This window comes from Ammodytes marinus (assembly GCF_949987685.1).
Source record: "Ammodytes marinus genome assembly, chromosome: 23".
NCBI classification, from domain to species: Eukaryota; Metazoa; Chordata; class Actinopteri; order Uranoscopiformes; family Ammodytidae; genus Ammodytes; species Ammodytes marinus.
In genome coordinates, this window is record NC_137227.1 from 12,358,784 (window position 1) to 12,480,679 (window position 121,896).

Consider the following 121,896-nt stretch of genomic DNA (forward strand, 5'->3'; position numbering starts at 1 on the left):
TGAGCACCTGATGGCTGTGTTTACTGACTGGCTCGTGTGTTCATTGGTCATTTGACAGTCAGTGCTTTGGAATTGCAATAAGGTGACATCATGATATACTTTTGTGTTTAATGTATTCAAGTGTGTTTAGTGTTTTGCAAATCACTGTGTGTATTGTTTTGCAAAAAGTGTGAGGCTGACTTTGTGCTTAGTGGTGCACATATGGGCCAATGGTTGCATCTTGAGTTTAAGGTTTTGATGATTGTGTAATACTTTTGATTTTAGTGTTCGTGCGATCGTAAAAAACTATAACATGGCAAGCTTAGGGTGAAGGCACAATGAAAGAATGTACAGTAAATCCAAAATGTCCCCTGCACATATAAGGCAGTGTAGTGAACGTCGGCTCCCCAATCTGCAATTATTTGACCCTGTTAAAAGCTGTAAACCTAAACTGTAGTAAACAGAGAAGAGCAAGGGCGGGGATGATGGGAGATGGAAGACAATTTATCTCCAGAAAACACATAAAGCACGGAGAAGTGTGTGTTAGTAAAAGGAAGGGGGGCAAGACGCTTGCATGTTGTCATCATGGCACGCTAAAATTTGAGAAAAGTGGTACAAGGGTGTGTGTGTGTGTGTGTGTGTGTGTGTGTGTGTGTGTGTGTGTGTGTGTGTGTGTGTGTGTGTGTGTGTGTGTGTGTGTGTGTGTGTGTGTATATGTTATGCGAAAACACTGTCCCAACCCAAAGAAGTAGGCTATGTGGCCCTAGTGGGCTGTTAGGCAAGATACAGCTCACAACAAAGGCAGGTTAGATAAGGGGACATCATCTTGTAGTTGGTGGAAAACAATACTTGAAAGTAATGCAAGCGGTGGCTCGCATTTGGTGGTGGCGAAGTGGATCAAAAGGAACAGAATGTGTTTCGTCAAGGCACAGCACGTACGTATATGTAAAATTGGATCGTGACTCTCGGGTTTCCTGTATTCTCAATGAGTTCTACTTTTTGACTGTGCTATCAAAACAGTTGGCGATGGGTAAACAACATTCATTCACATGTAAGGTTAAACCCCCATACGCTAATACAATGATTCTATTGAATTAACTAGATTTCTGTAAGGAATGTGGGCTGATATATGATGTGGCTGCTCGGAGGAGCCCTTGGACTGTGTGACTTCATGTCTCTATTAAAAACGTAAAGAAATGAAAATGCGTAAGATAAATATTGCAAATCATGAATTCAGTGCATGTTACGCTGTGGGTGATGGGCGGTAATCTGGGTCAAACACTATGCGATTTCTGACTCTATTACTGTCTGAATATTTAGTTAGGAGAAGCAAAACGGTGATTGAAAACTGACTGACCCCCAAATGTACTAGTGGCATAATATTTGCAAGAGTAACCCTAAAACAGCTGCTATTTGAGCTCCGTCAGTTTGTATGCATAACTTGTTTATATGGCAAAATAAATAGCTTTACAGATTCTGCATATTGGCCCAGAGACATATGTCACTTTTTGCCATGACAAGCTAAGTAAGTTTGCTATTTTACATAACGATCATCAGTTTTGGTCGAATCACGCAACTAATGTATTACTTTTCTCAACGTGTGCAAAGGAATATCTAACTACAGGCTTCATCTGTGTCCGTCTCTTCCCCCTCTTTGTTCCCTGCTGAATGTGTAGGACAAACGCTTCACGGTGCTCATAAAGCCTTTTTAATCAGTGTGAGAGATTGCCCACATATCTGTTAACTCTGCCACTAATGGCTATTCTTCCTCATTAGGGACTGCTATCGCTCCTCAACCCCTCCGCCACGTGCAAGGCGCGATCAATTCCTCTATCATTTAGGGCCAGATCAATCTTTCGGACCCTTTTTTTTCCCCTTTTAAAAACTTCAATATCTTCCCCACCCATCATGATGCATTACACCATCTAATTAGTCACATTGCCATGGGGAGTGGAGGCGGAGCAGTGGAACAGGTCTCCGTACATTCAAGGTGGGCTCCTGTAGCCGAGATAAGTCTTCATTATAAAAGCGCGTCAAGGGCAGATATTGAGGGGAAATTATCTTGGTGAAAAGTTGAATATACCCTCAGATATTGACAGTTTGTGAGATCCTGTAGTATTGCAGCAATTGTTTTGTACCAAAGCGTTTTATGTTGCAATGTCTTTCGTGCCTCTTCTTTTCCCTCAAAAGGCCTCATGTTGGCACTTCAGGCGGTTTATTTCTGATTTGCCAGATTGCCTCTGACAAAACCATCCATCCATTTTGTGCTCGCAATCACATTTTGATACATTGGCATGGCAACTTGCTTCAAACAAAATGTGTATTTGTATCTGCAGTGCTTTTTAGGTCTGTCGGGGTAACTGTTGGTGCAGATAAACATACCTTCTGCTTCTACACTGTGCCACGCTAATAACATTCATGCATCGAGTTATCCATGGTAATTCACAATTTGTAACAAATGTAGAAATCTGCAAATATGGGGAGAATATTTCAACCTGTTTCCCATACAAATTAACCTCAAGCTTACAATCTCACTTTTCTGTATTGACACTCATTTGTGCCTGAAGCAAATAGTCAGCGTTTCATTCCGGCGTGTAGCAAATAAATACCGCCGAAAACAAAATGTGTCAAGATATGAAGAGCTGTTATGTTGACATAATTGCCGTTTTAAGGTGGACGTTTCCTTTATTGGTGAGATAAAGCGGTATCCATTGGTTTAGAAGTGAATGAAAGTATGTTGGCTCATAGCAAGGACAATTGGGAACCGTAGTTTCTTCAGCATCTCACTCTGTTTATAAGGTCAATACAGCTATGAAAGCTTTGCAGTTACATAAACACACTGATACAACCTCAATGTTAAGTCTAGCCGGGCTTTGTAACAACAACAAAGCAAAAAACTCAAAGCTCTGTAGTGTTGGAAAGCCACTGTAAGCGTGAACAAAGTGAGTCAAGAATAGTACGATTTACTGAAGGCTTTTTCTTTTTCTCATGGAGGTGATGTCTCCATATTTCAATCGGAATGATAATTAGACATACTTCTTTGATGACAGTTTAATCAGGCTGACGTGACTGTTCCTTTTCTTGCCGGCGATGCGGGATATGTTAACTGGCAGCGCAAGGTTAAGAAACAATACTCCACTTTGTGATATGCAAAGAAGGAACAGTGCAAAGTCCCTTGTCATATTATGCCTGATAAAGAGTGAATTTAATGATGTGTATTTCATGGCTGGTGCACAACTTTTGCTGAATTGGCGATAGGGACTGGCAGCTGGTAATAGATGAACACCGAGCAATCTGCAGTCTTTTCGCATTTTTTTATTTGTTGGAATTGAAGTGTTTGATGATGTAACGTGTCTTGCTTTGGCCCCCTAACCTTCAGCAGGAGAGTATTGTAGGCTACCAAGAGCTGCTGTTAACTCCCTGCCATGACTCCTGTCCATCCCGCTGTACTGTAGAGAGAAGGGGGGTATTATTTATTAATAGTCAGTCTCCCCCAAAGCTCTGTAAAACATCCTGTTGAGCTCCCCGAGGTGAGCACTCGGCTTCAAAGCAATTAAAACCAAAGCTACAATGGTGGGAAGAAAGAAAAATGGATAGAGGAGAAAAAGAGAGAGAGAGAGAGAGAGAGAGAGGTGCCCTGGCCAGCCACGGGGGCCACTGGGCTTGGCTGGCTGCACAGACAAAATACTGTACATTCAGCTTTTCTGCCTGGGCGGACATGCAGTGGGCTCTGAGCAGAATCACCTCCCCATGTCAGGGATCCCGTGTCTGGGTTTAAAGCGCCCCGGGGGAGCCTAGGGGCAGGGCCAAATCCTCTCAGGGGGATTACATAACCATAATAAATGAATGTAGTGATCTTCTCCCTTTCTGACCCTCAGAGTGGTGTTAAGAAGTTTGGAGAGGCAAGCCAAAGAAGGAAGCAGAAGTCTTCTTAAAGCTACAGTGCGTAACTTTTTCTAAGAAATGAATGTCAGTTACAATCAAGCCTTTGCCATACGAGGTGACGCAAAGTCGATTAAGCCATTAATAACAGCCCCACAAAACCTTCTCTATCATTTTTAGTATGGCTTTAGTACGCGCCCCCCAGACTTCAAGTAGCAATGATAGGTAACCAAAATAGATATGAATCCAACAACATGTTAGCCAAAAAAAGTGCCTGAAAGCTTCCAATAGCTAGGAACTACACTCATTATCTCCACCTTGCAAAGCATCACTGTTACGCAAACCCACACTCCACACCACAAAGCCATTTTGGTCGTAAAGCAAGTAATGTTAGGCATCATAAAGGAAGCTTAAGTGGTCTTTAATAAAGCCAGGCTTTACATGGCTCTCAGGCATTATCTCATAAAAACCTCAGAGGTTTTGGCCATTCACTCTCTCTTATGGGTCCTTAAAAATCTTAGCATCATCCTCTGACTACAATGACAATAGCAATTAGGTGAGTCAATCTAGGAAAAAAAAGGGCTTAACCCCAAAAAAATTGATACAAAAGGTTTTTCAATGGATTCCAGTAGTATTTGGTGTGCTGAATAACATACTAAAAGTCTACCAAAATCTACCCCCCAGAAAGCCCTCATTTCCAAGATGGCGGCCGAAATGGCGGCAGGGAGCTTGAAATGGCTATATCTCAAATTGAAAAAATGTTGCAAAGGAATTTTCAACTGATTTTGGTACCTCTGGACATGCTTACAAACATACTAAAAATCTAGGAAAATACACCTTCCGGAAAGGCTTAATTTTCAAGATGGCGTCCAAAATGGTGGCCGGCCAAGCTTAAAATGGCTATATATCTCAATAGAAAAAGATTATTCGAATGATTTTTAACTTGATTCTGGTACCTGCAAATATGCTTATGAACATACTAACAATCTAGGAAAATATACCTCCCAGAAAGGCTTCATTTTCATAATGGCGTCCAAAATGGCGGCCGGGAGCGTAGAATGGCTATATCTCAAATGGAAAATGTTACAAAAGAATGTCAACTGATTCTGGTACCTCTATACATTAATAAAGTGCGACAAATCTAGGTAAATATAACTGCTTGAAAGGCATCATTTTCAAAATGACTGCCTGTAAGCTTACATTGGTTAAATGGTTCAAATTGGTTACTATTCAAACTAGAAAGGTGGTGTTGTTGTTGAATAACATAAATGCCACACTTATTGTGGTCTTTATTCATCATCATCTTCGGGCTCCTCTGGAAGAAACTTGTTAAGTGGATTGTCACATTCCTTAAGTTGACATGGTCCACAGACAGTAGTACAAGGTAGTCCATATTTTCTGCAAGAACAGCGGAGTGTCTTGCAGGCAGTGGTACAGTTACAATGAATGACCTTCAAGAGACTGTCTGGAGCAACATTCGTTGTTGACATGAGTGGGACAAATCTATTGTCCTGCAGGCTCCACCCCCAGTTCAGGGCATCCATACCATCTTCTGTTCCCATCCAGACCATGACCTGGTAGTACGCTCTACTATTCAGTTGGTGGCAGACGTTCAGGCGTTACAGTTGATGAAGCTGAGACAACCTTCTTGCTGAAAATGTTATATCGCATTGCTGCAAGGGAATCTGTGCACTTTCCACCAAAGAGGACAGTCATTACTTGGCACCCAAGGTCATCAATCACCTCTGTGGTCTGGTTTGGGACAATGAATGCATTGGCACAAGATCGAAGGACGGGATCCCCTTTTACAAGCTTCTGGAAAGCAGTCTTTTTGCAAACCCCGAAGATCCGAGAAGTTGTGTCACAGCCAGTGAGAGCATGGATGAACATCAACTGAGAACACACATCATGTCCAAGTACTTCTTTTAAATGGTTTACGGCATACACTTTAAAACTGCCATCAGCTTTTGACTTGTCTGATCTGAAATATACGCCCTTACTATCTCTCTGTGCATAGTGAAGTAGTAAGACAAGGAGATCTGTATCTTCTCCAATCAGCGTAGTGGTGTGAAGAAGAGATGATTCCACTGCGGCCCTTACGATGTCTACATCAGCATCTCCAATTGAATTGACCTCAGTGCAACCCCTTTCTTTCAGTTCATCGCTTATCATTTGGATCAGCCTTTGTTTATTCAGATCTCTTGACATGAACTCCTCCTTCTTACCTGAGAACTCTGTCTCAGCAGTGAAGTTGACAATGGGATGAATATTGTTTCCTCTTCTTTGATGTGTGTTGTCTTTAATGGATGGCCCATCCCCATAGCCATCGAACACAATGGTTGTAGCTGAGCCATAATGTTGGATGGTGAAGTCTGCATATGACTGCACAATTTTACTATAGCTTTGTCCGTGCTTCCATGGTATTCGGTGAAGGAGTGAACCTCCATCAAGAACATAATGATCTGTTTCTGGTACAGTTTCTAGGATTGCATCACTTGCATGATCACAGATTGCGTGCGCAAGTTGTGGTTTATCAGCCTTGCGGAAGATGTTTCCAGCTTCAAAGAGGGCAGGAGGGAAAGGACTGAGTTCGTAACGCATAACCTCCTCCAATGATAGCTCTCCAGTTTGGGAGACAATCAGGAAACGTTGAAAAAGAAGTGCAAAATCAATTGTTCGATCAGGAGCAACCTTGATAGACGATTTTTGTCCAAGGGTTATGGCTTTATCCTTTCTACTAAATGAGAACGTGAATGCAGGCTGTCCAATCATTTTGTGCATGATATTGCGTCCAACAGAGTCATAATCATGCACGTTCACTCCGTCCTCAGCAACAACACCTGTAAAAACATTCCTTAAAGAAGAGTCTGGAGAGAAAGGTGACCATATAGCAAGTTTTGAAGTGATCTTCTCCAGGTCAGCAGCATCCCTTTTCATCCTTGCCTCTGTTGAGTCCTTGTGCTGTTCTGATGTTGTGTATGTCTGGTTTGTGAACTCCTGCATTGCGGTGTTGTACTGTGATGTTATGCACTTTGACATGGTCCAAAGGGCTCTCTGATTGTCAGTCATTCCACTTCCATGCGTCTTCAATGACCTCATCAATGTCGTCTCGATGACAAGATCTGAGCTGAAGCCTTCCACATCAACAACGTTAACGGGCAGGATATCCCCGGTTCATTTTAGCCGTAAAGCCACAGGGCTTTTCTGTGCGGCGGCTCACACTGGCGAGGTGTCACTGTGAATGACACCGTTACCCACCGTCACGGAGTTTCAACTGGCAACTCGCTATTTCGCTCACGCAAGGCTTTTGTGTTTCGATTTAACATCAGTCTTGGGCGAGTACTTTAACTTTATGCTGAATAAACCATTGCATTGCAATCGCTGAAAGCGAAAGTGTTTGGGTGGGGGCACAGAAGGGTTCGCTGCATTTACCACACAAGACACGGCGTGCGACACAATAATCAATTTATTACGATTATCTTGTTTTCATGATCGAGGGACGCCAAAATCGTAATCGAAATTGAATTTCAATTAATCGCCCAGCCCTCCCCTATACCATCAGGCAGTCATTTTGAAAATGACGCCTTTCTAGCAGTTATATTTACCTAGATTTGTCGCACTTTCTTAATGTATAGAGGTACCAGAATCAGTTGAAACATTCTTTTGTAACATTTTCCATTTGAGATATAGCTATTCTACGCTCCCGGCCGCCATTTTGGACACCATTATGAAAATGAAGCCTTTCTGGGAGGTATATTTTCCTAGATTGTTAGTATGGTCATAAGCATATTTGCAGGTACCAGAATCAAGTGAAAAATCATTTGAATAATATTTTTCTATTGAGATATATAGCCATTTTAAGCTTGGCCAGCCACCATTTTGGACGCCATCTTGAAAATGAAGCCTTTCCGGAAGGTGTATTTTCCTAGATTTTTAGTATGTTTGTAAGCATGTCCAGAGGTACCAAAATCAGTTGAAAATTCCTTTGCAACATTTTTTCAATTTGAGATATAGCCATTTCAAGCTCCCCGCCGCCATTTCGGCCGCCATCTTGGAAATGAGGGCTTTCTGGGGGGTAGATTTTGGTAGACTTTTAGTATGTTATTCAGCACACCAAATACTACTGGAATCCATTGAAAAACCTTTTGTATCAATTTTTTTGGGGTTAAGCCCTTTTTTTCCCTAGATTGACTCACCTAAATGTATTTCGCAGAGGTTGTTGTGCTTCCAAGAGCCTAATATCCTCTGTGTAAATGCTCTTAGATGATGCTAGTGTGTGTTGTCATCTATGATAATATTCTTATATACTCTATTAGATACTATATTAGACACTTACCTTGAGCTTGATTTGATCAGAGAGGGAAAGACAGGACAAAGAGAGGATAGAGGTTATGTAAATAACTTCCCCCTCCCCCCTCCCCCTTGAAATTGAGGCATTATAATACGTATATTAGTTCCACTGCTTTGCTATTCTGCGCCCGTCGTGAAGGTGGGTTATGCAACCGCACAGGCTGAGACAAAGCAACTATTTTGGGCAGAAAGGCTGTGTCTTCCTCAGAGGCATGAAGGAGCAGATGTCTGGTTTCCAGGACAAAAAATAAAATAAAATAAAAAGACAATAAAAATACAAAAAGTGCAGTAGAATAGGCAATCACCTTTGCACAGGAGGTACTGAAAAAGACAATTATTTACTAGAACAAGTAGTAACTGGGGGGGGGGACCCAGGAGAAACACGTTTATCCACTTTCCGCTTATTTGGATCCAGGTCTCAGTGGCAGCCATGTTTAGTAAGGCCAGAATTCCTTCTCTTCCCGGGGTGATCCCAAGGGGTTCCTAAGGCAGGCAGGGTGTGTAATCCCTGCAGTGTGTGCTCTGTGTCTGCCCCAAGGTCTCCTCCCGATTGGACATGCCTGACTATACTTCCACACTAAGGCGTTCAGGAGGCAGCCCATCATTTGCCTGAACCATCTCAACTTGCAGCAGTTTTATTCAGAGCCCCTTCCAGTATATACTCTGAAGGATAAGCCCAGGTGTCGAAGGCTCATTTTGACCTTTTCATTCCAAAGTCTCGTTGTCTCTTTCACTCATGTAGGCACCGTTGGAGAAGGCAACCTCCCAAAAGGCATTTAAACCTATAATTTATTATATTAGGAGGTCCAGATTGACAAAAGCTGTCTGTACGGCGCTTAGAGAATTTGATCTACATTCAAGTTTCTGCTTCAATGACCACACATATATTGCTAGTCTCATGGAGCTTCCCTAAGCTATCCAAACACAAAAGCACACCATTTCAGGTTTGTATGGCTTTCTTTGCCAGCATGTTTTGGGTGTTTGGCAACTAGTTACAAAGAGGACTTTTTGGCTATGGTTTTACATAGCTGTGGCCAGAAGGTATCATAATATTCAGATATAATTAGTGGTTAAGATATATTCATATTGCACTTTTATTATTAGCAATTTACTTGAATAGCAGAATGAGGCTTGAGTGTTAATATTCACACTGTATGTTTGTGGTCCACTGGAAGAGGTATACCATGCGTCATTAAACTGCTAATTATAACATTTTATAATCCAGTATTCCTCTTAGTTTCCACTGGGTTTCATTTAATTAACATGATCTGACCGCAGGAGTGGGCAGGTGTGAAGCAGCTGATGTGAGATGTTTAAAAAATGTTGGATTTCACATGTTGGAACTTGACCAGTAAAGGCCCACCATGAATCATTTAAGTGTGGCATTAAATAATCCACCACATCTTTGCCTAATTATTACTAAAGGCATAGTCGAGGCATGGCCTAAACAGCTTCAGAATTATTAACTCTCCATTAGTTTTTCAACTAAAACTAAGAATTTGCATATCTTCAAAAGCCGTTAAAGCAGGGCTGTACGCTTATTTTTTAAAGTCGTAGCACTGGTGCTAGCAAGCAAAAAAATTCAGTAGCACAAAAATAAATTTGGTAGCACACAAAGTATGATCGAAAATTTGCATGACCCTAACCCTTGCATTTCGCTCTACTTACCTTTGAGCATGTCATCTTGGTTTTATTTGAGATTCTCAATGAATATCCTAGTGTGTGCAGTAATAATTATAGAAGAATGAATAGGGGTGCACTGATTGGAATTTAGACAAAAGAGTCTAACCTGCCAATGGCAATTTGTTTGCTGATTCAGAATTATTTCCCCCAATAGAACTATAAAAATAATGTCTATATCTATATATTTTTTAAATAAAAATATAATTATTATAGTAGGCTAATAATAACAAACATTTTTAGAACATTTCATTCTTTTAATGAAAACCAAACTTTAAAACATTGAACATAATAGCCTATTAAATAAATTAGTAAACATATTTATACAATTTAGGCCAAGTTAAATAGGTTGTGTCAAACTTTGTTTAAATAGACTACTGTTGACTGCTCTCTGCAGCTGAAGCAGTTGATTTTCTTGCTAGCGCACTGCAGGGCTGTGAAGCGCTAACTTCCTGTTCTTACCTGCTTCAAAATAAAAGTCAACTCGCATTTGGCTAGTAACAGGCTTTTATTGTGAAGGGGCACAGGAAATGTTCCGTTTCCACACGCGCTAACTTAACTGCGTTAAGAGCCGTGTCCTTCCGTTTTTTACCGTTGGTGAAGTTAGACGCTATAATCGCCGAGCACAGATCCCGAGCACACATCTTTCACCAGCCAAAGTGGAGGGTAGACTTAATAACTTACTCGCCTAAGACTACATTCACCCGCATTTGGCGAGTGTTAATGTAGAGCCCTCTAAGCAGTGTTGTGCATCACTCCTCTGTGTTTCAAAGACAGCCTCTCCTCATTAGCACTCGTGCGAGAGGAATTGTATTCATCATCGCACGTGATCAATTTCAGTGGCAAATGCGATCAAAACTGTCGCACTGTACAGCCCTGCGTTAAAGGCCTACTTCACCGGTTTGAATATGAAGGTGTATTGAATTCTGAGATCCTATGTAGTATAAATGTGCGAAAAAAATTGAAATCGGTTCATCCTAGCCTGAGAAAAGGCAGAAAGAGTGTTTTTTTAACCCTATATTTCTCTTTCTCGTTACATCACAGAAAGAGAAATATAGGGTTAAAAAAAACTTACTTTGTAAATATTACTGTGATGTCTTTTACTGTGACATCACAGTAATATTTACAAAGTACGTTTTTTTTAACCCTATATTTCTCTTTCTGTGATGTCACGGGAAAGAGAAATATAAGGTTAAAAAAAACACTCTTTCTGCCTTTTCTCAGGCTAGGATGAACCGATTTTAATTTTTTTTGCACATTTATACTACATAGGATCTCAGAATTCAATACACCTTCATATTCAAACCGGTGAAGTAGGCCTTTAAGTGTCTTTCTGTATCTAGTGTATGTGTGGATCCTTAATTGTATTACCTAAAATGGTAGCAATCCCTTCAGATCCTCATGTTATTGATGTTGGTGTTTCTTTTTAATTTCCATTTATATTCAAACGTTTAACGTGCACTCGAAAGGTACCAAGGACAGTAAATACTAAAAATAAATAAATTGTCCTCCAGTGATTAATCCAGTTTGCAACCTCCACTAATCGCATAAGCTAAATCAATCAATGAAGGCTTTAAACTACAATAGGCCCACACTCATGATATTATGGAGCCTTCTGACCGGACCACAAACATTCTATTTGCTGCATTCGCTGCTGAAATGTAACTCACCTTTTGATAGAAGATAGCCTGAATTTAGAGAAAGCTCTGTATTGCAGCGCTTTATGCGTGCATATTTATTTTGCCTAGAATATCTGGGCTCTCATGAATACCTCAAAGAAGCAATGTTAAATATACCCAAGCGCAGGCTTGAATATTTTGTCTAAAAGGAAATAAAATGAGAAAAAAAAACAAGGTAGTGAAAGTGACAATGGGGAGAGGAGCTTGATGCTTGTATTTATTTTCTTTTAAGGGAACTCATGAGATCAGTGGTGACCTGGCCATGCAGGTTGTCCATAGATAAGTATTGAGGGTCACCAGATACAATCTCCGGCTCCATCTGACAAACACACACTTGCCCGCTGCTGAGGTCTATTACTTCCCTCCTCTCCTCTTCTCTCCTCTCCTTCCCCCTCTCCAGCTTCCTCCCACACTGTTGCAGCTTCAGGAATATTAAATATGCGAGCCGTCCCTACTGCAGATGAGATGCCATTGATTTTGTGTCGGTGCCCCCTGGCCGCAGTAACTTGATTTGCTATCAGTGATGGCTAAATGAGACCTCACCGTGCAGCGAGGAGAGAATAGACGAATAGAGATGAAAGGTTGGCAGGTTTTATCTTCGTCTAAGCTTCGCAAAGGCTTCTCTACTTCCTTCCTTTCAAGACATCAGAGCCTGATTTTACAAGGCATTTACTGAAGCCTAACACTTGACGTTGGTTATTGTTTCCTAAAAAGGCCTTTGAGTATTGAAAACCGCAGTAGGCTAGTCCTTGGGAAAGCAGGGCTACTTCTTTATTTATTTATTTTAGCATTACACTGTAGAACTAACACGTCTGGGGCCACATCCCAGTGGTTTTCTTTGGCATGAGTTAGTTACATCTTCTTAAAGCAATATTCATCCTAACTGATTCTTCTCTAATGAGGATTGCAGCCCCCTACACTGCTGAGGGGCCTCGCCATAGTCGGCAATGCAATGGGCTTAATGCAATTGAGGACGCAGCTGCAGCAGCCGTCGCACAGAGCTCCAAAATTTCGACTTTGTCAGAGACTGTTTGCCAAGCCGCGTCTTAAATGTGGACAAAGCCAGATAAGCAGAGTTTGTGTGTGCTCGAGGGCACTTCCACAATGTTCTGGATTGTTTTACTTGCCATCAATTTCATTTATACTGTTTGAATTTGAAATATGACTCGGGATATCATATGAGTTGTCTACGGATGTAGATTTAGTCGAATTATGAGCAGTTTTTAAAAAATGCATGCACCCTCTTTTTCTCCCATCAAAGTCAAAGGAAGAGAGAGGACACACAATCGTAGCGCAATTGGCAATCTGCATGCAGAGTGTTTGTAGCAGCAGCAGCAGTGATATTGAAAGGTCTTCCTCAGATTTGTCTGTGTGGGCGCATGAAGGAGAGACTGTGTCGGAGAGAACTGCCGGCTTATGAAAAACAAGCGTGAGGCAACATTCCCTTTGATTTACACTGTGTATCTGCTTTGCGCGCTTCTGATTTTATGGGAAAGTAACGTATAAACAACAGAGAAATGTAGCACTGTTATCTGCATTGTGATGCTGCATTGTGATTCACCATAGAGCCCCTGACAGAGGCTCTGTTTTGTGCCACATCACTGGCAGCAGTCCCATCTTTCGGGATATAGGGAATCTTGCCGTGGCGCCATTGAACAGCTCAACATTGCCACCAGGTGGTAAATAGCAGCCATGACAGCCTCACTGTGGCATGAGGTTAACTGCTCCAGATGCTTGCAGTCAGTGCACCGCAAGGGGAACAGCATTGCAGATGCAGGTGTCATGGTGGGGTTCAAAAAGATGAGCAGAGCGTCAAACGCCCTGGCAGAGCTTTGGCGCTGGTCCCAGTTTTTGATGAGCGGACATCAAATCCATAATATGTTCATTAGTCTTACAAGAGGAAATCTGAGAGTGATGTGCTGCTCAAACAAATCAATAGTGCACGTAGTTACTCATTGTGCCAATTCCTCTCCTCCATCCATGATAAGGTTATTTTCATAGCTGCTAAAACGCCCACCTGCCAATATCTGTGGCACAAATGACCCTCTTTTAATGCCTATATCAGGGTGATGTGCATCCTAATCTCTGCCCTAATTGCAGAGGGCTATTGACTTGTGGCATATGTTATGGGGCCTAATGACATATTTGTGAGAATGTGTCTCAACTATCAGGCCTGGAATCTTTCCTTTCCTTTCAAACGAGGTTGCAGTGTTGAGCGTGCCAACAGAGAGTGAGGTTATTTCCCCCTCCCTTGCCTTCATTACTATGTAATTAGCTGTGGTGCTATTCAATTTCCCTCATTTGAGTCTTTTTTTTCTCGATCAATATCTCACAGGCACCCCGCTAAATGGCTGTGCTGCTGCTAGGAAGGGATTTTCTATAGCTGAATGGGAGGTATCAATCACTGGGCTAAAAGAGACGCTCAATGCTGCATGTGGTGGGCGACGGCCACACACAAACACAAACACACACACTTTAAGGTAAAATTGTCAGGCCTTTGGAGGGAAAAGTGGCCGTGGAGAGATGTGAGGAGCCTGATATTTCAAAGAGGATATTATGTTAGAGTGTCAGGTTTACGACATGGCCCCTGCTCTTTTTGTCCACCCTGTATCGACCGCTATTGAGGTAAAGACACAAATCTGGACATTTTCCAAATGGATTTCATTGCTTGTAGGGACATTGGCTATAGCCTGACACCTATATAGTATGCATGCTTTTTCTTTGCGTCTCCTTCCCCCCATGCTTGTTCTCCTGCTGCTGCCCCGGCGATTTGCTTTGCCTACTTACCAATAATGGACGTAATATGTCCTTGCTGGAATGGGCAGCTCAAAGAAATAAATTAGTTGGTGGTTAACGCCTGATGTGTGTGTGTGTGTGTTTGAGACCGAGGTCGATAGTTCGAGTTATGAGCACATCACCTCTGCAGTTCATCAGCTCATTGTTAGCAGACACAGTCCCCCCCACATGAGAGCATTTAGCGGTTTCATAGTGCTGGAGCCGTACAGCCGGATCAATGTCCTCCCATTGAACCGAACATACAGAGTGGGAGCCAGGCAATCAGAGGCCAAGACTGACTTCATCTCCGAGAGAAAGCAGATGTGGCATCGACAACTGTATGGGCTCATTCAGGGCTGGTAATTAAAGGTGGAGTCAGCGGTTCTGGAGAATGCTTGTTGTCAAAATCAGTTAATACCTCTCAGGATCAGATACCTGTCCGTGTGCAATGAAGAAAAAGCAGTTGTTAATACACAGCCTAGGCTCTGTAAACAGGAATGTTGCTAGCTACGGTGGCCCCCCCTAAGTTAACATACCCTTTGTTTACGTATGGTTTACAGAGCCTAGGCTGCATGTGTATTACCACTGATTTTTTTTCTTCAGCTGAACACAATTCAGACAGGTAGGGGATCGTGAAGAAAGATTCACTGATGTTGACAAAACGTGATTTTGACAACAAGTCATGTACAGAATCACTCACAGCACTTTGAAGGCACACGATGAACAGTCAGAGGACACTGCATCACGGTCACATGAAGGATGGCAGAAGTGTACGGTGGCAGTTGATTTCAAACATCTGTTTCTGGGAGAGGATGTGGTTGGACAGTATTGTGTTGTGTTGCAAATGCTGTTAAACGGTCTTCTAATGGGTGGGGTGGAGTTTGGAAATGGTGACACATTTGTTGCATCAATGAGTAATCTGAGTACCCTCTGGCATTTACTCCACTGATCAATGAGTGGCACTACCCGTCAAGCTGTTTTAAGGCTTTTTTTCGCATTTGCATGTGTTGTGTTGTTTTATTTTGGCAATTTTTGTCTTGTTTTATTCCACTTCCTGTCAAGTTTCCCCCGCCCCTTTGTGTTTCACCTGTGTCTTGTTGTCTCCCTTGTTCTACTATTTACGTCCCGGTCTTCCTTTTGTTTAGGATGGTGGATGGTTTGTCTTGCTACCCTGTTGTGTTGCCTGTTTAAGTCATAGTGTCCTAGTGTTCCAAGTGTTATCTCAGCCTGTCTGACCTCTTTCACAAACCACCTCATTCTACTCTCTGCATTCGAGGCCTCTCTTCTATCCAGCTCAATGATCCAACAAAAGGAAGACAGGGACTTAAATGGACTAGGACAGGGGGAGACAACGAGACATTGAGTAAAACACATTAGGCCTGGCCAGTAATCACACAGGACGGAAACACTTGACAGTATGTGGGGATCAAACAAGACAAGAATTACCAAAATAAAACAGGAAACAGAAATGAAAAAGACAACGATCTACAAAACAAGAGCTTTACAGGTTGGTACAATGAGTCACAATGTGCTGAAGGCTATTACCAGTTGTATTCCAATGTGCCGTTTTGTATCAAAAACAAAATCAACTCACTCTCGGCCTCGGTCGTTGGACCTCTTTGTCAAATCTTATATTCAACTGAAATAATTTGAATCGTAAAAGTAAGATTTGCACAAGGTCCTCAAGAGAGCAACACTTATAAATGAATGCCTGAAGTGAAAACATAATTAACAACATATAAAATATATGAAGTAAAAGAGACTGTATTTTTAGGCTGGAGGAGCTGCTAGAAGCTAAATAAACTCTCTGCTCAAGTTAAAGTGGAGACACATAGTATGTACGCCTTTGATTCATAAGGACACATATGATAGCATGCCCACAGATTGAATTTCCTTTCCCAAAGAAAATACTGTTTCTATGTCACTATTATTTGTCACAGAAATGATGAACCAGAAGACACAGTAGAGTGATGCCTGCTGCTTTTAATACTGAGGAAAACGTCTGAGGAACACAAGGATTAGCATGACATCAGTCTGAAAGATTCATTCACAGAATGACAACAAACATCCTTCATCGGGCATGGGAGTGACGTTGAAGAACTTGCAGCTGTTAAGCTATTTTATACAGAAAAAAAAAATACCAGCAATGTGACAGGGCGTCATTCAGTGACAAACCAGCAGTTAGCAATATGGCACTCTATGGGCACAGCGCAACAGAGATATTTCCTCTGTCTGGAATTTCCAAGACTTCATGTTTGGCTAAATAAATGATGAGTTGGCGTGCTACATTAAAGAGTGAAGAACCCTCAGCGACATATACGTCTGGCCGGAGAATACAGACATGAAGGGAGAAGCATGCAGGATTTAAAAAAAAACAGCAAAATACTTAATAAACTTGCATCAAAACGGATTCTCAGGGAAGTAATATAATATGTATACACTGCTGTCAAATAAGAAGCCAAATTACTCCAGTTGTAGTATTTCCTTTTGGTGTATACCTGACTATTGTATATTAACTGACAGCCTCAGAACTCCAAAGCCCATTGGAAAGCTTAAAGAGAGGAATTAGACGCAAGTTAAGCATTTTCTTCGCTCTCCGCTTTGAACATATATGAATGGGAAAAGAAGAGCTCTTCACCTGACAGCAGCGTGTCACTGTTTCTGCTACATTTACAGTACTGCAACAGGATAGGTCACCTATCAGTGCACTGGTACAAGACAGTACTGTATACTGAAACAACACGACAGCAATAACTATAGGACCCTTAGTGATATTATTCAGGTGAACATGACAAAAATATAACATTGTTCAAAGCCCATCCTAATTATAACTGTCCAACGCAGTCATTTCAGCTGCGTATTTTGCTGGCAAAATGGTTGCTTTTTTTCCATCACGCTTCAGACAAGCACCACATATCAACAATATTTTCTCATGACATCAAAATTGGTCCTATTATTGGTCCACTGAAAATGTATTTTTTAAACAGGAAGGATGATAAACAATAAAAAGCACAGCCCCCCCGATAAAGAAGACAGTAGCTTAGTCTGGGTGGCAGGTTATACATTCTTGGCAATAACAGCACCTCATTAATGTTTCAGAAGACAAAAAAAAGTAGATAGGCATTCCAAGTTGCTGCAAAGTGCACTCAAAATGATAAACTTTTAGCATTCCACCAAGAAAATAACATTTTGTGTTTTTTTTTTAAATATATACTAAGTTTTACCATATAACACTGTTGGCAGACAGAGAATCAAAAGGCAGAGTTTTTTTTTTTTACATACAAAGACATTCCATTCACATTGGTCGTCACATTCATGTGAGTTAGCTGGAGTGAGTCGGTGGTTGCTGTTGCAGTGTGTGTCCACTGCATGGCAGCATGTGTGTGTGTATTCCGGGTTGTGAGCAGTGCAATTTCTCCCCGGCGTCGAGGGGCTGTAGAACTGACATACTGTGGCACATTGTGTGTCTGATTCCCCACAGTCGCTGATCTGGCTCCTTGCACACCAACCGTGGGAGGGATTCTAAAATAGAGAGCTGCAGACTGTCACATGCCTGTTCATCAAGATCACACTTCACTTCAAAGCTTCTGCTAAAGCTTGTGGGAGAGGGATTAAAAAAGGCTGAAAAGAAATATCTATGATAAATATACATATAAACACATTGGCACTGTGATTAAAGTGTATAAAGTGTTCCTTGCAAAACTGGCTCACAAATTGGGCATAGCAGCAAACAACCTCAAAACCACTATTGGGGTCCCCGAAAGCCCCGCATTCACTGTGTGTCCATTGGTTTGTCGTAATCAGACAGAGGATAAATTGGTTAGGGAAAATGCATAATCAACCGTAAAATAATAGAGGGTCTCTAGTTGAAGACTGTTACCTTCTGTGTCAAAATATAGTTTTAGGAACATTTTCAATTTGGATGATACTTTCTGGATCCAAGAAATAGAGCTGTGTAGAATTCTCACAAAAGGTTAATCAGGTTGCAAGGACTGGAGAAAAGTGCCCCATTATGATTCATTTCTCCTTATACCTTCAATCACTGCTTCTTTCAAGAAAGATACTCATTAGTCATACCTCTGCACTCCTGTAGAAGATATTCAAATCAAACTATCTGAGAGGGATGGATTAAACTGCTCACACACATTTTGGTGGAAACATGCTTTGTTTGAGAATTGATACAGTGGTATCAAACTCACGTGCCAAGATTGATAGCACTCTCTTGTCTATTGGCAAATATTAAGCTTTACAGACAGACGTTGCTTAGCTTAGCATAAAGGCAGGAAACAGCTATCCTAGCTATGTAAAAGTAATACTGTACCATATGTTTGCCAACATCTCCAAAGCCATGTCATGGTTATTTACCAACTGTTTCTTGGCGTTAAGTAGTAACTTTCCTTGAGTTGCTACACTGGTTACAAAATGACTTTTCATGGCCAAGAAATAGTCTGTCCCAACAAATAAGATGCAGTGTAGTAGTTAGTGATCTTAACCAGATTGTGTAACCAGTCAGGCTGGCTGTTACCCCGTAATCACAGTTGCTTAGCTACATATTTAGCGTTTCAGATATTAAATTGGTATCAATCTTTTTATTCAGTTCTCAACAGGAGACCGAACTAGCTTATTTCTAGAAATTTTAATGTATTCTTCTTATTGCTGAATCAAAAAACGTATAGGCTATTTATCAGGTGTGACTGACCTACTTGCTGCTCCTCTACAAGCTATGATTTGTGTCTTAACCTGACTCCATGGTTTAGGGCCACCAAATAGTAACTTAATACAATACACACATATATACTCTGCAGACATCGTGCGACTGGACACCCAAGGTGTTGTTTAATCCTTTTCTAACAAAAGTGTGAAAATTGGTGGAAGATGAGAAGACATACAATAACAATAATCATGACAATCAAATTCCATCAGCAATGTTAGTGACCATCACTCTTACCTGGTTATAGGTGGACATCAAACACTCCTTCCTCCACTGTCTCTATGTCCTCCTCAGCAATAACTGAACAAAACACACAGAAGGATAAAGGAGGATGAAGAACTGAGGAATAGACTGATTAATCAGATGAAAATGCCTCCCCAAAATAATCTAATAATGTGAGGCCTTTTTGTCTGTTTGCCGTGCCGAGTCATTCATTGGCGGCCTTGTCTGGTCCATTGATCAAGCAGATTAACAGGCAGGGCAGCACTTTTGATCAAGTCTAAATAAAACACTGCTTCTATGAGTCACTGGCCTCGCTGCGGTGGCCCAAACACATTTCAATTGCAAATTCCGCTCGATTGTGGCGAGAATATCTTCCAAATGTCAGTGCCCCATATGCTCGGGGGGAGGACAAAGCACCCTTCATAAAGTGGAGGTGTTGCAGTGGTGACACGTTAATACAAATTCTCTCCGAGCCAGCAGGCTTTTCTGAGAGGATGACGCATTGAATTGTTGGAATGGAATAGAACATTACCTTTTACTGCCAGTGTTTTTTCTTATGAGTGCGAGGGTGTTTTTCAAGATGATTCACATTGGTGTACTATATTGTTTATTTCCTAAAATAAACAAAGCTAACGGAGCTATTTCACGCTGCATGTGTGCCACATGGGAAAGACAAAAGCGCCCCTAAATATAACAACGATTAGTCTCTCAGTGTAGGTGTGAAATGTCCTACATTTACCAGCAGAGTAAAATTGCATGTGACAACACATTTTTCATATTTTTCAATCACTTTGTGATCAGAACCTTCAAAGGACAATATAGGACTTGCATATCACTGTAGCTGTGTTGTTGTTGTTGAAACTGCAGCTTGTGGTTTGGTGTAAAACATGACCTTAAATGCACTTTTCTAAGGGTACACCACAAGAGGGTTCAAACGCTCCGTAATTAAAGAATGAGCATAATATGTTACCTTTCAATCATATCAAGGTGGATGATCATGTCAATGTCATTTCCACAAGACATCTATACATTCTCTGCTTTGAATAATAATTTGTCTCATATGGGTTTGGTTGCTTTCTCTTATTCTTAAAATACCATCTACCCCTTTTCTTCAATGAAAAATCTAGAATCTGAAATCTACAAATATGTCCATAAGGTGTACCTACTGTAGATAATAGTTATAGCTTCAGAGAGGAGGCAATTGGAAAATAATTAACCACCATTGTGGCTCATTGCTTGGTTTATTATTTAGTAATCAAAGGCACCTGTGTTCTGCAGGCTGGATGGTGTGTTGGCGGGTGGTGGGAAGCTGTAGGACCGGGCCTGCAGGGCTGGCGGCGTCTCGTGGCTGATACTCTTGGTCCTCTTGCGGCACTCCACGGCCAGGCGGCCCCGGCAGGACTTGTGGCAGTTCACCCCGCACGCTGCAGCCGTCATGCCCAGGGAGAGTGGACCAAGGCAGGGAGAGGTGAGGGAGGGAGTGGGGGTGGTGGTGGAGGTGGAGGAGGGAGAGACACCGTCGAGGGTGGAGGTTTGGTTGGAGAGAGAGAGAGAGAGAGAGAGAGAGAGGGTCAGACACAGGGATAGGCAGCTCAAACATGGTGGTAAACGGAAGAGCTTTAGAGGTGACAGGGAGCAGCTTTTACATGCCATGCTGACACACGAACACTTCTATACAGGCACTGTGAGGCCCAGTGTGCCTGAAAACAACTCTGTCAGCCAGTAGGAGAGGGGCGATGCGTGGGTCATCGAGCAAGGCATCACGTAAAAAACATGTGAGACTCAAAAGAACCTGACCACACATTCACACCTTGAAGCTATAGTGTGTAACTTTAATCTCAGTTACATTCAAGCCATTAGGTTAGGTTAGGTTCAACTTTATTGTCCCCGTGGGGAAATTTGTCTTGGGCACAGTGCATCATTGCTTTCTTACACAGAGTACAACAGAACAAAACACAACCACAGACACAAACACGACCAGACAAACTAACATTTAAACATTGAGAACATGGAGCTTACTTCATGTAGATGTGGCAATAGTGTTGTTGTAATTACTCATAATTCCTCATGGGGGCAGCAGCGGTTACGCACTACAAGAGAGTTTCCTCAACATTTAGATTTTAGAAATGGTTGACACGTTATTATTCCATTCCCTCTGGACAGTATAATATAATATAATATAATATAATATAATATAATATAATATAATATAATATAATATAATATAATATAATATAATATAATATAATATAATATAATATAATATAATATAATATAATATAATTAGGGCTGTCAAATTAACGCGTTAATTTCGATTAATTAAACACAGAAACGTTTACGCGATTAAAAAAATGAATGCTGATTAATCGCACTTCTATATTGCCCTTTGACCCGGTGCAACAGGGGTGAGACAATAGCGGAGCTGCACCTGTAGTTTGCGGACACGGCCCGCACAGGATTTAAGAGTAAAGAAAGAAGCATAGAGAGGGCTCTTTGGACGTTTCATGGGAAGCTTCGGGCAAATAAGCGTGGAGGTAGGAAGTTATCTTATGTTATTCTACGCAGTATGCGATTAATTTAGATGAATTAATCACAGAGCCTGTAATTAATTAGATTTGTTTTTTTAATCGCTTGACAGCCCTAAATATAAATATAATATAATATAATGTAAGCCAGTAAAAAATATTCTCTATGTAGCTTGGTGTAAAGACAGGAAACAGGGGAAACACCTAGCCTGGCTTCACATGGCAGTTTCATATAACAGATAAACTATTAAAGTGGTATTGATCCTTTATCCAGCATTGGTAAGGCAATGAATAAGTGTATTCCCTAAACTATTGAGCTTTACTTTTAACAGAAAGTGTTAAATACAGAGGTAAGTGGAGACTTGGTACCGTGATATTGTAGATGTATGGATATGAAAAGTTAGAATGCTGGCAATGTGACGCCATAACTATTAAAAGAAACTGATGTCTGTCATGTCTAGTGTAAGTCTCAAAATCTAAAAGTCCACTGCCACAAAACACACTTCCGACTTCAGTCACATATGCACAAGCTCTCAACACACTCTGAGCTCCTGCACTGTGGATGGTGATTCATTTCAATTAGGTCCCTGCCGCTCTCGCTGGCGGTGAATACTGGGGAACAATGGTAATGGGGATGAATGGCTGTGTGAGTCCCTCTCATTGACTTCCTGTGGTGTCATTAATGCACTGGAACAAGCCAGGAACACTCACACTCTCCCGGGCCTGACTCGGAGACATCTACTCCTTCTCCTGGGAGTGCAGACGGGACAGTGTAGTGGTGTGCAGACGGAAGTTTGAGGGCCGTGTGTGTGTGTGTGTGTGTGTGTGTGTGTGTGTGTGTGTGTGTGTGTGTGTGTGTGTGTGTGTGTGTGTGTGTGTGTGTGTGTGTGTGTGTGTGTGTGTGTGTGTGTGTGTGTGTGTGTGTGTGTGTGTGTGTGTGTGTGTGTGTGTGTGTGTGTGTGTGTGTGTGTGTGTGTGTGTGTGTGTGTGTGTGAGTGAGTGTGTATAAGTCAAAATAGCTTGTGTTTGCTTTCTTTTCACTCAGTCTATTGTCTCAACAACAGCAATCATTCAGGCATGTGTGTATTTTCAAACACTGGCTATCTTCCATGCACCAGAAAGAACATGTCCTGCTAATTAAAAAATGAAGCAGTGAAGAAATAAGAATGTTTCCTTCTCCTGCTGAACGCAAGGTGCTGGGTGGAGGGTGCTGTGAACACCACATGTAACAGACACATCAAAGGTCCAAAGGATCATTAATTACTCTAGTTGCTATGCAACTCAAATGTTTGATGATAAATTGCACACTATTAAACGAGCATTAGGTAGCCGACCTGAATGACTGTGCAGGCTGGTAATGTGGAGCATGGGAATGGACAAGAGAGAGTCAGTAATTAAAATGCTTCCTAGTCTGGAAAAATAATGAAGAACAAGTAGTCACACATTCAGGTTGATCCCGTTAATCAGGCTATTGTTACACTAAAAACATATTAATTAAAAAAAAATCAATGATTGTGCAAGCAAATAACTGGACAGAAGGCACAGTGGCACACTCACCTTGTAAACAGCAATGGGCAATAACTGTTTTAACAATCAGGAAATCTATATAATCCTGCCTGTATGAAAAAGTAAGAAAATATGCTCACTTTAACTCCTAACTCTCATAAGGCTGAGCAGCAATAAATCACCTCTCCAAAGACAGACAGCAGATGGAAACTTGCGCGATTAGCATTTCAGATCTGGCACAATCAGGCAAAAAAATGTGCCTGGCATCTGGACTGAACCATATGTAGCTGTAGAGTTATTTAGTGCACTGAACGTCTGACGATCATCACAACTTCATTTTGAGCGTCAGCAGCACTCACCATCGGCGGCATATTCATAGAGGGAGAGGAAGCAAACTGAGTGTGTATGTTTTTTCTTATGACTTATGACCATGAGTGTGAGAGGGGGATTGGAGGTGTTCATGGTTTCCTTGCGTATATGTGTACATTTGCTAAATGAACCTCTTCAAACACTGGTCCCCTGGGAGACTTGAAAAGGCAAATAATTGCACATTGTGTGGAGTGCGGCCGCGGCTGATGGAGCTCATCCAGCTGTTGGTTTGTGTGAGGCCGTCCATTAAGAGAGTGTGATGTGTTTGCCATGGCTTCTGTGCTGATGACATTTACTCAGCACTTCAACTCTGTGAATATCTATCTACAAGATAGAGAGAGAGAGTGTGTGTGTGTGTGTGTGTGTGTGTGTGTGTGTGTGTGTGTGTGTGTGTGTGTGTGTGTGTGTGTGTGTGTGTGTGTGTGTGTGTGTGTGTGTATGTGTGTGTGTGTGTGTGTGTGTGTGTGTGTGTCTGTGTGTGTGTGTGTTTGCGTGAGTGCGTGATGGATGGATGGATGAAAATGTCGTCAGAAAGCCTGTCTAACCCTTCTGTGAACACACACATCTGTGCAGCAGACATAGAGTAAAATCTAAAGGAATTTCTCTCTTACCTTTACACTTGTAGCCTTGCTTGTAGAAGCCCCATATCTACAAAAAGACAGAAATAATTAAAATGCCAGCAGGGTCAGGGTGTGAAGTAGGTTGTGTTTTCATTTCCATTCAAGAAAGGAAGAGGAATGTTAAAAATCACCAAGGTGATGCTGCAATTACAGAGACTTTAGAGCAGAGATATTGTGAATGTTGAAGGTCAATTTTTTGTATATGCACACTTTGTAAATGAAGGATATTTAACTTTCAACATGATCTTAAGGTGTGGAAACTTGACGTGTTTATTATTCTGTTAAAAAAACTAACAAACATCTATTGGGAAGCCAGCAGAAATATGGATTACATTCAAAAACAAAGCTTCAAGGTCATATACTGATCTATTCTTCTGAAAGCTGTTGGCCAAATTTACCACCTATATGCCACACCGCCTCACCAGCAATACACATACAGTACAAAAGCTAGGCCTGCAACCACAGTATCATTCTTTATCAGCCCAATCGAGCTGATAAGATGATTCTCCTGTCGCAGTGTGATATACAGTATAGGCGATCAGCTCAAATCCAAACTCTACCTCTAGCATGGAGAGAATGGTCCACAGTCTATTGCAGCTGAAAGGAAATTAATAATTCTATTAAACTAATGCAGAGCAGTCCGGCCCCCGGTCCAGATGGCTATCCAGTCAGTCCCTCCTTATTTAACCTTCGGGAGACTTCTTAATGGTATCAACTTCCCCCGCCTTTGTTTTTATCTCTGGATGCATTTGATAGGGTCGACGGGGAGATATTTACTATACCAAAACACTTTGACGCTATTTCATGTATTCTTAGCTGTGTTGAACAGTGAACTGAAAATAAATGGGGACCACTAACTGCCTGGAAGGTATTGGAAATGAATCTAGAAACGTATGCTTTGGGAAATGGTTGGATGTAAGGATAAAACATACACACTTAGCAGTTAAGGGGCTAAAACATGTTAAAAGAAAACATACAGTTCCCATCTTTACATCCACCATTGATGCTGAGGCACAGAGCGAAGGCTGAAAGGAAAAAAAGTGGGCTAATAACAGAGAAAGAGAGATGTAGGGTGAGATAGAGACAGAGGGACAGAAACGGGTAAGAGATATGGTGCTTTTCAATGACATGGTATCGGCTCTACTCTACCTAACTGGCCTTTTTTGGGTTTTCCACAATGAAAAAGTACCTGGTACTTTTCTGGTACCTACTCTTGTCAATGTTCCAAAAAAAGTAGTTATCAGGTACAAAACGTTGATTGGTCAGGAAAGAGACAGAATATTGCTTCATTCCCCTCCCAAAAAATAAGCAAATAATCGCACAATCGTTGAGAAGACTGAGCAAGAAATGCATAACAGCTAATGTTAACCGCTAGCATTGGTATGATGACCAGCTACACAGAGGCGGTACTATTAAGGGTACTATCTTGTAATGGAAAATGAAAGCATCCGATACCATATGCTAGGGGAGTAGATAAGAGTGGAGTACAGTAGAGTAGAGGTGGTACTATGTTATGGAAAAGGGGCAATAGAAAGCGGAGGTTGGCGTTACAGAGGGGGGTGGAGAGGGGGAGGGAGATCAAGCGGGATGCGGGGAGCGCACAGACAGTGGGGGGAACAATGACATGAAAGAGCCAAGCTGGACATCACACACTGCACTGGCACATCTGAGGAGGCACAAAATATCCTGACCTCTTCACACACACACACACACACACACACACACACACACACACACACACACACACACACATACACACACACACACACACACACACACACACACACACTCTATACTAACCCTAACCCACACAAACCTACATTGCATGCATGAAAACACATACACTTGTTATTGCACACACACACACACACACACACACACACACACACACACAGTGGGAAACCTCTAGAGGCTCCACAACAAAGAGAAGTCGGTTACCAGCAGAACATCTAAACACAACTATCATCTCAGCTCTGCCTACAACACCAACTGACCTTAACTGCTTCTGTAGAATGGAACAACACAATGCTCTACGAAGCAGTGCTGCAAACAAAACAGACCGTCTATGGTTTTCCTGTAATCTTTTAGAATGCTGTATCTTCATTGTGGAGGAAATGTGCTACTTTTACTGCCGGCACATTTAAAGAATTACTCAGTGGGATCTTTTTTTTTTGTTCCTTTTTTCTTTTTTTGAAATCCTTCATTGGTGTCTCCTAATATGCTTACACGCTTTTGAATCAGTGTGGTGTGCGTGACACAGCATGAAACCCTGAGCTGATGCATTTCAAATGAAAATGTTATGTAATATTGGAAGGGAAGTTGTTATATTGTTTTTTGATCATCTATGGTTTTCTCTCCACTACATCATTTATGTGTTGCTGTTATAGGGGAAAAAATGCTCCCAAACCAAATGCCTTTAGTTTTTTCCTACCAGACAACATCAGATGTCATCCTGTTCCTATCATCCTGAATTGTTCCATTCTACGCTTTCATTACTGTCATGAGAGTTTCCAGTTGTCATTTGCAAAGTTCACATCAACCTTTCTTTGGCATTCCGCTTCAACCCTTTTGTAAATTGATTTAAAATGTGTGAACAGGTACAATATATGTTTGGGCGTTGAAATGTTAAGCTTATTGTCTCCTGTCTGTAGCATCGTATCTAATGGATGGTATTCTCATTTGTTTTAACTTGTGTAAGGGATAGAGACAGAGGAAAAAGAGTTCAAAACATTTTCTTCAAATCCCCTCTCCAAACAAGCCTGGACATATCTAGTTATGAGGACTTACAGTATTGTGGATCCATTGTCAATATATTAAGGAAATGGTCAACCTGATTTTAACAATGTTTCTTACAGAGTGTGTCTTCAGCTGGTTTGAACATGAAAGGAAAATTAAGTGTTGCAAAGAAAACAGAACGTTCCATCATGTTTAACTGAAGGAGAGTGACACATCCCTCTCCTGTGCATACGATATGCAACCCTGCAGGGGGAAAGGCTTAAACATGTCAATTGGAGGTTTTTATGTGCAAGTGCTGGTTTCGCAGTTTGGACATGAATGCACTAAATCCATCAAATAAATCATTACACAGTTGTGACTGTAATAAGACATTTTCCCCGGTAAAGAAAAACTCTACTTTGTCACACGGTGTGAACACGAGAATGGTTCTTGCTTGTCCTATTCTGGCTCTATGCAGCTGAACTCTAAAAACAAATAGACTTATGCGTCAGTCTCTGCCATCTCTCATTTAAATGTGTTGTAGGCCTCCAGCTAAACAACTTGCTGTACTCTCATGAAATGCAAGAGCCTGCACTCTGTGATGTTTCTTTTGGCTTTGTGCATTTGGTAAAAAAAACATCTGTGTGCCATTAATTAGGACGTACGGCTGTAAGGTGGCTATACGGGCAAAAAACCTCACACGATTATGGAGATCCATGTGAGATCTTCATAAAGGCTGAGTGAACCCGGCCCGTGTTTACGTATACATGGCGGCACCAGCTTGGCCTCTACTACTCACTGTTTGAGACCGAGTGCTGAAAAAAATGGGCTGCGGGAAAAACATTGTCTTTGCACAGGAGCCAAGGGGGAAAAAGTAGGCAAGAGAGGAAATGGCTTATGTATCTGCCTTTGCCACACACACACACACACACATTCAAAGGAAGGAGCACGCTGCCAGAATCCTTATCTCTCCCTGCTCTCTATGCTGAGTTTCCCCTCATGATGACTCGAAAATGCCAGCGCTTCCCCCCCTTGAGAACGTGCGTGTTCTGTTTGTGTTTGTCTAAACTCCTCTTGAGTGTTAATAAAAGATTATGCGAATACACTTAATCTACAGCATACTTCTCTTGTGGGCATTAGGGCCTCTCTGTAGACTCTCTTTTATAGGCCGGATACAGAAAATAAATGGGATGTCATCTATGTGTTTGCCGTTCGATACGAGAGGGCCCCTGTTCCTGTTCTCATTACAGCTGACTCACTGTCTGAGTCTAAATAACAGAGGGCTCCTTGGGGGGACTTCGGGAGGAATGTTAAGGGGCCAGAGGACACACACACACACACACACACACACACACACACACACACACACACACACACACACACACACACACACACACACACACACACACACACACACACACACACACACACACACACACACACACACACACAGATGTAACACTGCCAAAGAGTAGGGTCATCATTTTGCCCAATTACCTTCCTTCCATATTTCCCAGAGTGCAACTTCAGCAGTGTCTGCCTATAGCTCATAGTAATTGGCATAGTCCTTACGTGACAGGAGGGACCTCCGAGAGAGCGGCCTATCACGAGCCACCACCGGTGATGGCCCAGAGACAAATAATGAAGTGCAGATAGATAGTCTATGAGGCTACACAGCTTCTGAATTGCTTGGTGAGCCTAACTGACCCTTGACCTTTTTTTTTTTTTTTTACAGCCAATTGGCTTTTAAACAAAGTAGTTCACGTGCCATCAATTATAGCAAAATCAATACATTTGAAAACCCAAAAGCAAACTAACCCAAAGATCCATAGGTTTTATTTAAGGCCTTTTACGGCAGCCTGGAGGGTGTTTCAAATCACACAGATCACTTTGGGATTTACATGTAGTGGTGAAGCGTTTACTCACAAAGCCGGCGCAGTGCTCGCAGAACGTGGGCTTGACGTAGGTGCTCTCGGTGAAAGTATGGATGAAGCCCATCTTGCAGTTAAGCAGGGAGCTGGCTTTCATAAAGTAGTCTATCATCTCCTCTCTGCTGATCTTGCCGTCTCTGTGGGAGGGGAGGAAAGAGAGATAGAGAGAGAGAGAGGAGCTCAATACAAGACAGATTGGGTCTGGGGTTCTTAAGCCGGTTGAGTCTGTGAAAAACTGCAGGGACTTTTAACGACATTGCATAAATCTGCAAACACACTCACTGGTTCTTGTCCAGCTCTCCAAACTTGCTGAGGTAAGGGAAGTTGTTCCTGATTGCTTCAAATTCATCCCTGGAGATGTGGCCGTCACCGTCCGCGTCAAAGTTTTTAAAGACCGACTATAAACATGAGGAGTTGTGGAGGTTAATGAAAGTGTGAATCATGGGTTGACTTTCATTTGACTGGATTATTTGAGCGCTCAGATATTTATTTTTTTCCACTTTAAAACATTATGAAGAAAAAAAAGATTTCTAACATCTTCTATAAGAATTTGCAGTTTGATGCCAATTACAGAGCCCCCCTTCATGTTTCTGCCTAGTTACTAGCAAAGCTTATACCTGATAAGGTGGGATGTAGGTTTTTTTTTCTTCTAATTCAAACTACTGACAATTTGCCAATGTTCATCACATAATGTTCAGTCACAAATCTTTCCTTTGAGGGTATGCTCTAATATAGGAATTATTGGAATTATAAAGGGAGCCCCAGTAGCCAAATCTTTAGAAATCATACCATAGACGAGAGCATTGACATATAACAACCTACTATTGAAATCAATTAGATAACATTCTTGTTGTATTTAAAGGTGGAGTCCGCAATTCTGGAGAAAGGTTGTTGTAAAAATATGGCTGTATTTTAAGACCAGATTTCTTTGTTCAGCACACACACACACACACACACACACACACTGTACAAACAGGTAGCGGATGGTGAGGAGAAATTCACTGATTTTGCCGAAAATGATTTTACCAAGCTTTCTCCAGAATCGCTCACTCCACCTTTAAGTCTAAAGCCACAGGGAGCCCATGTCATTTTTCAGTTCCAAGGGAAATGACCCAAAAAAGGATTTACAATGTTTCCGCATGACCTTCCCAGCCTCGGCAATTATGGAGGGAAAGGATTACTGCATGCCTATTTGGCCGAGAGCCGAGACCACTTCACACTTATCATGTCAAGACGGCGCTGGTGGTGTGGATAACAAACGATAATTCACCCCCTCAGCCTTCCTAGTGCCATCTCATTGGAATCCCCCAACAGGTTGTAATGAACCATGTGTTAAAAATGGCCTGAGAAAGAAAAACTCACCTCCACCATTTTCTCTATGTGTTTCTTGATGATGGTTGGGTCAGCGTTGGGCTTGACAGACACAGCCCACTCATCGATCATGGTGGGCTTAGGGTCGGGCGCAGGGGCGGGGCTGGAGCTCTGCTGCAAAGAAAAGAAAAAGAAAACGAAAGACCATGAGATCAATATCAACCAAGGGAAAGCACACATGCTGTCATCTCACACAGGGGGGGGGGGGGGGGGGGAAGACAAGAAAAGACAGCTGCAGTCCAGAGTCAAGGGTTAATACAGACAAATCAAAATGTCATGAGAGAGGGAAGACGTTTCCTATATGCATCTGTGACATTTTCTACATAGCAGTCAATATGGATTTAATTTTTCTGAATAGCTGGATTTGAAATCTGATATTCAGAATCACTCTGAACTTCAAAGAATGCAGAGGAATCATTTGCCCAGATGTGAACATGTTCACAGGAGGTGAAAGCGTATCGTGTGTACTTGTACATCATCATGGAACACTGAAGCTGTCTGTAATGCAGACAGCTCGGCAGGGCAAGCAGCTTCATAAAGTAGGCCAAGTGACACCTCTCAAAAGGAAGAGTGCAGTAAAAAATCAGGAACATCCATCACTTTCCAACAGGTGTATCATATAGCCACATAGATATTGGAGAACAGGGCAGCTACAGGAGCCTAAGTGTGCCTCAGTGTATCTGCTCACCGCTGGCTTGCGAGGTTCTCTCTGTAGAGACATCTGGTAGATCTCCTCCTCTGTATGATACTGGTCCAGAGACACCTGTGCAGAAGAAGACATAGGGAGCATGCAAGGGTGTGAGCATTCTGTCTTTAAAGGACCCAGTCCCCTTATTTTATGTGTCAAGAGCTGAGTTAAAGTGAGTTTAGACTCCCCTCTGTATATGAACATGGCATCTTACCAACGTTTGTTAGTTCCTACAAAATGAAGTGCATATGATGTGGCCGAATGCCCTAAAGGCTAGTTATTGCACCAGAGAGCTAGATTATTTTGCTATGCATGCTGTTCTCCAACATCAAGAGTTATCATCCTTTTTCTTAAGAATAATTGAGTTATTTTACAAAGCTTCAACAGGATTTAGACAGCTTCTCTGCATTCCCAGCATTCATTTCCACCAGAATATAAACACACTCCTGCTCAGTTTTCAGGCAAAGGCAGCGTTTTGAAGGGGCTGCTGTAAATATTAGTGAAATAGACACAAAGTGGCCATGCACAGCTGTTGTGTATCGTCACTGAAACAGCTGGGACCAAGCTGGAACTAACACTCCCCCATACTTCATATCTTTCAGCTTAAATTACGATGGAAATGGGAAAATGAAAATAGTTCCATATTTTGCTTCCCTAAAACACAGTATCTAACCCTACCATGCACAGATGATAACACGCTTACAAATCAATAATCAACCCAGAATATGCAGATGAGCTTTATTTGAATAAAAGCTATTTGTGGTATCTGCATCTGCTTTTTAGTAATACATTGAAGACTCAAAAGGAGATTTACATTTTCTTATTTAAATCAAATGCCTTCTCTCGCACACAGACCTTTTTGTGAGAAACATTGTTAATTAGAGCCATCTGTTACATTAACACAGATGCTATGGCAACTGTCTTGAAGTGTAACAAGAATTACCGAAGCAGTCATTGGTAATAGAATGGAATCGTTCTCAGCCTCTCTCCAACAATGCTTTAAGAAATGTTTAACCTGTAAATTGAATAGAATAGTGTGGCAGACTGGAGATAAGGTAATGATAAGATGTGCTAGTGGAGACAGGATTTAAATAGATATGTATACTATGTATGTGTGCAGGTATTAACAGGTACCAAATGCTGCAGCAGGTTAATAATACTCAGAACACTGTGAGGCAGAATCATGGGATGGTGATTCTTCTTATATTTAGAGCTGCTAAACTGGGAATATCTGCGTGAGACGGATCTGTATGGCTGCCTCCACTTCAGCCTGAAAGCTGAGGTGCTGTTTTACACCCCGGGGTGTATGTGTCACTAATTTTCTGGCAGGCGCAGAGTTTCCTGGATTTGAGAAGGGAGGCGGGGGGGGGCTTTTGAATTTAAACAGTCCTAAAAGATTGGTCACGAAATGTGGCTATGCCATGCGGGATTCTTGCTGGCTCTCTGCTTTTGTGTGTGTGTGTGTGTGTGTGTGTGTGTGTGTGTGTGTGTGTGTGTGTGTGTGTGTGTGTGTGTGTGTGTGTGTGTGTGTGTGTGTGTGTGTGTGTGTGTGTGTGTGTGTGTGTGTGTGTGTGTGTGTGTGTGTGTGTGTGTGTGTGTGTGTGTGTGTGTGTGTGTGTGTGTGTGTGTGTGTGTGTGGACCTCACCTCAGCTCCAAAAAGCTGAGGTGAGGTGCACCGGGGAAGTTTGCTGGACAGAGTCAATATCCAATTATCTTACGCCCTTGCTTATTGGACTTGATATAACCGGAGTCTTGCTTTGGCTCAAAGCACGGAGGTAGAAAGCAAGTCAATAAATCCTTCAAAATGACAGGCATGCCAGAGAAAGGGAGCTAAAATAAGCACACAACGTTGTAAAAAAAAATACTGTTTCCTCCTTGTGAGTCATATTTGTCAGCCTTTGAAATGAAAGCCATTCTATTAAACAATAGGGAGAACAATTTACAGTTAACCTTCTCCCTTAATGCTGTAAGCCCACTACATCAGACGACCAAACAAGAACAAAATGGGTTTTATCTTCCCCATTACATTTTTTATTTAATGGCTTATTGATACAGGATTGTAATCTTAGTACAGAGAGTAATTTAAGAAGATGGGGAGGGAGAGAGAGGGAGAGAGAGAGAGATAGCAGGGTTTTGTCAGTGAAGACAGAAAAATAGTAGAACTGTTCTAAAGAATGATTGTATATTTTTAGAGTTTAATAGAAATTCAACAAAGGACGTCATAACAAGGAGAGATAAGAGAAAAACACAGAATGGTGACAGAGTGTGTCACCGTACTGTCACAACACGGCAACGAGATCTCTTTTAATTAAAAAGCCTGTGCTGCAAAAGTGTGGCGATTCCAAAAGGAGATAGCCATTGTGCCGGGATCGCATAGATAAAGCGCTCTGACAGCAAAATCCCCTTTAGTCTTTCATCAGGAAACCGGGGAACTGACAATAAGGTCTCAGCGCCGGTTAATGATAATAAGCTTAAGTGAGGGTCAGTGAACAGATAAAGAAACAGACTCTTTCCGGGGCTGAATAAAAAGCCTAATTCGAAAAATAATTTAATTTGGCTACACTTGTCAAACAGAGTTCTAGAAGTTAATGCTTAATGCTCTGTATCGCGGAATGTTGTTGTTGTTAATCAAATGTATACCTGTATGTAATGTATGTCTTTTAGTTTTTTCGGGCTTGTGGCTTAAAGCTACTACGAGTAAGTCGGCACGTTGGCGACACCTTTGAACAAAAGCGGTAGTATTTTTACGACGCCAGCTGTTTTCTAGCTCGTGCTGGGAGTCCAAGATTCAAATAATCAGGAAGCAATATGGTGCGTGTCCGTGTGTTGAAAGTGTGAGGGCACCGGACTCTTTTCGGCTTCCAGAGAGTGGTTAGTGACACAGCTTCAACTAATGCCAGTAAGTGCTAAACACACCTGATTGCGATGAGTTGATGCATTGTCACCTCTCACGTAGCTGAACGAGTCCGTGTCCGTGAGATGGCAGTTAGTTAGTAGTCTATGGATCACGATGAGGTAATGTGTTTATGTTGTTGTAAATAATGACTATTTCAGATGAATAATGGTCATCTGATGATGCTGGTGAGGCAAAGTAAACTGTGTTTTAGTAGGCTACCGCTCATTCATTTAGGAGTAAACACTGCAGTCTAGATTCGCTCCGTGAAATTGTGTATACGTTGCTAGGCAACGCCCTCCCGCCCGCCTATCACTCTCCCGTTTAGCTTTTCTTCATTGCATTTTCTTTTTTTTCTTTGATGGTTCAGCCCCGTTATCAGTCATTATGACTACAAACAACTGTCTCAAACAAGGCTCCCGCTCCCCTTCCCTCACCTAGAGCCATAGGCTTCTCAATTCACGTTCCTGCGCCACACTGAAATCTGCGACCAATACGGATATGTGACCATAGAGCATGCACGCGTGAACCGAAAATCGGACTGGGTGTACGACCAGATCAAATGCAGTAATAAAAACTATATAAAAACGTCTTTCTTTGCACTGATGGTCTCGTTTGCTGTTAAAGGTAATTTATGATTATGAGAGGAAACATGAGGCTGTTTAAAAGATATTTAAATGTTACTCGTTGCCGCTTTAATGTTTTGACAGAAAAGCCTGCATTACGACGTGGGTTTGAAAAAAGTATACATTTAAGAGGCAAGGAAGGTGAAAGCTACCAAAAAGTATTCATTAGAAATATGGAGGAAGAAAATGCTTTTACTGTGGGCTGAAAATGACTGTTTGAGCAAAGCGCCGGTCTCTTCTGACCTTTTCTATGAGTCAGGCAGTCTGGTTGATAACATTTTTGCTGGTAATTGCTCAAATATTTTAGGTTGCAAAGAGCCAGTGATTTTTTTTTCTCTCTTCTATCATATCGAGTTTCAATATAATGACTCATATATTTGACTTTATTTCTCACTGGCTGTTCTGATCCCCTCTGTATCACATCTGTTTGAAACAGATGCGAGCCGGAGGGGTCATTGCTTTGAATGCTTTGGTTACAGATAATCTCTGGCCCTGTGTCTGTACACAGATTTTTTTGTTCCCAGCTGGCTAATGTACAGTCGAGTCTGATCGTGAGCCAATCAATTCAAGGCTAGAGCTTATTCTTCGTCTCAAACTGCCAATTACGCCGGCTGGACGCAAAAGTGTTTGTCCTTCTCAAAGTTTTTTTTCCCCCTCCTCCTACTTCAATGCTGTTCTTGTGATTGCTTTGGAATTCTGTTGCACTTTATGATTAATGACAAATAAAGAGCTCATGACTGACCCTGAATTTATCCTGAATTTGACCCTTTGTGAGTTGTTTCTTTTTTTTTTTTTTTTTTCATTTATTTATTACGGCTCACGGCCATAGCACATGGCATGGAGCACACAATTCAACTGAAATCATTACAAAACAAAACAATGGTGCACGGCAGGGAAAAACAAAACAAAACAAAAACATCACTTAAACAATGGCAAAACATTTCTCAAAAAGGCACCTGTTTTAACAATAACCCCTGGCCTACTTGCCCTCAAAAGCGAAATCAATTTGGTCATGGATGGAAAATAACCATAATAATTTGGCAGGTACTTTTTTCTAAAATACATTACATCTAATACAAACCAAACATTTGTCTTGGATGCTGCACAAACATCTGTATATATCACGTAAACATATTTTTCATTTGATTTAACATTGTTCTATGTACAGTATCCTATTTCATAACAGTTATCATTATCAATTTAATTTCCATGTAGAGTATTCTTTTTCGTATACATTTCATTTTGCATGCTACCTTATATATTTATTTGGTGCACCTTATCTCTACACTTTTTCTGAACTGTGTCTTTGAACAACTGTTATTGTTTATGTAGGTCTCTGGCTGCTCTCTTCACTAGTATGTTTCTCTTAAACACTTTCTTCTTTTTTCATTACATTGTCGAAGGGAGCCTCACACTCAAGAAATGCATTGCCCATGACTGCTGCTGTAATTGCTGTGCATATGACAAATAAACCATCTCGAATCTTACATCAATTTCATTCTTACATTCTATCCAGTGTGTCACCCTTACCGTGAGAAGGTTAAGCAGGTCCGTGTTAGCATCAATGTTGGGCGGTGTGTTTTGGATCATGGCCAGCTCTTGCAGGATGGCATACAGCTGTTGGGTCTTGTTCAGGTTGACCCTGGTTTTCTCTTTGTCGGCCCAGTCTGTCAGCGCCACGTGCACCGCGATCAGGTCCTTCAGGTGCACGCCGAGGATGGGGAACCGAAAGCCCGAGCACTCTGCGAAGCGCCTGCGGTACTGGCTGTAGTTCCCGCACGATGTCACCAGTTCGATGAGGTTGTTAAAAACCTGCGGGGTGGAGATAAAAAGGTGGAGAATGCTTGTTGTCAATACGGGTTAATATCTCATCACGATCTGCTACCTGTACGTACTGTGAGTGTGCGCTGAAAACCAAAATCCAGTGTTTATGCACAGTATAGGCTCTGTCAACGGGCATGTTGCTAGCTACGGTGGGCCCACTTTGTTTGTATTCCCTTTGTTTACATACCAGTTAACAGAGCCTAAGCTGTGTATCAACACTTGAATTGTTCAGTGCACACACAGAACGGACAGGTAGGAGATCATGAGGAGATATTCACTGCTTTTGACAAAAGGTTATTTAGGCAACAAGCGTTCTCCAGAATGGCTGACTCCATCTTTAGAGGATGCGATTAATTCAAGGAGAAAGGTTTGGCAGAATGGAAGGGGATGACATGGAATGAGATAAGAGTTAGCAGGAATCAGAAAGCCTGTCTTAAGCAATATCTCTTCAGAAGAGTAAAACACATTCCGGAGAACATAACTCCAGATGGACTTACATAGTACGCCAATGACACACTGTAACTCCCCCAACTGTTGCAATGCAGTTATATGGCTCAAATTCATACTTCTGAAAAGTCACTGTGTAGGAGTAATCGGCACAGATAAAGAGATTGGCAGCTCACTCAGGGGAGACGTTAGCCTGGCATTCCCAGACCTGCCACTAGGCGCTGGCAAATTAAATTTGCTGCGCGTGTTGGTCTGGACACGCTCCGTTGAAGCTTATCAAGAAAGCCAGAAATCTGGCGGGCGCGCCAGAGCCCCTTATATGGTACTCTGGGGAGGACGTAACCGGATGACGACAGTGACGTGCATGCGACGTCGAAGCCGTGATAGTAAACATCAGAGACGGCTGCGGATATGTTGTGTGAGTTTGAGACTGCTTTGGCCTCGACCCTTAACGATTTGGAAGACGGCACTCAAATCTTTCATTAGCAAGTAAGTGGAATGTTCTATTTTGCCGACCGACAACGGCAAACGTTTAATTTAACAGTTTAACAGCTGTTCGCTAAACGAAAGGGGCTTACGTCGCCTTGTGCATCGCTCTGATTGGTTGTAGTGCTATCCAACTGCGTGCAGTGGCATTTGAAATGCACGAGTAGAAGCCGCCCCTTGAGTTGGAAATTACAATTGATCGTCGCCAGACCCTCTATCGTTCAAGATATCAGGGTCTGGATTTCCAGGCTAGGGAGACGTGGCTTACCGAATCAAGTTTCAGAATCACTTGTTGTCAAAATCATTGAATATCTCCTCACAATCTGTTACCTGTCAGTACTGTATGTGACTAAACAGAAATCTGGTGTTAATACATAACCTTGGCTCTGTAAACGGGCATGTAGAGTGGTCCCCCTTTGTTTACATACCCGTTTACAGAGCCTATAGGCTGTGCATTAACACCCGATTTTTTTCAGAGTGCACACAGTACGGACAGGAAGCAAATAGTGAGGAGATATTCACGGATTTTTGACAAAAGGTTTTGACCACAAGCGTTCTCCAGAATCGCTGACTCCGCGTTTACCTATGAGCATGGACAAGCAGCGAACACTGAATTTGACTGGTGGATCTTTGTTTGTGGATGTCAGATATATATCAGTGATGGATGTGAGTTAAACAGCACCTTGTTGGTCTCTGCGCTGATGTGGGCCTGTGTATCTTTGAGGCGAGAGATGGAGCTGTTGCTGAGGCCGCCCACCACCGCCATCAGCGTGTTGAAGTTCTGCAACTGCAGCAGCTTCTGTGGACCAGAAGGAGGAAGAAGGAGGACAAGGGTTACAGTGAGCCAGTATAGGAATGTATCAGCCACTGCCAAAAGAAAAATATTTTGGGAAGCAAAACAAAAAAAAGAGAAAAGGTTGTACAGGTTTAAAAATATTGTCAGTGTAGGGAATTGGAAGAGATAGATTCAGGACAGGAAGAGAAACGCTTTAAATGTCACTTATTATGCAAAATGCACTTTTTCATGTGTTTTTAACATTAATATGGATCCCTGGTGAGACTAGAGACTCCCAAAGTATTAGAAAAACCAACTCTCTCTTTTTATCCACCTCCACCTTTCTAAAAACCTGTGTTACATTTTTCGGTTCAGATTTGTTTTACCCCCATATGATGTCACAAGGGGTAAAGCCACTCCCCCCCCTCATAACCAACGTAATTTAGCAGTACTACCAACTGTGATACCCCTAGTAACCCCTGATTCTAACTGGCAGTTAGATTAAGGGCCAATCAGAGCAGACAGGGCTTTTTGGAAGGCAGGGTTCCAGGTTCAGAGAGAGGCTAAAAAGAGATGCAGCGATGGCACTGGGAGACATACAAAAGGTTTTTTGGACACTACACCATTAAAACAGTTTCTAGTAGTTACCAAAATTACAATTTTAAAACAGAAGATGTGAGCTATGTGACCTTTAAAATATGCAGGTTTTGGAGTAATGCTCAGCAGCCCACACGCACATCCCCCGCGTGAACCCGCTTTGACTACACACACCACGATATTACTGAATGTTGCGACCCGTCTATGTCAAACTTAAGCTAACACTTTGTGAATGGCACGCCACGGGGGCTCCAGGCTGCCCTTCAGCCTGCGTAGGATCTCCCTGAGAATCGATGAGGGTCGCAGCTGTGTGGGAGGGCTGCCAGAGGGGATCATTTGATTCAGCTAAGACACCCTTTACAATCAATTGGCAAAACTGTGCGGAGGATGGCCCAGCATCTGCAGAGTATGGTTCGCTTAAACTGCAAGTCGAGTACATGTGCCCGTCAGCGTAGCCTAGTAAAAGGTTTCATTGTCAACAGGCCAGGGCTTTACATATGGGTGTATACACAAATACTGTGTGTCTGATCAGGGTTATTATTACACAGTCGAATGGTGATGCAGTGTATTTATCAAAGCCTGAAGGCATATGCACACAGACCACATTGTGAAAAGGAATCGTAATGGAGCTTTTCAATGGGCATGCCACAGACTTCTTTGCATGTTTAATTCTAAGACAAGTCAGTGCAGTTAAGAAGAAGGCTCATTTGCATGAGTCATTTGTACTGTGCGCCCCACAGAGTTGCTGAAATGGGACCCATCCAGCACATCCCGAGGGAACCATTGGAAAATGTCAAGTGTGTCAGGGCTGCCCTCTGTGCTGCCTCTGAATACATTTGAAATCAGCTGGAACCTAATTTTTGTCCCCGCCGCGCACACGCCTGGCTACATTTCCAAATACCAAAGTTTGAGGCATTTCAAATTGGCAAAGAATTAACAAGGGAGTTTCCAGCAGAGATGCTCCGTCCCTAACGCATCTACATAAATGTTCCCTCCTCTGTATGAATGACACCTTCCGACGGGACGTCCGGACGACTGCATTTCAAAGTGGGAAACGCTGATCATCCTAATGTGAACACACTTATCTTTACAGCAAGTGAAATCATGCTTAAAATGAACTGGAAGCACATTGGTACAGACCAAGAAGGCAAAAAGCAATTGACACAAAATGTGCATAGTACTTATTGTGTCGTGCTAACCAAAACTGATCAAGGATTAAGCCTTTTACATCCCATTGTTAACTGCCAGTATATGAAAAGTTCATATGTCTATTGTGAATAGACCCAACTCAAAGAACCATTCGTTACAACCTAGGTATGCTGAAGAGCATTTCTGAAGTACACAACAAGTGGAACCTTGAATTGGGCTGCAGCGAGTGGCACTTCTGTCAGCTAAAAATAGAAAACTGATGCTGCAGTGGGCTCGGGGACCACAAACATCGGAAAATAAAAGATTGGAAAACTGCTGCCTAGACTGATGGTAGAGGGTCAGAATTTGGTGGATCCACCCTGCCTTGTATAAATGGTTTAGGGTGCTGGTATGGGATGTTTTCTTGACACACTTTGGGCCCCTTGGTACCAATTGAGCATTATTTAAACGCCACAGCCTACCTGAGTATTGTTGCTGACCATGACCACTACACCACAGTGTACTCATATTTAAATTTTATTTGTATGCCTTCTGTTTTAGTCATTTAGCTCACACGTCAACGGGTCAGAATCGGCATCTGTCATCACATCTTTATTGTCAATCACTTAACACTGTAAAAAGGTCCAAGTGTTCAGTATCAAGGAGGGTGAAACACAGATTACTGCTGGGCCCCCCTGACAAGAGCCCTGCTGATGTGTTAGGACCACTGGTGTGTCAGAGGGAGGTGGTGAAACCTGAGACCCTGCTAAATAAACTATGAGAGACCGTGGTTTTCTCTCTTTGTAAATGAAGAAAAGAATAGATGGAAAGTGTGTATGGCAATGTCAAAATCCAGGAGTACATTTGGGTAAGAAATGAGGCTGCATTCACAGGTTATCAGCAGTGTATCAGCTCCCTTGGAGATGATTGAATCGTAGCAGAGAGGAAGAGAGCCCAGCCCATCTGGCTATACCCAAAGCAAATGATAACATCAAACTGGAATTGCACCAATTAAATCGAAGTCCATTACACCATTTAAAGGGGATGTTTCTTTCGTGAAATAACGACATTCTCCACACATATGTGCAAGAACACCATAGAAGGCAGCAAGCGGGCAGTTTAGATTTTTGGCCATGGTGGGGAGAGACCAGATTAGATTAAGATTAGGATTAGAGGCATTTTGACCCGCAGATGACCGTTGATGATTTCAGTCGCTGAGCAAGAGAATTGAAAGGATAAGATAAATGGACGGATAAAAGATCGTCTTCCTTTCATTTAGGCAAGGTTTTCATTTAAACCTCCTACGAGGAATATTTAAATGTTTATGAAACAGTCAAATTTTTCCTCTGATAATTGTAAATGACCTGTAACATAAAACGGGACCATCAGCGAACATAATTCTATTTTCATATAGTTTTTATTAATGCCTTCGCTAGAGTAAGATTTACAAGGAACTCAGACAAAATGATTAAGAGCAGTGTTTCCAGAATGGTACTTACTTAAAGTTTACTTTGCTTCAACATCGTCATATTACCATTATTAATCTCACATAGTCACATACAATTACATTACCTCATCGCAATGCATCCTGCAGTCTCTGTTTCACTCACCTCCAAAACAAAATGCACGCTAATTCGGCACACGCTTGGGAAATGGTGTTGGAAAAAACACCACTTTTGTCCAAAGGTGCCGCTAGAATCAACAAAAACTGAAAGTTCCTCATAGCCACTTTAACTACTCAAGGGTGAAATCTTTGCAACAAGCAAATGTTTTTCAGGCCATGGTAAGAGACCTTAGAAAAGAGGGGAGCACTCAGTGAAATGAAGGCAGTTTGGACCTAATTAGCAAGAAAAAGATTTACTGACTTTTCCTCTGGCCCCACAGTAATGTTGTGAAATATACTGACAACTATTGAACGGATAGCCATGCAATGTGAAGATATTCAAGTTCCCAAGAGGATGAAACATATTGACTTTGGTGACCCCTTATCGGCAGGATGTCCAAATGTTCAATTATTCAGTAAATCGTGGAATCCTACTGATTGGTTTATGACCAAAGTAAATACAAGACTAACAATGTGCACATCATCTTTAACTGTATGTTCTGCTTAGTTCAACTTAGCAAATGGCAGTACACCAACACACTGAAAAAGATGGTGAACTTGGTAAACATTTCTTGTAAATGCACTTTGCATTGTTAGCATCTGAGCACACTGATTCTAGCATTTAATTAGCACTCATTCCAGTTAATTAAGAACATTCTTCAAATTCCATGTTTAGTTTGATCAAATTCTTCTTTGGTTAGAGTAACTTTAAATGGTCCATGTGTCCGAAAGTGCACCACAGTTAGTTTGTTTGTTTGTTTGTTTGTTTCACTCCCACCATTTAGTCATCTCTCTGCTTGATATTTGACATGCAGCTGTGAGTACACCACCTGCAGACACTCCCCACTGATTGCTCTATTTTAAGATGCATCCCTGAATTCTTTCTTTCTGATCAACAAAAAGTGCATATACCGTTTAACAAATCAATGACACAGAGTATGTCTCATTTTCTATTAGCATTTTGCAGTAAATAGCTATTTCTCTTTTGGCAATTATTACATTGAATTGAATAATTATAAAAATCTACTTAAAATTCATGTGATTTTCTGTCTTTGAAAAAAAAATCCATGCTGCTCCCTAGTTTGGTACAATTTTTGCAACCCCCAAAGGTTCATTAAAACCTTTTGGATAATGCCAATTAACCAGATAAAAACAAGTCTTTTACTAGAATTCCTGGAGACGCAATGTTTTGTGACAGCAGCATTATTTTCAGTAGCTCTCAGTAGGCTACTTAACATGCTTGTACTAAAGGCTTTTTAAATTAAATTCACTTTGTCTCACAGTTCAGTCCACCGTTAGAAAGCACTTTTGTACATATTGTCCATCTATTTCACCCCTTTATTTTTTAGACTTCTATGGATGTAATGCCGCCCCCTGTGATCTTCGTAGCCTGCATCTCCACAGTTAGCCTCAGCTTAGTTGTGTTCTGTTTAGTTCTAGGTTGCACTGGCCATTTTAGATTAGGCTTTAGATTCTATATATAAGTAATTTTATCTGAAGATTATCAAAACAAATATTTTCTCTTTGCTTGTTCATTTTGCCCATGAATTCTTTCTCCCTGAAAAAATTCCAGTAATTTGCTCATGTTGATTGCTTATTATTCAAATAGAAAAGAATTACAGTTATTTTGAATTCCCGTCTCTGCCTCGGTCATTAAAGAATAGGCTTGCCTTATATAAACATTGTTAATCATATTCAAACACAATCAACATCCCATATTATGGTATTTCCTGGAGTTTAATTCCTCAGGTGGCGTTGTCGGCCCTTCCCCAATTATCTTGTGTGTGCAAATCGTCTCTTCTCTGTCAGGCCATCACTAGTCCATGTATGTCAAATATGTTGGTAGGATGAGGGTTAACACTATCTAATAAAGGTGAGAAACACCCAATATAAATCAATCAATATCTAATCATCTCCTATCAGCCTACTTCTACATGCACACTGAACACCTCAGCTAACTCCAACAACATTGCTAGCTTTCTCTTAAAAACCTTTTGGAAGTAAACACTCTTTTAGTAAATGGGCCATAGCAGACAGACAGACACTCTTCCAGGAGAGACAGACAGACAGACAGACAGACAGACAGACAGACAGACAGACAGACAGACAGACAGACAGACAGACAGACAGACAGACAGACCTGAGCCACTCTGATGAAGTGTGCGATGACTGCAGCTCTCTGCGGTGCGGTGGGCTTGCTGAGCACCATGAGTTGGATCCACTGGGACACACTGTTGAACAGGGTGATGAAACGCTCCAGGATGGGGTTCTCCACCGTGCAGCCGTGCATCACAAAGCTGTGGTAGTCCTGGAACTGAGCGGGAGAAAAGGAACCCATTATAGCCTCAGAAATGTTGCCGTGCATTTACAATCAACATCACAGTCAGCGAAAAGGTAATACATTTGACAATATCTGAGAAGCATGCAGCTTGTAGAGCAATCAGCACAGCCAGACAGTCACCTATATCCAACTCTAAATTCACCACTAAATTCTCACACCATCAAGCATTCCTTTAAGGTGGAAATGTGGATAACAAAGTATAGACAAAATCTACAAAACCTTTTCTAAATGCAGATTTGGCTAGATGCTGTATACTTATTAGGTTTTCCATTATGACTGCTTCTTTGGATTTATTTTGAGCCAGTCTTTTTTTAAGAAGAATATCAAAGATGAATCATGTCGAATCAATACCACTGCCCTCATTTTGCCACAAAACACAATCACACTTGAATGAATTATCTTTAGAAAACAATGAGCTACCACTTCAATCAGCACAAACCCAATTATTGCCTCGCCTTCCAAAAGTAACACTTAAGGAGCCAAATGTTTACAGAAAACATAATTACTTGCCAGGGATAGTCAATTCTAACCGTTGCTATTGCTTAGCAACTGCTGCAGCCTGTGAAATGACTTGACGACTTGGGGGAAAATGACTGAGCAGGGGATTTCATACACAACTTTTTTTAACGACTCGAATAGAGACGACTAGCGGTGGAACTGACCAGGATCTTGCAGAAGGATTTGTACTCCAGGTAGGTCAGGTGTTCGGCTAGCTCACAGGAGTCCAGGTGGTCAAACAGCAGGGACATCTTCCTCTTTTTGGACACTGACGGCACGCGCTGGGTCACCTGCCGTTTCCATTTATAAGACGGTCTGAGAGGGACCATAGAGCACATGAAAAACTGCAGAGTATTTTATAAAAGAGACTGTTTTATTTAAAAATAAATATTTATGGTCCTGAGGTTCTTTATTTAAAAAAGGTGAGTGCTGGTTGTCTGTTTATTTATTTTTTTCGAATTCTGTCTTTTGTATGTGAAAAAAATTGTGAAAACTTTGGATAAATAAAATATAAAACAATATATATATTTATGTTTTTTTCTTGGCTCTTTGGAAAGCACAATGAGAGCCGTTATCAAAGCATCTTGATGTCATAAAGCATTACGTAGTTTCTACAATAACATCATATCAGAAGCCCTGCCAAAGATGAGACATTGAAGCAAACTGCAACTCATGAGTTCATCAGTGGAAGGACATCCCTTCATTTGAAAACATTTCAGCTACAGTATGTCCCAAAATGTGCTGAACAAAGCCGTCTCAATATGGAACAGTTGAAGTCACACAGAAATTTCTTTTGTGGGGGTATAAAAAGCGGGAGAAGTCACTGACCCAACATAGCACAGTTCATAAAAAAATCTTCTGTCTGAAAAGAGGAAATGAAAAGGGGGGGCCACGCAGCCACATTACAGAGCTGTTCATTCACACTTGACAACAGAACACACACACACACACACACACACACACACAGCTCTCAGCACACACACACACATACTCCAGTCCACTCACACACTGTCTAGGTCGATGAGCTGACTCTGGCTCTCGTTGCCCTCGGTAGTCAAGAGGTCTTTAAAGCCTTTGATCTGTTCAGCCAGCTCCGGGTTCAGATTGAACTCTGCGGGAAACTCAGAGATCCAGTACCTGGCAGGGGCAAGAACAAAGGGATGAAAAGGGAGAAAGAGAGATGGGATGGCAAAAAAAATGACTGAAAGAGGATGGTCCACTTGCTTTTTTTATATACCTTTTTTTTATATGCCTTTTTCACTATTACAATTATATGTATATATGGGTATATGTATTGATTAGTTGTATATCCCTCTGAGACCCACTGTTGTAAATTTGCAACATCTATTGAAAGCTGTTTTGTAGTCATTTTCCAGGACTAAATGTACACAAATACTACATATTCCAGCACTCCAGACTATACAATGTATCAAATCACCAATTTCAGCGGGAAAATATTAATATTGTAAGAACAGCAACATTTCAAATTCAAACAACATGGATGACTCCCACTGAGCTCCCAGCTCTCTCTGTTGGATCAATTTTAACAATTTTCCAAGTATGTACTTGACCTTTAATATTTTTTTCCTGTATGGTAAAGTTGTTCTGTAACATATTACTTCAATAACCAAACTAAAAAAGTTAAATTTACATGATTTTCAGTGATTTCTTTTAATGTTGCAAAAACGCAACACTGGGCTTCAATGGGAGTAATTTTTCCAAACAAAAGGCCCAATCACTTATCATGAGTAAATTGTGTATTATTTGTGTTTTAAGCTAAAGTTCACTAAAGTTTAAGGTTTAAAGTCATTTAGTTTTATATAAAACTATATAACCTTAAACTTTAGCCTAAAACTATAACACAAATACAAAACTTTTGTTTTGAAAAATTACTCCCATTGAATCCCAGTGTTGCTTTATAGTATAATAATTTACAGTATATACATGTGTGAGATCTGCAAAAGATAAAAAGGGTAACCCTAACCCTAACCCCTAACCCCTAAACCCTAACCCTACCCCTAACCCTCTAACCCTAACCCTAACCCCAACCCTAACCCTAACCCTACCCCTAACCCTAAACCCAACCCTACCCCTAACCCTAACCCTCTAACCCTAACCCACATTCCAACAAAGGAACCTTTTAACCCAAACCCTAACCCCAACCCTAACCCTAACCCCTCTAACCCTAACCCTAACCCCAACCCTAACCCCAACCCCAACCCCAACCCTAACCCTAACCCAACCCTAACCCAACCCTAACCCTAACCCTAACCCATAAGGACCCACGGTGACATCCAGGTCACACACACTTTGAATGTCCCAAAATTACGTATACGTCACATCGGGCCGTGAGCCTCAAAATAGTCAAAAAAATTTGGAGTGACGTATTTGTCACAATAACAAAAATGGTAATAAGCTAATCAATTAATTTTAGTGTTTCATTTATTTTGAATTAATGTATGTTCTTTTGCTAAATTCAAAGTACATTTGAACAAATCTAAACAAAAATTAATGACAACACATTGTAATATTAGGGTTAAAAAAAAAATTTTGGATAATATTTTGGATAAAAAAAAATTAAAATTTCCAAAAAAAATAAAAATAAATGAGAAAACATCAGAAATGTGTTCTATGTGGTCTACTTAGTCTGTGTTCCATCCCTCATATTTTTCCTATAAGTAGAACTGGGTGCGGGTTCTTATGGGCTAAATGTGTAACCACTAAGACCCGTTGTTGCAATTTTGCAACGTTTTCACAAAATCCTCAGGAATTATAATTTTTTTTTTTTAAATATATTTTCCTGATCAGAGGCTTGCTAAAACAATTTTAAAAAGGAGAAAAAAATCCTACATCAACAAAATCAATGCTTGGGTTTCACAGGGATATATGTACAGTATGTGTATTTGATTTGATTGTGCTTTTGTCAAAGCCCTTTGTAAACTACTGTTTTTAAAAGGTGCTATACAAATAAAATTATTATTATTACTACTTGTACTGTTGCCAACAATGAATATAAAAAATAATTTGTCCATAATTTAGTTGGTTTATATGAAGATAAAAAGGTAATACAACTTTAGTACAACGTGTAGTTCTTTTCAATACAGTGGGAAACTACAAAACCCATAGATCAAGGTACATCAGATCAAAGCTCAGAAAATGAGTAGCAGTATAGGATTAGCGAGAGACGAAATGAGTTTATTACTTGACGAGGTGGCATATTCTGTCCCGGCGCTCGGCAGTGCAGCTCTCCTCTTGAGATCTAAACCAAAAGTCAAGGTGCAACTCATGTCCAATTTTTTTTTTTATTTCAAGCCTCTTTTCGTATCATAAGTCTCTCTTGAATTCCATTACGATTGAACAGGTTAAGAACAAAAACAAAAGGTAGACAGCAGACTCAAAACTCTCAGGTCCTGGATACTGGATAGTTCAAAGCCAAAGCCCTATGAAAGGACCTGACTTTGATCCGACAGCTCCGCCAGCACCTTGTCAAAATATATTTTTAGATGAAGGCCAAATAAATACTCAATACACCTCTGAGGTATACACACTGAGAAACAAAGGTAAAGGATACTTGAGCACTAGCTTCTTGGCCATGTCGGTGGAAGGCATGTACCATGGTTGCATCATGAGAAACATGCGGACCAAGGAAGCATCCTTCAAAGTGCCCTTCTCATCTATAGGAAGAAAAACATTGTATCACTCATCATCATGGCGATATACTTTACCAAGTCACAGAGCATTTGCTATTTATTACTGTATATCTATGTTGGTAGTCAGTGTGTGTCATTCCCTCATCGCCAAAACTGTATGTACAGTGCCCTGCCTTTCTACTGAATAAACTTTTCTACAGTGAATCAACTTAAAAGACATAAAATATATGAATATACCATATGTTTTTAAGTGTTTCACTTTGGAATAAGAATAATAATCTTCATCAAATAAATAGTGTTCATAGTGACCAACCGAAGGCTTGGATGCACGCTTCCACTAGTTCGTCCACCGTGGCCGACTGCTCCGACAGGATGGACTCCATCCTTCTTTTCCTCTGTGGTTCTTCCCTCGTTTCTCTCTCTCTCTCTCTCTCTCTCTGGTTTCACTCTCTCGCCTCTGACTGTAAAACAAAAGCAGATGAAAAGAAAGGATCAAATTATGAAGCATAGAAAGGTAAACATAAAAAAGAAACGCACTGTGGCCATTGCCGCATGTCTGGAATAGTTGCGTGGTCAGATATTTTGCATCCTATTGGGATATATGCCTGTCATTGTCAACCCCTGATATGAGTGTTTCATTTGAAGAAGTGTCAATCTGCAAAACTTCGAAGGAGCACACAGCTTTAAGAGGATAGTTGAAATTGTCTGATGATTACATTTTACCTGCTGCTGCTCAACTAAGATTCTGGCTTTAACTTGTTATTTTGTATTTTTACAAAATGGTTCTGTATGTTCTACTATTACTCAAGTAAAATAATGAGAGATGTCTTCCACTACTGATGGAAAAAGTCGCATTGTAACCAATAGTGATATGGATAGCACCTTTGGTCTTCAGTTATACAACTTAAACATGGGCATGGTTAGCATATTGCACTAGTGCAAATTTAGCATACACACACAAGGTCATTTTGATGGCAGAATTTGACAGCGTGTCGACAGTTAAAGCGGCTTTGACCTCAATGTGGTTTGTTAGAAATACTGATAGAAAGCCACACACACACACACACACACACAACTACCGGAAACATACATTTTTATCCGTTCTTGACACGCTTCAATACAGCCAGACGAGCACACTTTGTATCAGTTTCAGCACATTTTTTTCCAAGCATGATGACATAAGTGACTAAAGAAATGTGTACAGTAATTTATTTATTTTTTCTTAGTGACTGAATAAGTCCTCGAAGCAAGGAACCATGGCAACCACATCTTACCGTCCAGTCACACTTTCACAACACAGACGCACACCTTCTACACACAACACACATAATCCATGAATTTCATCTAGAGAAGTGTGGTTTAGGAGTAACATTAGACTAAGACAATATATCTTCTGCGTGATGATGTCTGAAATAGATATTTAAAAAATGAAAATGTATAGAATGCCTATATTGTCATTGTATCATGTAAACCGTGGAAGGAAAGGAGTGCTACTCCTGTAAGGTGCCACAAGTTGAAATCACCTTCTCCACACATTCATTCATACATTCCACACCATAATAATAAAGAAAGGAAGAAATACATAAATGTAGCAGTTAAAAACTGTATTGAGAAAAATTGCACATTTGAAGTTATTGCACATTGGTGTAATAGTTATTCCAATTAAGGTAAAACATTCAATCTGTATGTTCAGTCCATTCAGAGATCATATTGCAAATACATGGTATCCTGGTTATGTTTTGGTACAGAGAATATAACGGACACCACTGGACATTTTAGCTTGTTGCTGATGACGGGTAACACTGAGGTTATGCCCCAGAGTAGCAAAGTTAGGCCACAAAATCCACAACAACAACACTGCTGGCTACTGCATATAGCCTGATGGCTCTTTGCAACCCAGTCTCTCTTTGCTGCATGCGGTTCTGTTGCAGAGTGTGAGGAGAAGGGTGTGTGTGTGTGTGTGATGAGTGTATGTATATGTATCTATTGTGTCTGACACAATGGAAGCCTTCCACTGCACTCTGTCTCTGCTGCAACGCGGTGGGCGGACACACTCAATTACAGGCTTCACGAGCATGTCTCTCACACACACATACACACACACACACACACACACACACACACACACACACATACACATATACACACACACACACATACACATACACATTAACAAACAAATGTTTCTGCAGAAATGGAGGGACAAAAAAAGAGAGAATGAGAGGGAAGTGTAATCCCATAGCTTCCATCTTCAGTCGTGCAATGAGAGTGAATAAAAGTCTAATGTCGTAATAAATAGAACTGAGCTTAGAATACATACATAGATATTGCATATACAAAGGAAGTGGTCAGATGTGTAAGAGAGTGTAAGACTGCTGGACCACAATAAAAAAAATGTGATGTTGCTACTATATATATATATAGACATTAGGGGTGGGAAAAATAATCGATTCTCCGATGCATCGCGATTCTCTCTCGAACGATTCCGAATCGATTCAGAAAAGTTAATAATCGATTTATGAAAAAAAATGTTTTACTAGTATTCAATACTAGTATTTCCTGCGCCACTGTGCATGCACACCACACAAGTGCGAGTTGTTAAAAGTGGTGACAAAAGGGCTGAGAGAAGCAAACCCATATGACCTGCACTGGCTTTGTGTCTGTTTACGTTTTTGTGTGAGAGCTGAATTCCAAGCCATACTTGTTGCACAATGTGATGAAATGACATAGAAAATAATAGAATAGAAATCCTATAGAAACATGATTTACAAGAGTAGAAAGAAAATTAAAGTGAATCGGTTTAGTTTTTACACACTTCGTTATTGTGTTGAAATGCAAGCTGAATTGAATATTGCACTGTTCATAGAAAGTCATATTTGTGACAAGAAAAGCTTTTTCTCTAATACAATATTAGAGAAGGCAATTCATCTGTTGATTGTATTTAATGATCATCACAAAAGTATGAAGTGATTAGCAAACTGAGTAGCAAACTCAGATGTGTATAAATATATTTTTGAAAATCACACAAGGGTATGTACGTTAAAGAAAATGCATCGAGATGCATTGATAATCGATTTTGAATCGAATCGTTGACCTCGGAATCAAAATCGGAATCGAATCGAATCATGAAGTGCCAAGAGATTCCCACCCCTAATAGACATCAAAGATACTGGGAGGGCTGCTGAGGTCACCACAGGAACAAGCCTGAGCTAGAGAGAAAATACAGTCTGAAAAACCTCAAAAAGAAAACAAACACAAAGTAAGAGCTGTTGTTGAAAGCAGCAACATTTCTACAAAAAAACAACCCTTCTTTAGTATAGATTCTCCTGGAACAAAATTCCACCTTGCCTTCTACATCGCATGAATATAACAGCAAGGAAAGTGGCCTTGGGAGTGAGTCCGTCACAGCCACACAACAAGAGTCATTATGAGTGATGAGTGTCGCCTCCATTCTGAGCTGAGATGGATTTCTGTGTGAAAAAAACAGAAAAGGAATGGGCTTCTGTTTCACTTCAGCATAATTGTACAGTTTGTGGCAATCTGTCCCGAAGTGCTCGCTAATGATATGTAGAATTCTCTCTGTTCTTTGGATGAAGACATGAGAGACTGATAAATCCTTAACAAGCTCCCCACTCCCTTCCGTGTGTTATTGCAATTCTCTAAGTATTTTCCCCACTGACTCTATAGCTGTGTATAGGTAGATTGATTGTTAAGCTATGCATGCACACACACACACACACACACACACACACACACACACACACACACACACACACACACACACTGTGAGAGCTTTGTTGCTATCATCCACGGTTGCCTGGCGACGGTGATCCAGGGCCAATCGATCATGGGGTGGTGGGTTGGGGCGCAGTGCGGTGGTGTGGTGGGGGGGGGGGGGGGGGGGGGATAAAAGGGAAGTTGATGGGTGCCTGGTCAATCCTGGCCGTGCCTGAATTGGCATTGGGCTGCTGGTTCAGTGGGCAGTAAAAATGTCACATCCTCTGGGTTGGACACAGATAGATGCCCCCTCTCTCACTGCTGTCCCTGTCCCTGTCATTCTCACTAGTATAGCCACAGAACAAGAGGAAAATGTATCACCACTTTGTATTACAAAAAGTCAAATAGGCTCAGAACCACTGTGTATATACTATGTATACACTGTAAATGCAAGAAAATATCAGAAAACAGAGAGAAAAAAGGTAACCTCCAGCCATCTTAATATTCACTGCTTTGTCCCCTAGCACAGAGCAACACATTCAAAAACAGTTATCCAGCACTTAAGTAGGGTGAGCAGCATACATACTGTCTACCCAGACAAGTAAATACTGTTGTTTACATATGCCTTTTTCCTTGTCTAAATCACAACAGAAAGTGTTAAGTAGCCTATGCCTTTTTACGAAGCCCACACATTAGCAGGGAACCTGGCTGTGCAAATCTTTTCATGTGCGAAAACTAAAGACCAGCATTGATTGATGATAAGACACCACTGACGAACACACAGACAATGATATCCATCCTGCTATTGATATTCTCATAATGGCTCATATCCATGCTGGAAGTAAATACCTTGTGCTAATGCACAGTGTCCCCGTACAGACATTGATTTAGTGTTATTCTCCCACCCCACTGGCATTGGTGTGAAACAAATTTGATTGATGTTTTAATGGATAATGGGCGTGAATATAGCTGCATTCACTCCCTCTGAATAGCTTTTAGGCACACGTGAGTTTGTTCATTCGGTCTCACACAAACAAGTCAAAAAGTTATCGTATCCACAGGATTTTGCTGCAGTGCTCTTAGTATGGCAATGTTGGTCCTAGAGGAAGATGCAGTGGATCTGTATGGATAAGGGTCAAAATGGCATGTAGCCACCATCAAGTCAAATGTAAGTGTGCCAAATATTTTGGTTTATGACCAAACACCTACTAAATGTGCCCTAAAGAGAAATGACGAACATATAACCTGCTTAACATCAGCATGTCAACATTGTCTCTGTGTGCATATTAGCATACAGATGTTAGTATTTAGCTCAAAGCACCACTGGTTGCAATACTAGCGCTAGCACACTATAGCATACACAGGAGACCACAGTAAATAAGGGGTGCTGGTAATTTCATATTGATATAATCTTTCCCTCATTATCATTCCGCAAAATGTGGAAAAAATAAAGAGAACATTTAATTGTCTTTGGTTTATATATATACGTTAGATAATGCAGTATGAATCATTTATACTGTGTTGTGAATTGGTTCACTTTTACACATCATGTTATTCTAATGTCTATCAGTAAAATAGTGCTGGGGCTGAGCATCCATTTGCTTATATGAAATGGGATTTGGAATATGTCATAGTTTATATCAATATCTGAAAAATACTCAATATAAAAATGAGATATTGATTCTTCCTCACATGGGAGGTTTTGCTGGTGCTTCTTGCTGTGGAACCAAGGCCAATAAATCTCTTTGCAGATGGGTTTTTTTTCTCTCTTATCTGTCTCCTATTCGCTGTTTACCCCCCATTTTTCCCTGGATTTCACTCTCACTTTAATGCTGAGTGCATTGCTAAGAGTGTTTTCCATCCTTTCATCATATGCCACAATGGAAACTCTGAATGCTTTAGCTTTAGACTTCCAATGACAAATTCATTGGAACACAGTGTAAAATTTAGATAAAAAGACTGGTAGATGCAGATAACTTGCTTGTGTGTAGTATCTATAAAATAAGCTAATGTTTTCCAATGTAATAGGGTCATTTATTGACTGTAACATTGAGTTTCCAAAGTGAAGACCATCTATCTGCACTTTGGAGCCTTACCTCATCTTTCTGCTCCTGCTCCATGTGGATATTACAAGACTGCAAAAACACAAATAAACACTTCTTCATGCTATGCACACACACACACACACAACACCACCCATATCTTTTGCCCCACACCCTCTAGTTTGCTTCAGGAAGTTGTAGCAAGGGTGTCGTATGATGGGACCGATATAGTTCTCCAGAGGGGCCCTATACACAGCGCAGCGCCTGGTGGCAGCCTCTATTTACGGACGTCAGGGTACTGAGAGCAGGAAGGGGAAACATTTCCTTTTCCCTGGACAACACAGAATGCCACATGGGTGTGTGTATGTGTATGTGTGTGTATGTGTGTGTGTGGGGGGGGGGCGCGCACCGGCTGCAAACAGAGATTAGCAGCTACAGTTGGTCCTTAGGGAGCGAGGGAGGCAGGGCCAGGGAGGGAGTAGGAATGGGAGATAAAGAGAAAGACTAGTGTTTCAGGAAGACAGTTAGTTCAGCCCAGTGGAGTATGGAAAGAGATTGTTGGCTGGAGAGGGGGAAAAGATCAAGTAGGGAGGGATGATAGAACACATAAAAAGAAGAAAAACAGCACTTGAATCTGTCTAAAAAGCAGATGGAGAGCAGTGTTAGTACACTATACTGACACTACTGACTATGCAAAGAATTCAAGCAGCTCCCTTTTCATTATCTTAAATTAATAGAAGAAAGCCAGGGAGAAATATGTGTAGATTTCACAATGTCTCTGCTAAAACACAGCAGCTGTCCGGGTGTCATGTTGTATAAATTCCCCCCAAAAAACAAAAGAAGTCACGCATCCTGTCCCCCATCTGGCACACTCACTCACGTCTGGCATCTCAGCTTTCTGACTTCAATTGAAAAGTGTAATGCCTTAGACCAAAAAGAAAAAAATAGATCCTATGTGCCGTTATAAATTCTGCCCTATACCGACCCCCCCCCCCCTCCCCAAAACACAAGAATGTATCATTGTGTCCGACTGTTTTTACTGCTTTGTTTTCACGCTTCCTGCTCAATGTCTGTCCTTTTTTTTTTTTTTTTTTTTTTTTGAGATGTGAAAGTTTGCTTCATAACAAATACCGGAAGGGTGTGTTGGTATGCGTGTGTGAAATGTGGCGAGCCAACTGTTTTTGCTTGTCCACGCTCACACTCACTTTTTTCTCTAAACCTTGTTACAAACTATTTAATATGCAGCGGCTTGGAGCATTCCGAGTGTGATAAAAACTCAAGACTTCTAGATGAAGTTCCTTTCTCACATTTCCTTCTCTCACTCTCTCTCTCTCTATTATTTCCCCGGCGCGCACACACACACACACACACACACACACACACACACACACACACACACAACTTCCCTCTCAATCTCTTGCCATGAAATGAAAAAAGACAAAGCCGCAGGGCATTTTGTGTGAAAGAGAACACGTGATTTATTATCTTTTGCTAAAGAACATTAGAGTTTCTTTTTGCACACCCAGGCCAATCAGTCTATTCAGTCTATTCATTTCAGAGCACAGCACAGTCAGACTGCACTTTCTGCCTAATGCATTGCTGAAGTAAGGAGTCTCACATCCTGTTGTTACAACAACACATTCCATGTTATGACATCACAGTTCAGCGTGCACACACAGTACCAACAGGTATCGTTCCTGAGTAGATATACACTGATTTTGACAAAGATTGATTTTGACAACAAGCGTTCTCCAGAATAGCTGACTCTGCCTTTTTAAAAAGGTTCACCTTAGCAGATTTTCCTTTTAACAGCGCTCGGCTAGCTGTTTCCTGCCTTAAAGTTCAATATCTTGGGAAATGCACATATTTGAACTTTGGTCAAAAGTTAGATGAGAAGATTAATCAGCTCTTATGTTTGAATTATAATAATGCAGCTAGAGCCAGACCAGGGCGCATATTACATCTAAAGGCTAGTCTATCCTTTGCATTGTTCATTGTTGCATGTCCTCCTGCCTGTCACAGTTTTACACAGTTTTAGACAGTAGTCATTGTGAACTAGTTTCATGTTATGTGTGAATGCTAGGAGTTTCACAGTCACCCATCAGCTAGTCTCTTACTTAACCCCTAGTAGGCTTTTTCTTTCTGACAGTGCCGGCCTTTGCTAGTTCCTGTTTGTGTATTCCTCCCAAGAAAAACAGCTCGCAGCCCTGAGTACACCGCAAAAACCCAAACAATTTCCGGGTCTCCATAATACACCATTCACCATGCGCATTCAGATAAAGAGCGTGAGAGATTACAGAATGCAAACAGACAGGAGGTACAAAAGGTAGACAAATACATGTTTTGATTGCAGGTGCAGGATACCACAAGCGTGATTTTTTCGATTCCCTTTTCTGAAAGAGAGAGAGAGAGAGGCACGCCCACCATCTGTTTTAGCACAGAGGGATGCCAGCCAACTGAAACTTTAATTAATCACCATCCCGCTATCCGAATCACTGCTAATTCACTGCCTTTAGTAATCACTACACAGGCCAAGAGGTTTCCCAGTGGTAAGGTTTCGATCTGCCCTCCCACCAGGCTCATCCACCGGCGTGTTTTGGACTGATTTAATTCCCGCCAGTTTGATTTATAGCTCCTTGCTTCTAACTCTCTCCCTTGCAGCTACCTTCCCCTTCTATGTCTTTCGCTCCTCGCTCTCTCTCTCTCTCTCTCTCTCCTCTGTGTTGCAGCCATGCCTTTAAAGGTGAGGAGAGCAGGGACCACTGACAGCCTGAGATTTTACAGGGTCTGAGCCCTTTCGTGGGAGGAGGGACAAGAGGAAAGTAGTAGAGATGGCTATTATTCTGGACTAGCCGTTGGGGGAAAGTTTACTTCTTGTACATTTGATACAGTAAGTTCTTTAAAGTTTGGAGCACAATCCGAAGCTGTCCCCTGATGTCACATCTATACTGTCATAATTAAAGGATCACTGGTTTCCTGTCACATTAGTAGGAGTGGGACCAAAACTGATTCAACCTCTGATCATGCAGGACTTGTTTAAAGGTGGAGTCAGCGATTCTGGAGGAAGTTTTTTTGTCAAAATCACTTTTTGTCTAAGTCATCACCTGTCCATGCTGCAGTGGGAAAAAAATATTTGGCTAATACATAGCCCAGGCTCTGTGAATGAGTATGTAAACAAAGGGGCTAGCAACATGCCCATTTACAGAGCCGTGGCTGTGCATTAACAATGGATTTGATTTCAGCGAGCACACAGATCATGAGTAGATATCTACGGTGGCCCTGAGAGCTCACAGCACTGCAACATCAGAAAACACATGCAAGAAGACAAAACGCAAGCAAATTAAGAAAACATCTTCATCAATTTGACAACACATGCGCAGCATTTAGAAAACGCGCAGCAAAGTTCACAACAAAACACATTAGAAAAACGCGCAGCAAAGTTCACAACAAAACACATTCGAAAAACGCTGCAAATAGGCCGAAACACAACGGAAGTGCTTCTGTAAGTGTTTCCAGAGGACACTTAAAAGTGATGCACATGTCCTACCGCAGATCACTTCAATAGGCTAATATCTGAATCATGCGATCACAATGTTAAAATAAATCAAAAACACTTACTTTTTATGTCATTTTCCAACACCACTGACTGAAATCCGAAATCCGGTGCTCGCAACAATCCTGTCTGGACGTGTGCATCACTTTTAAGTGTCCTCTGGAAACACTTACAGAAGCACTTCCGTTGTGTTTCGGCCTATTTGCAGCGTTTTTCTAATGTGTTTTGTTGTGAACTTTGCTGCGCGTTTTTCGAATGTGTTTTGTTGTGGTCTTTGCTGCGCGTTTTCTAAATGCTGCGCATGTGTTGTCAAATTGATGAAGATGTTTTCTTAATTTGCTTGCGTTTTGTCTTCTTGCATGTGTTTTCTGATGTTGCAGTGCTGTGAGCTCTCAGGGCCACCGTAGATATCACAGATTTGAACCAAAAGTTAATTTGACAAAAACCATTCTCCAGACTGTGCCTTTAAATCCCTTTTTCTGGTGTCTATTAAAAAAGCACTCCTAGGGGCGCCCTTAGCTCAGTTGGTAGGGCGTCCCCCCCATGGGCCTCGGCCAGCAGCGGACCCGGGTTCGATTCCAGCCCGCGGTCATTCTCTGCATGTCACTCCCCTCTCTGCCCCATTTCAACACTGTCTCTACACTATCAATAAAAGCATAAAAATGCCCAAAAAATATATAAAAAAAATATATATAAAAAAAAGCACTCCTAACAAATAGCTCAGACGCCTACCTGCATACACAGGCTCTGCAGTTATTAAAATACCATTATGCTCATTTGCACCAGTATACGTAGGAGTAAAAACGTTCCAGTTTTTAATGAATGGCTCAAAACATTACGTGACCTAGCAGGTAAAGCGAGGAAGGTTGACACAGCTGATTAGTAGTGTAAGTATTAGGGGACTGTGGTGGAACAGATGTGGGATATGAGCTAGTGAGAACAGGGGAATGCAGTGGACAGTGTGGCAGAAAGTGCAATGGACCGTAAATACAGGCCAATGATGGCCAACGCCCAGCACACTTTACTTACGCTTTTCTGTAATGATTGAGTTTTGTTTAGCCCCATTTCCTCACTGTTTTTCCCTCCCTTTAGTTGTAGCCTTTCCCTTTTCTCTCCACCTCCCTCCTCCTCCCTCTCTCCATATGTGTAGCTGTTGCTGGTCCTGTTGGCATAAAACAACAGCCCTTCACAATACAACCAATTACGCCTGGCTTTTTGTGATAAGTGCGAGCCATGCTGCAGCAGGTTGAGGTAGAGTAGAGGAGGCAGCCGCTGGTGGAAAATGATGCTTAAATATCAAGGGTGGCCGCTCCGAAAGGCCCTGAGGTAATTGCACTGCGGCAGCACGGGAGAGAAAGGTGAAATAGAGAGATGCGGAGGCGTTTTTTTTTGTTAAAAAACTCTCCTCCTTCCGATTGATTCCCCCCACGCTGTTCGTCAGGTGCTTTGAGTCCTGGAGATCCCTTTCTATTTTTTTTTTTAACTTCACGTCTTTCAAGTCAAGCACCACTTCCTCGTGGTGCAAACCATAGAGGCCATGGGGGTTAACCGATGATCAAATAAGCTGTATAACGCGGTGTGATAAAAATGGACTTTGGACAAATTGGTTTATTGATTTTTTGTGCTTGTGTCTTTCAGTGTAGTGAGCCTCACACACGTGTGACAGGTGATGTTGACTGACTGACTGCCCTTCGCCTCATTTGCATTCTCCGAATCAGATGCTGATCTCGGAACGTACAAGTGCACACACAAAGCAAGCTTGTCCCATATTCAAAACTGGCACAGTTTAATCAGCGACATGCTTCTTCGCCCGGCCCATAGCCTATAACACTGAGGTGACTTTCTCTCTGCTTGCCATGTGGACGGGGCTGCCAAAACAACAGCTGCTAAGACTTCAAAAAAAATATCTAGACTGAAAGGCAGCTTACAAGTCAAATCCCCACTGATCCAGCACCAAAACATTGGTTGGGTAAAGCATGGGGTGAATTCGCGCCACCACCGCCCACTGCAGAGCAAGTAAATCAGCCCTCCGCCCCCCAGACACTCAAAGATACCTCTTAATCCCCCTGCTATAGTGTGAGGGCGCTGGGAGAAAAAAAATCACCTTGGATCACTGCAGTCTCAGACAGGAGCTGCTGCAGCCTGTTTGAGAGAATGGGCAATGAGGTGGACTGATTGCAGGGGAAATAAAGTGGGCAAGGTAGCAACGTGTGGTGATGTGATGACCCCTCTCTCTCTCTCTCTCTCTCTCTCTCTCTCTCTCTCTCTCTCTCTCTCTCTCTCTCTCTCTCTCTCTCTCTCTCTCTCTCTCTCTCTCTCGCTTGTCAGCCAGCCGAGGCTGACTCCCCCCAATTAGCATGGCCTTGAGTGTTTTATTCACCAGGCATGGAGAATTTCACAACAGCACAGAGGTGTTCAGTGGTCATTAGGCCTTCTGGAACATTTGATGGATATAGCTCAGCAAGCCTATGAAAGCCATAATGCATCTTCCCTCCTCTCTTACCACAGATAGATGGATCAAGGCATAACTTTGCACTTCAAGAGGCGTGTTTGTTTACCACCATTTCCCGCGTACAAGGCAGGATGAAGACCCTACCGCTCCCTCAGTCTAATTTTAGAAATAGCCCCCCCCCCCTACTCTGCTTGGTGATGCTCCTCTCTTCCTGAAAATGAGCGTGCACAGGCCAGTTTGATTGCATTAGTTCAACTAGTAGATGCTTGACAGCTGTGGGACAGGGCAGTGCATGTGGTCTGCGAGTCAGAGCACCACAGCTGTGAGCACTTTGTGAGCAAAAAAGCTGTATGCATGCCTATCAAATGAGTCAACAATGGATGTCTGACATTGCTGTGGTTGATGGTGCAAGCAGGCAGACATCCAAGCATGGTCATGTGCACTGTTGCAACACAATAGTACAATAGCATTCACACACACACTGTGATCCATATCAACTCAAGGATCGAGCCACCCTTAAGACAGGCACGTCAACAAGTGGCATAGCCAGACGAGGGATATAACATGGAGCCCTCCTTGCGTAAAAATATCCCAAAAAAAGTTCTAGTAGCCTATGCATGCAAGTTATCTGGCACATTTCTTACCTTTAGAGTTTGAAGGGTCCCATACTCTGAGAGGAGAGGCAGTGAGACAGCGAGAATAGTTGTGGAGTTACTGTAGTAACTGAGATGAAAAGCGTTACATCACCAACATCAGCGAACTCAAAACTGTCTGTTTGGCTACGTATAAGCTCCGATGATCCAAACACACAAGAACTGTTGACGCCTGACGGTCCTGTGAATTGGGCTATGCGTTTTTTTTTAAAAGCGACATATGAACCAATTCAATGCGCACGGCTCCTCTCCATGGCGCGCTGCTGTGTGCACGTTACGCGACTGCGATGTGTATCGTAGTTGGTGAGGCAGGAGCAGCTGAGCTCAAACATCTGTTCGCAGCTGGACCGCGTGCCAGCCCCCTGCGCTCGTTGTTTCCAGCTGTGCGGCTCACGCGCTCGCACTGCAGAAGAGCCACAGTCCCGCCTATTGGTAGTATCACAGCAACACCACAGTCCGTCCACATGCTTGTTATGAGCTGCTTTATACGCACCATCACCCACCCACCAAAAACAATCTGTCAGTGCGTGTGTTCATCTGAAAAGTAGCCCTTGTCACCTTTACACAGCTTTTTGCACATTTCCTATTCTACTAGTTTCTGGTATAGGCTATATTTCACTAACTTGACTGCACCAGGGAGATGGATATAGTTTCAAAAATTGCACTATTTTTTTTAAATGTCTGCACACGTAAATAAATATTTTGAAATCATTTGGTGGTCTTGAAATAAATAAAACTTCTAAATCAACAACATTTGTGTAAATAAAAAATAAAAGGGTGGTTCTCTAAATGAATAACCACTGCAAAAGAAAAAGTTTATTGAGAAAATGCAAAAAATACTTAAATCATACCAAAAGAAGTTCTTAAACTTTGAACTCAAATCTTTTTCTTTATTTCCCAACTTATGTGTGCCTTGTTTCTTGTTTTTTCTGTGCTTTGCATTAAGAACTTGACCTTGGTGGTTACAGCCATTTAAACCAAACAGGATGAAGCTGCTGGTCAGTTTCATTGTGGTCTGACCAGCCAGGTCTGAATAGTTTTTCTCTGCACCAGTTTAGCAGCTCTTCTCTCTGTCCTCCTTTATAAGAATGAAGAAGAATTACAAAAGGTACCCAACCTCTTTTTTTCATGGAGTCCAAATACTTTTCACAATTCATAGAACGACACCCAGACACAAGTAGTAGTCACATGTGTTGTATCTGCACAGGAACAACTCAGGTTAAAATAATCCAGTAAAAACTGTAGAACAATATATCAAAACCCAATGTTGTCACCATATAGCACACAAATGGTTTATAGGACAGATGATGTTTGAAACAGTTACACACCGCTATGCTCAATCTAAAACATTTTGAACATTTCTGCTTTTCTAATGATATATTCTGGGTTTGATGCTTCCACAGATATTGTTCGAGTAAGTAATGCATCATTTTATTAAATAACTACATGTATCTAATAGATGGATAATATGAATTCATCAAATAAATAATTTTACTATTACTCAAACATACATTAATTTTTGAGAGTTAAAATTAAATGGATGCTGGGCTCAAAGATTCTACAATTTCTGGGAGAACAAATTGATATTAACACATCCCAAGTATTGGCTACAACTAGACTTCAAGGTATTTACTGTATAAGAGGTCAAATGATAAATTATACAAGTTCCCTGGCCAACCTCCATTCCCCCAGCTCAGTCCAGTGGTACCCAGTCCACCGGCCCTGGGTTAGAGTTGGGGAATAAATGTTTCCCAAAAAAGTTGTATCATCTCAGATAAAAAAAATAGCAAAAGATTTCAAATACTCATCTTCACTATTCCCAAAGGAGCAGCAGTGATAAAAATATATATGTATTATGTTATTATATAGTATGGTCCAGAATACCAAATCAAAATGATCTTCAACAACACATGGTCTCCAGTCCAGAGTCAGTACAAGATGTACTTTATTGTACTTCATTTAGACCAGCATTCAAGTTTTTAGTTTGAGCGCCCTGCACAGGAGCTTTGTAAATCTATTTGCAATAATGAAGTGACAGACAGCATGCTGCAGTAGTAGACTTGGGATGCATTATATTTAATACAGTGTAAATACATTTTATTACTAATAAATATTACCCTTAATGACAAGGTTTGCCATGCTGCTTTTTACGTGTATGGGTAACGTTCATCAAAAAGGTGCCACATTAAGTAAACATCTTGTTTTAACTGACATACATTGTACTGTATGTCAATAGTGTAGCTACTGTCCACATGCCTGTTGCATGAAATGGTTTATTTGATCAAAAGTGAAACTGGTTTATTTTTGTTTCACTGGTTGCCTTGCTGATATGTAGAAAGTAGGCATAGCATACAGTCAGTTTGAGAATGTAAATCACTAAAAGGTTTCAATAGTGTTACTTTTTTTGAAAGATGATATGATTAACATTTTAGCTGCCATATTACAATAATACATGCCAGTGAAAATGTCTTCTTGGACTACTATTTAAAAAAAAATGGTAACCTACAATTAGTCCTGCTCTACAATGCTGGGATTCAAGCGCTCTGAAGTTAGAATTGAGATATTTCCGATTGCATTTGAAGGCAGCACCGTATAGTCCTGCCCTACCAGGAAGAAGAAGAGAAACCATAACAAACTGTAGGTGCTGATTGATGTGGAATGTAAAAACGAAAGAGACAGTTTCATAAAGTTAAAGTTTGACTTAAGCTTGTATAATTACTTTAAATGTGTCGACTGAAACACAAATGATTTCTACCCTTGCTGAGTTATATCTGTGGTGGGTAAGTTCCTCATTGTCAGAATGCATTACACTCAGTATTTGGCATTACATAAAACTGTAACATTGGCCTATTAATCTTACTCATACTCTATATTATTGTGTGATTCATTGAAAGCAAATGTCTCTTAAAGTACTTGTTAAATGTCCTAATACTAATAATAATAATAATATTAATAATATTACAAAGTTACAAAGTGCTTTACAGAGATGATCAACAATGTACACAACAAAATCTAAGCAAAAACAACAAGAAATTCATTAAAACAAAGTTCAAAAGTGAGATTTTAACTGAGATTTAAATGAAGTTAGTTCCATAATTGTTACCATTTTGGTCAATTACCATTAATGGCAATACAGGCACATCAGCAAAGACATCACACAAAGGCCTATATGGATGGAAACAATAGTTTTGTTTTGTCCTGTTATCTATTCATTTATTTCACTTTATTTTACAATTCATCAATTGACTTGAATCTTTCATGTTTTGAAATTCCCAAACAGACCAGATGGTGTGATCCTTTCTCAACAGCAGTCTGGTCATTCCATGGAATTCCCCCAGTCTTGAATCACTCTCATAAAGAGTCTGTTTACCGGAATGGACAGCCGGGAAGTGGGGGACTTACTGGAGGAGTGTGCCAGAGCTCTAACAGTGTTTCAGAAGCCAACAGAGGCAGAGAGGCTGCACTACTGTAGCTGCAAAGGTCAGACACAAGGTGGAGCTGTTTGGTCATTTTTCATTGGGGTATAAAGGGAAGCGAGAACTGGATTTGGTTGGAGATTGGGGGTCGGGGTGTTAAATTAATCACGCTCACATATGATCCACATATAAGTTTGTGTGGAACCAAGACATTCCTTACAAAATGGTCAGTGAATCCACTATGGAGTTGGCACAAAGTTCCTTTTGTGTATCTAATGGTTTTCATCCACGCAAACTGGGACATTGCTTATTATACTGTAAACCCTTCTCTAAACTCAGTAAAACTCAGTCCCTTTGCCCACATTAAAAAAACCTATTGAATGGCTTTTTTTGACATCAATTATCTCTTGCTGTGATGCTGATGTTGAAACATAAAAGCGACAACATTTTCTTAAGATGATCCGTTTAACTTTTCCTTAATGAAGATGATCATGTAAAAAGTGTTCTAGTGTAGCATTAAGAAAACTTATCATGTCCTTAAAAAAAAAAAAAAAAAAGTTAACAAGTACATCAAGTAGTTCCCGTTTTAGTTCCCAAGTTAATATTTGCAATGCCAGATGCACTTTTAATGTATCTATAAGATATTTCTCATTTCCCCTTAGACTCCCTGTGTTCAGAGCTGGCCTCTCTCCTGAAGGAGGCCGTGGATATGAAGTGGCCCTTCGTGCCGGAGAAGTGGCAGTATAAGCAGTCAGTCGGCGCAGATGACAAGACCAACCTAAGTGACCTCATCAGCAAGCACCTATCTCAGCTGCTGGTAACAATATCACACTAAGCTAAGTCATATAGTTTACTTGGGATGTTACTGAAAACAAATGAAATATATTTACCTAGTATGTTTATTGGGTTGCCAGACTCTTCTTAAGGCCTCTATATTGGCTCAGGAGGCATGCACAGCCCTGGCGGTTGTGTTCCTAGTGGACCGTTTTCTCTACTGGATCGATGAGTCTGGACGGCTGCTTAAAATTACCAAGCTACTCCACAGACACCACCCTCGTACCCCCGTGGCCCCACAGCTGGTCTTACGACAGGCCAGACTCTACCTTAACTCTGGTACAGTAAGATTATTATTACACATGAAAAGGCTTTAAAGATATAGTGTGTAACTTCTGAAATTCATTTAGATTAAAAAGTTACGCACGGTAGCTTTAACCACTTTGTCATCATTACACATTTCAATTATACAAACATTTGGTTTTGTTAAACAGAGATGGATACCTATGACCATCATGAGCATCTTCCCTACAGGCAAACTACAGAAGGCAGAATACATACTGAGCAGTCTCATTAATTACAGTGGGGCCACAGGTTGGTTCCTTTTAATACGTCATTTTAATTGCCTTTTAATGATGCATTCTGTTGTTTTTTACAAGCAAAATAAAAAGCAAGTATTTGTTTTTTTATTTTACAGGTTGTTGGGCGTACCACTCTGAATGCGACAGGGCTCTTGTGCAGGGAGTTAGCGTTCAAGTGCGTGGAATGTCTTTGCAAAAGCTAGGTAAGATCTGTCTAGCTGAACTAAGGACAATAGCTGACTCCTCTGAAACATTGATATTAATGCTGCTGTGTGCTCGGTTTCAGGCCTGTGGCTACAAGCTGCAGAGCTTATCTGGGCCTCGCTGGTTGGTTTCTACGCACTTCCTCAACCTGATAAAAAGGTAGCCCTGACACAACCACAATATTGTCATTGCATTTGCCACATTATGAGCTTGTAAACATGCCAAACCCAGTTTACACACTGCTTTGTCGTTTTATTTTATAGGGCATTGGAACCTCCCTTGGCATCCTGGCCAACATATTGGTGTCCATGAATGATGAGGACTTCCACACTTTTAGTTCAAGTCCAGATATTGATTTGGTAAGTCCAACTGGATGAAATGTATTCTGTGCATCATTTTGCTTTGTGTAATGTCTCATCTCTGTGTGGCTGACTGTGTGGAGCAGTCTTTACTCGGGGACAGGAGGCATCGTCTTCTTTCAGCAGCCCAGGCAGCTAAGATGGCGGTGGTATACAGCCAGTATACTTCACTATATGTGTTGACCAATGTGGTACGTTGTTCTTTTGACAAGTGTGTCCCCCCCCCCCCCCCCCCCCTGCATCCCCCATCGCCCCTTTTGAGTTGGTGGGTTTAAGAACAGAGTTTTAATGTTGCCCCAAGAGTCAGTTGATTAGCTATGAGCTGAGACTTGAGCCCTGCTTTTTTTAAGCCTACATTTGTTTATACTGTATTTGTCAAACAGCATAGAAATATACTATATACTGTAAGCATGTATAAGCCTGTCTTTGCTCATTGTGACAATTATCGCTGCATAAGGCCTACACTGATACAGAAGGAAAACATAAAAATGTAAAATAAACAAAACATGACGTTTCCTATGGAATCTTAAAATGTATATCATGTATGTGTTCACATTTGGCTGAGTTATGACTCAAACCTTGTTTAAATATTGAAGTAGACATAAATTAATGAATTAGTTTCACAGCAGAGTCCATGAGGTTGTAAGTGTAACATCTTCGGAAATATATTCTGAAGCGGTATACGTCTTGCTTATCTATTATTTCTCTTCAGCCTTACTCTATCCTCTCTTTTTCTCTAGGTGACTCAAGGGACCTGCCTGTTATCATACAGTTTCTCAGTGCAGTGCCCTGTCTCTCAAAGGCAGCCTTTCCTCCTGCAGGCTAGGGAGACCTTTTCAATCGGCCTGCTCACCAAAGCCCAAGGCCAGCTGGTCAGAAGCAAGCAGGAGCTCCACACCTTCCTCAAGGCTGCATACTCCCTCACTGTCACTCACAAATGGCTTGGCACTTCGCGGGAGGCCGTGGCGCAGGCAACGCAGGCTTGCCAAAAGGCTTTAGCAACTTTCTACGAGTACTGCAATGCGGATACCCATGACAAAGACGGCCTCTGTGCTGAAATCATGCATTGGGTCGCCCAAGTCAAGCTTCTGTTGCAAGTGGAGCCTTTCCCTAATTCAGACATAGGCTCTTTCATCCCTGACAGCTTCAAGGTCCTCAAAGACACCTCTGTAAATTTCACTCTGGAAGGTTTTGCTAAGGTGATGCAGAGATTCCAAAAGTACCACGCGTCACTGTGTGAGACCACCAACACAAACTGCAAGGGAGACCATATAGATGGGACCAGGCTATGTATTACTGCACTTGGGACGACCGTTGGTACGCTTAACACAGAATGTAGCACTGAGGCCTGCAAAGTGTCAAAAGGTAGAACAGAAGGACAAGAGCCACAACAGAGAGGTTCAAAATATTCCTCTGATGTACGTCCACCTCAACATGCTGACCTGTGCACCACTCTAGGAAGCACAGATGTCCTTGGCTCCTCATGGGATAAATTCTCCTTGAGTAGTTCAGGAAATATTGCAATGGAACGTGAAGCAAATGCTAGTGATCGGAGCTGCCTGACCACAGGGTTTGACGGTGGAAAGTCAAACGGTATGCTACAATCGGCCGATAAAAACAAGAAGCGAGAGTCACAGGGTTGTAACTCAGGTGCCGGTTCCCATATAGACCTGAGAAATGCAATGCCTGCCACTTCCTGCTCCAATGCCAGTAGTCACTCCGAGAAGTTTGAATTGATACAAGCTGCAATAGAGACACTGGCCACCGAGGACAATTGGATGGCCGACATCGTTGGTGTGCCACGGGAACCGTCAACAGCTGAAGAGGCGGTGCAATCCCTATCCCAGCTAAATCTTAAAACGTCCTCCAGCTCTCTCGGGGACAGTTTCGGTTCCCAGTCGTCGTGGGAGAAGATCTCAGCTGACCCAAACTCCCCCACCATCACAAAACCTCAGCCAAGTCTTCTATTAAAAGCAGGAACCAACCAGAGCAGCAAATCCCCTGACGGTTGCTTCTTCCTCATGGAAACGCTTGCTTCTGAAACCCCCGATTCAGCTCACGATCCCACGCAGCAAAACCACCCAATTGGTTTGGATGTCATAGACTCCAGGCCAGGACCTTTGGAGAGCCTTAATGTTGACCCAGATATGCAGACTAAAGGTGACTCGGTACGTGTTGAACATGTTAATAAGAAACCCTCAGCAACCCCACACCAGAAGCGAACGTCCATCGAAAATTCCATGGAGAGTTCATTCGAGATGCTGGAGGAGTGTCAAAACGGAGACCAACGCGATGAAGTAACTTCTAATGAAAAAGTGACCCCCTCGTGCTACAGCTGCCAAAAGCCCAGTATCTTTGTCCCAGAGAGACAGTATTTGTTGACACAGCAGGACTACCAAGCCCTGCTGGCTGGTGTTTGCCATGATTGTCTGCTGAGGAGATTGCAAAGTGACGAGACAGAATTCAAACTCAAGAAACACAGAACCGCCTACAGTGAGTTTGATATCACAAAGTTGTTCGGCACATGTTTTTGTTTTTGCCACGCTAGCAGTGAGTGTGAAATAACTACATTTTAATTTATATATTTTCTGGATGGGGCAAAGCAGCACAAAGGCGAAACACACAGGCAGAACAACGAACTAGTGAGGAGCAAATAAAGTTTAAACAAGAGTGAAGAAGTTTCCATGATTACAACATTCTAAGAATATCAGTCCATCGTTATTACATAATAATTTGTCATAAATTACTGTACTTCCCAATGCACAGTGTTACATTATACCTTAAAAATGTTGACACAATAGTTTTTGCATAATAAAAACATCCTTAAAAAAAATCCTCATCCTCAATGTCATCTCTATTAGGTGCTCTTCACTTAAAGTTCTCCAAAGCCACGGGGCTGTGGACCGCCAGGGAGACCTGTGTTTACATCGGGGAGCCAATGGGGATGGAGGGCAAGCAGAGAATGGCAATATGGGTTCAGTTTTTACACCAGGAGGAACGCTTGAGCAGGTATATAGATATATACGCAGCAGTTGCACATTCTCGACGCAACCTTTCATACAAGCACTACAAGTCTGAATGTGTGTGTGTATGTATGCCTTTTAGTTACGTGGGGAAAGATTACCTGAAACCAAAGAAGATCCAGTTTCACCTGAAAGATGTGGAGAGACAGATGACGGCTCAGCACTATGTGACTGAGTTCAATAAGAGTCTGTACGACAAGGAAGTCATGGCTCAGATCTTCTTCATTCCCTCTGAGGCGCTATTGGTGAGGCAAAACCACACACACACTAAATAAACACGCCAAACACAAAACAAAGATGTTGTATTAATATTAAAATGAATCACAAATAGCATTTTAATAGCGCCCACAAAATGCATAACTTCAGAGTGCAGGATAGCCTGCAGCTGCCTTGGAGCAGTTTGGGATGAAATTCAAATGTGTTACTCAAGTGCACACACCAGTTGTCGGTTTATAGCTAGAAAGAAAATCTCAGGACAGTATAAGAGCCAATATTCTGTTGGTTTTTAGAGTCTAGAATGTACTATGAGCTGTCGAAAAGGGAATATGGGGAGTTGGAATACAAATAATTGCTAAGTGTCAGAATTCTCTAAATTGTCTCTTCTCTTGAAGAGACAAATTCCTGAATGAATGGAAATGGGAAAATATTGTTCACTATATTAAACACTATGCAATACTGTAAGTGCACAATTGAGTATTTTTAGTAGTGACAAAATACTTACTATCACGCTCAAACACCTCTTTGTAGATATAAAATATAGTCGCTAACACTAATAAACGTGTTCGTGCAGCCATATCATTGTATTGTGTTTGAATATTACTTGATTTCCTTCTTGTTTTTTTGTCCTCGTGAATAGATCTTGAATGGAGATGAGATCGTGGGCTGTGTGACGGTGGAGCCTTACATGCTCGGAGACTTCGTCAAACTGACCAACAACACTGGCAAGAAGGACAGGAGTTTCCAGGCTACGGAGTATGGCCTTGCCTTTGGACACTTCACCTACCTGTTCTCGGACTGCAAGGAGGTTGTTGTAGACTTGCAAGGTGTGTTTGTGTGTGTCAATGACGTATCACTGCAAAAAATATATATACAGTATATTAAGTTCGTTGATATGTTGTCATATTGGATATGTTCTTATCCAATATATCTTCTTATCCAATATGACATACCATAATCTTCCATTGTGTCTCACAGGTTGGGTGACAGCCAATGGCAAAGGGCTGACGTACCTCACTGACCCCCAGATTCACTCCACCAAGACCCCCAAAGGCGCCTCTAACTTCGCCGCCCGAGGCCTCAGGTACTTCCTGGAAGAGCAGCATGGACCAGAATGCAATGCAATTTGCCAGCTGCTCAAACTGCCTCCAGTGGAGAGAAAATCACATGATCTGCTTTAGAAACTTTAAGGAGTTGCCGACATTTGAGATAGTGTTTGTAAATGAATGTTTGTGTCCCCAATGAAGGGAAACATTTATTATTTTTAGTGTGTAAATTATGACCAAGACGCTGTCAATGCAAGTTTTGCATATTGCATAATTTAACCTAAATGACCTGAGTTACATTCTCTGTACCATAATATTCTAATAGAAAATAAGATATAAATTATATATTTCCAGCTACCTGATCCTGGTTACCATTTTGTAATCGACTGATTACAAAATGAGTTCATAGATGGGTGGGGTTATGTAAACATGAACTTGGATGTTATTGAACAATAGTCATCGAAGTCAGCTGACTTATCAGGTGTGATCACATGTGATCTGATCTTTCATCATATCACTCATGTTAGCTATTCAGCTTTGTTGCAAACGTTTTTGTCCAATTTAAATCTTTTACTGCTTATTTGCAATAGATTGTTTGAACTGGGCACTTTAACACACACACACATATATATATATATATATATACAGTATATATATATATATATATATATATATATATATATATACTAGATTGACGTCGAACTGGATCATGAGTGCAGGAGTCACCTGACAAAATAAGGTCAGGTGTATGTAAATCTTTGCCCATAAAAAGTTTCCATTCTCACCACTATGATCTGATCTTTTGTTGGCCCCATTCATATTAGCAATGCCGCTTAGTTTCAAGGTGTTTTTCCTTTTATCACATTTTTTAAAATACATGTTTTTAACTGTTAACTTTGGTATAGCCTTGTTTACCTGCCAACATTCATCATCATGTATGTCAAATGTAATAAGGCTGCAAAATAATAAGTGTTAGCCATCTTCAGTCAAAGGTAAATGGGATTTGGATTGATTTGGTGCAAGTGAATACAACAAAGTACAGAGCATGTACATTCTGTAAATCAAAGGACTCCTGTTACAATAGTGACTTTACTTAGCTGCCATTCAGCTGGCTGTTGACCTGATTTTTTTTTTAAATATGTATTTGCTGTTGACAAACATTTGTTCACAAAGTAAAATGATTTAACTAGATTACGATGTTTTTTCCTCTGTTTTTCTTCCCATTAGCGGTGCATAATAAGGTAAGAATAGCAAGGTCATGCCAGGATTAATGCAGCCAGTGTTGTATTTACTGATGATAATGAAGGTGAAAATGCATTAACACCTTGTTAAACAAACACTACAGTAGAACTGCGTGATCAATGCTTTCTCTCAGTGTAAATGTCAGTTGCAGTATTGGAAACTTCCAAGTGTAGGCTTACATTTTGTATAATAGAGATAAGAACTCAGTGTGATTGTATGTATGAATAAGTGGGGATGAATAAAGTGATTTGAATTTAATTGAAAGCCTGTGTGTTCTCAATATAGTAAACCCATGAGGCAGGTACAATTGCGTGACAACCAGGTATACACTCGTGACTGCAGTCACACACCTCCATATCATGTGACGGTGATGTCATTCTTTGAGCTAGTAGGAGCAGCTGCAATCGTCCTCTTCCTCTCAGCCATAAATCCACTTCTGGGTTTATTGGCCTCCCCATGTTTTGGAAGCACAAACAACATTCTCTACCCTTGACCCACTGTGCACAGAAACGCACAGTCACATCTACATGCACCATGTTCTTCTCTGAACAGATTTCACTTAGAAGTGGTGCATCTTTGCAGTGAAATGTGCTACACTGTGAAACCTAGTATAGTTGATCAGTTGGGTTGATGTGATATTCTACAGGAACTACAACCATGATTGTCTGTGCAATTGCCTCCTCCATGAAAAACGTTAACCAGCTTAGACCAGGTGACATTTCAAGGGCGATATATACTACCTCTAATGGCCTTTTTATCTTGGTGAGAGCTTGACTATAAAAGCTTATTCCTCTCGGCTTTGATGATAACGCTGACAGGGTTAAAGCCAAACCCTGGAGGCTGGACTTGCCCCCCTAGGCACTTCCTATTTATAAGGAAGTGCCTCCCTCCCCTCTCTATAGCACTGGACTGTTTGTGTCTGCAGCCTGACAGGAGCGTTGAATCCTCAAACATGAAAGTCTTGGTTGCACTTGCGTGTTTACTTGCAGGCGTTCTGGCCCAGGAGCCTCACCCATGCTGTAAGTACGATAACATAGAGGAAAGAAAAGTTGATTTGGATTGTGGTTGTAGCCAGGACGAATCTCTCACTAATTTCTCAATGCTCCACTGTTTTCCATGGCTGACTTACACTGTTAACTAATGCTCTGTTGCTGTCTCCAATGTGTTGCTATTTGCCTAATGATAATCTACACATCTTCTGCCACAATACAGTAAGTCCCTCTCTGATGACCGGAGCCTTCAGCCAGGTGAGTGTTTTTTATTTCATGAGCACAATAAAAGCATCACCTGAGCATGTATTGACTGAGCCTTGTAACACAGTGTGCAATGAAGATGTCAGCTCATTCCCTGTCATGTCTCTGTCTGTAGTCTACACAGAATGAAAAGCTGTGGACCTATGGCAAGTACCTGTATGACGCCTATGGAGAGCGCTTTAGGCTCATTGAGATGCGCACCGAAGAGAACAAGACATTCCCCTATGACCTTCTCCTGCTCTACAAACAGGTGACCAAAGCAATCCAAGAAATTGACAACATGCATATTTAAAACAGTTGTTCCTGATCAGACAGTGACAAATACATAGGGAAAAATTATGTTATTGAACCAGAAGAGATCTGTTTTTGGAAGATTAGTCCAGCAGGAGTTCAGTCAAGGTTCATTCTCAATGTCTAATATGGACAAAACTACTACTTAATAGGCCTAAGGTGTGAGTGATAGATAGATAGATAGATAGATAGATAGATAGATAGATAGATAGATAGATAGATAGATAGATAGATAGATAGATAGATAGATAGATAGATAGATAGATAGATAGATAGACAAGTAATTGCCATCCTCATTCCACAACTTTTCTCCATCAGGCTGTCATGTATGAGATCAATGATCAGGACCGCACCTGCAAGAAGAAGCCTCTGAAGGTGGCCTTCCAGCCTCTTGGTATCCCAAAGGATGCCACTCTGCTGGGCCAGTCTATTGTGGGCAGCTCGTCTGGACCTGGACAGGGACTCCTGGTCAACACTTGGACGGGAGCGTTGCCCTGGGCTGGTGGGTCAAAGCTGTGTGAGCTGTAGGGCTGTGACGGGATAGACTTTTTCTTCCTGTGGTTATCACTCAACATATCATCTCGGCACTGCGGTTATCATCCAAATTGTCTTTATGTTCATTGATGTGACTTGACATTGCTTGCTCCATACAAAAATCAACCTGCATGAGAGGGCACAATTGAACTGGAGAGTGATTTAGCCTAACACATACTGGAAATATAGGCTAATGAAAGCCATGCACATGTAATGGAAGGTAGTAGATGAGAAATACTTTTTTTATGTTTACATTTCATACAAACCTAGTAAAGAAACAAAAAAACACTGTGATCGCGGTTGTCACACCACGCTGCAGTTATGTTATATAACCGCTATATTGCGCTATTGCAGTTATTGTCACAGCCCTACTGAACTGTCCATTCCTTCATCCAGGATAACTAACTCTGCATGTCTCACCCCTACAGATATGTACCTGCAGACAGTCACAGAATTCGGATGCATTCCTGTCACCACAGCTTACCATACCAAACCATACGGATGGATGGTGGTCAGGTCAGTTTTTATTCATGTCAACACTGCCACGGACACTCTTTATTAAGGGCATTAAAAAACCTTTCTTTATACAGGCAAGTATAAGAACAATTTATTGGTAAGAGACAAAAGTCATTAAAAAACAGATTAAATACAATAGACGTCAAATATAATTTAAGATTACATTGAATACAATTAAATACCAAACTCAATTGGCAATCAACAAGAGAAGTACACAGGTACATGGATGATTAAGAAAGGAGAAACCTTACAGATGTGTTGTTTAGGGAACGAGGATGTAGAAAAAGCATAAAACTATTATAGTAACAGGCCAGAGACTGACTGAGTGTCTTTGTGTTCACTTATAGCTACTTCAACAACGTCATCGGGATTGAGAACCCCGAACTGCTCAACCCTCCTGCCTTCTGCCCAGGCCTAGACATGGAGGTGGACAGTGATGAGGAGCCGGTAGACTTCTTCAGCATCTTTAACCTGCCTTGAGGGCCTCTTTCAACTGCTTTTTAAACCCTCTTTCAGGGTTTTACTCAAAATCGAATAAAGAAACTGAATAACCGCTTTGTTTAATGGAATCAGCCGACTCTACAAATGAATGCAAATGCTGCACATCGTCTGTCCTAACATGTTCGCCAAAACACCTTTGTCAATGAGGGGTTTTCCGTTTGTTCCATTGCCCTGAAATAGTTATTAAAAAAACTAAAGTTATAATAATTAACGCATTTGTTGTTAAAGCTGCCGTAATGAATGACCTCAGCGTTCTTTCAGGCCTATCCAGTAATTGTTGTTGAATAAACTATTGTCTCATATCTACGTTCTTACTCTCGACGGACCAATGTGTGACCACATGTACATGTTGTCAATAAAATAATAAAAATACTAAACAAATGCACATATTGTCTCTGTGTGTACTGAAAACATAAAATATGCAGCACATTGATATTTGTGCAAGAGGGATACATGAGTCATGCCCCGTAGTTAAAAAGTTTAAAGAATCTGCATTTTCTTTCTATTAATTGCCAAGTGTCGGGTGACAACAAACCCGTGGTGGTAAAAAAGAGACGCAACAAGAGCAACATAATTCTATTTCAATATGATATATTTCTATTTATGCCTTTATTGGATATAACAAAAAGATATAGCGACTACTCTACTAAGGGAGAGAGAAGGGGGAAGGGGCAAGACATAAACATCATAGGTCAAATTCAAACCCGGAACATTTCACCTTCCCTCTGAGTTACTGAGGAGCCAAAGAAAACCTGGCAGTGGATACGGACCGGGAGCCATCTCCACTGTTTATAAGGAAGTGAGCTCTGTAAAGCAGCAGTGTTTATGCCTCTCCGTGAGCAGAATAAAGAGCACCTTCCATCTGACAGCATGAGAGCCGTGGTCCTGTTCCTGTTTGTGTGCCTGTCAGTGGGCTGCCTGGCTCAGAGTCCAAAGCAATGCAGTGAGTACAGCACATTGAATATCCACTATTTCATTTCTGAATCCCACTGTTCTGTTTTTGCTTTGGCATTCACCAGAAAAATGTCCTGCTATGATAAACTCTACATTTATTATAAATCACTTTCATTTTCACAGCGTCTCCACCACTGCTCACTGGAGCTCTCTCAGTGGTAAGTTCGGATCTATTCAAACCTGTAATTATGCAACTGTGAAAACACAGCAGAATTTCCCGACAGTACATTAAAGGTGCACTCTGTAACTTTGCGTGTGTCAGAAGTGAATATTTTCTTAGGTGTATTCTCATAACTGAATAAACAAACTTTCCAGAAACAAAATTGATTCTTGGAACACTTTTTGGAGTCAGAAATCTACCTGAAAACGTCCTGTTACACTGCTGTTGTTCAGAGCAGCAGAGCCCGCAGTTATGTATACAAACATATTCTAGTGTCACATTTGATTCCAGGTGCCTCTTTTTGATATATGATGATACTAATACATATATGATGTATTACTAAGAATTATATGTAGAGTTAATATGTTTTGTAAACTAACTGCAGGCTCCGCAAATGTAAAAAAAAATCCCCCTCACCTGAAACTGCATAGTGCACCTTTAAGAAAGATTGTTTTTGCTTTACTGCTATAAGTCTGATGTGGTCACAGCAAAAGTATTTCTCCCAGAAATAATATAAAATAAAAACCTAAAAAAATACATTTGCATTTCAAGTACTCCCAAAGCAATAACCTGATGGCCTATGCCAAGTACAGCTACGACGCATGGGGGAAGCGCATCCGCCTCAATGAGTTTGGCTCTTACAACAATAAGACCTTCCACATTGATGCACTTCTACTCTACAGACAGGTAACGGCAACATATCGACAGTATCTATAGTAGCAGATGTGGTGATCAACACTAATGGCTGCATAATGCCACCCTTTTTTCCCCCCCAGGGTTTTATGTATAAGATCAACCGCATGAACCGCACATGTACCAAGAAGCTATTGAGCATGGACTTCCATCCGCTGGCCATCCCACAGAATGCTTCCCTCTTGGGCCAGGTGGTGGTGGGCAGCTCCTCTGGTCCTGGTCAGGGGGTCTTGGTCAACACTTGGGCAGGAGAGATGCAGCTCAAGAAGGGACAAGGTACAGTGAAGGCAAAAATCGAAAATAGTGGAAAAAGTAGAACAGCATAGCACATGACTCCCTGTGATAGGGACTCTTGCATAGATTTTTTTGCTCAAAAACCTGCCTGTCCTGTTGTGTGGCCTCCGCTGAACTTGTGATCAACTTCCCCCTTTTTTTTCACTTTGCAGCAAAGTACATGAGCACCGTCACTGAGTTTGGATGCGTTCCAGTCAGCACCCTGTTTCATACTGACAAAAGTGGATGGATGGTGACCAAGTGAGTTCATGCCACACACCACACCAATCACAAATAAGCTGGAGAAGCTGTATGAGAATAAATGTCACATGGAATGGAGTACGACTTTGTGGACATTTACCAAATATATTTGGGCTTGTCAAACCACATGTATACTCACAACATTGGCATTGGGAGCAATTAAATGAGTTGTGTTATGTAGTTTTGTGAGTTCAGCTAATCGGCTATTTCCTATTGTGCAAAGTCTGTATTGTTTTTGCAATGTAAAATAACAGCACAGGAGAGCAAAACATAAAAACCCAGCTGTTTTTTTCAAGTTAGAAAGCTACCTGAAAGTTACTGTTTCACCGTTGTTGTTTACAGCAGCAGGGCCCAGCAGTTTTCTTTGCAAACGTATTCTAGTCTTGTGTTCAGTTCTAGGTGCCTCAAAATAATTTAGTTTTGATGTATGATGATAGAATTATTCCATACTAAGAATTACATGTAGAAAAAATACTTTGTGGCGAACCGCAGGCCCTGCGAATGTAAACAAACCCCCCCTCCTCTGAAACTACTTAGTGCACCTTTTAAAGTAGTCACATTTTGGGAAATAAGCTTGTCTGCTTTCAATACCGGGAGTTATGAGAAGGTTAATGTTACTGCCATGTCTATCAGTAGAGGGTTAGCTTAGCTTACCATAAAGACAAGAAATAGGGGGAGAGGGAAAGCTTTCTTGTAGCAATTCAATTAGCATTAGCAAGAGCAAATAGTAAAATAATGACAATTTGGATGGTTTCATTATATGTTGTCTCTGTTAACTTTCAGCTTCTTCAACAACGTGCTGGGGCTGGTAGACCCTCAACAGCTGCTCCCTCCCCCCTTCTGTAAGGGTGCCCGGCTGGAGAGAGAGGACCCAGAGAGCTTCTTCAGCTTGTTTTAAAGCAGCCTATGTTTCTATTAAAGTAGCCTACTGCGCTCCATGTCTATTGTATATTGCACTGGAGTATTCCTTTTTCTAAGTGGCAGTTATCATTTGTAAGCGAGCTGTCTCTGGGTATGATTGAAGTCATAACCTTTGTTATGTGTCTAACAAAGGAGTAGGTCAGAAGTTGCTTATACAAATAAAGGGGAAGTGAGAAATGTTTACGCACTATACAATGTAACTTGTGATTTAAAATGATAGACTACATACAACGACAGGGTGGAGGTCAAATGATTCAGTTTTTTCGTACGTTTCCTCATAATAAAATAAAAATAAAATTAGTCTGATGAGATGTTTCCTTATAAAGCCATTTTTTAAAGCAGTCTATTTAATATATGCAATTGAAAACTGATATAGAGCTAAACTTGAAAATACACAGTCCACAGGTAAGCCTTGAACATGGAACTTGACAATCTGCAGGTAGACCACTGTCAATTCACAGACAAGCCTGGAACATGCAACCTTCGGATTTCTTTGCAGGCGTCTATCAAGCTGAGCTATTCAGTCAGACAGTCAATGGTTTCCTCTGACCATCTTTAACTCTGTATTCACTGTGGCCTTGAATATGGAACCTTCTAATCCCCAAGCAGTTCTCTTAGGAAAAAGTACAACTGAGGCTGATGGAGAGGCCATTCATTTGACAGTGTTTGGTAATAACGAACGTCAACAAATGAATAATACACTCATGGCAAAAAATACTCAAGTCTGTTCTTATATTTATTGGATAAACCTGTGTGACATAAGGACCTCTGCTTTACATTTAGGTTGATTAAATATGGCTTAATATTGACAGTTGATCACTTTTCATATTTCTGCAAGTATATGAACAGCATTATTGGTTAGACTTAGGCAATGTATATACTTTTCCATAGCCTCCTTTTATAAATTAAAAGTTGAATGTAGACATTTTCTCTTAAAAACTTGCCCCCGCAGAATTTTCCAAAGACAAGTCACTATACACATAAAGACAGCAAACTCGATCGACCATAAAGTTCTCACCACGGAGACAACAGAAAAAAGGAATCGAGGAACAAAGTCAAAACAACAACACCCAGGAGCCTGACATCCACCCTCACCGCCTGGAGTCAGAGCATATTGCCTGTCCACAGAGGCAATGAGGCTGCAGTGTGTGCAGATAAGGACTGTCCAAGGGAGCAGGCTGCCAAACACACACACACACACACACACACACACACACACACACACACACACACACCACACACACACACATATGGTCCTGTCAGCCAGAGAGGAAAAGGCCCCCAACCCTCAGTGCCCTGGATAAAATAAAAAACCGGTCCATTTCTCCAGAGAGGGCATGCCAGTCAGCAGGGGGACAATGTTCAGAAGACAAACATGGCCCCTGTTGAAAATAGAGGTCTTTGATCCCCCAGAGACATGTTGCTCAGTCTGGTCAGAACCCTCCTGATGTACCACAGCAGCTCATGCTCAACCTAGAGCTGCTCACAATTGAAAAAATAAAACTAGAAAGAGAAATGTAGGGCTTGTTTGATATGGAACGGTTAAAACAATCGCTTGAAAAACCAACTATATCTTGTAAATACATACAAAGAAGGTACGGAAGTCATGAAAAACTCCTATTGAAAAACGGTGATACTGTCTTTATATACCTACTAAAATATTAACGGTATCATAACAATTGTTTGATATATTCTAGTGTGTGCGCAATATTTATTCCAGAACAGAAATGAACCATTTGTGTGCATCAGCACAGACAGGCCATCCATTCAAATACATGTTCGGATACACATGTAATAGGGGTACTTTTCCACTATGTCACCTTAGCCATACCTTACATGGAAACTTTATTAATTTAAAATTAAAGGAACTTTTTGGAAAACAACAATTATAACCAATTACCTTTTTAGAGCTACATTTGTATGTGGCACCACCCACAAGGGTATCTTAATTTGCTTGTTTTGTCCAGCTCCTTGAAACATGTTTTAATGTGACATGTCCAAATGGGCCTTTTTCTTTATATGCCTTTCTTTTGTTTGATTGCCTGTGTTTTCTCAATTATCTACCTTAGCCTTCTTTAACATTTTACAAATAGGCAGGTGAATAGCCGAATAGCAACTACCTTACACAGGTAGTATAGAGTCTGCATGTTCGTGACATGATGTACAGTCTGCTGGCCACTAGATGGCAGTGGATGACAATAAATGAGAGAGAGAGGGACTGCCTCACATCATAACAGAATTGTATTTTTGACTTTTATGGACATGGATTTGTCTCGAATGTAACTACACCATTATGTAAACACACCATTTGTCATATTTTTAAAAGTATGACAGCACCATGTTTATGATTATGAGTAGGAATGAGTAGGAATAAAAAATAAAACAAACATGGGTGGATGACGTGACCTAATGTCCTGATGTGATTCAGACCATGTTGCTTCATGTAGACACACTGAACATTATTGTTATACATCACTCGCATGTTCACAGTTTTCAACCAAACTAGAAGAAGCTCATATGGTGTGACTGTCCCAACCACATTTCACACATTTTAAACTTGAATCAAACTAAGAAAAACAAATGCAAATCTTCTCAAAAAAAGTACAGAATGATCTAACAGATGTCTATTTGGGAGTTAGTTCTTTTCAAAGTCTATGAACAATATTTTGAATTAGCTATGATTAAATAGATGTTGTCCGAGAAATCAATGTCATATGGTGTGACACCAAATTGTGATATTTAAATGTGTAATTGCTTGGACACCTTTGGGTGGATAGTTCCCTGTTTGATCAGGAAGTACAGAAAACATCTCAGAAGGACCAAGGAAAAGTCCCAAGGCATGATTGCTGTTGTCATTTTTTGCATAAATCAAATATTTTCTGCAATCCCAATTCCGTACCAATTCTCTGTGTCTTTTAGTGTGACACTTTTTACATATAACTGACAAAGATAAATACCTTTTTTGTCATTACTACATTTATATCTGTGTTGTCAGATTACAGTTGGTATGCTGTTAGCATGCTATCATAAAATGACATAGCAAAAAATGGTCTGAAAATGCATGAAACCTTATATGGTGTGAAGCTACATCATATAGTGTGACAGGCTTTTCCTGTCACACTATATGATCCATTTTTCACACTATCTGATATGAAGTGTATTTTCTTACAGATAAAATGATTATTCACCTGAGTTAACACTTTATTGTTGTATGTTATAGCTTACAACTCATTTAAATCTATGTTTTTTTTGGTCCATAATCACATGAGAAAAGGCGACTAGTTGTACATTACTACTGTTGTTCTTCTGAGTACTGGATACTCAATCAAATTATTAATAGAAAATCTATTGAAATGTGGTGTGGTTCCAATGATGGGACAATATCATTTGGTGTGACATTGAGAAATGATGAAGATAAAAAGGCTTTATAATTTATTTATCCAGTGATTAATTATAAAATCTCACTGGAACAAATGGAAAATACTATAAGCTAACTGACAAGTATTTTTGTTAGATTCATAACAGGATATATTGGAATTGATCTAAAATATACCAAAAAATGTATGACAAATGTCTTATATTGGGCGATGATTAAGAAAAATAATGCAAATGTAATGTTTTTGTACAAAGAAATGCTGAATCTCAATAGAGATAAGATGAAGAATTGATAAACCAGTATACTTTATAAAAGTATATCCCATTATAATTGAAATACAAAAACGTTCATGTCACACCATATGACACTTTTAAGCACAGACTCAAACAAATTGGTGAATAAATACATATTTCAATTCAAAATCTAAAAGGCTGCACACATTTTGAGAAATGTAAGAATCAGTACAACTAAACTCAATAATTCTCATGTCAAATATTTGAATATTTATTTTTAACCTTTTTATGGGGCTTGAATGTCATCCACCCACATACACTTTTATATTTTACAATCATGTTCAATAATTTACTCATTTTGACAGTAGTACAGTCCAGTCCACAGGTAGAAATTACTGACGAGGAGTGACTTGGTAGCAGTAGTACATCACTCCCCTTAGCTCCCCCACCTCCTGCACCCCAACATCCGCCGCCATCCCCCCCTGCTCCCGCGCCTCTGTCTCCAGCCACGGCAGCCTGGCATCGGGGTCTTCATCTGAGAACTGGAGCAGGGAACCAGAGCTCTGTAACACCTTCAAACACTGCCCCAGCACCAAGCCAGCTTTCCCACTACCTTCCTTAGACCTCAACAAGGCGTCCGTGGTGCCCTTGTCCAATATGAGATCCACGCTGCTGGATCCATAGTGCTGATGGAGCTCTGTGCAGTCCAGCTCTACAAACTCAAGCTGAGAAGAGAGATTGTGAGGTGGGATGGCTTGGGCTTGGATGTGTTCCCGCATGAGTCGCACGGCTATGGGGGAAATGTCGGCACAAGTGACCCGCACGGGGAGGGGAGAGTGTGTGTAGATACCGGGCCCCAAAGCAGAAGTGCCGCAGCCCATGTCCAGGACTTGGAGCAGAGCGTCTGGTGAGTGGGACTGTGTCTGCAAGAGAGGCATAACGAAGTCTCGCACGGCATCGAAGCCGAAGAACCACTCAAAGTTTTTGAAGGTGGTGGCCTTGCTGTTGGTCTCGGTGTAGAAGCGGTCCCAGGTGGCTTTCTTGTCCATGTTTTCAATCAGTTCAGCTGTAGGCACACAAAACACAGAGGGATGGAGGGATTTTGAGTGCGTCAAATAATTCGCATTGATCTTAGAAACAAAATAAAAGGACCCGTACACTCAGTATTCCAGAAAATAAATCCTCCCTTAGAGAAGATTAATCAAATGTGTTGACACTTTTACACAGGTAAGTGTGGATTCAACTGTATGGTCTCTTAAAAGCTGCAGTGTGTGGTGCTGCTGTGTTGAACTGCATTGCATTACTGGATCTCATATTGAAAGAGTCACTGAATATAAATATCTTGGCATCTGGATAGATGAAAAACTCTCTTTTACATTTCACATAAAAAATCTTGTCTGTCGTCTGCGACAAAAGATTGGATATTTTTATAGGAATAAAGCCACCTTCCCGTTGTTCAGTAGGAAAAGGATTATTGAGGCAGTTTTTATGTCTGTCCTTGATTACGGTGATGTGGTCTACCGGCATGCATCACATTCATGTCTAAAACTCCTAGACTCAGTTTTTCACTCTGCTTTAAGGTTCATCACAGGAGATGCTTATGACACACACCATTGTCTTTTATATGAGAAGGTTGAGTGGCCCTCCCTTAAAGAGAGACGTGATGCACATTGGCATGTTTTTATTTACAAAGCCTTGACTGGGAAGCTTCCTCGTAACAGAAATGCTGCTTGTTTCAGATGGGCTTTATCAGACCCGCTCCACTGACATGCTTATGCTTTATGTCCCACAAGCCCGGTCTGAGCTGGGAAAGACAGCTTTTAGCTTCAGTGCACCTGACTCCTGGAACAACTTACAGCTAAAAATTAAACTAAATACATTCATATCCTTTGGCCAATTTAAACAGACTATCTTGGATCTGCCAAACTCTACTTGTAACTGTTTTAATTAGACTATATTGTACTGTATGCCTTTTAATTGCTGCCACTCTTCCCCACTCTGTAAATGTTTCAATCGTTTTGTTTTTTCTTCTCTTCACTTGTTGTGTATTTGATGTTTTTGCATTGAATATTTTGTTTGTATTGTTGTTTTGAATTTGTTTTGACTCGACGTCATTGAAAATGAGGGTCACCCCTCAATTGGTCTCTCGAGGATAAATAAAAAAAGTTAATTACATTGACAGGTGTTTCTATTATTATCATCATAAGGGCTTCGTATTACTTTATCAACCACATTCTTTATATCACCGAGGGCTAAATAAGACGTCTCTGTGTGATGCACCAACTACATCCTGTAAAAGTATTATAAAGTTGGATACACACCCCTTTGAACAAGTTTAAACACAAGTTAAGATTATAAGTTATAAAGTTATAATGGCAAGTTTTGTTTAAACTTGTTATAACCTTCAATTCCGTTGCTTAGCTCGTACTTAAACTGGCAACTGATTGTAGCCTGCTGTACAACTCTTGGTAAGTTTCGTTATTAAAATAAGGCTCTCAAATGAATGTTTAGCTGAGTACACGAACCTGCTGCAGCTGACGTTCAAGTTAAATGAGCAATCCGAAAACAGGTAAAGGTTCAACTTAATGCAACTGACCATGCACAAGGTTATAGCACTGTAGCTTGCTAACTAGCTTGTTGGCTTCAGTGGCAGTGCCATGTGTCACAACACTGGAAGAGCTACTGCTACCTAAAATGAGATCATTCTTGATTTGAACGTACTTGTGAGAGAGGACTGGGAGTGTTGCCGTGCACATAATGCAGCTATCCTCCTGACTGACGATGTCAGCGACTTTGAAAACGGTGACATTTTCCCTTATCGACTTTACTCGTCTTCACTCCTGTCTGCTTAGAGAGCTCTCACTCCACGCATATTCCTTGGTACCAAACAGCGCCTCAGTATGAGACTAGGCGTCGAGGAAAACGGTGACGAGATAGCTTCTCCCGCTGCCGTAAATGACGATCTTCGATGATTGGGTCGCAGCACTGATGCGACTGCGCATGCGTTAGTGGAGGTGTAAACACAGCGAACACACATTGCTATTAGTAAACAAACAGCAGCTGTTTTCCTGTGGTCATTTCAATGCGTCTTGTACATCACTGCTATATTATGATTTAGTTTTCAGTGCAAATTTTATAGAGAATGTAAATACAAATCGTAGACTACAGTACATCTCAATAAATAAAAATGTAAGCACATTTTATACTGCCCTAAATTTATACTTTAAAAAAATGACAAGAAATAAGATGTAAATCCCTTTAATAAAACTCAATGAAACGCAGTGTAACAAAGGAAAATAATCCAACATAAAGCAAGTAGATAACATTTACAACCACAAAAGAAAAAAGAAACCTGTACAACTCTAAATGCCTGGAGTCACTTCTATTTGTCCAAAGATTTTTTTAATTAACCATTTTGTGATGACTGAACTTGGGGGCGAAAGGTGGGTAAGGGAGACATGTGATGTGATTTTATCTTTAATTTTTTTTTTACATACACAGATGTATGCTTCATCAACGTGGCTGCTGAAGTTTTTTTTCTTTTTTTCTTCTTAATCCATTGCTGTAGCAGTACAGCAGAGAGGAGGAGGATGATGAGGTGGGAGTGTTATTTGTACAAGATGTCGTAATGGCCGGGTCTATAGAGGAGGAAGACTCGTGGGTCGCCGCCTTCGGGGAAGACGTGGTGATTGACTGTTCCGCCCTCTCCTCTGTCCATGTACTCCACCAGGATGGACACGTCTAGGGCCTGGGCTAAGGCGATGATGTGAATGTGGTCACTTTCTTTAGACATTGGCTCTACCTCCTGGAAAATGAAACACAGACACAAAAAAAAGCACATTACATTAGGGTTTTTTTTCCTCCAAACTGTTTAGACATTATATATTGTGATCAACAATTTCTTATTCTTATTCACTAAAGTATACTGTGTATTATTTTTAAGCAACAATTGACTGATTGTGGCTAACCACTCAAAGCTACATAAGCCCCTACTAGATTAACACAAGTTCCTGACCAAATTGTCCTAAATGTTTATTCACATCTACCCCCCGCCCCCTTCCAAAAGAAAATCTGGATAACCCCCCACCTGCTGACAGAACTCCTTGACCGAGCGTCCTCCCTCTATGAAGTGCTGGAAGAAGCCGTGCTCTCGCTGCAGGTAGCCCGAGGTGAGCAGCCTCAGGTACACCACCACGTAGTCTGAAACGTTCTGGTCGTTGAAGGAGTTCAGCACCTCCTGTAGGGTCGGCTGTTTCTCGCACAGTTCAATCAGGTCCATGAACTTGGGAGGAAAGACATTATTGACATCATTAGATTGATGAGTGCGTCTCCAGCTTTCCAACACGCTCTCCCGACTGGCTTAATCTAGTTACTTTGTCTGCTCAGGCTGACCAGATACATCATGTCCTTTTGGCAGTTGACCACACCTGGTTTGGCAGAGCAACCAGGAGATTACACTTTGAACTCTGATAATATCATTCAAACAAGACAGCAGACACTTAATCCAACAGGATACTTAAAGGTCGATACAAGATTTACTGTGTCTGTGTGTAATGTGAGACAGTAGCTTACCGATTTTATTTCCGATCATTATAGGCTATCAAGAAAAGCATTTTTGAAAGCTACTTTGAAGCAGCAACACAAAATATTTTATCACTTACACTTTTCACTTTATACCATTTGCTGTGTCAGTAATGCACTGATTACATTTTGCCATTTAGCATTCAACAAAACTCACAGTATTATGAAAGTCTTCAATGGTGAACTCAGTGAAGCCCTCGTTAACCAGGTCCAGTTTACTTTTCGATGCAACGGCTTTGAATCTGAAGAGACAATAAAAAAATAAAAACATGTTATTCAGTAACCCTGCGACAGCCGTCATACTGTTGGTTAAATATTAAATAGTATAGAAAACAGTGCAGACGGGACAAAGAGCACTACACACAAAACTATAATGAATGAATAGATCAAATCGGCCCCTATAGTCCGACAGATGACAGAAGGGTGATCACGAGCTTGAGTCAAGAGACCGACAGCACAGACACTGTGGCACTCACCTCTGAAGTTCTTTGCTGTCATCTAGCAAGGATTCGAGGTGTGAGAAGCCAAAAGCTCTGTAGAAACAGTTGCCATCTGGTCGCGTCTTTCGAATGTACGAGTATTTTTTGTGTAGGTCCTGAAACAAAATGAAAAAGACAGAATAATTACAGTACAATCTTGTTAAAAAATCAAATTCAAAACTACATGAGTGTGTGAGCAAGAGAGAGTTTTGTTTAGTGGCTCTGGATGAGTGGACAGATCTGGAATGCAGTTGGGGGTGAAATGCACCCTGATGTGGGCACAGTAAGATGAGAGGCAGTGGTGTGCTTAGGTCACACTGACCTTGATCTTGAGCTGATAAACTGTGTCATCGGCGGCGTACTCCCTCTGCAGCACTGTCAGGGGCTGTCTGTCCGACACTAAAGGGTTACTGTTGGCTATCTGGAAACACACACACAAAGACATTTCATTAGTGCATGCACTGGAGGCAACTTAAACCTTGGGTGACTGTCCTCACCAGCTGTGGGGGCTATGTGTGTGCTCTTGACAATGGTTAAAACTTATTTTGACAGACAAAATGAGGCTATGCATAAATACAATTCACTGTACAGAGCACCCACTGCAATTTTGGCTGTATTTTGTTTTCCTTAATAAAATGACCTTTTTGATTACTAAGTCATGGATGTGCAGAACAAGTGTCACAGTTCTCTTAACAGGTCAAGGCCAATTACTGGCAAGCTTTCAAAATACTATATTCAACATTTCTACAGTGCTTTTTCATAAAAACAAAGATGAGTGGATCATAAAGAACCAAGGCAGTCTTTGGAGGCATGTAATTTAGAGCTGACAGCCTCTGGATGTTTAACTGAATCTGGAAAGTTTAACATTGCCCCTAGCCAATGAAATGGATTTCTCACCTCTTGCTGAATTCTGTCCTGTTGAGCGATTATGGCCTCGTCATACGCGAGGCAGTTCCCTCCTGAAAGAGAATGGGGAGACATTTTACAAAGGGAGACTGATGGGCCACTATAATGACAGATATTGTACAAGGCCAGTGATGAGGGACGACTCCATATGACTATTTTGAAGAAATTGGCATCTGAATATTTTTTTAAAAATGCACCAGTGATTATGAAGCATATCAGAATGGAGAACTAGTTGGATTAAAATTACATTTAATGTCACAATGTTATGACATTACACAATAGTGAATGAGTGGAGAAAATGATACAGTGTTGTAGTGTGTTAAAGTGCTGGAAAGATAGTGTTGCAAAAGCAAACCATAAAGTCAGGATGTTTTCAGTTGAAGAAAGTAGGGCTCTCTGCTACTTCATTATTATGGGACTCCAATCTGTTGCAAGTGCACAAGCACATCTGGATGTTTTGCTCCAGCTGTGGCTGAACAACATGCACATAATTCATGCAGCTCCCATACAAAGTGCTACGCCGGCGTAAAAGTAGCTTAGTGGTTTCAGTGATACTTTCTTAAACAAAATGAAATGTTTAAAATCATGCATATTCGTTTGTGGCGTTGTTTCTTTTCTCGCTCAATAAACAGAGACAAGAAGTGAGGTGTTCTCGATGGTGAGACGACCGTTGCACTCACGTAACGAAAAGGAAAAATAGGAGTTGTATGCCATCTATTTCAAATAAATAATACACTGAGGACACGAATAAAGCATTGGCTTCACTTTATCCTCCTGTTATCGACATCTGCCGTCACCACGAGCGAGCACAGCTGCATTCAGCCCATTGTCTCATGTAAAAACAACTTGATCCACAACAACAACGGCTAACGTCAGTCAGCTAAACTTGGCTAGCTCGACCTGTGTGCGAAAACAAAACAAATTCTCGCCACGACGAACAACGTCGTTTTGGAAACTAACAATGGGGTGTAGTGTCGTTAATATTATGCCTACGCTTTTGACATTCCCTCAAGTCAAAAACCCTGGGACTGTCACTTGCTGTTGCCCTGTCAATTACTAAAGAAGCGTTTTTTCTTTGTGTAGCAGTGGTAGCTAGCTAGCTAACGTTAGCCAACCAGCTCTGGCCTCTCGCTGCGTGGTGTCAGCCACCTTCACTGCAGATAGGGCACCGGCAGCACCGCTTGACCGGGAGGACACTCGCACGGTTGCGGGCTTCGTTTGCAAGAGAAGCTGTCCTCGCTGTTTTGTTGTATATTTTGTGCTGTTAATCGTTTCTCTCACCCTCCACCTCTCCCTGTGATGTTTCTTGCTTCTCCTCCGCCATCTTAGCTGTTGAGATCTGTTTCCTCCTTCTGCATGATGTCATGCATTACACGCTTCCGGGCGGAGTCAAAGTTGTTTATATTTGTTTGGTGGTTTATTAATTTATTTTACTTTGATTTTTTAATTTCTATGAATAAAAAACACAGTTGCATACGGTTCACTTCACCTATCAATAAAAATGATAGGGTTGTTAACCAAACTATCAGTCTTGTTTATTCAACTTTAGGTCTATACTCTCCCATTGTAAAGAATGTAGGCTAAATTCCCCTATTGTGTTAAATGTAGCCTACTTTTTCCCATTGTGAAGAATGTAGCCTACATTTTCTTATTGAGATACATGTGGTTAATGTCCATTCTCTTGGTGCATCTTAAAGCGAACCAACTCGGGCTCGTGGAAAAATCGTAATGGTTGAACTGTTGTTGCTAGAGCTATTCAATCCACTTTACCTGACCTGATAACACAACAGGATACACACACTTTGGAGAAGGGGGTGGAAAATGGGGCCTATGCATAGATAGTTTATAAAAGGGCACATGGCTATTTTTAGCACTTTGCAGTTCAATCTGGTCCTACTCAGGACACTTCAGATCCTTTATATTAACCTCTGCAAAATATTCAAACTTTTTCTCAACAGGCAATTGACTTGTTAATCAGATGGTATTCATTTCCAACATTTAGAGGATCCAAGCAAAGCATTTTAAACACAAAAATTTCCACATAAGTAAGCATGTATACATTTTGGTGTAGCTTACATTTAGGGGGAAACAAGCTCATTTATTCCAACCCATCAGTACAAGCTGATAGCCATTCGTAACTTTCAAATAAATGAAATTCCAGACACATGGCCAGGAAGATAATTTTTCCAAAATCACAGTGGAATGCAGTGTGTAGGCTCATTCAGATCCCAGCACTTTCCAGCAGGGGGCACTGTCTGTACAAAAAATAAAAACAACATCACACATGATACCATTTGTCTGCTTCTCTTACCTGTTGGGTGCGTGCAAACACTATGTGAAACATGTCAAAGTCTTTTAACATTAGTTCTGAGACATTTGGACTGAGAACACCAGGCATTTAAAGAAAGTAACATACATCAAAGAATATAGTAATACTTCATATTTGCCACAAAAAAAAGCAAAAATAGATTTTTTTTTTTATGTTTTCCCTTTGGCACATTGCTTCCCATATCAGGGCTGTAACATAACCCAACAATACTCAGAACACGTACCAACAATGAAAATACACCAGTGGTCCACAGATAAACAATAACATACTTATGCCTTAAATATAAAATGTCATGACTGTTCCTCTTCCTGTCTTGGATCTTGAAGAAAAAAAGCCAGCAGGCAGAAGACACTTTGAAAAAATACATTTACAGTATGTCCACGTTGTGGCATCTGTTTTTGTCCAAATGTATTCACAAAAGTAACCTTATCAAACAGTACAGTAACATGTAATCCAATAGCCTACATATATAAACAATTAAAAAATGGTAGATCAAATAATATTTTACAAACATTTTGAAGCTTTTATCCACTTTGTGTCTGTGTGTGTGTTTGTGTGTGTGTGTGTGTGTGTGTGTGTGTGTGTGTGTGTGTGTGTGTGTGTGTGTGTGTGTGTGTGTGTGTGTGTGTGTGTGTGTGTGTGTGTGTGTGTGTGTGCGTGCGTGTGTGTGCGTGCGTACGTTTGTGCATGCGTTTGTGCGTGCGTGAGTGCGCGCACGTGTGTGTGTGTGTGTGTGTGTGCCTGAAAGGGTTGGTGAGGAAGGGAGACATATGTGAACTAGAATGTATATTGGATTAGCTAAATATGCTATTTACTGTTTTAATTGATTCATTTGAATTTCAGTAATATAAAAACATTTCAAACAAAAAAAAAGTTTGTACATGTTTTACAGACCGCCAAAATCCACTCCATGGTTTTTGGCACATGAGTCACGTCAAAGTCTTTCTCTGATCCAAACTGTCTCAGTGCTTGAGGCAAAGGCACGAGGACAGTAAGACAATATGGAGGTATGCATGTTTCAGGTGTGGCAAGAGAGGAACAAGCCCATATTTTGGACCAGATCCCACATGGTGTTGTGTAAGGGAACTCTAACACAGGTGCAGTTACTGGAACACTGAACACCACCAGAGCAGAGATCCACCCTCGCTGCTGAGGTGTTGCAATCTTTTTTAATTTTTTTTCTCTTGTGCAAAGTTCCACAACTCCCAAAGCCTTGTCTACTTCTCCTGCATTTCCTGCTCTACATGTCCTTGTGCACTTTCGACATCCCCCACCAAAGGTATGCCGACCGCATTCACCTGTACGTTACAGCTGGCGAGAGCAACAGGTATCGGTATTGGATATCATATGCGATTAAACGTTGCAGTAGCTGCACTGGAAATATTGTAACATTGTCTTTGCTTTGACCAGTAATGGGGTTCAACACACAACACATCAAGTGTTCAGCAGAATCTTTGGAGTAGACTTCTCTTTCAAATACTTTGTTCTATTGCACCATGTTACCCACCCACACAATAAAGGCGGTGCAGTATTGTAGTCGAGGTGCAGAGTTTTTCAGAATTAAGTCTTGTAGGTTGCCAGTCTTTGCCAGGTTGCCAGTCTTAGTTTAACATGTGTTTTTTTTGGCTGTCTGTCCGCCTTGCTAAACTATCTGGGCTTTGTGGATGAAGGAGGCGTGGGGATTGATGGTAGTGGGGCTAGGCCTTGGCTTGGGTCTGAGCGTGCCGTTGGTCTGCTGATAGTTGGGGGTTTGAACCTCGGAGCGCTGGGAGCTGTTGGTCTCGCTGTCTTGGTCCTCTTGGTTCTCCTGGCTGTTGGGACCCCCCAGTCCTTCGTCCACTTCGTCCTCATCATCCGTTACAGGCGGGTAGTTGCTGCTCAGGGGAGAGGGCTGGTGAGGCTTGCTGGAGACACTTCCGGGCCTGGAACCACCTTCGGATGGAATAATAGCCATGCCGTTCCTCTGTCTCACGATCTCTGTGGACTGCACCGCCGGGAAGGGTGATGGCGTGAGAGGAGGGTGGAAACGAGTCTCCTGCTAGATAGAATCAGAAAAGAAAGAAAACAGATATCTTTAATTGCATGAGTATGGATTACACTTTATTTAATGCTATAATCAGGCTCTAACTTGCCCGGAAAAGCAACACACACCAACCAGTGCACCAGCAGCACAAAGACACCCTTACCAAAGATAAAGTGCTGTTTCTCACATATGTCTCCACTCTGAGCCGGTTCTCCTCCTCTCGACCCAGGGGCCCCTCCCTCCCCCGGCGCGAGTTGTTGTGCAGGACAGGTCTGCCCAGGTAGTCGAAGGCTCCCCCTCCTCCTCCTCCTCCTCCTCCTCCTCCGTTTCGACCACCAGAGATAGTAGAGCGGCTATCACGGAATTGAGCCTGCTCCTGTCAGCGCAAGAAAAAAAGAGACATTGATCAGTTTTCACACATAATATGCTGATTAGGTTCAGATTTGCTCCCTTCATTTCAACTGAAGGGACCTTTAATGACAGAGCAGTGTTGATTTAAAGCAGGCCATTTACTTCCAATGCAAATGAATGACTTAACGCGTTTGGTTAACATTTTGGTTGCATTCTGGCTGAGAGTGAGATAAAAAGGTTGATTACATTGTTAATACTGAATCCAAAATATGAAGCCATGGCCAGTAAGAACAGCTCAGCATAAAGACTGGAAAGCCTACAAACACCTCTAAAGTTAATTAATTAACACATTATTTATTCATTACAAAGCAAAAGTTGTTTTAGCCTGTTTACGGTGTCAATGCTAAAATATGATAGACGACAGAGAACCGAGGAGAGCGGTATCTTCTAAAAATCACACCCCCCCCCCCCCAAAAAAAAGGTTCAATTTTAGTGCCATATTAGGGTATTAGAGATTTCTGGGCCAAGAGCAGTAACTTCCTGCTATGGATCTTATCAGCTTACTCTTGACAAGAAAGCCAAAATGTACAGTGGTTATCACCCACTAAGATCAGAAGGGCCTGTGTAAAATGACACCTAGACTAGTTCAACAGAATTGAGAGCAATATGTAACACTTTGTAGCACTTTTTCACACTTTTATGGGTGAAAAATGTCTGAGCAATAACATCTGAACAACTTCCTACTATGTAGTTTGGTATTCATAACAGCAGAAATACATCAGTTCAATTAGTATACTTTTAATTATTTTATCCAAATGTGTTGGTAGCAAATCTGACCTGTATCTAGAAACAAAAAATAAAGTTTCCAATAATCAACATAAACGATTAATTAAATTACGTTGGATTAAAGTGCTTATCATTTACTGTAATAAATACCAAATGGCATAGTTATAATTATCTAAAGAAAAATGTTAGGAAATGATGGATCAGTAAAATGAAATACCATGTAAGATTGTAATCACTAATAGGAACCCCCTTTGGGATCCATAGAGAGGACTGGGGAGGTTTTAAGACATTGCGAAGCCACACAAGAACACTATTATCAGTCACTATTGCATCATGACTCAATTATTGATAACTGAAATGCGCTACATTCAGATTTGTGAAATGCAGAAGCTCAGAACTTAGCCGCCTGGCATCTGGACAGTAAAGCCTCAGTCCCCGGCCCCGGCAGAGCATGCAGAGTGAGAGAGACACGTAGACTGACCCCCAGGGAAGACATGCTGGTCCTCGCGATCCCATCCACCCTCAGAGGGATGTTCTCTTCTGTCTGTCAGAGGGGTGGGGGAGGGGGGGAACACAAGTGCTGGGTTAGATGTGGGCCCCGACTCATTTATTTCCCGTTTCAAAAATACACAAAACAACTCTCTCGAATCCTTGGAACTTCACATAAAGTAGGTGACAGATGACAGGGTCTCTTGACTGCCACAACTTTCTGACACAAGGTATCATGTATTCACAGCGCGATAACAATAACAATCATTGAAAGAAGGATTGCGCAAAAACATATGGGACCGGGAGCGAGTTTGAGCAACAAATGAATCAGGTCATGCAGACATGGGAGAATACATAAGACAATTCTGTAGTAGGAGGGCTTGTTCATTGTGGAAAGAATAATTCAGTATTAGTACCGTTCCTCTTGCAGTGCTCACAGAGTTCACCCGCCTGAAAGAAGCCTGCCTGGAGAGAGTGGTTATTTCCTCCCTGTAGGGACAGAGAGAGAGAGAGAAAGAGAGAGAGAGAGAGAGAGAGAGAGAGAGAGAGAGAGAGAGAGAGAAAGGAGAGAAGAAATAATTCCACTATGAATTGTGTATTTTTTGTGCATTTTAAAGCAGTTTTAATGTAGGTCATACCGTTCCTCTTTCATTCTTTATTTAGTTGTCATGCTTTATTTTCTTTTTTTTTTGTCAGGCACACGCAGTCATTTATCAACTGAATTTTCACACGTTTCGCTGCTCTTATTACACATTACACACTCTGCTGTTGTAACTGTCGGTTGTAAAAAAAAAAGGGCAAGAGCAACATTCTTGGCCATTGTGATGGGTTCAATCTTGCCCCTGCGGAGACCGTTAATCATCTCCTCCTAATCAGACGTCATACTATTTCAGCATTACCTCTTCACAGTCAGTTCTTTCTTCAGCTCCTTGTTCTTGCGCTTGTGGTGACAGGTGACGGAGATGACCACCACTAGCATCAAGATGAGCAGGCCGCCAGCCACCCCGCCCACTATGATCATCAGCAGGTTCTCATCAGATTTCTCTTCTTCTCGGGTTTCTGTGAAGGAGAGAGTGAGTAGGGGAAGTTGTCAGATATGGGCGTATGTAAATATGTTCTTACAGTATATTTCAAATTGTGACAATTCTAAGAATGTGACGCTGACAAAGCTGTCCTCTACCTTGCACGGCAATCTCCATCTCGGCCTTCCCCACTCCCACTTGGTTCTTGGCTTCACACTGGTAGGTTCCCGCGTCTGATAAGCTCAGGGGTCGCCCAAAAACCAGTGTCCCGTTAGGGTGGGGGATCACACCTTCCGGCAACTCTCCACCCAATCTGCAAACAGCACAAAACAATGTTGCATTCATTAGAGTGCATTTGGTTTAACATCTGGATACATTATCCAGTATAATATGGGTTAGTATGCGTTTTTCAAAATCATTTCTTCAAGTGTGTTTTTTTTTACCTATATTTCAAAGAGTAACTTCAACTGTTAACGACTGTACAACAATTTGTGAATGCAGAAAAATGACATGCTAGTAATTTCAGAGGCAAGAAACTATCAGTATATTCTTTGGACCCTTCCCTTCACAAAGAGAAAATATGTATCTTCCTTTCATCAGCCATGCTGACCACCAATTTCTGCTACTTGTTTTCCAGCTATCAGGAACCATACAAATAAAGCAATTGTTTCTAATACAATTTTTATTTTTCAATTTTGAATCCTTTTTAATGCCAATACCTGGAAGTGTGACTCAGGGAAATGTTGATGAGCAACACTCTACAGGGAGTTGCTGTTTTGATGCAAGCGGTTGGGCAAGAGGAGACCATCTATTGCACAATGCACAGCTCAACTTTTGCTTTACCAGCAGGAAAGAGGAAGTGTCTGTTTTTACATATGCAGTGAGTGAGTGGACACATATTTTGCTTCCTCCTCCTCCTCTCGGCCACCCGCTCCTGCTAGTTCACCCCTCCACTTAGCAGGGCTGCTGTACTCATCCCTTTCACTTTTCCATCTCATCCCCCTCTTCCTCCCTCCTTCGTGTGAAACCGTCTGATTGCAGCATGCACAAGCTGCAACACGACACTGTGACTTCACCTGCCGCCTTTTATTGACAAAGCCAACAGGTTTGCCCGCTGGTGCAGCTGCCGCAACGCATTCTGTGTGCGTGTGTGTGAGTGTGTGTGTGTGTGTGTGTGTGTGTGTGTGTGTGTGTGTGTGTGTGTGTGTGTGTGTGTGTGTGTGTGTGTGTGTGTGTGTGTGTGTGTGTGTGTGTGTGTGTGTGCGTGTGTGAGAGAGTAAGGAGAGGTTGATTGTAACTAGAGATTCTGAGTGCTTACTTGGTTATGCGTATGTGTGTGTGTGTGTGTGTGTGTATGTGTGCGTGCGTGTGTGTATATGTGTGTGTCTGTGTGTGTGTGTGTGTGTGTGTGTGTGTGTGTGTGTGTGTGTGTGTGTGTGTGTGTGTGTGTGTGTGTGTGTGTGGTCATGCTCATGAGTGTGTGTGTTTGCTTATATGCATGTCGTGTGTCCGGTAAGCCTTACTCACAGAAAATAAACCTTTCCCAAGGTGTGTTCCCCGTGACTAACAGGACTTATATGTTCATCATCATTCGACAAAAACAACTGAAATCAGATGAAACCTTTAACTGACATGTCTTCGCATTTTACCTATAGTACATACAGTATGTCCCCATCTGTGCGTATGGAATTTCTCCCTTGGGCCCTAACTGTCACTTCACATAAGCATGGGGACCATTTATCTTCTATCTAGTCATATGTTATGCCTCATAGTTTTTCTAATCGAACTCTTCACCAACCACACCCTGAGAATATATTAATGTAAAAAGCAAATGGCTTAATGACGATCCTTTATGAGTAGAAAAAGTCTGGCATTAATTGGGTCTAGCCTTGGTCTGGGATTAAAGACGGGCTACGATTTGTCACATTTTAAATGACACACGCAACATTTCAATCACTCATTTTTCCATTGACACAGCAGAATCGGGAGGTGACAAACAATGCCAGGGCTTGTTTGGTGAAGTCACGTGAAAAAGGGTGGAGAAGAGCAGCCACCACCACTACACTACAGAAAGTTATTTCAACAACAAGTTCACAGGTGACGTTAAAAGGTCAATGATACAAAACACTTTGTTCAAAGAATGTATTGGTTGTTTTCATTGCAGGACATACTGACTCAGCATAGTTTGAGAACTTAAATTGGATACACCTCAGATATTAAAGGTGCCCTGTGGAGATTTTTATTTTGTAAACAAAAAAAGTTTATGTTTAGTTGCCAACTGAAATGCATTGTGCTTCAATTAAGGTCGAGAAGGCATTTTTTTCTGCATTAGAAATTTCCATAACTGATTTTTTTTTTATGTGCTCAATTGTGCAATATTTATACATCCATGTTCACTTGCTGGCAGCGTTCTGCATTCCGTGTGGATTACCACTGCCAACTGTCAATCAGTGGAATACTGTTGATGGATGAAAGAAGCCATCAGCATCCTTGGGACTTTGTACCATGTCACCGCCGTGCTAGCACATAGGCATTCATGTTACTCGTATAAACATTGCTCCGTAGCGCTACTAGTCGTCAAAAACTCCACAAGGTACCTTTAACTTTATCCTGAACTGCTAAAACATACAGTTACTCCTCCAATGTGCGTTCGTTACGTCCATTTTCTCAATTGCAAATAAGTTCCAGGGTTAGTCCTATATTTTACAACCAGTCTAGTCGGACAGTTTCACACAAGTACGAGTAAAACAAATACATCTGTGCCTGGGGTGACTCAGATATTATGTGCATGGCTGCCCTCATTTAGATTCAAATCCGACCTTGATCTGAGATACAGAGCTTTCATGGTGTAACAAACCAGACAAGTTCTCTATAGGGTTTAACCCAAGTACAGAGCTGGGATGTTTTCTACTGACCATACAAACCAGTAGCAAACAATGTTTCTTAACAAACTTAATTCGATGAGTCAGCAGGCCATTCATTCAACTTTTGATTAATAGCTACAAGGCTTATGATTATGCTCTCTGAAATGCTTCCATATGTGATACTGGAAAATGTTAAAATTACTTGATATGAAACTGGCAGAGTTCCTTTATTCAAATTGAGTTAATAATAAATGATGAGTTCATTTCTCTAAACCGATTATGATAATAATACACAGTAGATGTCAATGTTACTTTGAATTACATGCTTGTTAAGATATAGCCACACAAGTCTCACGCATATAGTCACATGAAAGAAGACTAGGAGTTGAGGAATAATCAAGACATCCTTGCATAAGTCAATTTGATTTATAACATCGGCCCCCCTCAGGATGAGTACAATCCTACTGAAACGTCCCACTTGAACTCTTGACTGGTGAAGACATAGCGAACCAATTGTTATAGGCTATAATTGCTCTTGAAGTGATGAGAAAAGTAACAGTGACCAGACACATCAGACAGTTAGTCATAGGAGGACTAGACAGCCTAAAGAGGTAGGGGGGGGGCCTATTACTGTACCTGATCCAAGTGAAACTCTGCGGTTCAGGGTTGCCTCTGCTCACACACCTCAGGGCAGCATTCTCCATACCCGCGGACCAGTCATTACTGTAGCCAGACACCTCTGAATCCGGAGGGTCTGGAAGTAAAGAAATGAAAAGTAGCACCATTGTTTCAGTGGAGGCTTACTGAGTGAGAAAGGAAGCGCTGTTTATTACTTGTGGTGAAAGATCAAAGGAAAGACTACACAGTGGGCCTTCTGTTTGTGCAATGAAACATACATCTGGTGTTAATACACAGCCTATGCTCTGTAAACTGGAATGTAAGCAAAGGGAATGTAATCAAAAGGGCCAACCGTAGCTAGCAACATGCCCGTTTACAGAGCCTAGGCTGCGTATTAATACTGGATTATTTTTCTCAGCACACACACAGCAGGTAGCAGATTATGAGGTGATATTCATTTATTTAGAAAACATTCATCTTCCAAAATGACTGAATTCAACTCTAAGAAAATAAGAGAAATTCATGAGAGAGCTACAATTTTTAAATTTGATATAGTGAATAAATGTAGGTGCTGCAACTCAAACTGAGTAATACAGAGAGAAATGTGAAGTGACAGCACTTGGTGTGAAGTGTCTTCCTACTTTGAGTGAGGCTCACAGTGATACAACCAGGAAGGAAAGCTCTGAGATGGTTGTGTATCTTTTCTTTTCTTCCTTTTTTTTATGTGTGCGTTTCTTGTAAGGAATACTCACAGTGCACCACCAGGTTGTTGCTGATGCGGCGGGGGCCTGATGTTAGAGTGGGGTGCCATACTAGACAGTCCAGCTTCTTGCCGTTCATGTTCCTGAGGGGGTGCAGGGAGTACTGCGTGAATACAGTCCTGCCGTCACTGGCTGAGCGGTTGATGGACTGGCCGTTCAGGTCTGTCTCCCAGGAGAGGTGAGGGGGCGGGCGGCCCACTGCGCGACATGAAGCGGCCGCCCGGTACGTCTGACCCTCCACCAGAACCACAGGGTCCAGGGTGGAGATGGGAGTGGCTGGAAGGAGGGATTGTTAGATTGAGATACGAATAAAGATAATGATGATGAATGTAGTTAACTGCACACAAATAGACCTTTAAGAGATCTTTAATGTTTTTTTTTGCATACTTTAGAACGGTTTTGTTCATTTCTTGTTCATTTTAATTGACACAGGAAAATCTATGCCTTGTTTTTTAAGTATGCCAGGTCTAGTCTAAGTAAGAGGTAACAAATAGAGGAATAAACCAATGAAAGAATATGCAGTGTAAGGATGATAATTGGTGGCATGGGATAATAATGTTAAAATGTTAGAAAACATCATTTTAGAATGTGTTACTAAAAAGTAGATTAAAAAAATAAGATAAAATGTTATTGGGAATTGTTCGAATTAATTCCTTGCTCATATAAAATCACAATACGAATACTTAGGCTGGTTGTCATTACCATTTTAGGAGTGAAACGAGTACTGAACTTGATGCGCAAACAGTGACATATAAGGTGACAAGTGATTATGTTGTTGTTGTGTGTTGTTAGTCATGTACCCATAATACATAGTCAGGTTCCGCAATCTTGACAAGCAACATCAACAAACAGCCTTGTTGACAGTCATATCCATTCCCTCTGTGACTCAAATGACTTTTTTTGCAATTAGTAGCAGTTATCGCCCTTGACTGAGCTTAATATATTTTTCCTTGTGGCAGAGCCAGGAGGTTATAGGGACTCACTCCACACGATGATTGACATCTCTATTTCAAAGTTGCCTGAGGGGAAGGTGTTGATGCGGCAAAAGTATTCCCCCTCATCCGATTCCATTGTGTTCATGATGACCAGAGATGAGTCAACAGTGGGGTCGCTGCCCTGGAAACGTGCCCGCTGAGACCATGACCCAAAAGCTGTGGACAGAGACAGAGAGACAGGGGGTGAGACAGGGGGTGAGACAGGGAGGGAGGGAGGAAGAAAGAGAGAGAGAGTCCGGGGGGGAGCATGTGAGGAAGAATGTGGCACAAAAGATTAAGTCCAGCCAGTTCAAAACAGACCTGGGGGGTTCTCTTTAGTCACTTTCATTTTCCACACGCATGGCTGCACCCTTGTTTTTTTGAAAAATTAAATTTACACTCTTGGCTGTTTCGCTCAGGCAATCTTTAACAGGCCTGTCTGTCCCACACACTAGCAATGGGTGCAAGCTTCAATTCCTTAAAGGTGCTACGAGGAACTTTTAAATATTTCTGAAACAGTCTAATGTTTCCTCTGATGATCATACATTATATGTAACAGCAAACAAGACCATCAGTGCAAAGAATGCTATTTTTATATAGTTTTTCTTAATGACTTTGTCATGGGTACGCTCACCCAGGAACAACAGCTGGCTTAGTAAAAACACTACCGCTTTTGTCCAAAGGAGGTGCAAGAATGAACACAAACTGAAAGTTCCTCGGAGCACCTTTAATCTCCACAAACTAACCAAAGGAGAAGAGACCCCAGAAGAAAGCTGTGCAAAGATCAGAGTCTATGCGGTGCCCTTGAACCCGTCCTGCCATAATCGCAGCAAAGTTGTCAGTGTCTCTCTCAGTGTTTGTTGTATGGGCGCCAATCATCCCTTGTCTAGTGAAGCAAACTCTGTGAAGTTACTGTAAGTATAATAAGAGTGGGTGCTTTGAGAAGAAGACAGTCATTTGGACTGAGGATGTTAAGTGACTATGACTTGATCAGGGAGGACACAACTAGAGCTAAGCCAAGAAGCCAACCCACTTTTCTGCCCATTCTCATGGTGTGCAGTGATGATCTGTTCCTTGGAGCCATCGGGTTTCTTCTTAACCCAGGTGACCTGTACCACCGTGTTGCCTGTAGCTGGCTTGTAGTGACAGGGCAGGACAGTCTCCTCTTCTGCCAAGGCGCGCTTGGGATTTTTAGGGGGATCCACGAAGACCCCCTGTATCACTGTAACCACAAAAGGAAAAGAGAAGGTAGATAAATACATCTAAAACATAAGTGATCAAGAAATAAAAAGAGATATAGATAGAAAGAGCTATTATAAATCGTATAATTAGCTGGCTAAACTACGAACTATGTTTCTGTGTACAACCTGATGACACTGAGTACAACACTGAGACCCCAACCTGCTCCGTGGCTGCTGGTCTGAGTAGCTTACAACAGCCCTGGGAGAAAGAGAAGGTCAGGGATTCATTTCAGTTGCTAATCTTACAGATTTTCCAGACAAAGAAAACAGCTCTTCTTGCTAATTTGCGAGCTTAAAAAAGAGACTAGCTATAGGCTACAACGAAGAGGCTAATGTTACACTGCATTGTGCACTTCCTGCTGAGGTCTAGCCTTTACTCATGTATCTTTCCTGACCTTTTAAGTTCAAACCATATCCCGCTATCTTGGCTATAGGAACAAGTCACTGTCATTGTCGAAACGTCATCTTTGTCACTGATGCTAACTGGTAAGCAAAACTTGCTTTACATAATCTGTGGTTATGTATGTATAACAAACATTAATACATCAACATAAACTATTGTGTTTTCCCTTTCTGAACAGATACGAGTGTTACATTTGAATATATTTGGCTTAAAGTTACATGTGATTACAAAAAGCAGCTAACAGGGTTCAGGGTATGATTTACTTTAAGAAAAACTTTGAAATTTAAAGAAGTCAATTAGCTGGCTCCATCTGAAGGGAACAAATCTGCCTATCCTGACCAATCAAAGCTCACTAATTAATATGTTATTTTAATCCATAGAAAAAGTTGTGTTTTTTCAGGGGGACTATGTGTGTGCATAATTCTTGCCAGCCAGACTAGCTGTTTCCAGTCTGAACCCTAAGATAACTGTCTTATGGCTAGTGCCTTATTTAACAGTCAAGTATGACAATTGCCTATTTTTTCTGGTCTAATTTGTCAGTAAGGTTGATAACGAACCATCAGAAATGTCAACCTTGGATTGAAAAGGCTCCATGTGTATGAAAATGCAAACTCCAATTTTTGAAATTCCCCACGCATGGGCCAAACAGTCAACAGTCAACACAGACAGGGAGGGTTGAGAAAGAAAACAGAAGAGCTCAGTACAAATGAAGATATGTCACTTGACTTGTTACTCGAGATAAGCTTTCAAAGCAAACCTGCAGAGGGTTACCTCAGTGTCTGGACAGAGCGAGACATAGCCTACAACAGTGCCTCGGGAAACATAGGGGACACAACATACAGTCAATACACACAGTGTATTCTTTCTCCCACCTTCACGCTGTGACACTAAAAACCACCTACACAATACGCTCCTGTCTGTTTACAGATAAAATTCGCTCCGATGTTTGATGTAGACAAACTACAATGTCACCTTATCTGCTGCTGTCCTCCAGCAATCTAATAAAGATCCCTGACACTTAGGGAATACACGGTCAAGAGATCTTGATCCCTGCTACCTGCATTCGTAGGTTTCAAAGGTTAATAGGAACTTAAGTGTTGTGAGTGTAGTGTAAGTGAAGCCTATTGTTTGCATATGCCACCTAAAGTGAGTCATCACCAAAGTGTACTCTTATATTGCAGTGGTTTGCATCGTGCTTGTGTTGCTGCTGAATGATTTACTTGAAGAAGGGTTCCTGGTAAAGATGACCCGGTTGAGAGTGAAACAAAAATATCTTGGATCGGAAGTGAATTTCAGCAACTGGATTACTCCCAAACACCAATGACTGATCAATTCATAACATGGTAGAGCATGCGTCTATAAGATGAAATGCAATACAGTTGTCCTTTTCGTCACTTGCTCCTGAAATGGCTTCATCAATCCAAATAGAAGTGTTTATCTCTGATTGCTGTGCTCCCTGTGCGCCATACAAACAAAAGGACCTTTGTCCTGTAGACAGTGGTTCTAACTTGTTTTCACTGATCGCTTTACACATTCTTGTTTTCACAAGTCTACAGTTTTAGTTTCATTATTGTATCTAGTTTTAACTTGTTCACATATGGAATTAGCACATGTTTGAAAGGATCAAGATACAAAACACCATTCAGTTGAAAGTAGGCCTATTAGTGGCAGAATGAAATGATGCTACGATCCTGCAGCCATGATGGGGCCTCTGTGACGCTGTACACACAGCAGCACACTGTTTGGAAAGATGTGATGTTTACCATATTCACCATGTTCCTTGAGCGTGTTTGCATGACAACTGCTATGTAGCACTAAACACAAAGTAGGCCTACAGCTGTGGTTGATGGGAATCACATTTTTTCTTAACAAAATGTATTATAAACCAGTATTGGACAGATGGCATTTTTGACCTGATGATAGCGCTACGTGAGAATGAAATTGAGGCATCGCTAAAGTTATTACAATTCATTTTGAGGGGGAAATGAATGTCTGCCAAATTCATGGCAGTCCATCCGATAGGTGATGAAACACTTCAATTAAAAACAACTCGTACAGGAACCTTAAGAAAAAGTCAGACAATCGCCAAAATGATTGGGATTCATCTTCTGTGGACCATGAATGTCTGGACAAATTGACATGGCAAAACATCCAATAAATATAAAACTTAAATCTGGAATAGAGTCTAGACTGTAAGATGTTGCCTTTCTGTAGAGCTATGCTGTTAGCAAGGCTAATAGAAACTAGAAAGACAAGTTACAGGGTCAGAACATCAAAGGGGGATTAAGCAATTATGTTGTCTAAATCACTTTTAGTCAAAAGTCTACGAAGTGTGTGCGCTAAAAAATTATCCAGAGTTAACACACAGCCTCGACTCTGTAAACGCCAAACAAGTATGTTGCTTGCTACTGTTGGCCCTCTTTGTTTACATACTCTTTGTTTAATGCCAGTTTACAGAGCATAGGCTGTGTATAAACTCCAGCACCAGTGCACACACACAGTACACAAGGTGATTATGACAACAAGCTTTCTCCAGAATCTCTGACTCACTGATTTTAATGCAGTGTTCATGTAAAAGATCTATTTAATGTGTAAACATACATTTCAACATGCATGTTCAGTCACAAGTGACATAATTACTTATGGGACCATTCTATTAGTTCACAGTTCCAAAGCTTGTGTGTGTCTGTCTCTTTCTGTGCTTCCATGATGTGGGAAAATCTGCTCAGATACGTCAGTGGGTCGGATATGATTCAAGCATTTACCATCAGTGTGTTTTGCAATTTATGTGTGGTGGTTTTCTTTTTCTCAGAGGTTTAAGCCTTCTTTGGAATCTGCCTGCGCTGCATTACTGGCATAACACTAGGCCTATCCTGCCTTTCTGTATGGGATAGAATACTTACTGTTTTTATCGTTGTCTGATAACTGTGTAAGTATTTGCACATGGATACACTCGTTTAAGCAATCAAATAAATTATGTTACTGTGTAGCAGTACAGGCATTGCATGTATTACATGTGCACACACACACACAAACACACACACACACACACACACACACACACACACACACATACAGTAGGAGGGGTCCACCAGTTCCTCTGAATCAGGCAGGAGGGGAGACGATCAACAGCAACCTGTTTTTCCTGAAATATCAGACAGCACCACAAGTGTTTTCTTGAACAGCACTCCTCCAACTTAGCTTAGCCCTGGAGAGGAGCTGGACACCTGCCATTAGTGTCCATAACTTAGCTTATGAATATGCATGAGTTACTGTAGTCAACCAAAGGTCAATTTTATAATATACTTTTCTTTTAATCCTACATTTTAAACTCCTATTTGTAACATTCTTCCAAACCTTTCCACACAGATGTTCAATGTTGTACAATGGCATTATGAGTATAGGCCAACCACACAGTATACAAGTATTCTCGCAATGTTCTATCTGCAATTGACATGAAATAGCCCACAATAGTCACTATATACTTATTGTTGAGTACTGCACCCCTGAAGAAGTATCATATCTGACACCAGATAAGACTAAGACACAGGCATAAATACTTTACATAAAGTTTAAAAAAATAAAACCATATCTTTTTTTTGCACAATATGACTTTTGGACAGACTCCTTAAGGATGTAAAGCCTTCTTACCGCTGATCTGGAGGACACAGAGACACAGAGAGAGTGTATTCAGCAGAGATGTCATTCTCCCCGGCAGTTACTGTTAACTGTGCACACGTTGGGACAATTTCTGCACTGGGACGAAGCTCATCAGTCCAGGTGATTGGATCCTAAATGACAGGCATGTATGAAGCACTGAGGTAGGCTCATGCTGCCTGCTGCCTGATCATCCTTGATGGTGGGTTCTTTTCTGTATAGTTTTTCTTCAATATCAGACCCCCTTCCAAAGCTGTAGCTGTATAAACTTAGTCCTTGTTAAAAAAAAGTGTAAATCCTTCCAGTGTGGTTACAGGTTGCTTTGTCAAGCACACGCCATCATGTTTGCCCTTTAGAAAAAAAAGAAGGAGCAGCACTACCTGTTTGGGATACACCTGTTTGTGCTACACCTCCCTCCCTTTCCTCCCTCACTCTCTTTCTCTCTCTCTCTCTCTCTCTCTCTAAAACACACACACACACACACCTTCCAAAGAACACGCGCAGATACACACACGTTTGGACCAAAACTCGCCGAACCGGTTTGGTAAAGGCAGCATGACAGTTATTTTCTCGTCTTTACTTGCTTTGCTGCGAGGAGAGGCAGGTGAAAGACACCCATAGAGGCCAAGTGACGCAGACTGAATATTTTACTATGCGATTTTGCAAAGCATGATGCAAAGACAAAAGGTATACCTCCTCCCATAGAAAATAAAATAAAAAGCTAATTAATCCTTTTAATTTTAAATGGGATAATCACACAGACCAGCAAAGAGGAATACACATAAATCTGCCCACTTTTAGGTATATTCATTATAAAATAATAATATCCTATCAAGACATGTACTGGTTTGTAGGAAGTGAAATGTCATCATCTGAAACCATCTCCTAAATCAACAGCACATCATGCTGCATGCTGTTTCCATCATTGTTTTTCCCCGAATGATCACAATCTAGTTCTGTTTTTATTGAATTCATGTCAACCATGGTTTTTCAATGAGTGGGATTCATAATTCTCTTAGCAGCCACACCACTGCCAAATATTGTTTTATTATTAAGTTTTTTGTGGTTGAGTTTATTCCTTGTTTCATAAACGTGATAACCAGATGCAATAGAAAGAGAGACAAAGTTATTTTAACAAGCAAGTTAAAGGTTTAATAAAGGTTTAATAAAGGTTTAATAGCTCTTGAGTTTCTATAATAACTCTGGTGTTTCTTACAGTTTATATGTATACAACTTTACAGCATTCTGTGTTATTTCTTTGAGTCATTTACGGCTCACCCTGCTGGGAGAAAGAGGAGCGTGTGTGTGTGTGTGTGTGTGTGTGTGTGTGTGTGTGTGTGTGTGTGTGTGTGTGTGTGTGTGTGTGTGTGTGTGTGTGTGTGTGTGTGTGTGTGTGTGTGTGTGTGTGTGTGTAAGAACAGACAGGTAAGACCATAGACATAATAATATTATGTCTATGGGTAAGACACCATCACTGCCATCCTGTGGTGTGCAGGAAACATTGCTCAGTATCTGTAAGGCTTTACCAATGATGTTAGATATAAGGCTATGCGAGAGTGTGTGAAAAAGACTGACAGATATTTCAAAAGGCCTGATAAAGGAAGTTGGTCGGACAGTCGTTTTAATTTGAGGTTTAACATTACAAATGATGTATGATAGAATTACCGTTTAAAAAAAAATTCTGCATTAAAAAAAAAAATATGTGCAACAGGGCAGTAGAAACACCTTTAAAAAAAAAGGGTTTGATTCCCGCCCGCGGTCGTTCTCTGCATGTCACTCCCCTCTCTGCCCCATTTCACCTCTGTCTCTCTGCACTATCAATAAAGCATAAAAATGCCAAAAATATATCTTAAAAAAAAAGGCAAGCTTCTTTTTCTTTAGAAATGCCAGTCTTGAGCTCATCTTCCCTGTTTCTGTCTCGTTCCTTATTTAACTTCCTGTTAATTCTACAAAAAGCAAAAGGGAAATGTACACTGACGCACACAATCTCACGTCGTCTCAAAAAGTCGAAAGCAGGGCAAGACATGCCATATTTAAATATAGAACAAAATACAAAAAAGAAAAACAGGTTTTTTTCTAGGTAAACGTCTTGGATTTGTGGGGCTCGTCGCGTCACTTCTTCATGCCAATGGTTTCGTATGTGTCCGCGGCGCGAGGGGTCAAATCCTGGCAGGAAAAAAAAACACAGAGAGGGAAAATGAGCCATTTATTGCATTCTACAATTTTATTATAATATAAATTCAACGACTCAGGAATCAGCCGTCCTCCTTCATCTCCCTCACAACGCTCACAGCAATGAAACTCACCTGATAGATGCCATCTTCACCAATCTGTCAGGGGTAGAAAATAAACAATTTAAGAATCAGAATTAAAAATATAAAAACACAAATTGTGACATAAAATCGAATTACTTTGACATATATCTGGGTTATTGGCTTTAAATGTGTATTTCTGGAACCCTGTGAAAAAAGAGGAAGGCAAAGAACAAGCTACATGAGAAATGATGCAAGCCAGAAAGCAACAAGCCAGATCTGTGCGCTTTAGAGTGTGCTTTAGTCACTGTCAGTTTGTGGCCACTGATAGGAAATAAAGGACAAAAAAAACGGCAAAGCAGCAATCTTCTGCACTTGAAATGAAGAACTTAGTTAGTTTCAAGTACAGCACAAACATGAATGTTGCTGCTATTTTTTTACTTCTCTTAAATTTAAAACACTCCTTTCATGTCATTCAAATGTTGCAATTGAAGGAGCGATTGAGTGGCACTGGCTATTCACTGGTCAGTAATAAAACAGTTGATGGGTTTCACAGCTTCTCTATGGTCTAAGGAAATGGAAAATATTTCAGTGTGTCATTATACACTTGCCCCTTAGCAAGCAGATGTGGGTTTCTCAGTTCCCATCATACTGTCCAGTGAGGTTCGACCAAACTGGCAATATTATTTTTGGCTCCCTCTGAAACTCTAACTACCTGTTGTGGTGAAGCACATGTGCTAGCTTCTTCTAACCACTCTGCATGCATATTAGGGTGCATGTCATCATAGGTTTGAGTGTATTTCAGTCGTGCGTGTACAGTGTGTGTGCGTATCTATTCTTACCTGCTTGCCGCTAGCTTTCCCAGCTTCAACCTTTCTACCATTGTAGATCTGTAGAAGACAGTCATAGTAAAAAAGAAATTGTTTATTATTGCATTCTAGTGACACTTTTTTCCCCTTTTCTGACTTGCTTTATATGCTAATGACGCCCTATTTTTCACCCAGGCATTATTAATGTGCCAGATTACTTACAATTCAACTACATCATGCTTTAGTCAGAATATGCAAAAATAAAGGGTCCATTCCCATTTTAAATGGTATGCATCATCTGTGTTATGTGTGTTTGATATACATGTATGCGAATGGTTGAGTTCCCGCCAATGTATACTTCTGCAAAAGCAATTAAGTAGCAAGCAAACCTTGATTCTGCAGTACAACGCCGTCAGGATGATGCCGTACAAAAATAGGACTCCATCCAGCACGTAACAGATCTGCGGCTCGCCAAGGGCAGCTGTGGAGGAACAGGAGAAGACTTTGTTCAAGCTATGTTTTTTTCATGTGATAATGCTATAGGCCTAACAATAAGCCCTGGAGATTATCATCAATCATTTGACTAAAGTTTTGCCTAATTCTTGCATCAATGTATCTGTTGATTCTTGTTGCTTTTGACATGACAAGCATCTGGGCGACGGGCATTTGAACTGACTGTGAAGATGACTTTTTTCAGTGAACAAGGGTACTTTGGTGGTTATTTAGATAAAACCCCCCAAACATCCGAAACTCAGACTCCATAAACTCATTCAAAAGCCAACTCAAAACTCACCTCTTCAAGAAAACATACGACCCCTGACTCCACCCATACCACACCTGACTCTATTTTTGAATTTGTTTTCGTGTTTTTCTTTTTCTTTTCTTTTATGTATATTCTATGCAATGTAAAGCGTCTTTGAGTGACCTACAAAAAAGCGCTATATAAAACCTATCAATTATTATTATTATTATTAAAAGCGTTTTCACCATTTTCAAATTATGAAACATACAGCAACAGCAGCCATTACAATAGAAAGCAAACAATATGATTTTTTCGACTGATACTTACATAGTTTACATAGAGAAACATCTCAGTGTAGATAAAGAGCAAGTGTGGTTCCCAACCATAAGAGGAACATTTAGAAAGCATCACAGATGAATGGATCAGTCTTTGATTCACGTTTAAAGCAGAAAGGTTTTGTCATCAGAAGCAGATCCATGCAAGCAATTATGAAAACCAATGGCAGCCTGCCTCTCTCCTATATTCATGATTCCATCAGCTAGAGAAATATAATTCACACAACAGTGAGGTGAAAAGTTGGTTTCAGGCATGCGGTTCATACCTTCACAAAGATCCTCACCTATGACTTTTTTTTAAATGTTTGCATCCGTTTGCGAGTTATTTTTTTTTGTTTGTTTATCTCATAGAGTTAATGTAGCCTATAGGTCTACAACAAATCCTCTTGTATCCTGCATTCAGATTAAAGAACCATGACTCTTACTCTCGCTACAGACGCCATTTTCTTTCTGGCCCCTTCCTTCACACTTTCTTTCTCCATCACAAATTCAAGGAAATTTGAAATCGTTGTTCTGAAATGTGTGATCACATGATTGTTTCACACACATAGAATCACTTTCAAATAATTTCCCCTTTTTCAGTAAACAGAAAAAAATAAGATAACATTTTAAAAAGATACTACTTGATTTCGGCTATATTTGAGATGGGCCGATACCGTCGTCTGTTGATCAGTTTTGGCTTGTGGGTTATGGACCGACAGTTCAGCTGTGTGTATTAATCTTGCCTGTGAACCAGAGAGATGTGGTGTGTTAACTGCCTTCAACATCTCCTCTGGTTTCCGCAACTCACCCATGTAGCAATGGGTTCAAAAGGAAACAGCAAAGACCTTGAAAACCAACTGAAATAGCTAAAAGTCTGATATTAACGTGTAACCAATATGTCAGTATGTGCACAAGCATATTACCCAAAATGCACCATTGTGCTCCACTCATATTTTATATAGCTCAATCTGAAAATTCCTTGACACCTACAACAGAGTATAGTGGTGCTATAATGGCCAAAACAGTGTTTTTTTCTGGTGTTTATTGTACTGTATTTAAAGTGTCTAATATAGCCAGCAAACAAGGTGCCAGGAGACGTGAGCAAATGCAAAACTGATTTTCAACTCCTCTTTTCAAATTGTACACAGCCGTTATCTGTCACCTTGCCTCGCGCTGCAGACCACAGAGACTAGACATATAGGCCAAAGTCAGTTTGGGGTTTGCGATTTAAAGTGAAATATCACAGGTGTTGCATCTCTCACACACTGAATTCCTCCCCTTTATTTTATTTGATGAATAACACAAGAACATAATAATCAAAGTGGTTTATAGCTGCGACTTGTGATTATTTTAATAAGAGATTGTTCTCCTCCCAAGTGTTTTTATTGATGAATCGGATGACCTAATCCATTCAGAACCCAGTTATGATCCAAATACCAATAAATATTGTATCTAATTATCTCATTGCACGCAAATATGAATCACAAGCAATTAAAAACTGTATTATTTATTATTTTTTTCTGTCCATCAGAATTGAGGAAGACTCTTAACAGGAGACACCACCCAATAGTTTATATAAATTGTCTTTGGAGACCTATTTTAAAAACAAAACAAAACATGAGTTTATGATTTATTTTTTAAATCAATGGATAATAAATGTTAATAAATAAAGTGATTCTTTAAACCAAATTGCATATATATTTTGTATCATTTGAACAAAAAACACATAATTATTGATTTATTTTTTATATACAGGTTGACAGTCCAGTCTCTATTTAATATTTTAAGTCTATTTGCTTAATATCACAGAAGTAAAACTTGAAGTTGTTTAAGATCGACACAATGTTACTTTTGCAGTTATGTGAATATCTAATTGCTTTTCCCTCAACCTCTCATTCCTTGCTTCTCCTCTGTCTAAGCATCCTGGAAAAATGATGTCCATTGGAATGATCTGAAAGGTTTAAGCTATTCTTTAAAACACAATAAGGAATTGGTGAGAAACGGAAAATTATCTTTTCTTATTAAAACGCAAAATGATTTACTTTACTATGTAGGACTAAAGGAGGGAATTAAGTATAAATTAAAAAATGTTGAATTGAATATTACAATAGCTGCCAATGAATTTTCTGTTAGCTGTTTGCTAATATATTAATCCAATTCTGCTCTGTATACTGTATTGACTCTTAAACATTTTTATAATAACCAATAAAATTATCATTTAATGCTTAATATGTTTGCCTAAATGTACGCATAGAAATGGAAAATTGCATTTTATTTATTTAATTTAGTTACTTTTACCTTTATTTCTTTTTAATTACGGTAGTACTCCCAAAATAAATTATTATAACAAAAGTATAGCTATCTTTGGAGACAGCAGAAATGTTTAGGAACCTGAGACTAGCTTTTAATAAAAACTCTAATTATTTGCCAAAGGCGTGGCGCGTATGAGAACTGGCTCCAAATAAGCTGTAGTTGAAAAAAAAGGCATCACATGGCAGGCCCAGTGTCCCTCACAAGTAAAGCAGGGTCAGCTTCTCTTTTCAGAGGAACTCTTATGTGGTGACTTCACTTCTGCTGCCAGCACTGTGTGAAACCCCCCACCGCTGCTAATGAACACCATGTACCCATCTGCCAACATCACTAAAAAACATAAATCAACAGCACAGCTTGTGTTCAGTAATTCTGGATTTGGTTATTTATTCTTTTTACCATGAATAAAACAGCAATCACGGTCAGGTCTTTATACTGAATCCCCTCTCACAACCCCTAGCCACCCAAAAAAACGTTGATGTTACATCCCCAAATTTGATGTGACAACTCACCTGCTGTCCCAAAACTCATCCACAGAGGAAGGGCCATCAGTAACGGGCTCTGGCCCCACATGGCTACAGCAACACGGGCTCAACACGGACCACTGGGCTCCTTAAGGCGTCCAGCGAACAACAAACAGCACGACTCGAGAGTTGGTGTGTTTTTTCTTCTCTGCGTTCTGTATGTCTATTTACTCTGCTGTTGCGCATCTCACAGCCAAGAGGGGAAGTTGTGGTCGGAGCTTTAAGTCCATTTGTCTCAGATCTGATCAGACCACTCCCCCTCTTCTAACACCAAAACCAGAGGAAGGACACACAAACACACAACCGATGGCTTTTGGTCTCCGCTTGCCATGTTTTAATACTTGATCTTTTGTGGAGGAAATGGGGGCATTTGAAAAAGACAAGCGTTTGATATCTCTTGAACTAATCTTGTTTTTAATTGGCAGTGAAAACACACAACTGACTACTTTGCCGTCTGGGGTCATAAAATATTTATTAGGTTTATTTGGACATTGTACATCACTGATTATGAGCAGAGTCATCCGTCAAAAGCACTCACTACTAGATAATAGTGAACAGGAAGAGTGAACCCGACTAACAAACGTGTGAGGGAGAGGCCGAGTTCAACACATTAGCAGCATGGAGTTAACGGTCCACCTCTCCAAACACGATGTCCTGTGTGCCTGTTGGAAGAAAGACAAAAAGCCTTAGTACAAGCGCATACTGACGCTCAAACCTTTCTTTTTTTTCAAAGACAAAAGTTTTCTCCTTGAACATTAATCCCTTTCTCACCAATAATGGCCACCACATCAGCCAGCATGTGTCCCTTGGCCATTTTATCCAGACCAGCCTAGAAAGAAAATAGAAAAAAAAAATTACATTAACATTCAGAAACACTGCAGACCAGCTCGCACTATTCAGGGCAGATTAGCTCATACAAAAGTGAATTTTCATAATTCATGAGATTATAGCCTCCAGTTAATGCACTTACTCCTCTAATAGTTTGTTTATGCAACTCTAAAAGACATTTTTAGCCCTTAAGAGTGAAATTCAAATGACTTGAGTTAAACAGCAGTTCGTGTAGCCATGAGCAAAGAGATGAACAGGAAGGAGGAAGGGGGAGGGAGGGGGAAGAGGGGGGTCTGTACACACAAATGGATGTGTAGTACTTTATAAAATGTACTTAATGAAGTTAAAGTAGCCTAAAGGACAAGCCGTTAAATGTGCTGAATAATTGATAGCCGGTGTGTTTAATATTTCACAATGTCTTGTGAAGTTTTGTGGGCGCACCAAGTGAGCGAATCCGGGAGCTTTGATCTTGCAGCGATAGGGTCTGCTGGAGCCGTCTGACACCAAATAAACACCAAACTCTCCCTGCGGGGGACAGACACAATATACTGTGGTAAGCATTTTACATCAGGAACAAGTCCCCAAAGGATTTCCAATTAAGTAAGACTTAAACAACATAATAAGGAGCTAAGGAGCTACACTCCAACAGTTTTCGGTTAGTTAAAGGTGGAGTCAGTGATTCTGGAGAATGCGTGTGTCAAAATGTGACTATTGTGAATACTTCCTCACAATCTGCTATCTGTCCGTACTGCGTGTATGCTGAAACAAATCTGGAAGAGAATACACAGCCAAGGCTCTGTAAACAGGCATGTTGCTAGCCATGGTGGGCCCAATTTGTTTACATACCAGTTTACAGAGCCTAGGCTGTATATTGAGACCAGATTTTGTTCAGGACACTAACTGTACGGACAGGTAGCAGACTGTGAGGAGATATTCACCGATTTGACAAAAAGTGATATTGACAACAAGCGTTCCAGAGAAATCACTGACTGCACCTTTAAGTTAACATGGTAGACTTGATCTATGAGGACATCTACAGGTTATTTTAATTATCGGGCTAGTCAGGAGGAAAAGAACAACTGTACACCATTCACAGTACAAGTGGACTCACCTTGGGTGCCTCCACAGCTGTGTATGTGGCCCCAGGAGGGACCTGGTAGCCCTCTGTGTACAGTTTAAAGTGGTGGATCAGAGACTCCATGGACATCTAGGACAAGGAGCACATAAAACATTTAATATCTCAGCAGCTGCTTTGATAATAACACACACACAACGGTTCGAGGGACGTGAATATGTGAGTGTTGAGTGAGATGTAAAAGAACACTGAAAGCTCCAACACTGAGGTGAATTGGAGGTGATTTGGAGCCTCGAGGGGGCAGCCTAAATACAGTGGATTTTTACAGCACAACTGGCCTAATTCTGTAAAGACTGTAGTGCAAAGGCACAATTAATTGAAGCGCAGGACTGATAAAGCGCGTCGGGAAATCCTGACAGGAAATGCTGGAAGGCAAGTAAAAAAAAAAGAACTGCCTTCATTTGAAAGACAACTAGACAGAAGTGCTTGTCTTGTCGCTTTCTGTTCTACATATGTGCACATATTTTTACAGCGCCTTGCATTTTATCATTGCTGCGCCACTCATTTTAATTCATGCAGGACTCTGGTCAACGGTTATATATATATATATATATATATATATATATATATATATATATATATATATATATATATATATATATATATAGTTAACGCAGAGTGATTAAATTCTGGAATTAACGCGTTAATTTTTTTAATGCAATTAACGCATGTGCAGAATGATCCGCCCCGTGCATCCCACCGGCTCTGTACTACAGTCACTCTAAGTTGAAGCTGACCCAGGATCAGTAGCTGCGTGCAGCCAAACATAACAGCACGCTAGCCCATGCCGTGTTTTAAACTGCTAACGGTCACGTCTGTGCCGGGGGGCATAGATAGTTTATAAAATCAACTGCCGCGGGTGACAGTTGATGTCGGGAGAAACAGGAGAAGAAACATTGTCCGCTCTATTCAGAGCGCGCAAGGACAAAAACGTCTGCAGTTTTCAGAGGTGTGTGTGAGTAGACAACATAACGTCGGCTTCCTGGTACAAATGAACAGTCCCCTAGGACGTGTTCGCGCGTATGTACACACACACACACACACACACACACACACACACACACACACACACACACACACACACACACACACACACACACACACACACACACACACACACACACACACACACACACACACACACACACACACACACACACACACACACACACACACACACACACACACACACACACACACACACACACACACACACACACACACACACACACACACACACACACACACACACACACACACACAGTAATCAAGTTGTATTCAAGAATGCACAACCTATAGATTCACAAAATAAATGCCATTATATAGTAGCCTGGAAATCCAGACCCTGATATCTTGAACGATAGAGGGTCTGGCCATGATCAATAGTAATTTCCAACTCAAGGGGCGGCTCCTACTCGTGCATTTCAAATGCCACTGCACGCAGTTGGATAGCACTACAACCAATCAGAGCGATGCACAAGGCGACGTAAGCCCCTTTTGTTTAGCGAAAAGCTGTTAAACTGTTAAATTAAACGTTTGCAGTTGTCGGTCGGCAAAATAGAACATTCCACTTACTTGCTAATGAAAGATTTGAGTGCCGTCTTCCAAATCGTTAAGGGTCGAGGCCAAAGCAGTCTCAAACTCACACAACATATCCGCAGCCATATTTGATGTTTACTATCACGGCTTCGACGTCGCATGCACGTCACTGTCGTCATCCGGTTAAGTCCCCCCCAGAGCACCATATAAAGGGCTCTGGCGCGCCCATATTAGATAGAACCAATTGAAACCACCAGCCAGATTTCTGGCTTTCTTGATAAAGCTTCAACGGAGCGTGTCCAGACCAACACGCGCAGCAAATTTAATTTGCCAGCGCCTAGTGGCAGGTCTGGGAATGCCAGGCTAATTATATAGCCTATATTTGCCCAAAGACATAGTAAAGAGACAGACCAATTGAATTATGGTGTGGTAGGTATATATCTTAGTTTGATTTAAATTTATTTTCAGTATTAAAACCATCATTTGGATTTTTAATTAATAACAATACTAATTTTAAATGTACATATCCACCTCCTGTCCTTTATCTTTCCGTTCATACAACAATATATGGCGAAAATTTTAATTTTTCAGGCATATTTCGAATGGTAAAATTAATCGTGATTAATCCACAGAATCCTGTGATTAATCTGATTAAAAATGTTAATCGTTTGACAGCCCTAATATATATATATATATATATGCTTTGTAAATTGACTTCATTTGGTGTGAAAAGGGTACAAAGTTTCTAAGACTGTATAGCCAGCAGGCGGTCTAAAACCTAGGAGGTTCTGAGCTCACCTTCATCTCAGACCTCTTGGGCGGGGCCACTTTAGCGTCATCCACCTTAATCTCTCCTTCTGGCATCTTGTTGAGCGCTTCAAGCATGATCCTCAGGGACTGCCTCATCTCCTCCACTCTGCACAGATACCTGGACAACACACAGAAACACACACAATGAGAAAACAGTGGTATGCTTTTAACACTGTACACCTGTAAATAGGGCATTCTATTAAGATCTCTGGCGAGGAGGAGTTGTCGTTTATTTCCGTTCCCTTGGAATAAAACACTGTAAATTGCTGGGCTGTGTTCGAAACTGACCGCTCAATTGGATTCACACTTAAGACTTAGAGTCAGTGAACTGGGCTGGATTGAAGGCCCTCTTTCAATAATAACTAGCAGCATTAAGCTCACACTACAAGCTGCTTCTGAACATAAAACTATGATATATTTACACATGGTTGTCCAGTCAAATATATTGGGTATTTCAATGTTGTTGTTTTTTTATATAAAATGCTTGGTGTGTATGTGAAGTGATTCTTCCAACTCTCACATGTATAGAAACAAGGTTAAATGAACCTCTGCCAAGATAGAAATGAGAGGATGAAAAGTGGAAGTGAAGGCACCGTTTATAAACAACTGCAGCTGTTTGCTAATGTGTTACCTGTCGTAGCAGTCTCCCTTGCTTCCAATAGGGACGTCAAACGACACCTCGTCATACTTGTCGTAAGGCTGAGACTTCCTGAGGTCCCACTTGATGCCCGAGCCTCGCAGCATCACTCCACTGGTGGACACAAGACATGAGGAGACACTTTATACACACATTTGTAACATCTGAGCATTTTTTCTGTAGGGCTTCATTCTTAATATTTTAATGATCTTGCGGCTCTGTGTGAATGTGGTGATAGGCCTAAATATATGTGTGACTATTATAAAAAGGCAGTTTAAGGGAAAGAAAGGAGTCTTTCCAGTTTAAAGAGTGGGTTCACCTGAAGCCATAGTTGAGGGCTTCCTCAGCAGTCACAATCCCGATGTCCACAGTACGATTCTTCCAGATACGATTGTTGGTCAACATCTGCACAGAGGGGAAAAAAAACAGGATTTAACATTCAGATAAAACGTTATCAGGTTGAATCAGGTAAAAAGCTTGTGGAGAAATGAAGGAATAAATGTCTCACTTACCTCTTCTACTTCATCAATTCTAATGGAGAAATTCTTGCACCACTCATAGATGTCATCCATCAGGCCAAGGGGCATATCCTGGAACACATTTGAGATCATTAGCACTTTAATGATAATGCTCCTTTTTTATCATATTGCTCTTTGCCGCTGTTGCAACAAAAACAATGTTCTTTCTGCATCTTGAAACACACACAGACATCAGAAGAGCAGTAAAAGTAGTGGAGTCAGTGTTAATACACAGCCTAGGCACTGTAAACTGGCATGTTGCTAGCTACGGTGGGCCCCTTTGTTTGCATACCAGTTTAGGGACAGGTAGCAGATCGTGAGGAGATATTCACTGAGTGTTACGTAAAGGGAATTTGACAACAAACATTCTCGATGACGACACCTTTTATTCATTGAATTCTCCTACCTGATGAACACCACCAGGTCTGACGTAGGCAGCGTGCATTCTGGCTCCGGACACTCGCTCGTAAAACTCAAACATCTTAGAAGAAGAAAAATTTGCAGTTAGTCCATGTTAAAAATATCATCTAAGGTTCAGCTGTGGATCAAACAAGAAGACTCAGCACCTCTGTGAAACTGTTTGAATTCGATTGCATCAGGCTGAAAGCTGTTTCTATTATGAACTCTACCCATGTCTATATTAAAAGGTTATACACACACCTCTCATTGTGATGCAACAATACTTAACAGCCCCCAAAAAACTGTACTATACTGCATTAGTTTGACCTGGCTGTTCCAAATAAACTGTAGGGGTATATGTAGGGTGGAGACGGCTGTTAAAACAGATTTGTACAAAGCAGAGTATAAGCCATCAGAAACTCGGAGAACAGGCAGGTCTAATGAACAGCATCTTTTCCAGAGGAACACACATTTAGAAACAGTACAGGTATAGAGATTGTGGGCCAGTTTGCATCATAATATCACGCAGCAGTGAAGCTCTCCTGACCTTCTCTCTCTCCTCAAACAGCCAGAAGAAGGGAGTCATGGCGCCGATGTCCAGGGCGTGTGTGGTGATGGCCATGATGTGGTTCAGGATGCGCGTCAGCTCTCCGAACAGAACTACAAAGCACAGCACACAGATCAAAAACAAATAAATTGTCAGCAACATTTGAATGTAACAGCATTTCACTGTTTTCAGCATCAAAAGGTTTATGTAAAGATTTCAGAGAGTTTTCTTTTTAGGTTGTTGACACATTTGTGTGACACTTGTTTTTTGATATTCCACAGACAATTATCGCCATTATCTTGTGTCTATTTACAATTATTGAAAGCTACGATCACAGCCAACAGGCTATGTTGTTGGCCCAAAGAAGACCGGAGCCATTACCTCACAATCTAAGTGCAACTCTACTGCATTCTTTCTGTCCCACCACCTAAACATTTAAAGATCAGTACATTTTGTTTCCCTGAAATGTAAGAAAAGCTGTATGAAATCTTGTATGTAAAGATATGTAAAATCAATTTGAAAAAAGTCACTGATGGCAGGCAAATAAAACGTAATCTTTGTGAAATTGTTTGTGTAAGCGTCCCCAGTGTGTACCTCTGATCCACTGTGCGCGAAGTGGAGCTTGAATGTTGAGCAGCTTCTCCACAGCCAGCGAGTAGGCCTGCTCATTACACATCATGGAAACATAGTCCAGACGGTCAAAGTAGGGCAGAGCCTGTGGTCAGAAAGAGAAGAGGAACTGAAGCGTAGCATAGCAAGGGACTTCCAGGGCTTGTGTAACACACGACCCATGATAAAAGTCTGTTGACGTTTGAGAGTTTAAATCTGTCATTTTTCCAGTGAGGGGGTGAGGTAATCCCCATTCTCTTGCTCCATCCAGTTTTGACAGAGTAAATCAAGCTTGTGTAGTACACTTTCTCCACAGTGTGGTGTTGTTGTGTCAAACACAATTAAAAAGGGTATTTAGCAATAGGTTTTTGTTTCAATTCCCTATTCTGTCCTTCGAATGCACCACAACTGCTCTGTTTTTAAGTCTGACTAAAAAACTAGGGAGGAGCACCAATTATTCTGCTTTGAATGATTTTACAAACTCCTATACATGTGTGTGTGTTTGTGTGTGTGTCCCCGCTCGTTTGTGTTGTCATGTTTTTTTTCTTTCTTTTGTATGTTCAGTTCCTAATATGTTGTTATTGTACTTTTATGTTGTTCAGGAGGACCTCCTTAAAACAAAATGGGTATATGACAAGGGGTTATACCTCTATAATACTCATACTGGAAGTAGTTCATTACCTGCAGGTAGGTCTTGTACTCAATGAGCTTCTCTGTGCCGCGGTGCAGCAGGCCGATGTGGGGGTCACACTTCTTGACGGACTCCCCGCTGAGCTCCAGCACCAGACGCAGCACGCCGTGAGCCGCGGGGTGCTGAGGACCAAAGTTGATGGTCAGGTTGGACACATCCTTCTCCGCGGGAGGGTCTTTGTCTGCAGGCATGGGGAAACAAAGCAGTACAATATACAGTCAGTATTAAGTAGTAAGGCAAGTCAGAGTATAGGGAAATTGATTACAAATAGCAAAAAACTGACGCTTTTAACAGTTAACGATTGAAACTGATAAGAGACACACCGATCCATATTTTTATCAGCCAATACCGATACTGTCCAATATTATCATAATTATTATCAAAAAATTGTTGGTGGGGATATTATGTGTAAGATTCTAAAGGCATGTGTAAGATTCTTAAGGCTTAAGCTCTGTTTTGGGGATTCTTGGAGTCAGAGACAGAAAAAAAGTGTAATAAAAAAAAGAGAATGGAGGAGTAGCTATATTTCCCAACATTTTAAATAAATCAGTTTGACATTTTCAATATCACATAGATTTTTCTTTCATATTTAAAACAATTACTTTAAAAAAGCACTATAGAATTTGGATTTGTTGCGTCAGTCCGATATCCGATGAGTGGATTGCAGCCATATCACACAACATGTGTGTGCGTGTGTGTGAGTGTGTGTGTACGGTACCATTCCAAGGAGGTGGAGTCCACTTCTCATTAACGGCAGTCGGGTACATCACTGCCCCGGCAAACTGCTCCGTCCACTCCACGTCTGGCTGCCATTGTTTCTGCCTGGGGAAAACATTGAAAAATAGGTCTTCGGTTTTTGACCCAATGCAGAACATAAGAAGACATGCAAGATCAGACAATTCAGTGTGAGGTAGAAAGAAACCACTTTTAGGCATTTAATCTCATTTGGTTTTGGCTAGCATTGGGGCAGAATGGTGATCTGGGGATACACTGTGCATGCCAAGCTGACAACCAATAATCAGATCTGGCTTATAAACAGGCAGAGCAGATAGGTCATTGGAGGTTAATGACATAATACTGCTTATCTTAACGTACAACCCTGCAATCATGCTCAATAACAAAAGGGTATCATGTCAAGTAACTGCAGACATTTTACTGTATCAGAAAACAACAATAACAAACCCAGTCCCCGTGACTTTGGTACTGGATACATAATCAACACAGAAAGGAACGACGACCGTTTCAAAAAGCTTCAAGCCTAATTGATTGACTCTTGAAAGTGAATAGAAAGGATGTTTTCCTTCTATGACAAATAAACCATCTTGAAACTCATTACAAGAGATCCTTTCTTTGCTTACACAATTTACGTCACATCGCTTGAATTTTGCTCAAACGTAAACAGATACTGTTTGTGTGTTTGTTCTCATTGGTTAAACTGATGTTTAATTTACCACCTCTTACCAAGAAAGTGATTGTGCTTGTGTTGATTATTATATTGGAAATTAACAATAATACATAGGGGCCGTGTGGTAAACAGTGAGAGACTGGCTGAACAGACAGCTAGCTAACACTTACGGGGACGCTAATCTACCCTGCAGCATGCCGGAGCTCTAAGAAAAACAATGTTATAACATGCATATGTCTGCTTTGTAAGGAATTTTCCATTCAGAATGACACTTCAAACTGTAGCAGACGACTCGAATCTTAACTTAGAGTAAGATTCGGCTTATTTAGCATTATGCTAGCCTTACCCTTTCTGTGTGCATATTATTGTGCAGCGCCAGCTAAAGATTGATACAACGTTCACACTAAGCGTTACGGTACGTCTTTATGTCGTCCTACCTGTTCTGCAGCACAGTACAGCCGGGGCTCAACGCATTATTGTTTAATATTAGTCTTGTTGAAGGACGTCCTAGTTTGGTAAGCGACCTCAACATCGTGCCCGACATCTTGGCTGTCCGACAACCTCTGGCCAATGACGTAGAGGAGTGTCTTCTTCTGTTCTCGTGGCGAACTGGGTGAAACACGACCCCGCCTGCCACCTATAGCCGGTATGATGTATATCACCATACTGTTCCTCAAGTCTCACTTGTGTATTTGTAGTTGTATATTTTTTTATTACTTTTTAAGTATATCAGATATGAAATATGTAAATCTTTTTTGATAGAGAGTAATAGTACATACATAAATAAACTAATACTGCTATGTGTAACCTCGAGCAGGTTAACAACAAGAAAATACAAATATATAAAATAAGAAAAACAAATATTATATAATTTATATTATCTAAAGCACAAATCCCCCAGTTTAAATATGCTGCATTCAATTACCTGACAACAGTTTTAATTATTTTATCTTTATTTTGAGTCCATATGGAAAACATTTATCAGATATTAAAGGTTTATCCTTAGCATTTAACTATTTGATTATATACATGTTTTAACCCCCATAATGCTCTGTGCAAGCATGAAACATATTTAAAATGATATCTCTGTTCACCCTGAACAGGTGTTATGTCAAAATAATGTACCCATGTGCCCAAAGAAGACAACCTCTGCCTCTTGTTATATAAAAACAGTGCTTTTATTTATGTAATACTGTGGAAAAATAATTACATACCATTTTTAAA

At 41.0% G+C, this 121,896-nt stretch overlaps 9 protein-coding genes across 14 annotated transcripts; 3 read left to right on the forward strand and 6 right to left on the reverse strand.

The window, feature by feature from the left end:
• Nucleotides 1–16,323: 16,323 nt before the first annotated feature.
• On the reverse strand, nucleotides 16,324–60,549 carry LOC307269546 (RAS guanyl-releasing protein 2-like). 2 transcript variants are annotated; one of them, XM_080052524.1, is made up of 17 exons: nucleotides 60,281–60,549; nucleotides 48,186–48,333; nucleotides 47,794–47,896; nucleotides 47,425–47,481; nucleotides 45,228–45,359; nucleotides 44,387–44,537; nucleotides 43,524–43,697; nucleotides 37,963–38,079; nucleotides 36,054–36,335; nucleotides 31,004–31,078; nucleotides 30,307–30,429; nucleotides 29,227–29,342; nucleotides 28,940–29,081; nucleotides 24,290–24,326; nucleotides 20,544–20,702; nucleotides 19,294–19,356; nucleotides 16,324–17,867 (listed from the first exon to the last, which is right to left on the reverse strand). In XM_080052524.1, the coding sequence occupies exons 2-16, from the start codon at nucleotides 48,253–48,255 to the stop codon at nucleotides 19,298–19,300; spliced, it is 1,797 nt and encodes a 598-aa protein (XP_079908650.1). In that variant the 5' UTR covers nucleotides 48,256–48,333; nucleotides 60,281–60,549; the 3' UTR covers nucleotides 16,324–17,867; nucleotides 19,294–19,297. The 2 variants fall into 2 exon arrangements, with proteins under 2 accessions (XP_079908650.1, XP_079908651.1); XM_080052525.1 differs by having other exon boundaries at nucleotides 16,324–17,880.
• Nucleotides 60,550–62,949: 2,400 nt separating this feature from the next.
• On the forward strand, nucleotides 62,950–70,254 carry alpk1 (alpha-kinase 1). The gene is made up of 14 exons (XM_080052462.1): nucleotides 62,950–63,069; nucleotides 63,570–63,769; nucleotides 64,368–64,522; nucleotides 64,620–64,818; nucleotides 65,014–65,073; nucleotides 65,177–65,263; nucleotides 65,347–65,423; nucleotides 65,528–65,623; nucleotides 65,710–65,814; nucleotides 66,364–68,116; nucleotides 68,485–68,632; nucleotides 68,729–68,891; nucleotides 69,503–69,689; nucleotides 69,841–70,254. The coding sequence occupies exons 2-14, from the start codon at nucleotides 63,664–63,666 to the stop codon at nucleotides 70,041–70,043; spliced, it is 3,339 nt and encodes a 1,112-aa protein (XP_079908588.1). The 5' UTR covers nucleotides 62,950–63,069; nucleotides 63,570–63,663; the 3' UTR covers nucleotides 70,044–70,254.
• A 1,788-nt stretch (nucleotides 70,255–72,042) lies between these two features.
• On the forward strand, nucleotides 72,043–74,612 carry LOC307269056 (ependymin-like). Its single transcript, XM_080051879.1, has 6 exons — nucleotides 72,043–72,169; nucleotides 72,363–72,397; nucleotides 72,519–72,653; nucleotides 73,013–73,196; nucleotides 73,657–73,744; nucleotides 74,092–74,612. The coding sequence occupies exons 1-6, from the start codon at nucleotides 72,103–72,105 to the stop codon at nucleotides 74,222–74,224; spliced, it is 642 nt and encodes a 213-aa protein (XP_079908005.1). The 5' UTR covers nucleotides 72,043–72,102; the 3' UTR covers nucleotides 74,225–74,612.
• A 420-nt stretch (nucleotides 74,613–75,032) lies between these two features.
• On the forward strand, nucleotides 75,033–77,807 carry LOC307269055 (ependymin-2-like). Its single transcript, XM_080051878.1, has 6 exons — nucleotides 75,033–75,188; nucleotides 75,323–75,357; nucleotides 75,912–76,046; nucleotides 76,136–76,328; nucleotides 76,499–76,586; nucleotides 77,370–77,807. Exons 1-6 carry the CDS (start codon nucleotides 75,071–75,073, stop codon nucleotides 77,482–77,484), a joined length of 684 nt encoding a protein of 227 aa, XP_079908004.1. The 5' UTR covers nucleotides 75,033–75,070; the 3' UTR covers nucleotides 77,485–77,807.
• Nucleotides 77,808–81,508: 3,701 nt separating this feature from the next.
• cskmt (citrate synthase lysine methyltransferase) lies at nucleotides 81,509–83,991 on the reverse strand (the record flags this gene model as incomplete). The annotated part of the gene is made up of 2 exons (XM_080052463.1): nucleotides 83,838–83,991; nucleotides 81,509–82,182 (listed from the first exon to the last, which is right to left on the reverse strand). The coding sequence occupies exons 1-2, from the start codon at nucleotides 83,923–83,925 to the stop codon at nucleotides 81,509–81,511; spliced, it is 762 nt and encodes a 253-aa protein (XP_079908589.1). The 5' UTR covers nucleotides 83,926–83,991.
• Nucleotides 83,992–84,358: 367 nt separating this feature from the next.
• On the reverse strand, nucleotides 84,359–88,442 carry otub1b (OTU deubiquitinase, ubiquitin aldehyde binding 1b). The gene is made up of 7 exons (XM_080051914.1): nucleotides 88,364–88,442; nucleotides 87,074–87,135; nucleotides 86,499–86,597; nucleotides 86,174–86,292; nucleotides 85,855–85,939; nucleotides 85,204–85,398; nucleotides 84,359–84,921 (listed from the first exon to the last, which is right to left on the reverse strand). Exons 1-7 carry the CDS (start codon nucleotides 88,404–88,406, stop codon nucleotides 84,724–84,726), a joined length of 801 nt encoding a protein of 266 aa, XP_079908040.1. The 5' UTR covers nucleotides 88,407–88,442; the 3' UTR covers nucleotides 84,359–84,723.
• A 637-nt stretch (nucleotides 88,443–89,079) lies between these two features.
• nectin4a (nectin cell adhesion molecule 4a) lies at nucleotides 89,080–105,019 on the reverse strand. 5 transcript variants are annotated; one of them, XM_080051788.1, is made up of 11 exons: nucleotides 104,595–105,019; nucleotides 100,333–100,521; nucleotides 99,309–99,476; nucleotides 98,317–98,601; nucleotides 97,583–97,700; nucleotides 94,241–94,395; nucleotides 93,960–94,119; nucleotides 93,477–93,549; nucleotides 93,053–93,115; nucleotides 91,622–91,810; nucleotides 89,080–91,446 (listed from the first exon to the last, which is right to left on the reverse strand). In XM_080051788.1, exons 1-11 carry the CDS (start codon nucleotides 104,647–104,649, stop codon nucleotides 91,054–91,056), a joined length of 1,848 nt encoding a protein of 615 aa, XP_079907914.1. In that variant the 5' UTR covers nucleotides 104,650–105,019; the 3' UTR covers nucleotides 89,080–91,053. The 5 variants fall into 5 exon arrangements, with proteins under 5 accessions (XP_079907914.1, XP_079907913.1, XP_079907912.1 ...); XM_080051787.1 differs by having other exon boundaries at nucleotides 89,080–91,449; XM_080051786.1 differs by having other exon boundaries at nucleotides 91,598–91,810.
• Nucleotides 105,020–105,766: 747 nt separating this feature from the next.
• Nucleotides 105,767–111,733, reverse strand: fcer1g (Fc epsilon receptor IgFc epsilon receptor Ig). Its single transcript, XM_080051762.1, has 5 exons — nucleotides 111,543–111,733; nucleotides 108,051–108,142; nucleotides 107,695–107,742; nucleotides 106,907–106,930; nucleotides 105,767–106,766 (listed from the first exon to the last, which is right to left on the reverse strand). Exons 1-5 carry the CDS (start codon nucleotides 111,601–111,603, stop codon nucleotides 106,713–106,715), a joined length of 279 nt encoding a protein of 92 aa, XP_079907888.1. The 5' UTR covers nucleotides 111,604–111,733; the 3' UTR covers nucleotides 105,767–106,712.
• Nucleotides 111,734–111,962: 229 nt separating this feature from the next.
• ndufs2 (NADH:ubiquinone oxidoreductase core subunit S2) lies at nucleotides 111,963–121,232 on the reverse strand. Its single transcript, XM_080052287.1, has 14 exons — nucleotides 121,110–121,232; nucleotides 119,986–120,089; nucleotides 119,258–119,448; nucleotides 118,562–118,682; nucleotides 117,968–118,080; nucleotides 117,428–117,502; nucleotides 117,016–117,093; nucleotides 116,823–116,908; nucleotides 116,498–116,617; nucleotides 115,855–115,984; nucleotides 113,494–113,589; nucleotides 112,824–112,907; nucleotides 112,326–112,383; nucleotides 111,963–112,216 (listed from the first exon to the last, which is right to left on the reverse strand). Exons 1-14 carry the CDS (start codon nucleotides 121,214–121,216, stop codon nucleotides 112,179–112,181), a joined length of 1,401 nt encoding a protein of 466 aa, XP_079908413.1. The 5' UTR covers nucleotides 121,217–121,232; the 3' UTR covers nucleotides 111,963–112,178.
• Between the last annotated feature and the right edge of the window lie 664 nt (nucleotides 121,233–121,896).

Bases quoted from the DNA above. Each gene is read 5' to 3' on its own strand.
- otub1b (XM_080051914.1), bottom strand. From the start codon at position 88,406: ATGGCGGAGGAGAAGCAAGAAACATCACAGGGAGAGGTGGAGG. The intron at 86,598-87,073 runs GTGAGAAATCCA...GTGTGTTTCCAG, and splicing joins AGGACAGAATTCAGCAAGAG to ATAGCCAACAGTAACCCTTT. The intron at 84,922-85,203 runs GTGGGGGGTTAT...TTCATTTTCCAG, and splicing joins TCAAGGAGTTCTGTCAGCAG to GAGGTAGAGCCAATGTCTAA.
- LOC307269055 (XM_080051878.1), top strand. From the start codon at position 75,071: ATGCCTCTCCGTGAGCAGAATAAAGAGCACCTTCCATCTGACAGCATG. The intron at 75,358-75,911 runs GTAAGTTCGGAT...TTGCATTTCAAG, and splicing joins TCACTGGAGCTCTCTCAGTG to TACTCCCAAAGCAATAACCT. The intron at 76,047-76,135 runs GTAACGGCAACA...TTTCCCCCCCAG, and splicing joins CACTTCTACTCTACAGACAG to GGTTTTATGTATAAGATCAA.
- ndufs2 (XM_080052287.1), bottom strand. From the start codon at position 121,216: ATGTCGGGCACGATGTTGAGGTCGCTTACCAAACTAGGACGTCCTTCA. The intron at 118,683-119,257 runs GTAATGAACTAC...TTCTGACCACAG, and splicing joins AGTACAAGACCTACCTGCAG to GCTCTGCCCTACTTTGACCG. The intron at 112,384-112,823 runs GTGCGCCCACAA...TTTTCTTTCTAG, and splicing joins CTCCCGGATTCGCTCACTTG to GCTGGTCTGGATAAAATGGC.
- LOC307269056 (XM_080051879.1), top strand. From the start codon at position 72,103: ATGAAAGTCTTGGTTGCACTTGCGTGTTTACTTGCAGGCGTTCTGGCC. The intron at 72,654-73,012 runs GTGACCAAAGCA...TTTCTCCATCAG, and splicing joins TTCTCCTGCTCTACAAACAG to GCTGTCATGTATGAGATCAA. The intron at 73,745-74,091 runs GTCAGTTTTTAT...GTTCACTTATAG, and splicing joins TACGGATGGATGGTGGTCAG to CTACTTCAACAACGTCATCG.
- nectin4a (XM_080051785.1), bottom strand. From the start codon at position 104,649: ATGACATCTCTGCTGAATACACTCTCTCTGTGTCTCTGTGTCCTCCAG. The intron at 100,522-104,594 runs GTAAGAAGGCTT...TTGTGGTTACAG, and splicing joins CTGTGTCCTCCAGATCAGCG to TGATACAGGGGGTCTTCGTG. The intron at 99,477-100,332 runs GTGGGTTGGCTT...CTCTGTCCACAG, and splicing joins CCATGAGAATGGGCAGAAAA to CTTTTGGGTCATGGTCTCAG.
- LOC307269546 (XM_080052524.1), bottom strand. From the start codon at position 48,255: ATGGAGTCCATCCTGTCGGAGCAGTCGGCCACGGTGGACGAACTAGTG. The intron at 31,079-36,053 runs GTAAGGGTGACA...TCTTCTGCACAG, and splicing joins ACCTGCTTAACCTTCTCACG to GTGTCTCTGGACCAGTATCA. The intron at 19,357-20,543 runs GTGCCTTTGATT...TGTTTTGTTCAG, and splicing joins ATCCAGCCTGCAGAACACAG to TTATTGCTGAGGAGGACATA.
- fcer1g (XM_080051762.1), bottom strand. From the start codon at position 111,603: ATGTGGGGCCAGAGCCCGTTACTGATGGCCCTTCCTCTGTGGATGAGT. The intron at 106,931-107,694 runs GTAAGAATAGAT...TACCCCTGACAG, and splicing joins GGAAAGCTAGCGGCAAGCAG to ATTGGTGAAGATGGCATCTA. The intron at 106,767-106,906 runs GTGAGTTTCATT...TTTTCCTGCCAG, and splicing joins GTGAAGATGGCATCTATCAG to GATTTGACCCCTCGCGCCGC.
- alpk1 (XM_080052462.1), top strand. From the start codon at position 63,664: ATGGACAGCCGGGAAGTGGGGGACTTACTGGAGGAGTGTGCCAGAGCT. The intron at 65,624-65,709 runs GTAAGTCCAACT...TGTGTGGAGCAG, and splicing joins CAAGTCCAGATATTGATTTG to TCTTTACTCGGGGACAGGAG. The intron at 68,633-68,728 runs GTATATAGATAT...TATGCCTTTTAG, and splicing joins CAGGAGGAACGCTTGAGCAG to TTACGTGGGGAAAGATTACC.